The sequence below is a fragment of the Pangasianodon hypophthalmus genome, chromosome 6 (genome assembly GCF_027358585.1).
Source record: "Pangasianodon hypophthalmus isolate fPanHyp1 chromosome 6, fPanHyp1.pri, whole genome shotgun sequence".
Lineage (NCBI taxonomy): Eukaryota > Metazoa > Chordata > Actinopteri > Siluriformes > Pangasiidae > Pangasianodon > Pangasianodon hypophthalmus.
Window position 1 is genome coordinate 11,371,072 of NC_069715.1, and position 144,179 is coordinate 11,515,250.

The window sequence follows — 144,179 nt, forward strand, 5'->3', positions numbered from 1 at the left end:
TTTACAGAACAGTGAAAATTGTGTACTTTGTAGGTAGGAAGTTGTTGTTGTTGCCATTTTGACTTATTCCTGACCCTGATTCTTTCACACTTCTCTATCCAAATACTTTTTACTCTTACAGTTACACTCCCTCACTTTCAGTAACCATTGTATCCTGGTCAGTGTAGCAGTGGATCCAGAGCATATCCTGGGAACACTGGGTATAAGGTGGCAATACACCATGGATGGGATGGCAGTCCATCGCAGAGCAACATGCACACACACACACACACACACACACACATTCATTCATACCAAGTGGCAATTTAGCATAGCCTCTCCACCTACTGGCATGTTTTTGGGAGGTGGGTGGAAACAGGAGGAAACTCAGACAGACTCGGGGAAAACTTGCACAGAAACTCAGCACAGACAGTCACCCACTGTCTGCTCCAATTACACTGAAGTTTAAACAAACACATTATCGCACAGTAGTTTAGAGGTGTGCATTGGGACTACGACAGGACACGACTCATGCATTGGTGCAGCAGTGGTGGTTCATGATCTACTGTTAACCAGTCCTGCCATAAAATACCTTTATTACAATTCCATGGAAAATGGTTAAATAGGGTAGTAATGGGGCAAAATTACACTTTATCTTAGCTGACTTTCTTTTTCTCCTCCTGCAGTAAACCCTCTACTTCCTTGGCAGTTACCTGAATATCCCCGAGCTCAGAGTATAGCTAACTGGCTAGCAGCTTTCAAACAGAAAGGGTAAAATGCATGACCTTGACTGATTAGTCCTGTTTCTCACCATAGCAGCTGGTAAAGTGTGATTAAACAAATGAAAGTTCATTTGATGTTTGTGGAGATTAAATATGGAACCATAATGATGAGTTGAACAATCATTATAGTGCAATTACTGCACACAACTATGTCATTTGACACATATAATCAGCTACACTGTTGGTGTGTTATGTTAACCACCCTCAAATAAGCATTTGGAACTGTCATGAAATATATCAAGGAGTTCAAATCCAAAATCCACCCCCTTGCTACACCTCTGCCCAGGACCCAACAAAAAAAATTCATGAGAGCGTGCGGTTTTTATTGTCACGTGAGTGGGTGCGGCCACGTTCGTTAACATAGGAGCGTATTGAACACGGCCGGATGCTCTGTGCCCCACATTTATCATTTTCATTCATTTTTTGGTAAAGGGTATAATCTCTCATACAGCCCCAGAGGTTATGTAAAGTTTGTTGTACTGATAACAAATCCTGTAATTCAATAATTACAAAGTTGGAATAATTACAAAGATGGAATAATTAACAATAAACCGAAAAATCATTTGCAATAGTGTGTATAAACCCATAACAACGGAAAAATGACTGGTTCTATCCATTCCTAGAATGAGGTCTGGGTATTGTAATGTTCATACATTATTACCCAAGCCATTGTGATGTGTGGCATAATGAACATTTTAACCTTACCTTTAATGTGGTGTTGTTGTTGTCTAGAGATTCATTACTACACCACTTTTTCTGCTGTTATAGATTGTTGTTAAGTATTCATGTTGCATTTCATTTTTAACATTTTGGATTTTTTTTGTAAGTACATTGTAAAATATTGGTGCAAGATTTATATATTGTTGCATGATATGTACCAATGTTATGATCAGTACAATTGGACCTCCTCACATTGTGTTATAATTTTTTATATGCCTGGTTTGATTGAGTCATACGTCTAAGTAATTTAATTTGAAGGCAGCAAATAGTCCAAATAAGTCATTACTCAATCACAAAAAAATACATCAGCTGTGATTGAGAAGGTGTAGGTGAAACAGATGTGAGAAATGAAAGCGAACAAGACTGATTATTTACTTTGCCATGTTTTTTTCTCCTAAAATGCCTTTCAATGAGAAACTAAAAGTAGATAGATTAAGCACACATTGTCCAAAGTACAAATTAAACAAAAGGACAGACAACATGCATGTGTGTGTGTGTGCATGTGTGTAAAATGATTTGCCCCCCCATCATTCTTATTATGCCAAAGATGAGAGCTCAGAATATAATGTATTGTATGCACTAATAGTTTCATTGTCAAGCTTTTGACTCTCCCATCTCACTGGATATGTGCCACTAAAATAAGATCCATGTTTACACTATACAATGCTGCAGTCTTTGTTGGTTAGGCCTATGAGAAACAATCAATAGTCAGTCATGCTTTGTTAATTTTTATTTTCTTTAAAAGTGTTAACTCTGTGACTACATAGCTACATTCACTTCTCATTGATATACTATCCCATCAATTTTCAATAATCTGACCCAAGTAATCTCTATTTACGCTAATCTAATTAGTGTAGGTAGAGAAGAGGTACCATGGACCTGTCTGCAAAACAACAATCAAACCGATTTAAACTACAGTTTATAATGTAAATGCAGTTTGGTGTGTCTGTGGGCTTAAATTTAATACAGTAATGAGCAGACATGTACAAGACAATCTAGGTGGTATTTATCCATCATATATCTGATTAATGTAACTGAATATGATCAACATATCATGCAGCATACATTTCATTTGAAATTGGTTTTGCTTCTAATATTACCAGCTTAAAAACTGGCAACCTACTTGATCAACAGCAAAACTGAGTTTCTCTAGGATCTATAGGTGCAATATGAGGATATGATGATGCCACATTCAAGTCAGACTTCACCTACTAAAAGTCAGGTCCAGTCAGGTCCATAAATAATTGGACATTGACAAATTTATTATTTTAGCTGTCTAACACAGTAAATTGGAGATGTAATTAAATAATGTGAGATTAAAGTGTATACTTTCAGCTTTAATTTGGGGGTATTTACATACAAATCAGGTGAACGGTGTAGGAATTACAGCACTTTTTATGTGGCACCCCCCACCCTTTTTAAGTGACCAAAGGTAATTGGACAATTGGTTAGCTGTGGTGGATGACAGAAGAATTATTTCTCTGGTGAAGAAAAGCCCTTCACAACACATCAAGAACACCCTCCAGGAGGTAGGGGTATCTGTGTCAAAGTCAACAATCAAAAGAAGTCTTCACCAGAGTAAATACAGAGGGTTTACCATCAGATACATACTATTGCTGCAAAAACAGGAAGACCAGATTAGAGTTGTCAAAAACATCTTAAAAAGCCCATACAGTTCTGGAACAATATCCTTTGGACAGATGAGACAAAGATCAACTTGTACCAGAATGATGGAAGAGAAGAATATGAAGAATGGCTGCCAGGTGTACTGGTTTCCTTGTACTTATTGATAATGTGACTGCTGACAAAAGCAGCAGGATGAACTCTGAAGTGTATAGGGTGATAATATCTGCTCAGATTCAGCCTAATGCTTCAAAACCCATTGGACGGTGCTTAACACTGCAGATGGACAATGACTTGAAGCGCACTTTGAAGAAGAAAGGCAAAGAAGTGGAATGTCAATTGAATCCAACTGAATCCAACTGAGCATGCATTTCACTTTCTGAAGGCAAAACCCACAGGAACAAGCAAGAACTGAAGAAACACCATGTCTGGTGATGTATGTGAGTTCCAGACCTCAGGCAGTCATTGACTGCAAAGGATGTGTAACCAAGTATTCAGAAAATGACAGTTTAATTTATGATTATGTTAATTTATCCAAATAATTTTGGTCCCTTAAAAAAAGCGAGGGGATGCATATAAAAAGTGCTGCAATTCCTACACAGTTCATCTGATTTTCGTGTAAATATCCGCTAATTAAAACCGAAAGTTTGCAATTTAAGCTCATATTCATCTTTAATCTGAACTCCTATATACTGTTGTAGACAGCTAAAATAACAATAACTTGACCAATGTCCAAATATTTATGGACCTGACTATATATCATTGACAGTACTAAGAGACTAATATGTCTCACTCATCAGTGTGCTTGATGATAATTCCAATATTTCTTTGTTGGATAAATATTTAACACAAAGAGTGTGCTGAGTGTCCATGGATTGACTGCTCATGAAGGACTGGCAGCTTGATTTTCAGATATCTTTGATTACCTATACTAAGTACAACATTTTAACATTATATGAAGTCTTACATTTTTCAGACAACATTCAAACAGTTAATAGGAATAGAATAAAAGTGTCTCTGTGCATTTTGGTACTACTGAGGTCTTGCCAGAGTTGCAATTAAAATGTTGCACTGGCCTTGTGGAAATGTTAGAGCGAGGTGTAATTGGTAATTACAGATGTGCTTTATAATGTAGTGGCTTATGAAAAAATGATGAGTATTTTGTATTTCGTTTCAATACATATATTGGCTGTGTGTCTGGGGAAGAGGTGAATCAATGGATTTCGAATGCGTCAACGCGGCATTTGTCTGTAAAGGTAACGGCCTTCTTAATGAAAGGTCAGCTGGTGCTTCTGCTGGAGAGGCTGCAGTTTTCCAGTACAACTCCAGGCTTTTTCGTTAATGGCCAAATATTTAAATTACTATATTAGATTACATAAAGATGCTGGATTTGCTGTTGTGTCTTATGATATGTAATAGTACCCAGTTCCCAAAATGAATTCATTTGGTGATACTCACAATTTGGACCTGAATTTATGAACCATACTATGGCAAACACCAGTCGTCCTTGGGTTGAAGAATCACATGATTTAAATAATGTGACATATCTATATGTTCTGTATATACAGTGCGGATATTTTAAATATGCATATTATTGCAAAAAGGATTGTGTGCATTTGCATAATTGAAGGATAACTAGACTATATTGCATTGGATACCTGCTGAAATCCACAGAACAATATATCAATAGGATAAAATCATTTGGAAAGTTGTGTTTGATGTAAGACGTGTACACTGAGGTGTATAAAGCACAACATATTTCTTTTAAATTTTTTTATGTTAATTGATGTACCCAGTCCTTAGCTTTGGAATGCCACAGGAAAACATTCCATTCAAGTGAGCACCAGTGTTTCAGGGAAATGACCTCTTACTGTTGAGTGATATGTTTCATTATAACTGGTTGTGTACTTGCAAAGAAAGATGTTTTCTAAATACCTGTATGTGCAATCAATTCATTGTCCCTCTCCCTGGTGGACAGTACAAATCTCTGACCTCACTGTTTCCACCTAAAGCACAGTAGGTGATACAGTGTGGTTGCTGCTCCATGTGAGGTGGTTATAAACAATTTACCCTTCTATGGCTTGGTGCTAAGGTCAAACGATGAGAGGTGTGAATATGTGCTTGTCTTTTTGTGCGTGTCTTCAGCATTCTCCAGCAGCGATGAGCTCGCCAGGTCTTTCCACCAGTTTGTCCCTGTGGCCTTGCTCCTCCTCCTCCTCATAGAGAGTGTGGTGGATGCTGAGCAGAGGATGTGAAGGGTTACAGCTGTAGGATGCAGGCTGACTCACAGGCTCTGGGTTTGTTTTGAGAGGCTCATTGGTTTTGGGTGATTCAGAAGGAGGCAAACTAGCTGTTCCTCCATTCATATAAGAGGTGGAGGACAGGGTCACGGTGGAAAATGCACTGGTGGTGGATTGAGGAGGAGGGTCATTCTTTTCTAAAGGGTTTAAGAAGAGAGTGAAGCCAGAACAACAACAAAAAATGATTAACATAGCTTTATATATACACAACCCTAGTCCTAAGCTATTACAGCAAGTCCTGTCACTGCATTTTTTTTATTAACAACCACCATTGACAGACTTAAAATCAAAGGTTCATCTAATGTCTAATGAATAGAATGTTAGATGAGTGGATTTTGTAACCCTGATGCTAAGCACTCTTACACAACAGTGCTGTTGAATGCTCAAATGCTAATTGTCAGAAGGTATTGATTAACTTTCTATAACAGCAACTCTGACTATACTTCCATGTGCAAGGTTTATAATAATGCACTTGTTCAAATTCTGTTGTATGGTGGACGCTTCACATAGATTAAGCTGCAATTTTCTGTCTTATGAATTTCGAGAGAGAGAGAGAGAGAGAGAGAGAATAACAGTTCAATAACATTCCATATCTATAAACAAATCAAAAAGTATGATGTGTCATTTTTTACTGAATAAAAAAACTGTAATCATTGGCGAATTTCTGTGGTATAAGAGGAATAAAACACTTCGGGGCATTCTATACATTTTCACGAAAATGTCTCCATGCATAGGGGAAATGAACACTTTTTAGCAAAATGCCTTCCAAAATTTTTCATACTTAGTTTTTATTATATATTTTTTTCAGATAGTGTTTAAGAATGCCTTTGACAAAAGAAGAACGTATTGAAATCATTCTCATGGCTGGATCGGGAAGCTGTCGCAAAGCTGCGATGGAATTTAACAGGAAACATGGCAAGAACATCCCACACGACACTGTTGCCAAACTTATTAACAAATTCAAAAAGACTGGAAGTGTTGCGGACCAACCGAGAAGTGGACGTCCACAAACATCCACTGACGAAGGCACAACCGACATGGTGCTGGCGTACATAGTCCCTTATGTACAGAGACTTTTGGGACACCCTGTATTATTGGAAAATAATTAACTTCAGGGCTGATTAGGGGTTCGAGACATTTCATGTTGAGCAGCACCCCGTTTATTATTTTCTTATAACAGCAGGCCTTATCGTGTTTTATTCCTTACATAATAAAGAACAGAATTACCAGTGAGTGCTGAGGAGACATGGACTACAGTGTGAGTGCCCTCTATGTACGTAGTGTCCAGAGGATGGTCAGCAGCTGGGGGCTGTGGATTATTCATTTCTGATTTAGGCTTCTGGATGGTCGACATGTACGGATGGACATCCAGGGAGAAATTACGAGTGTGCTTTTTCTCTGTCCCGTTGTTGGTTTCTGTAGTTTTCAAGAGTCATGGCAAACAAGATCAAATCAGTTCAGTTATCTAATACACTTTGAGAAAAATAGGTCACATCTAGAACTCTTAAGGGATCTAGGTTCTATGTAGAACCCTACAACAGTGTTTCCCTATCAGAAAAATAGTCAGATCTAGAAAGGTATAACCCTACAACAGAGTGTTTCCTTGTCCTATACCTCAATCCAACTAACAATTTCCAATCCAACTTGGCAAAATGTGTTCTTAATGTCATGAGAAATGTTCTAGGAATGTTTGATTAAAAAGCATTCCAATGTTCAAGTATTCTGAATTTTTTAAATAGAATGTTTTAGTTGAAAGAATGTTCATTCAAACCATTCAAAATGGTGCAGAACATTGCAGGAACATCATTTTAGAAACAGTCTAACCTTCTTAGAAACTTTTGAATACTTACTGAACATAATGTCATCTGTTAGCTTTGAAAACTAGTAAGCTAATAATGTTTAACTACTGAAAGGACAATTGAGAAAGCTCTTCTAGTGTTCTCTAGTGGCCTGAGAAATCCCTTTACATGGTGAAATGCTGAGATTTTCTACTATACATCATTCTAAATACTCCAGCGCATCCTGAACTGAAATATGATTCACTTTTTCTTTCTTTTTTTTTTTTTTTACATGTGTCTCCATCACAAGTAAATCTGATTACCCAAAGTTAAAAAGGGAGAAAACTGCACTGTGATCTTTGCAGGAAGATAGTCTATGCAAGATTAAAAGATTCAAACATTTCCACATTCTTTCGATGAAACATTGCTAGAAGTTGAGATTTCAATGTTTGCTATAGGAGAAAACCAACTTTTCAGGGGAAAAAAAGATAGTTAACCTTTTTGGCTGTTCTTTTTCCAGAATTCAGCCAAAGCAACATACAGTGGGTTCTCCCAGGCTGCCACACACATATATTAAACACAATATCACATTAAAACAGCAATCAGAAACTGGTAAACATGTAAACAGTCATACTATGCACTTTGTTTTGAAGGTCTGCATTGCAGGAGTAGAAACTGGTCAACTGTCACGTGTCTTTCTTTTGGGTTTTATCTTTAAAAAAAATTTAAAACATTCATTATTATAATCATTCTACTGTCTGGTGTTATCTAATTGTTTGTGATGTACCTTTAGGAGGATGCTGTGTGCTCTTGGTGTCCAGTAGAGGAGCAATGATGGTATCTGCTACAGTCTTTCTCCGCAAAGGTTTAGGTTTTTCTGCTTTGATGCTGTTCTCCAACCGGGTCAAAGTTAGAGGTTCCTGGATAATCATTCAAACAAAAATTAATTTTACTTTAAATATTGAACTGGAATATTCAGAAGACATTTTACTGATAATAGTCAAGGTATATGGATACAGGTTCAGAATGTTAAAGTAGTTAATACAGTGAGACCTGGACAAAAAAACATATTCTAGCCTGATTTTTGACTAAGCTTATGCATTGTAACGAGTAACCTTTCCGCTAAAGTATGTCTGATAAATACTGCACTGGATTCTTAGCGCAAAAATGCTTAAAATTTAGCTTGCATTAAACAGGAGCATTACCATTGAAATAATATCTGCATAATACTGAGGTGATGTAATCTGTTTGTCCTTTTAATAGAACAGGTCAGAACAACATAATTAGTTTTTTAGATGTATCCAGTGTAACACATGCAATAGCGTCTTCTTGGTTGCATAATTAAAGCATTTTTGGTGAGTGGAATGCATTGGCAAGGTATAAACAGAATCATTTTAGCTTACTTTAAATGGCTGGGGCAGAGGGTTAGATGTAGGGATCCACTTGATCTTTTTCCGTGGTCTTTTGATAACTGTCTCTACACCCATTTCTCCAACTCCCAGTACAGAAGGATCCATGCTGGGGTCAACTGTCTGATTTCCAGAGTCTCTAACAGTCGGTGTGGCATCATGGTTGGACTGAGCTAAAGCAGCCAATAATTGTCGCACCACATTGTCATACATAAGGTCACTCTCATTGGTGATGAAGTCCAGTCTGTTCAGAGACTTGATGTGGTCCCTGTTTTCATTACAGAACATGGCCAGGATGTTAATATCGCAAAACTGAGACTTCTGCCAACGCCGCCGTGTCTTGATGCCGACTTTGTGCAACTTGTCGAATACAAAGTTGGATTTGCGCACCACAAACAGATGCAGTAGATTAACTAAAATGATGAGGTTCACGGTGCAGAGCAGTGCAATGTCTACAGCAGCCATAATGCGCTGGAGCTGCACAGCTGGCAGCTTGCAGTTCACACTGAGGCGCAACTCAGGGATGCTGCTGATGTCAGGTGGCTCACCCAGCATGCATGTGAACTCGTTTTGCCGCTGCCGAGCATAGTATGTACTCAGGTAGGTGATGGGAATGGAACTGAGACAGATGATGGCTAAATGCCTGGCTAGATAAAGCTTGGCTAAAAAGTTACTTTGCCCTCGCCGCTCTAGATATTTTTCAAAAAGATTCTGCTCGGGGCTCTTCTCCTTCTCTGCATTCTCAATGATCTCCCGCCGCTCACGCTCGCTGATCCCAGGCCCTTTGGACTGAATCTGCTTCTCAATCTTGGGTGCTCTGCCCTCAGCTGCACGGTGGTAGCAGTTGTCAATCTCTTGGAGGAGGAAGTTGAGTTCAGAGGTAAGGCGTGTGGACGCAAGGAACTCCCAGCCTAGGGCTGGAATATACATAATACCAGCAAATGCTAGCAGAGCATAGGGCAGAAACTTATGCTCAAACAGAGAGGGTCGGAGTTCAGGATCAACCCCAGGAATAGCATCACGTAACTCTGTCCAGCAGTAACCTCTGGCATAGAGGGCCTGGTCACGTGTGAAATTGTGTGGGGTGTAACAGTATATTGACTCCTCTGAAACAGAATCATATGAGAAAAGGGCATTAGAAGCAGCTTTTATGAATGTATCCTTTTACAAAAGATTTGTATGCCACAGTTGACAAACATGTCCTAACAGAATTATCCTGTGCCTGAGAACCGTCTTCCTGAGAATCCTCTTCCTGAGAATCAGTTTCATGTAGTTAAATTGTGCTGCAGTTAATCTGACAGCAGAGGAGGCAATCCTGCCATTAGGAATGCTAGCAATTCTGATGTAACAGATGTGAAATGATTTGTACATTAGCAATGAAACATTATTTCCTGCAGGTACGCGTGTAGACGGCACATGGTTCCAGTATAGTCTTTACCTGCCATTTTACTCCACTGTTGTATATTTTAAATGAAGAAATAAACTTGCAGATACCTACACACCAGATACCCATTATCATAAATTCATAACATTTCAATCTTCCCAATTGTAGGAGCCATCTTATCCTATTACTAAGGTCTATTCAGATTATTTCGTAATCTATCCCGAGTCCCATTATCTTCTTCTCGTGCCTCTGTGCTACCTCACAGCAGGTTTCTACTGCTATGCAGTCAGACTGACTCAGCATTTAGCTTCAAGTCCCCATTTCTGTGCTCTTCCTCACACCCTTTACACACTCTCTTGCTCCCACTCTCTTACCCTCCCCATTTTTTAATCTCTTCGCTGATTTCTAACACTCAAAAATCAGCACTGCGCACTTAACCCCTCCAATGCTGGCCAGCAGGTGCCGATTCCGGTGAATAGAAGTGTGATTAAAATTGCATAATTTTAAAATGCCATATTTAATTTAGGGACATAGAACATTTATCAAACTGAGGGATTAATTTGGTGTAAGCATGTAAAAACTTATTTCAATTTGGCCTGAAAGAAGTACATTATATGTATGCAGTTCAGTATGCACAAGGGGTGTAACACAATGACACTATCTGTGTCTGTATCTGTATCTATCTCCAAGTAAGGAAGAACATGCACAAATTACACAACATGTACATGCTACACAACTTGCACAGATTGCACTACCTACTGAGCAACACTGGACTTATCAAAACTTTTCAAACTGGCATGTCTTGTATGTCTTCTCGTGTACAGTTTTTCTATATTTTCTACAATTATATCTTATTGTGTACTACCACATGAGCATACCTTGTGTTACAGCCTGCTTGTACAGTCTGCAACAAAGAAGACAGGTAGTTCCAAGCTAAGTTGGTATGCTCGTCTGTAATGAAAGCAGCACCTTGTCTTCTCTATCCATGTACGTCCGTTATTGTCCTTGTATTGTATTTTTTGCACACTACTACTGCCTTACATGGCCTATTCTGTGTACTAGATATGTGTATGTTTACTGTATGTCTCCGTCTACCTCATGATGTGTTGCACAGACTATACTCTTTGTAACTCTTTGTACGTGACAAATAATGTTTGAATCTTGAGTCTTGAATATCTGTATCTGTATTTGGATTTAAACCTGAAGTCCCATGGCCTAAACCAGAAGGATTTTAGCTAGAAATGCCAGCACTCTCCGAATGGTCTGTGAATTCTGGCTCTGACACTTCCCCAATCTCAGCTACATTACTCAAGTTCATAATTGGTCTCAACTAAAGATGTGCACATGACTTTTTATTTTTTAAAATCCCTCTCGCACAGTTATTATTTTGGTGTGTACTTGCCTGCGATATTTTCTAATGCATGAAGTTGGTTCTACTTCCCACAAAAATAAACAAACTCCTAGCCTAATTTAAACCACCGTGACCCTGACCAGGCACTTATTAAGGACCTGGTAAATGCATCACTAAGTGCATTCCCCTTCATGTTTAATGTATGTGGTCCTTTGTTGTACTGTCAGCTTCATATCTGACCGCTCACTCACACTCGCATGAAAGAAAAACCTCCATGACTGTTTTGGTGCGTGTGGCGGCATCCCAGTCCACCTCTGTATCTGTATTTGAAAACACTATCTGTTCATTCTGAATAATATATTCATATTCAGTTACATCCCTGCAGTAATCAAGACTGACATCACCTATAAATGAACTACATTTCATTGAGATTTGCAGATAACCCGAACTCAGAGCACCAACCTGCAAAGTTCCGTGTAAAGACCAGAGTGACTAATAAGATGGGGATGATGACCGTTCCTATGGTGACAACTCGGTCAAAGGGCAGCTCCAGTTTGAGCTGCACCATGAGTCCAGCTAGTGCACCACCCTTCTCATCCTGCGTGGAACCAGGCAGGATCAACTCCTTCAGCTTCTCCCCTGCAAGCAGAGCGGTGGCCATGTCTAAGTTCTGTTCAAAAAGGTTCTGCATCCGGCACCTGGAGTCCAGCCACAGCTAAATCCACGATGCACCTGGTCTAACAGTTGACCAGTTCACCCTCAAACCTGCCACCTTATTGACTAAAGGTTCTTGTCCATCACAGTCTACAGGGTGATGTTATATGAGGGCTGTATGTTATTGGATGAAGATGGACACAGTCACAGCAGAACCATTGCTACTGGTCAGATATCCTGCTCCTGATGCATGTTCAATGCTGTGCTTAATCCATGTAGAATGACATAATATCCAGTGTGAATTCGTGTTAAGTTTGCTTATAGGCCTTCCTCACATTACACCTGTAAAAGAAACACAGATCAAATGGTAAAAGATCATAAAAGGAAAATTTGTCCTTTATCTTATAAGAATGACAGAAGAAAGATATTACTCTAGTGGAGTGTACTTGTGTGTGTCCAGAGATTATAAAATTGGATGTTCATGGGAAAAATGATCTCCCTATTGCAAACTCTAAATCTCTTTTTATTGTTTATTCAGTAGTTCATCTTCAGTTACTGCTTTATCCTGGTCGCAGTGGATCCAGAGCCTGTCCTAGGAAAACTGGGGATGGAAGTGGGACTACACTTTGGATGGGACGCCAGTCCATCACAGGGCACCAAGCACACACATATTCGCAATGTATGGCCAATTTAGAGTAGCCAATCCATCTACTGGCATGCTTTGGGGAGGTGACAGGAAGGTGGAAACACCATATAGACAGCAACCTGAGCTCAGGATTGAACTAGGGACCCTGGAGCTGTGAGCCGGCAACACTACCCGCACCATGTTATCTTTTAGCGAGTGCTAAAATCATAAAGCATAAAGTCATTTTTAAAATTCTTTTGTGCTGAAAATCACTTTAGCTTGCTTTGTGTCTATGGATCAATAAAACATCTCTTATGCTCTGGGGGGAAAAGCAGGAAAATGTCACAAAACTCCTTTATGATTCTCTGCACCTCATGTATGTCATCTTCAGTAACTTGGTCAGGGTCATGGCTGGAATAAACCCTGGATGGGATCCCAGTCCATCACAGGACACCATGCACACACACATCCATACACATTATTCACATCTAGGGACAATTTATAGTAGCAAATCCAACATGTTTTTGGGAGGTAGAAGGAAACTGAAGAACCCAGAGAAGACCAACACAGACATGGCAAAACATACAAAACTATACACACACTTTAACCTGAACTCAGAATCGAATCAGTTACCCTGGAGCTGTGAGGCAGCAACACTACCCACTGTGAGCACCTAATCTCCTTCCTGTAATTTTAGGTCTGTACTTTTAGGTCTCTTCCTTGTGGGTTACATAGTCGGAGATGCAGATATCATATGAATGCATGTTATAAGCAGTCATCTTACAGGTTATATAGGTTATATAGATGCCACTTGTGAATGTCACAACTACAGCAACTCTCCCCCTGTGTCCTGTCTTCCTCTTTTCTCCTTTTTTGACACAGATTTGATAATACTGTGCTGAGCCTTCTTCATTTTCAAGTAATTTTTCTCATGGTACATATGGCGCTACTCTGATGATGGGCAACAGCTTAATGGTTATCAGTGGTGTACAGTAGTCTAATGAAGTAGAAATAAGTATGTTTTAAATATATTTTCTTTCATGTTTATTTATATATAAACTTTTATTTCACTACATGTTCAAAAAACACAAATGGTTACTTTTCCTAGATAAATCTTCCCAACCTCCTTGTTATATACTGAAACATTAAGCCTTTTATGCTGGCCCATTCTCATTTTTCAACTACCTGTAAATTCTAATGAACTTTCACCATTATTTCTCAGCTTTATAATCACCGGAACGACTCTTCAGCTGTGTGACTCCTAAGGTTCATCTTGAAAAGCTGACTCAAAGAACTGCACCTTTCACCAGCAAGCATCTTTTCACTTTTTACCTCTTCTATAGGGCTGTTTGATTGATTGATCCAGAAATTTAGGAGTTTCTTAATTCCAAATTCCCAATGACTAGAATCAGAGACTTGACTCTTGATGATTGTGGTAAATTTAATGAAATGGTTATTCCTGTTTTTCTTCTTAATCTCTCACCCCATTTCAAATAACTGTAACAGATGAGGAATACATTGTGGCTATATTTCAACAGATAAACTTTAGGTAGTTTTCCAAGAACATAGTTGGTGAAACATTGTTATACGCTGACAAATTACATTAGTGCCTGAGCTAACTAGCTTCTTATCACTAGCACAGGTATGCAGTGCTGTCAGGTTAGCTTGTGTCAGCTAGATGTCTACTTTTAACTATTTATTATTTAAAAGTGCAGGTATGTGATTGAAATTTGTTAAAACTATATGAACACTTTAGTTTTCAAATTACATAAAGGCTAATAATAAATACTTTAAGTTATACTGTACTACTAGTTAAACTTAACTTACTTTAGTAATTTTTTAAAAATATTTTACTTCAGTCATTTCCCAGTAAGGTGTATTTACTCTTACTCAGATATGACTACTGTAGCCTATCAGCACTTTCTTACATCCATAGACCCATTTCCTTGTTCCTGGTAAAATGCTTTGTGAAAAACATAATTGTCATATTCATTTATTAGTTTATTATTTATATATCTCAGAAATCTACAGGTTTTTCTTAATTTTTTGTAGTTTGTCCTGCAAAAACCTGATTTAATTGTATTACAGTGGATGGTAACACTAACCTTCATTAACCTGCACTTCATGACAACCTGTAGTGAACCACATAGTGTAAAAAATATAAATAAAAATAAAGACATAAAAAAATGTATGTCTTTTAATACACAAGCAGTATGACTATGTCAGACGCAAAACACTCTTTAATAATATGTTACTTTAATGTTACTGAAGAGTGCTTGTGTGGGTAATTTCTTCAGAGAGCATACCATTGGGTGGCCAAGGGTAAAGTGAACTCCCTACTGCAAACCCTAAATCACTGTTCACTGTTTATTCATTCACCTTCAGGAAACGCCTTGTCCTGCAGGATCACAGTGGATCCGGGGCCTTTCAGGGGATCACTGGGTGCAAGGCGGGATGTGATCCATCAGAGCACCATGCATGCAAACACCTAGGAGCAACTTAAAATAGACAATCCACCTATACTGGCATGTTTTGGGGGGTGGGAGGAAACCGGAAAACCCAGAGGAAACTTACATGAACCCGGGGCGAACATGTGAAACGCGACACAGACGGTAACCTGAGCTCAGAATTGAACCAGGAACCCTGGAGCTGTGAGACCACCACAACACCACCACCTTTTATCTGTCTATCTTCTAAATCTAAATCATTTCTGAGTGATGCTTGTTCTTTATACTTACACATCTGAACTTATTGTAAATCAGAGGTTGCATGCCACACACACACACACACACACAACATTAGGGAGCGCATTGCTGTGTTTCTAAAAATGTTTTAGTATTACCAAAGAAACCTCTCTAGAACTACTGGACCGGATTCCTGGTCTGGTTTTGTCACTTGGCCATGGTAGACTTAGAAACTCTTTATCACAATATTAGAGTCAATTTCAGTCACAGAAGTTTTAGTTCTGTTCATTTCGGCTGATCATAGACATTAGTATAGCGTTATTGAGCGTAATAGGCTTATAAGCGCTCATATTTGTGAAGTTAAAGATGTGTTGTTCAAGCAATGCAATGCTGTCCTGCTAGAACATACAGTACACTTTCCTCATATGAAAGCCAGGAGTTGGAAGGAGAATGCTGAGCAGATAGCGCGTGACGCTTAACAGGAGCTGTCCAGATGCTGGTGCTGAAGCGGAGCGCATGGTCCTGAGGATTTAGCGCGTGCTGATGTCCGGATGTTGCAGCCTAAGACACGGTGTAGTTTAGGACGTTGTGTCATATGCATGATATTAAGAGTCAACTCGAAAGCGGATTAAGCTGTAGGCTAGACCTCTCACCTCTATAATAATGTCACCTCCATGCCCCGGTGCTCTGCGTCTACCTGACCTCTCAGCAACAAATAACGCCACGTAGATAACACACACAAGTACAGATCTAAAACCGAGGATGTCATGTGTGTGTATGTGTGTATGTGTGTGTGTGTGTGTGTTTTTACTTACCAGTACTGAGCATCCTCGGGGAGTCAAGAGTTAATCTGCAGTGCGGGTGAGCGGTTATAGCGTGTATCCGGGCACCGCTTTGTTCCGCCTTCTCCCGCCAGTCTTTCACTCTTCCTCTCTGCTGCTCATTTCTTCTCATCCTCACCAACTGGAAGGAGAGTCGGCAGGCTCGCGCATTTGGATTGTGTCCTTCTCACACAGCCAGCTTACCTGAGTTCACCAAAAAGCGCTCGGTGACCTTCAGCAATGACACTCCAAACATTTGGCGTGTGTTGGCTCGAGCTCGACTCATTACAGGTTGCAGCCTATATTACAGCATATACGACAATTCCACATACTACAATAGCTACGCTGGAAAATCTCGCAAATATACCTACACTTACAAATACTGCTGATTCAGACTAGCCTGATAGTCTGCCTAGTTTATGGGGAAGCTCAATTTAAAAAAATAAAAAAATACCCCGATAGTAATTTTATGGATATCCTCTGATTTGTAGATATATTCCTGCTAGGAGGGAGTTCATTTGTCCCTAGACAAACGGTTTCTATCTCGATAATGTCACCCCCCCCCTCCCCTTCCCCCCACCTCCCAAACCAGTTTGTACCGGTTAGGGCGACGCGTATTACGCCTGCTTCCAAATTTAGACGCCACTACACAGCTGCAGCAGCTGGATTTCGCTTTGAAGTAACCACGTGCATCACCGCCACGGCTTTTCAGCAGCGACAATGAAAATATAGGTTATGATCAGCATAATACATGGATAATACATGCAGTTGGTTCTTAAGGCAAGACACTACAGATGAATAGGCTTATTTAAAAAAAAAAAAAAAAAAAAAAAACCACAATAGATAGGCTATCACAATCAGTCTTTGCCAGTTGATTGTTCATATTCTTACAAGTAGGCTATTTTTTCCTTTTTTTTTTTTTTTGGAAAATGTCTTAAATGTCTTCTTGTAAATGTAAATGGAAAAAAAACATTTATTTTACAAATAAAGCTTCAACTAATTAAATAAGTGTATATTTGCATACTTAATAAAAACAAATGTCTAGTCTTTGGATGATGTTAGAATGAAAATGTTTATATCACAATATAGACGCACTCAAAAGAAAAAACACCACAAACTGTTTTTTTTTTTTTTTTTTTTTTTTTTTCACCTTTAATCCCTCATTATACAACAGTTAGTTCTAGTCCACTAATTTGATTGGTCGAGCGGCATTCCGAGAGTGCTTATATCTAGTATAACCGCACTGGGCCGTTTCACTGTGTGTATCACTCCGCTCGTCTGTGTTCACCATGTAAAATTCCACTTCCCAGTTGGAAACTGTTACTACAGTAGAGTTAGCGACATCATCAGCGGACATGGCAAATGATACTTTTGACTTAAAGTAAGAAAGCTCGTCAGTTGAAGATGAAAAGGAAGAAGGGACACACATTTTACAGGAAGCACCTTTAAAGGGAACATACAGATCAATGTGAGCTAGCTAGCTAGAGTGTAGCTTCTTCAGGATCTATTTCCGCTAGCGGAGGAAAAATAAACAGAACATTTGGCTGTATTGTGTGTGAAATATCACTCACTTGACATTAATTTCTTGTTTATAGAACTGTTGTATAAAATCAATATCGCACTTGCAATCATATAGTTATACTGAATATCGGCATATAGCAATCTATATGCTATAGCAATCACCCTGTGGCCATGATGATGTTCAGTATAACCGCACTCTTCCTCATGCGATATTGCTTAAATATTCAACATTTTGGGAAATTGCCTTGTGCTTCCCCTGAATACACAGAAATAAATTGATTTGTGGGAATGTTTTTTAAAATATAATATGAATTAATGTGTTTCCACATTGACAGTGTGGGTTATAAGGTTATAAAGGATGCACTGTATGACATGATGTGATTGTGAATGTGGGCAAGCTTAAGACATAATTGCTAAGTTTAAGATGGACATGAGTGTAATTAAAACTTTTTAGGTTGAGTTTTGAATAATTTATTAATTTTATTTTGTTTAAGAGAAGACATGTTATAGATTCAATTTATCCAAAAATATGAATAATGACTGATGTGACCCAAATTGTTGTCCTTTCTGTACACAGTGAAATCCCCAGTGTTTCACTCCTTAGAGTGTTGACTAAACTCTTTTAGAGTTCATTTGTGTCCAATTGGACATACACAGTATAAACACTGTAGGTGTTAATTCAACACTGGGAATTTTGGTGTGTACAGAAAAGAACAACAATCTGGGTCACATCAGTCATTTTTCATATGAATGAATGAATCTATGTCTTGCCTGGCAAGTACTATTCATGATCATAAACATGGCAACTTGCTAAAGCAGGTTGATTCAGGAAATCTGTTCAGGACAGTGATAGAGTGGTGTTGTGTTTTTGGTCCTGTAAGATTAATCCAGCACACTGAATATGAAATTAAATAATGTGCAGAAAACAATTAAGTGCAGACTGTCACCTTTAATTAAACAGAGTTTCCATTTACATGGGTTAAATCGCATAAAGTAATCAATTACTTTATTACATATTATTACATTTCTCTCTGATTTAGAAAATTATACAGAACTTGACATATTAAAATATTAGTCATTAGTATTAGTGCGACTGACTTAATTCTATAAAACATAGACACTACCAGACACTTGGATTGTCACTTTTTCCAGCCCAACCATGTGTTAGACCCAGGCCATTCTTTATAAATTAGTCCAAACTGTAACTAAATTATATCGAAGTGGCCCAAAGCCATTTTCCCTGCCTAATGTGATTAGAAATAACCCAATTAGGTGGGTGGAATTGCCCAATATTTTTTTCTTGTCTGTTGATGTAGATTGTACGTCATAGAGAGGACACCATTACTCTGTCACTGCCTACAGGTCACATAAAATACAGGAAATCATTAAATACGCTGTCATGAAGAATGTCAGTGTATGTTAAGCAAATAAAATGTTTAACTGTAAACTGTTCAATTAGCAAATTTGACACAAGCATAGACATACTATTTTTATTTTACTAAAAAAATAAACTTGGTGCATTAAGTGTATTGTATAGTGGAAAACCCTAGTAGAAAATGCTTGACTTGCATAGATGTGGCTCAGATTCATAGACAGGTTACATAAATATAGTCATTAGCTTCCTGAAAGTATGCATGCAGTATAGTGATGGCTGGAATCTACAGTCTAAGTGGATTCCTTGACAGGAATAAATTTACTCACATTTTAATATGAATCCAGCTTTACTGTACATATGGACAACGCATGAGTCGTGAGTTTTATTTCTTTGCAGAAGGCGTTAAAGCCCCAACAATCTCTGCTGATTTTCCTTTTCTGAGAATTCTGAACAGTCAGGATGATGATTCATTTTCTGTGACTGTTAAGAATAGATATATGGTCATGGCCAGTATTCAAATGCTCTATACATTTGTATTTTTAACACTGAGAATCTCTGGGATATATGGCATTAACTCTTCTGACAAGGACACACTGACAAATTCATGAACCGTCACTGACCTACTCCTCCTTCTGATCGCGTTTGTTATGTCCTCCTCTAATTTTCCATATTTGTGTACTCTCTATTTTCACTTTTCCTATCTTTACTCTCACCTTCTTGTGTCCTCCTCCACTCACATTTTTTCTCATTCCCGTTTGTTCTCTTTACTCCCTGTGCACGTGCTCACTGGGCCATTTGCACTACCACTGCCTTCCAGGCCTTCTCTTTGTCAAAATCTCGCAGTGTGCCATTGGATCCCTGTTGCTAGGAAAGAGGAAAAAAAGATGAGAAGGGATTTGTAATGTCCACATGTCGAAATGTCGTATTTCTGTGTCAATCAAAAGTTCCCAACTCTGAGTGTTGTTTTGTACTGCAACTTTCTGTTTATGTTGTGATGTACAGTATACAGTATATCACTCACACGCTTGCCTGAGACACTTCCTGTCCTTGGAGGAAGCTGTGCAAGCTATGTGAACATGTGCGCATTCATGCATGTGTGTGTAGGGGTGTGTTATGAAGATGTACATAGAAGTGTGTGGTACTACCTCGCACTGGTGTGGCTCCAGATGTGGACTGTCATCCCATTCTGGTGCTCCTATACGCAGCTGACCCTTATAAGAGGCGCAGTGTACCACAGTGGCCAGTGTCAGGCCTGCCTGAACCAGCAGCAGCAACATCAGAATCAACAGGAGGATGTCGTATGATTGCTGCACACACACACACACACACACACAAAATGAATAATACACATGCCTTTTCTTTGTTGTCACATTACTTGAGACCTGGTGTCCATTAGAACAGACATTTAACAGCTGATCAAATGTAGCATACCCTCACATTGCATAAAGACAAATCCAGTGTGATGAAACTGTAACACTCCCACCAAGGGGGAAGAGTAAAGACTCTTTTAGCCTCTATTTAGAGCAATTTTACTAATCATTTATGGGTTTATTTAGTTATTTAGTTTTGAATGAGTGAAAGACAAAGTCCAATATCAACACTGTTATAATTTTGTACACATTATTTTTCTGTATGTTATTGTCCAGTGTTATGAGAAAAAACACTGGGTGCAAAATGCAGTGAAAATATTTTATCTACAGAGTACACAGCACTAGTGATCAGGATGATGATGAAGTGAGAGATTCCTAAAAGTAGAAGAATACAAAAAAAAGTCTGCTATGAAAGATGATTTGTAAATATGTAAAATAACCATTCCCTTTGCTTCCATATGGAATAATGAATAGTAATGTATAGTTTGTTGTATAGAAAATGTGTCCACTGGAATGGACATTTATTTAGCCCCTTAAACTCCCAGAACCTCTAGCGAGTCTAGAACAACATTCCTCTCTCTCACAACTGCAAATAATTTCTATATATTTAATTATATTTAATTTAGTTTCACTGTAGATACTGAATGATTCATAGCAGTTCCTGAATAATTAAAATAATAAATAAAGATAACTAACTAACTAAAAACATGCTGGATCCTTAGTTTTAGTTATATTACAGAGAGGAAAGCAATAAACTTATATTATTCCCAACACCGGAACATGATTGAAGATTTTAAGTATCTTTATTATCACATTATGCATGAGCCAATTACATATTATATTACATATTTTGGGCAAAGTTTTACACATTTGTCAATGAAATGTGTTAGCTTTATTTCTAAAATATTTTTGCCACCCACATCTGTTTTGACATTTTGTTACATTGTGAATGTAAAAAAATGTATTTCCTCTTAACAAAACAAATGTTTTTGTCACTTTTTAATCATATTTTTTTCTGTGATGTTAATTATTAAAGATGTGAATGTCAGGTCCTGCAGGTGAAGCACATAATAAATAGAGCAATTGTCAAAGTCTGTGATGAATTTGCCCTTTGCTGCTGATGAAATATTGTGAAATGAATGCGCTGTCATAAATATACATTTTTCAAGACTTGTTTGGTGACTGGAAATTGACTCACTTTGGCTGTGGGAACCTCATGCTGGAAGATCTCAATAAAACTCAATACACTGTTAGACAAAAAGCCAGAGGCAGAGAACAGCAGTGGTGACGTGACACTGCTGATGGCAATCAATGTCTCCACCTGCAGCAGAGAGAGAGAGAAAGAGAGACAGCCAGACAGACAGAAAGGCAGTGAGAAGGAGAGACATTGAAGAAGAAAGATTAGTAACAGAATAGTGAGTATCTTGCGTATTCCCCTGTTGAGCAGACATACAAATAAACTAAAGTAATGAGCATGGAGAAGTCCCATGGGGATTTAACCCTGGAGAACTCACCAGGCACTTGCTGGGGTATTCTGACACCACATGACTGGCTATGGCACTCGGAAAACACTACAAAGGACATTTAAAGACAGAAACAGACTGTGGGGAATATTCAGCTGAGCACTTTGTGGACATTATATTTATGTAAGTCTTTACAGAAAATGGAAGCTGTCTGAGTAGACTGTGGCACTTTTTCTTCAAAGAATAAAACAGACTTAATAAAACAGGTAACACTCACGGCCACTAGAATCCAGAAGAATGTGACAGAGACGTAGGGCCCTGGGAGCAGAGCATCCATGTTGAGAGCAATAATACCACCGAATACTGCAGAGATCCCAACTATCACCTCAATCACCTACAGAACACATAATGCTAGTGGGATACAAATACAAAAAACATATGGCACGATACAGATTGAAATCTAAAAAAAAAACTCATGATTTTTTTGACACTTGCAAATAAGTGATACTATATTTAAACCACAATATTTACTAGATCACAGAACATGGATGAAGTTCTGAACTTGTTTGAACTTCACCAAGTGTCATGAGAAATACAATTGGCATCATGTGCTATGGTCAGATGAGACCAAAAACTTCTCCAAACTATCATTATGTTTTGCTGATAAAAGGGGACTGTATACAAGGAAAAGCACCTGGTTGCCCACTGTAAAATGTGGAGGTGGGTCAGTGATGCTCATATATGCGGAAGAGGGCAATTAGTGCTTTCCTCAGTGTGTTATGCTGCCCTGTGATGTAGTATGCGCAGCAGTTTCAAAAGATGTGGTAGTTGGCTTCACATGTCTTGGAAGAAGTGAAGTGAAGTGAAGTGACTTGTGGCCAAGTATGGTGACCCATACTAGAAATTTGTGCTCTGCATTTAACCCATCCAAGTGCGCACACACACAGTAGTGAACACACACACACCGTGAACACACACCCGGAGCAGTGGGCAGCCTTTTTTGCTGCAGCGCCCGGGGAGCAGTTTAGGGGTTTGGTGCCTTGCTCAAGGGTCTCACCTCAGTCATGGTATTGAGGGTGGGAGAGAGTGCTGGTCATTCACTCCCCCCACCTACAATCCCTGCCGGACCAGAGACTCGAACCCACAACCTTCAGGTTCACCTTCAGGTTGCAAGTCCGACTCTCTAGCCATTAGGCCACGACTGCCCCATTAGGCCACGACATGCATGTGTTTGCCCTGCATGTGTTTGCCCTGCATGTGTTTGCCCTCACCTTCCCCAGCTGGGAGCTGTAATGTGATAGGTGAGAGCTGGCTAGTGGGATGGGAATGGATGACTAAATTGGGGATAAATTTGGAGGAAAAAAATACAATAAAGATGTTTAAAATGGAGGAGAGGACCAAGATCCCTCTACAAATGTCTCCAACATTGCTACAGGAAGAGACTCAGTCATCAGGCATCACATAATGCAAATCATTTTAAAAAATACTGTTTCGTAGAAAAAAAAATCGCTACTTAAAAAACTTTGGTGGTAAAAAAAAAATGTTTAGATAAAACTATATAATATCCCTGTACAAAGAATTTGAGCATATTGATTTATTCTTTTTTCTATATTAATTATAATATCTCTTTGTCCATCTTCAGGAAATGACTCACAGCATAAGCCTTGAGAAGACGTGAAGGGAATTTAGACGGAGTCACAGCCACAGGACCATCATATACTTGCTAAAGAAAACAAATCATATAATATATTATAGATCTCAGTATTATGTAATATAGATCTCATTATAGAATATATTATACTTGTCCTTATGTATAATATAATATAACATGGTATTATATATATATATATATATATATATATATATATATATATATATATATATAAATAGACACACACACACACACCTTGCTGTGGCTGCAGCAGTCCTCTACAGAGCGAGCTGACAGGATGACAGTGCTGGCCATGAGGGCTTCCAGTAGAGTAAGCAGGATCAGGTTAAAGTTGATCTGGCCACAAGGACAGAAACAGTTACTGTGTCAGTTTAAATAATAATAATAGTAGTTTTATTTATATAGTGCCTTTCTAATACTCAAGGTCGCTTTACAAAAAAAAAAAAGCTTTCTAGATCATTTTGACTCCTGTATGTGATTTGGATGAACATACCATTTGGATAACATTTGGATGAATGGAACCTACTCACATTGATGGCTGATGGGCTAAGAACCAGCTTGCAGCCGAACCATACCAGGCATGTGGTTGTCACAGCAAATGTGGACACATACACCAGTTGAAAATCAGACACCTGCAATTACATTACACCATTTTTGACTTGTTTAGTATAGTTAGTCTATATCTGTGGTGTCATTTTGGTATAACAGGGTTTAGTAGCTGCCAATGTAGCTGCTGGGGCAAAACAAAACAATAAATTATAAATCCATACATTTCGGAGTAGCTTAGTTCAGTCTCAGTGCATCATAGCATCATTAATTCATTGCAAACTGGAAGAAAATGGATTGACATGCTGATACTGAAAAATATTCTGTGCCTAACACTGCCAGAAAATAAGTGTTTGTAAGCAGCAGTTCTGAATATAATTCAAATCACAGGTTTATATGACTGTGCTTGTGCTAATACGTTACAGCTTCTAACATGTATGGAAGGAGCCTCCAGTGTCAGAAATTTGTAACAGTCAGTAAGATTTCCACTCCAGAAGCATCTTCAGGACAGAGGACTTTGCATTTTGTAGTTTTTTTTGGCTTTTTTTTTTTGTCTAAATAACTGCTGACTGCTGAGGGAATATTTATAGCTGCTATATCATAAGTGATAACAGGAACTAACTCATTTTGTGTATGTTCAAACAACATTAAACGTAACCACAAAATATGATTTTTGTGACATGCTATTATTTCAAATAAATCAGTTTTGGGGTGGTAAGGGCATCCCGCCACCCTGTTGATTATTTTCCTATATCCTCATTTCAGTAAAATTGTTTTCTTCTTCACATATTCAAGATTTGGGCTTGCACTTCAACTGGGCGTTCAGTCTGGTGTGATATTAGCTTACATAATAAAACCAGACATGCTGATTCAGTTGCTTGTAATTGTTTCTATGTGTCTGCTTCATGTTTGAAAATATTTGCTAGCTCCTGCATGGTCAGGAATGGGAATAATCTCTGAGTTGATGATATCCAACCTTGAAACCTCTTTGGTTCTGCTCATTTGTTGCCACTGTCTACATACTGCATTTAAAGCAAAAGTCTGGAGGAACAACACAGGTTAACTAAAATTCACATCCCTCAGTCTCATATACTTACTGCAACTCGCCAGTTTGTGGCGATGGCAAAGCTCACCACTGCAGCTGGGATACTCTGCAAAAGAATACATAGCCCAAAAAGTTACTGAAAGGAAGGGAAAGGAGGAAGAGAACTACACTAGTTCTGCTTACAGATATGAATTTTGTGTCTGCTGTGTAGCACACACTCACAGCTCCAGCTGCACAGCGCAAGTAGTCCATCGCATCAGGAAACACATTACCCAGGTAGAGAGAGAAACCCGCTGTGATCAGGAGACTACACTGAGAATCATATACATACCCACACAGAGGCACACAAAAATTAAGAGAGGATATTAGCTCCTTAGGCTAAACAAAAATGGTAGTGTGATTAGCAATGCTGTCAAAGCCATGAGCTCTCACCCCTATGAGGATGCTGTAGAGCCAGGCTCTGTAGCTGAAACAGGGGTGTAACGGCTCAGCATGGTCCAGCTCCAAATCACTGGCTCTCACGTCCACTATGTAGCTGTCCCTTTCCACTCTGTCCCTCTCTCGGTCCAGCCGTCGACTCAGTGTGCCACCTACACTTGCTCGCTCCAGGGTGGGGATATGAGTGTAGCTAAACTCCTCCCGTGCAGACTCATCCTCCCTCTGCATCATGCTTCACTACTGTGGCCTTCAAATTCAAACCTTGGGAGAGGATCTTGTTTCCCAAATGGTGGAAAAAAATCCATATTTCATGTGAATGATTTTTCATGGTTATTTATCATGAAACTGTTTTTAATTTCTCAAATATTGTCATTAAACACACATGGAAAAATACAGTCCACTTGGAAAGAAGTCAGACCTTTTAACTTTTCCCTCATTTTATTATATTAAAATTTTACTCCAAAATGATGCTTTCATCGACAATATTTTGTCCTTTTTTCCCAAAATTTATCATTCAGTCCTTTTGCTATGACACTCTAAATTTAGCTTGGGCACATTCTGTTATCACTGATCGTCCTTGAGATGTTTAAACTTCACCTCTGGTAAATTCAGTTGATTGAATGATTCTATGAAAGACATGTCTCTATTTACATAAATACATGTCAGAGCACAAAGCAAGCCCTATGTAATTGCCCTTAGGTCTTTGATACAAGATTATGTCAAGGGACAGATCTGATGAAGGGAAAGCCTCTGCAGTTTTGAAGGTCCTAATGGTTTCATCATTCTTCAATGGAAGAAGATTGGAAACACCAAAACTATTCCTAAAGCTGGCTGCCCAGCCAGAATGAGCACACTGAGGAGAAGATCTTTAGTCAGGAAGGTGACCAAAAACCCAAAGGTCACTCTGACAGTCTTTCAGAGGTCCTGATTTGAGATGGGAGAACCTGCCAGAGGGACAACCATCTCTGCAGCACTCTAGCAATTAGGTCTTTATGGTAGAAAAGACAGACAGTAGCCACTCCTCAGTAAAAGCCACAGGAATTATTTGAAGATTCTGTGGTCTGATATGAAAACTTCGGCTTGTGTGAGCAATTACGTGTGGAAACCAGGTAGTGCTCATTACCTGGCCATTACTAGATGCCTTGTCTCGAGGAATGAAAACTTGAATGGATAAAAATACAGAGATATATTTGAGAAAAATCTGCTTAAGTGCACTGAAGTCCTCAGACAGGGTTCAGGTGTGAATGTCCTTAAGTAGCCCATCCAGAGCCCCGACTTCAACATGACAGGAACACTCCCCATCCAGCCTGACAGAGCGTGAGATGTTCCTCAGTGAGGAATGAGAGAAGTTCCCCAAATCCACGTGTGTTATGCTGTAGTATCATACTCAAAAACTGTTAACGGCTGCCGAGGGTGCTTCAACAAAGTACTAAAGGTAAAGTGCATTTACAAAGTAAATGTGATGTTTCTATTTTTTATTATTAATGAAACTGCTTGGAAACCTGTTTATGATTTTTCATTATGGAGTATTTGTTATAGAGTAATAAAAAAATACTTTAATACATTAATACATTTTTTGCATTACTCTACAACAAATATTCCATAATGATGGCAGCATGATGAAAAAAAAAAGAATATTGGAATTCAAGCCGAGACATTCATATTTATGTATTAATTGGATTTCCAAAATATTATTCATACTGTTTTAGTGGAAAAGCAGTTAGACTAGGCATAAGTAGAGAATGAAAAGTAAAAGTGCAAATACAAAAGCAAAAAAATAGTAATAAAAAAATATGTCTCCATATAAATTATAATAGTTCCCTTTCTGATCTATTTTAAGGAATTTTTAATACATAATAAAGCACTGTCACTAATCAGATTACAAAAGTTTACACTGATTTGCATGCTGATCAAAGAAACGTGACAGAAATAGGATGAGATCCTGAATCCTGGAAAGAAACACATGTTGGCACTGACTGATTAAAGTGCACAAAAACAAGCACCCCCCTTCCCTCCTCCCCTGCTCTTTTCCTGTGCATTTTTATTGTCGGCCCCACTTTTTCTCATACCTCAGACCCGTCTGATCTATTTATTCCTGTCTTTCTTCATCTCCCACACTCACCTGTTCAGCTTCGTAGTGTTCCAGTTTATATCAGCCCACCAACTGTCGTTCAGGCGCACCCATGGCATTCAAGCTCGTTGGTCTGGTACTGTAGTAGTCTTAACAAAAGTCCTTCTCTCCCCGCTCCTACCCCCCCTCTCTCTTGTCCTCTCTCACTATCCCTCTGAAACTTTTGGAGCAGTTAAAAGAGAAGAACAAAAAAGTTGAGTGTGTGGCTGTGCCAAGCTGTCTGTGTGCCAGAGAGGGACAGGCTATGAATGCCAATGAAGAGAGGAGAGATAGAAGAGGGAAAAAAGAGGGATGGGGCTCGAAGCAGGGGCTGTATGGCCCGAAACTTCAGAATACCCTTCACAAGGGCACAAGGGAGAGCACTCACACAAATGAATATCCCTTGCTGCCTAACACTTACTGTTCTATAAACGTACAAAGGCTTTCACGCACAGTATGTATGAAAGCACATGTAACAACACACAGGCTACCACAATGTGTTCATATTCATACATTAAGCTTGTAGCTGGAATCTAATGGGATATGGGAAAAACATATCCTGTCTTCCTTCATTTCTGGCCTCTCAGTAGAGAACAAATAGTCCAGCAAAACTGGCTGTCCCACTGTGCCTTAGAAATGCCTTGAGCAATGGCACTGATGATAATCACATGTCTCAGACTGTCTCATCAAGCAGCCTGGTGTGTTTCATGCAGCTCCTTCTAAAGCAGTCACCTGATCAGACTTCCTCAGCTACTGTGCCTACTTGGCTGGTGCTGTTTTGCTGGGGAATTGAGTTTGGGTGAGAGATGAGAGAAAGATGAGAGAGATCAAGTTTGCATGCTTTACGCAGCAGTACAGTTTCAGTTCACATTGTCCTTGAATGGTGGGTATCCATGGATACCTTTTGAACAACTCCCACTATTTCCCCCTTCACCACATTCCTCTGCCCCCTCTAAATGTAGTACACACACATGTTTGTCTTACTATCCTTGTGAGGACATTCCATTGACATAATGAATGTAGCGGATTGAAATGGCATACCTAAATCTAACCCTAAAGAGAGAGAGAGAGAGAGAGAGAGTGAGAGAGTTTGATGTCCTGATGAAGTAAAGCATTTTTTGCAGTGTAACCCAGTGACAAGTTGGTCTAGCTTTCTAAACATACTCTTTAAAGTTTTATCATATCTAGACTAAATTCTTTAGACATAATAGTCATCTACCCACAATCCACGACTGCAATCTATTCCTTTTTATTTTTTTATTTCACAGTTTTATTCCTGCTGTGAATTTCTTTTTTTGAATATGATTATTTCCCGCCAGTACGCTGGTCTGCACAAATGCCACTCATAAGTTACATCCTGTACTTGTTCAGTGAGTCAGCTTCTGAAATTGAAACCTGAGAGAACTTTAATGTGATATAGGAGTTGGTTCACGAGGTCGGAAATGTAATATATAAGCACAATGACAGCTTGGCAGAAGATCTGATGAAACCTGTAATAAAAGTGTAATATTTACAAGCACTACAACTCTCAGTAACACATTCTGCAATCGATTTCCACATAAAATGTTCATTAGTGAGAGCAAGCTTTCGAAAAGCCACTTCTCAAGGCCTTATTTAAGGTCAAACGCTAAACCCAAATTTTAGCATTTTGAAGAGATGGATGTTTTGAACCATGGTGTCAATACAGCATAAACCCCTGGTTCTCAAAGTGGAGTTTGGGGTCCCCCAGGGGTGTGTGGAACAGACTGGGGGCAGCATTTTTTTTTTTTTTTTTTTTGTTACAGGAAATCATATTCCATCATTACTTATAATGTTATTACATTAATTATTGAGTTAGTTAGTTGACTGGTCACTTGAACTGAATGGATTTAATTGTTAGTACCTCAAAAACAGGTTTGTATATAAATGGCAATTTGGTCCTACTGTGTTCCCTCAGTGGAATTTTTAGGACTAAAAAAGCTTTTTTGAATAATAAGCTTACTATTTAATAATATTTATTAATTAGTTGGATTATGTTAATGAAATAAATATGTACTGAGAGAGTCCACAGAATTTATTTTACAGTTAAAGGCTTGAAAACATTTGAGAACCCCTGGTATAGACAATGTAAAAATTGAATCTGTACAGATAATAACATTCCTACATCAAGACAGAGCTCGTTTCATCCTTTTCTTTGCTGCTGCAATTCCTTTTCAATGAAGAGATGATGTAAGATGTATTGTTGTAGATGATGCACTCATTGATGTGGAGTGTATTAACCATGTGTTCTCCGTTCCAGCAGTACAGAGAACAATGCCTCTCTGTTCTTTTACTATCGCAAATCTGCTTCTTTCTGTGTCTCGGCTTCGTGGTCCTCTTTGTACACACTCCTTCATCGTGCAGACTTCCTTTTCTCACTGTTTTCTCACTCCACTGTGCATTTATGTCTACTGTGGAACATTTGCCTGACACAGGAATAAGATTTGCACTAATTTAATTTGCACAAATCTCTTATAAATGATATTGGAATAGCATTGTTTTTTTACGTTGCTAATTTCATTGCTGGTCATGAGAAGCTAATAATGTGGATTAATTCCTAGTGCAGCATGAAGGGATGCTGCAATAACCAATACTCTGGAAAAAAAAAAAATCTTTCCCTAAATGTCTGGTTTGCTAAGATTAAAGCTGGCCTGCATGTGAATTCACTGCAGGCAAGGTGCACTCAACTATCACAGCCAGCCACTACTCAGAATCTAAAAAAGAGATTCAGCAAAGCAATTCAGCAATTCTCATTCAGTAGTGCACACCGTGAATCATAAATTCTGCACACAAGCGTCTTTAAAACCCAGAGCTGAACTGCATATTTTAACCAAATTCACATATAAAATAACTTAAAGCACAGATACGTTTTTTTTTTTTTTGTATTAATCTTTATAAAGAAAAGGAATTAGTCACAGGGGGATTTACACATAGTTGCACAAACTTCATGAGAAGAGACACGACATATTGCAGGCACCTACTGAGTCGAGAATCTCATCCCAGCTCCTCAGGAACAAAGATATTCACAGCTACGGCTCTCTAACCCCATGCTCGTAATAGGATTCTTTCTCTTTTTGTCGAACACAAAATACTCCACATACACGAACCTAACACTGGTAAAAGAAATAAAAATAAAACAAATAAAAAATACATGCATCTGCACATTTACAACTGTTACCTAATTGAGTTTTGTACATATATGGTGAGTGGGGAAATCTGTTATATACATATAATTACAGGTGGAGCGAGCTCTCCATATGAGAGATTTACACTGTATATTTACAAAAATAGCCGTATTTTATTTAAGCTTTATCCTCTTGCTATACAGATGACAGTTTGTGATGATAAAGGCACACACTTTCACAACGTAGAGCTGAGTGGAAGCAAGTATATGAGTCAGGCATGCCACGAAACATCTACGAAGATGGCTGATAGTCTGATGGCCAGCTATTATAACTGTATTTATTATTGCCATGGTAGTGTGTGTGTTTCTTGGATGGTGACGGTGGCACTTTTAAAAAGGATCTGATACTGAAGACAGATTTATAAAAGCAAAAGTGCCCTCTAGTATGTGTGAGGTGGGGTTTTCTATCATACATTGCAAAAGGTACTACGTTTTTCTTTCTTTCATTGCATTTTCTTGGTACTACAATAACAGTAATTTGAAAATATGTACTGAGCTGCATGGTGCCTCAGCGAATAGATCTAAAATGAGAAACGTAATGGCAAAAATCAATGAAGCTGTTTATCTAATAGCTCCTAACAGGAAGCAGTTTACCACCTCCTGAGCTCCTGTTAACATTTTCTCCATTAAATGATATAATACGTCTGCTGATTTAGCCAGTGCACATTTCAAGTACTGCTACACTAACAAATAGAACACACACTTAACCTACCCTGCTATTATAGCATTGGATAAAATGCACATCAGCTTCAAACGTGTCAGAGCAGCAATTGTGACAGTCTCAAACTACAGATCCCTTGGATGATGACAAGTGGATTGAGTGAATTCTGGTGGCCAGAGCCCTCTCCAGGGCATGCAGCACGTCATGGCCTGTATTCTCCACTGGAGTGTCGTAGAGAAGCTGCTTGAATGGCTCCAGTTCGATCAATACCACCATGTTCTTCAGGAAGTAGCCCTCAATGTAGGACAAGAGCTCTGGTGCCTCCAGGAACTAATGAGAAAACAACACAATTAGAACCACATGCAGAGTTGAGTTACACACATCTAGTCAGTACTTACTAGAGAAATTGTGTACATCAGTATTCAGACCTCAGACATAACTACAATAACTACAGTTGAGGTCAATATTAAATGTATAAATATGACAGCATTAACAGTATTTTCTTATTTAAGGCCATGTATTTTTTTTTTTTTTTTTGCATAGACGACATCAGAGGAAACAGTATCTTAGTCAGAGACAGGACCGAATATGGATAATATTATGAATTACATTAAAGTGAGCTGCAAGCCTAGGAGATGAGTCCTCAGTCAGCTTATCCTTTAAACTGAGAATAATGACATGGGAAGCCATATTGCTATATGGCCAAAAGTTTGTGGACACCTGACCATCATACCCATATGTGCTTTTTGAACATCCCATTCCAGATTAAGTCCCCCTTTGCAGTTATAATAACCTCCACTCTTCTGGGAAGGTTTTCCACTAGATTTTGGAACGTGGCTGTGGGGATTTGTGTTCATTCAGCCACAAGAGCATTAGTGAAGTCAGGCACTATTGGGACGAGGAGGCCTGGGGCGCAGTCAGCATTCAAATTCATCCCAAAGGTGTTCAGTGGGGTTGAGGTCAGGGCAGGTTTGGGCTCTTTAGTTCCAGTGAAGGGAAATTGTAATGCTACAGAGTACAAAGACATCTATACAACTGTGTGCTTCCAACTTTGTGGCAACAGTTTGGGGAAGAACCACATACGGGTGTAATGGTCAGGTGTCCACAAACACTTGGCCATATAGTGTAAATTAAAGCACATTTTCTGGAATGTGATAATTACAATTATACTTGCAGCAATATATTAGCAATATACTAGACTCCTAGATTAATTTATTTCAACAATTGTCATCTTCTCATTCATATATCATCTTAAAAAAAATCTGCCAATTACGGAGGCTTGAACTACATGCAGGTGATTTGCATAATCTGAATGGGGAACCAGAAAACATGTCTTAAACCATTCTGAATATGCATAACTTTCCCCACATTAATATTAACATAACCTTTGGACTTAATTCACCAACTCTGAATATGGCCCTGCTGGCAATGAGTCAGAAAAAACACAAGTTTGTGGAAAGAGTTTATTTTCCGTACTTTAGCATGGTTGTAGATCTCTACACAGGTCTCAGTGTTGATGTTCTTGGAGCATATGATCTCGCAGTGCCTCTGTAGTGCCTCCAGCTGGAAAAACTTAGCCGCAGACAACAGCTAATGGACAAGAGAGTCTATTAGCACATGGCGTCACATGGATCACCTGCTTATAATGATTCGTCATGCATGAGTTTTAAAAGTGCAAAGAAGTATGTAGAAGTTAACAGGACGTACATCCATAACCTCAGTGTTCCTGATGTGTAGTGCATCTGTTCCACCATAGTACAGATACTGCATCACCAGCTGGAAGAAAATGCATAATTAACATTGCGTAAGGATCAACTGCATTATTATTGCTTTTATAGTATTTACACACATGTATGTGCGATTACCACAGGCAGGTAATTAAATACTCTGTACTGAAAAAAAAAATGCACTCAAAATTCATTTACGGTGGAAGCATATGGGCCATTATTTGGGAGGTCAATAAACATTTAGGCAATATACTTAAATTTATAGAAGCTTTTATGATTTTTTCAGTGATTATACATTATGCTCTAAATCTGGATAATACATCCTTTCATAGGGAAGAATCTGTGGTTATAAATCACCAATGTACAGTATACAGTATGTGTGGGTCTGATGGCTCAAGGACATCATAAAACACTCCGGAAAGCATATTACTTTTTTTTTTTTTAAACTTTATTGCTATAGTGCTGCAAAGTTGGATAAAAATGCATAAAAACAGCTTTCATTTCTGCCAGAGTGTAATAGTTGTAGTTTTGAATTCACATTATATTTATCTGCATACTTTAGCCATTTACTGGTGTAATTAAAGAACGGCCGCTAGACATCCACACATAAGTGAGTCTCAAGCAGGCTTTCTGTTTTTTGCTCAGTACAGGAAGATGTGTCAAAATTATTTCTTATGGTAATCACACATATACTACAGAGGCGGTAGATAGAGACTCAGTTGAACACTGTAGTTTATATGTGTCTATGCAGAAAAGCACAAACCTGGAATACATTATACTTCACGTTGCTAATTTCAATGCAGGTGTTCTCTGATGCTGGTCTGTTCGATAGTAGCAATTTAAACCTTTATGAAAGACAAACAGACACAGTGTCATATATATATATATATATATATATATATAAAATGTTCTGGATTCAGAATGTAAGTGCAGCTCAAGTAAAGAAAAAACCATCCTGAATGGCTTGCACATTAACATGTGATCTTCAGAGGCATTCAAGAGTTATCTGAAATTCTGAGGGTTTTTTTGTTTAAACTTCTTTCATCAACATGTTCCCTGCATTACCCACAAAGCTGTTCGACTACCAGCTGACAGTGACACCAGTGGGATTTAACCCTTCTTTCATCTCTACCTAAAGATGATGAGCAAAGCAGCAGTGCTTTAATATTTAATCTGTCCAGCTCTTGCACTTCCTCATCTGTATATTCTGCTCAAATTGATCAAGTTCTAAAGCATCACCTTTCATGCTAATACCACAATTAACACCATCATGCTTATCATACCGTAGATCACTATCTAGCTGAGGCAAGTCTGTAACTCATGTCATGTAACCCGCATTATATTCTTGAATTTTGTATCCAAGGTTCCAGCTCTTGCGCTTTTGATTTTAAGACCTAACAGCAAACATGACCATTATTCTTTATGGTTGATTAAAGATTTAAATTGTCTTTCATCTACTGAATGGCACTGTAACTGCACTAACAATGTAACAATACTGCACCAACCCACAAATTAGCACCACAATAGCTAAACGCATCACAAATATTTCAGTATAAACATAATGCATTTCAGGGTGGAGGTTTTCTTTAGCTGCAGAGCAAAGCTGACTTTGAGTGCAGTGCAGTGCATGGGCTCACCTGTTAGAGGCAGTAAAGAGCAGAACTTTATGAGCATAGAACGGCTTTCCTTCCACCAGAAATGTCACATCTGACATCTCCTTATTGTTCAGGAAGTGGGGATCTAACACAAACACAGGCAACATGAATAAACAGCCAGGCTCATAGAAATAGCAGGAACATAAAAAAACAACAAAAGCAGTGCTGAAAAGGTATTGTACACTAGATGGCAGAGGAGGCTTTATATGAAAGAGATGACTGTAATTTGAGAGCTGTGATGTCTCCAAACCAAAAAAGAAAAACATCATGAATGTGTTTGCTGCAGCTATACACAAGAGACATTGATAACTTTACTGAGACCACCTCACTCACCTCAGTAAAACCAAAATATACAGTAAATAAATCACCTGGGAAATATATATATATATATATATATATATATATATATATATATATATATATATGTGACTGCGTATAAATATAAATATGATATGTGCATAAATTATGGTAACACACACCGAGTCTGGAGGTCTGTTTCTTCTTGAGCTCGGTGAGTTTAGGAACAGGGTAGGGTCCGTAGCACTGAGTGAAGATCACAGCCAACTGCTGACTGATCACCTCATTCTACAAAATAAATTAACATCATAAACACGACACGCATCACAAATAATGGCCACAAGTGCCCATGTGCTTAACCGATGCTGCAACAGAAGTGCTGCAGGGGCGGGGATGCATGAACTTTGTGGAGAGACGGGATGCAAATCAGAGGAGAGTTTAATGTTATTTTCATCTCTGCTATGCCTCTTCTAGCTCTCCTTTGTATAGGTGGGTGGAAAATGGGTAGACTAAATCCCCAGCTGAATTATTTGCTCTCTCTTCATAGAAAGACTGATGAGTGCAACTTTGAGGAGCTCCTCATCAACATGACATTTCTTTCACCCTGCCTGCATTGCAATTTTCTTTTACATAGCGTTCTCTATGTCTCTTTCTTCCTCCATGGCCTCTCTATCTCTCTGTCTTTTGGTAATATGAACGCTTTTCAGATACACATCATAGTATATACTTGGTGTAGGTATATTATATGTATGAGAGCCCAGGTACAATCAGTCATCAATAAAGAACTAAAAGAGGATTTCCCATAGATCACCTCTGACAGATGTGCACATCCACCAGTGCGCACTCAAACACACAACCGATTGCACACATGCAGTAGAGGGCTGGTATGACAGCAGGTGATTTGTACAGGCGGTTAGGCTGATTGGAACGTCAGATTGAAGTGGAGTCTATCACTTCTCCTCTACATACAGAAAGAATGCACTTTGAGCAGGTATGTGACTGAACCTCTCCACCAGAGTCAAAGCAAAGCCCACACTATTACATAACACAGTTCTGCTTCCAAGCAAATCTCTCCATTTAAAGCATTCAGGAGATAGATCACAGGCTACATTACTGTCCCTATCAGCAAATAATAAGAAATCTGTGGTAAAGTTTCAGAATGCTGTGTGTAGGCAGAGTGGGCTGAGTGGGATGTGTGTATGTGTGATGGTGCAGGTTGTTGCAGACCTTGCTGGCACGGAGGATCTGGAACATTAGAGGCAGGCCGTGTGTGATGAGCTCCTCAGTGTACTCCTCCTCCTCGATGCAGCTGAACTCCTTCAGCAGACCCTGGATCAATGGCCGCCTGTGCTGCAAGAAACATGTGCGCAAAGATTCCAGCCAGGTGTGCAGTGTCCATGGCACTCCTGACACAAACACACACATAATGACTAGTTTAACATCACATTCCAGTGATTACGTATTGAGCACGCTCTTTGTGGATTGTACCCTGTATTATACATATATTATATATTATATAGCACTCAGGGATGGACAAGATTTCTTTTACATTTGCTATATATTTGAAATACAAAGCACATCATCGTCAGGTCAGGGCTACAGTGGATCTGGAGCCTATCCCAAGATTTATTTGGGGAATACACCATGGATTTACACGCTCATTCGCACCCAGGGGCAATTTAACATAGACAGTCCACTTAACATGTTTTTGGCAGGTGGGAGGAAACCAACACAGACACAGGGAGAACAGTCAAAACTCTGTTCAGATAGTAATCCAAGCCCAGGATCAAACCAGGAACCCTGGAGCTGTGAGGTAGCAACACTACCCGCTGTGCCAATTTTATAATATGTATTTATAGTCATAGCAAGATTAGGTATGCGACTTCAATTAAATGCTTGTGTTCTGCATTTACTTTTACATAGTGACATCAGGTAAACCGATTCTGTCGCATTTTAGAGCAGGTCTAAGTTCTACAGGTTGTAGATCTGCTCTGTTGCTAGAAATTCTCTGCAGCATCAAAGATTTATCAAAGGCACCTTCTGTTTGTGAACAGTTCATGAGCAGTGCTGCAGTGCTAACAAATGCTTCAGTGACTCATCAGAGAGGAAATGCAGTCTTAGCAATGTGTTGACTAACTCGTTTCTATCCAGCATGTTGCAAAACAACTTAACCGCTGTTACTGGATGATTAATTAATGCTTAAAAGGCTTCACATAATCACCGAGGTCCTTTTATTATTTGTCAGACTTTTAACTAGCCAGTAAACTGGATGCTAGCTAGTAGGCAAAGCTGCTATGATCTTGTAGGAGAAAAATATAACAGCAGGTCAACCGTTAGTGGTAATACTTTAGACACCAAACAGACAGTGTAATTGAGTCTTCATAAGAAAATACCTCCAGTTAGCATTAGCTATCATCTACCAATATGCTAACATTACCAGCTGAAGTGGTGCTACTGATCTTATGCGCATCTCACAAAATGCTGTTTCTGTATACGCAATATACAAAATGCCATATTTTATCTTGATACATTTTCACTTGCAGTATTTTGTAGTTTATTTCTACACATTCACATCTGGCATAGTTTGTATTTTCTATCACAACACATTTGGAAGTACTTTTGTCCATTCCTGATGATACTGTATAATGGAGGTCATCAAATAAATTTGATATGGGGCCTGGAAAAATATGATGGAGGAAAGATGTGGGCGTGAGATCCTAGTACTAACCTAAGCTGCGTATGTCCAGTGTGATGTCCACATGGCCGTGCTCTGTGCTGTGGTACATGGCTTCTCTCAGAGCTCTGAGTTTAGCCTTCCCGGTGCGTGCTGCCTCCATCTGCAAAGAATTCCTCTCCCCTGCCTCTGTCCCCTCAGCCAGGATCTCCTCCAGGGACAATACATCCCCTTTTTCCTTCTCAGACTGGGACAGTAGCCGACGGAACACATTCCTGAATCACACAGAGTCAGCAAGGATATAAGCCATAATTTATATCATGTGCTGTTTACCTCAGAATTTGACATCCAAATCATTTAGCTAAGTTTTCTAGCTGGCTTATCTGGCACTCCAATAATTCTTTCTGGTCATTTTCTTACAAAATGTTCACTTTATCCAATATTTTATAGAGTTAGGTGAGAAGTTGGTGAGTTACTGTCGTACCTAGGATTACTGATAGCTATTTATCTAAAATGGTATTTGAAATATTAGGAGGTATTGCTACCCTGCTCCCATCTAAAACTTTTTGAACTAATGGTAGGTCTCAGGATAACTGTCATCTCATTTGCCTGAGTTCGCGTAAAGTAAAAAAAAATTACATTTGTTGCTTTCCTTCCCTAAAAATGTAACATAAATAAAAATATATATATATTCACACTGGCACAGGTTGCAGTAAATCTGCAGTAAATCTTACAGCATAATGAATTTTAGAGTAAAGTGAAACGCACTGTAAAAAGGACAGTAAATTAGTCAGGCATTGGCAGCAGTCGTCAGTAAACCACTGTTTCTTTATGGTAGCATGCCAACTGATTGCAACTCTTTCAGTAAATTCCTGTCATTTCATTATAATATACTTTTGTAGTCTAAATCTATGCTGGCATTATTTTCTGGTAAGATTTACGGGAAATAAATTTACAGTGTTACTGTAATGTGACTTTCTAAGTGTATGTGTGCTACCTGTGTCCATGTGCTGCAGCCAGGCTGAAGGAGTTCATTTCGCCGTGTGGGGTTGTGGAGATGCCGTTGCGGTACATGGTACCCACCGTTGGGTCAGCTCCTCTCTCTAACAGCAGACTGACCAGCTCAAAGTTGCCTGCAGATGCACAAGAAAGATCTGCATTCACCTCTGATCTGCACTGACTGTGTCTTGCGCTTATTGAGTGATGTTTACAGTATTAGATTACCTGCAGCAGCAGCTAACTGCAGAGGTGTTTCTGTGTAGTTCTCCATTCCGTCCTGCAGAGAGCCCTCCACGTTTGCCCCAGCATCCAACAGCAACTGATAGAGAGAAAGAGAGAGAAGAAAGAAGAGACAAGAGGTGAAAGAGATAGAGCAAGAGATTGAAAGACAAAGTGACGGAGTTCAGACTTGACCACTTTCAACAGCAATGTGATCTAGACAGTAAACTAAACTGCTTATAGGACACATTTTCTGCTGAGTGAGAAAACACACTGAGCATCCTTAGCAGCTATGCAAAACACAGTGAAAATGGCTGATAATGACAAACATGGTAAATGGGGTGTAGCACAGTCGCTAGGCAAAGACTCTGAGAAGAGCTTTTACACCCACACACAACTGACCAAAATGTCAAGAGAGAACACGAAAAAAAAGAGACCTAATGCATAATCCTAATAACAATGCAGGGTAAGTTGTGTGTTCTGGACAAGAGTGTGTAGTCAGTGTGCTGTCAGGGCAGGCGGAGGACGTCTACCTGCAGCACGGGGACGTGCTGGTGGAGCACGGCGAAGGTGAGTGCCGTGGCTTGCCGAGTCTCGGGGTAGATTGAGGGGTGCTGGTGCACTGTGTTGGGCACCTGAAGGAGGTACAGGGGACAGTCAGGGCATAAAGACACACACACACACAGACAAATAAGCAGCCAGGAAAAGTGCTGGCTTGGGGAAAATCATACACACGCTGCACTCAGGAAGAACTTGGCACACGGCTCCCAGAAGACATTTGTCACTTTCATAGTTAGATTTAGCTTTTCCGTGGACAAGGTTAGAGATAGTTTAGAGTGCCATTCTGTTCTAATTTCCAAATGCTCTCTGTCAGTGGTACTTCTGCTTAAACCTTCTCATGTCTAATTCATGTCTAAATGTAATGACTCAGTGTGTTATGTAACAATGTACTCAGATTGTGCAATAGTTTTGTAAAAATATTTCCCAACAACGGTGACCCGCTATTGCAGGATGACTTACAGCATGACTCAAGTGTGATTGGTTCCAGTCACAACAGCAAGTCATGCAATCACTGCAAAATCATTCTTTGCTTTGGAGTCTCCAGCTAAACAGCTGAGTGATGTCTCAACAGTTGTAGTGATGACTCCAAACTAAGAAAGACGAAATGGGGAAAAAAAAAACCTCGTGGGAAATAAATTTGGGTTTTTTACCTGGTACGCCATGACACAGTACACAAGAGTACATACAGTGGAACATATGGAATACAATGGAAGCATGGGTTTAATGGCTTGATGAGGAAGCTCTGTTAAACATAAGCAAGGAATTAAACAAGGGTGTGCTGTTATAGGAAAATAATCAACGATGAGGTGGTACAAAGTTACCGTTACCATGCCAAAGCGGATTATTTTCCTGTGACAACATGTCCTGGGGTGTTTTATTCCTCTTATACCACAGCAATTTGCCAATGATTATAATCTGTTAGTTATTAATGAACATGTCATGGTTTTTTTTGAAACAGTTTATAGTTACAGTTTAATGTTGTGAAATGTCTGCAAGACAAGTTAGTTCCTGTTATCACTCACATTATAACAGCTATAAACAGTTGTTACCTCACCACTTTTTTTCTCTCCATCCAAAAATGTTGAATAAACATCTCTTTACAGCGAGCTTCACCATATCAATGATTATAAAATTTTCTTTGTTAAATAACATTCTTGAAATCTGTTAGTCTAATTATTAGGCTTAGTTAATGTAAATCATCTACCAAGTCCCTGTGAATTAGCCAGTAGTATAGAAATGATAACGTATTAGAACAGGCACAATAATATAAACCTGTGATCTGCCTTTCAGCCAGAACTACTGCCAGAGCCATTCTGTTACAGAACATTAATTAACACCTTCTGACCAATCAGATTTGAGAATGCAATAGTGCTGTGGTATAAGGACATACCACTTATAATCACTGACCTCATTGTTGATATCAGCTCCCGCATCCAACAGCATCTGAACCATGGCCTCATCACCACGAGCACATGCATACATCAGTGGAGTCATACCCTAAAGAACATACATACACACACATGCATAGATGGTCACACTGACTGAAAAACATTACTTATTTTTGTCTTTTGATAAAGCAACACTAGTTGCTTTCTTTAAAATGTACTGTAGACACTGAATATTTACTTAATAAAGGAGGGTTTTGAAAGTCTGTGTATACAGAGAGACTAGAGGGGATTCAGCCTAATCCAGTACAAGAGCCCATGGAAAATCTGACGCCATTCATGGTTCTGTGAAAAAGGTCGGGAACGGCTTACATTTCCCTCCCAGAGTTCAGTGGTGCAGCCAAGCTAGCGGGATGATGGAGAGAGTGGTGACGTGTGGCCTGTACTCTGGCTCCCACTGAGACGATTAACCATAAAACACTGTGAGGATGAGAGTGGCACAACTATGCTGATGTAATGAGAGACTTTTAGTAGCGTTAACATCTTCATAGGACAAATATGGATGAGGTTTATGAGGTCTGTAGTGACGGGATTGCTATTGTGCTGGATGTTTTATTTGAAAGTAAACCATTTTTATTTAGTACAGAACCTCTACATTTTTTGAATTTGGATGAATGCTATGATGTTTATAGTGTTTGTGTGAGGTGTGTCACCTGTTCATTCTTGCTGTTGATGCCTTCAGGTCCGAGCAGATTGATGGCCTGCTTTACCAGGTCCGTGCGGCCGCAGTTGAGCATGCGGAACCCCAGATCCTGCAGAAACTTTGCCTCAGTGGACGCAGCATCCAGCTTCCGTGACATACAAAAACAATCATCTGTCCTGCAGAGACAAATGCAAAAACCATGACTCATTCCGCTGATAAAAAACACATTGACAACAATACCAAGTTGTGTAAGTTCTGAAAACAACCACTGTTTCGAGTTATGTCTCACAGTTAAACAGTAACACAGTTATGTCTCAATGTGTTTATGTGTTCTACAAAACGTGTATTGACACAATGAAGTCTATAGCCCCAAATCTGTCTTCAACAGCCCCCAATCGGTTGCCGTAAAAGATGTTACACATGTATCTGGTGTATGATTTTGAAATGGCCTCTTACTTTAGCTGCCGAGGTTCACAGTCCACTCCTGGCAGCATGAGCCGGGCCGCCTGCCGAACGTCATCACTATCCACCGAGAAGCTGCGGCGGTGCTCGGCATGGGCTACGGCCACTCGGATCCACTCCATAAGGGGAGGTAGTACCATAAATGGCCTGCAGGGAGAGACAACAAGCAGAATCTCAATTATTCACCTCACAGTGCCTCAACATCTCCAGCTGTTATGGCTCTAGCATCTGCAGCTGTTACAACTATATTGAATGAAATATTTTGATATTTACTTAGAAGTGTAACTTAAGGCATCTTGCCTAATAAGGTTTGCTATGTCTAAATGATATAAATATAAAAGATGTTGCTATCATAAACTATTATTTTTTAGAAACTGCATAAATTTTAGTTCAAACACTTTGTGTTTGTCCTGTTTGCTCCAAATTATTTCCATAAAACCAAATGGTAACTGAATATGAATCCATTATTCGGAATGAATACAAATACAAATACAGATGTGAATAGGACACACACTATTTGGTTAATTTTTTGTAAAAAGCTTGCCAGAAAGCTTCCCAGGCTATCTGGTTGAAACTTGAGGTATGCATGGGGACTGGGATCCCTTGGAATGCAAAAAAATAAATAAATAAAAGTCATGCATTGCTGGAAGGAAAGGTGTGCATATCCTAAAGCTTAACTTATTGAGCATCATGCTTCCAAGCTCTTTATCGAGTGTTTCATTTCCACATGCGTGTGAGAATTGGAAAGCTCACGTCTGTAAATCCAATAAATCCATTAATATTTATTGCATCTCCTGGGGTATGTCATAGATGCAGTTTGTGCAGTATTGTCAGAATTGTAGTGGTCACTTCTACACATCAATCAATAGTTACACAATGAAGCACACTGATATGTATCTGCTACAGTTTACATATGCAGAAGATCCAGGCCTGCAATCTCACCTTTCTGTGTGAAGAGTGATTTTGGAGGGTTCTACATTGGGGTTCTCCCACTCCATCTGAGGGCAGTGCATGAAGTAACAGAGAGTGTAGAGAGCCTCAGGCTCCCAGTGGAGCAGATTGTTCTTCTGGTGCACAGGAGTGCTGTTAGTATGGTTCTTGATACTCAGGGGTTGAAGGTGATGCATGGCTCTGGACACCAGGTCACCTGTAAGCAGCAGGCAGGAGATGAAGTTGTGCTTATTAGTGTGGAATGAGGGTCATGTGACATTGGTGTGATTACAGTAGGGGTGGGTAATATCACAAAAATATCATATCATGACACTTGAAGATATTTCTACGATATATGATATATAGGTTTGCATGCATACTGTCAACAAAACAGTAGTTTTTTTCATTATTAATGACAAAAATAAATTACTTAAAAAACTTTACAATTCAGATAAGTGTATGAAATGTTGTCATCAAATCAGCTCCTTTCAGAGTATGTAACTGCTATTAAAATTTAATACGATATCACAATACTCGCATCGTTAACACAATACTCACATCTTGTATAGTGACATAATTTATCATGATATCAATATTATATCCATATACTACAGCCCAGTCCTAGATCACAGACACACTTTTTTAATGGTGTTTTGTGTTGGGCTGTCCTGTTTTCAGCCATGCAGTGATGGAACTGTTGACTCAACTCATTTGTCATCTCCACCTGTTGAGCAACACTCTCCTGTTGCGTGTATCCTGTGTTTATATTATTTCTTGATATTTCTCTAAGGATAAGACAGCATGGAAGAGGATAAAAAAATTAAGTAACATACTGCAAAAGAATTTTGTTGTTCTTCTTTCAGCTGCTCCCATTAGTGATCACCACAGTGATCCTCCGTCTCCATTATGGAAATCTAGTTTATGGTCCACATATTTGATTAGATACATGGTTTTACGCTGGATGCCCTTCCTGACACAATCCTCCCATTTTATCCGGGCTTGGGACCGGTACTGAGCGCGCACTAGCTCATGCAATCCCAGTAGCTGGGTTTGGCATCTGACGTGGTGCTCAAACTCACAACCTTGAGATTAAGAGTCTCATGCGCTACTGACTGAGCTAGCCAGGCACCTACTGCAAAAGCTAAGTACTCAAAATACAATGCAATCATTCAGACGGAATTCAGCATTAATTTATCAGACATTTGGCATCGCTTTCTGTCTTTTATTCGTTATCTCTCCAATATTAAATCTATGTGTGAACCTGTGTGTGACTGAATGCATGGGTCTTAGCACTTTTGAATCCATTCATAAGAGCACCACAGCACTTCACTCTGCAAACGGCAATGAATAAATAGTGCCATGCTGCGAGACCTAGTGAGCAAATGCCTCTATAAATCACACAACAATCAGAATGCTGCAGTCACAGCTATTCTCTATTTCATATATTTCTTTGTTTCAATGAATTAACATCCACACAGCCAGTGTGTGACAGCCCCAACAGGCCCAATCATTTAGAAAAAAAGACAAGAGGTTGTTTAACTGACATAATTGTGTTTTTCACACAGCCAAGGCTACAGGATTCAATAAAGAATGCAGTAAAGGGAGAACGGTAAAAGCCACATTTATAAAGGTTTTGCGTGCATGCCATGTGAATCAACTGACAGCAGAGAGCAAAGAGACAGCAATTATCCAGCAATTACAGGATTACATGGAGATATGAGATCCTCTTGTTTCAACGATTAACTAGGAAAAAAAAAAAAGAAGTCACATATATTAAGTGAATTTCCACAAAAAGAGACCTAAGTGTTGACATTTACACCTGCAGACATGTAGGTGCTAGACTTGATTACAAGACAGATGTACAGTAGCTACAGGCACACGCGGACTCCAAATAAGCATAGCATGAGATATATGATGACAAGAGGCTTTGGAAATGAGAAAAGGAGACTCAAAGCTGCTCTCAGAGGGCAGTTCCATGACCAGTACTCTCATCTCTTATTCATGATAGCCTGTGATATTTCCTGTGAGTCCAAGGGCCAGTAGGAGCTGACTGAGAGTGATATCTGCTCCAGATTAACCACCAGGAAGAAACTCTGCAGCATCTAACAGCACTTTTCTCCCCTTATGCTTTTCCAGGCTTTAGATGAACACAATATCCAGGAACTTTAATGGCCATGAAGGTGACCTTCATCACTAAAAGCACAAAGTGGGAATACAGTAGCAAGTGAAGAACAGAACAGGCTTTAAGTGGGAAAACTGAGCTTCAACTGATGGCTCATCCTTCCTCCTCTAAAGCATAAATAAAGAATGAGGGCCTTGATGAGGGCCAGGTGCATGGCCTGTTCTGCTCTACACTGTCACAGAAGTATGCAACAGCTTTTTTTTTTTTTTTTTTTTGTAATCAGATCAACATTCCCTTAGCGAATAGCCAAACAAGTATTTTCTTCTGGTCTATGTACTGTAATGAACATATGTACATTAAAGTACTTCGAAAGGTTCTGAGTTCTTGAGCCAAGCTCTCTATATCAAAATATTTCATGTGGAACTGCTTACATTTCACATTTAACAGAGATATCAGCATGCATTTTCTGAATTTTAACTTAAGTAGCTATTCAGAATTTAAACAATTTTAATAAATTGTATTCTTGTTTTTAAAAAGAATTTAAAAACATTGCATACTTCTGTAATTCAATTTGTCTTGCATTTCACAGAAAAATCAACACATCTAAATCTTAAATATCTGAAACCGTAACAGCAAAATAAGAATTTTTTCATGCAGGAAAAGAGCACATACAATGCTAATGTATTAGGCATTAGGCACTGGCAACAAACCCAGGAACTCCTACAGGCATGCTGGGTAATGAGGGAAGACCGAAGAAATAGGGTCGTTATCAGAGTTAGGAGAGGAAATGATATCTCTTAGGAAAACAGAGGAAAGAATGAAGTGGAAACATAGAAACACTCATTGGGGGCCATCCAGCCATGGTGTTTTAATTGGCAACTCTGACCAACTCCAAACAAAACCAGGTTTCTGTCAGGTTTCTATCAGACAAGTTAAGCCTGCTTGCTTTTCCTGAAGAGTCTAGCTCGCTTTTTGGAATGAAGCTAATGCCACAATAAAATCTGAAATTTTCAGTTAATACTGCTGCCTGGATTCAAATTCACATGCATGAGAAAAAAAAACACTCACACCTTACATCCATCCACATCCACACAATCACAGAAAAAGCAATGACGTGGATTTGTTGAAATTCAACCAGCCATCTAGATAAATAGGATCTGGTATAAGGGAGAAAATCCATAAGATGCAATAAAGCAGCTCCAGTCTCATTTGTTAAGTTGAGACCAATTATTAACTTGAGTGATGTAGCTGAGGTTGAGAAACTGTTTGAGCCAGAATTCACAAACCATGCTCACAGTTCTGGCATACTCTGGTATAATAGTAGGGTTCATATTTAATAATAATAATAATAATAATAATAATAATAATAATAATAATAATAATAATAAAGAAAAATCTCCTTCCAGTTTAGGTCATACCCACTTTGTTAGAATCCAAATACAGATACAAATATGGATATTTGGGGTATTAAACAGACACAGATACTGATACAGATAGTGGCATTGTGTTATATCCTTACTGTGTATAATATACACACATAAAATATAAACGTTGCTGTCTTCTAATGGTTTACAGTGAAGAAATTATGAGACGGTGATAGAAAGAATGTGTATTCCTAGTGCTAATGCTATTCCTAACATACAGAGTGCTCTGTTAATTGCTGGGGCTCTGCAAAGAGACATTTTATTCAGTTATATTTTGTTCATGGATATTAAGGAAGGAGAAAATCTCAAAATGCATGTAAACATTACTTGTAGTGCATCCTGAATGTTCAATTTCTTTTACTTAAATGTTTGCGACTAACGTCTGACCAAATTTAATTTTAATCTTTCTTTGAGATAGAAGGCAGAGATCACAGTAACCTTGCCATTCTGGCAGCAACAGCACCACAGTTTCATTTCTGTGTGAATACACTGCAGAAGGTTCGGAACAAAATGAGAAATGTTCTCTACAATGTTCTGTAGAAAGAAATCTTCTTGCATTTATGAAGTCTGTTGTAGATATACTATAGGTGAATATGTTAGCAAACTTGTATGTCTATGTTTTCACTAAGTACATATCTAACAAAGTAAACTGAAGGTAGTGATTTGACTAGAACGCACAAAAATAGACATAACACAGACATAAGTAGAATGCACTATGCAAATTACTACTCCCTAAATAGTTTGGGACACAATACAAATGTGTTCATGTAACACACTGTATTGAATGTATTAAAATAGATTTTTCCATTTTATCGTGTTCTGTGATGGCTGTTCAAACATGGAGAGTTTCTGTATGACAGCCCTAAGGCAGGCAGCATAGTTGCCATGTGTGTTGTGGAAGCAAGCGCCCTCAACCTCCCTTCTAGGGCTAGTGAGAACAGCCATCATGGATAGTGGTAGAGTGAAAAAGAAAGAGAAAGAGAATATAAAATACAAAGGAGACACTGGTGAAGTTGAAAGACATGCTTTACTGAAATTGCAGGAATAAACATGGGCTTGGGGAGGTTTTAAGTGCAGGGGCATTTTGAGGCAATGGGCAGTGCACTCTGCTGTCCAATTACTGAAGAATAATTCAAGCATTAATGTTATCCTGCTGATGACAAGCCACTTTTTTTCAGGTCAATAAAAGCATACAATTTTATGCAAACAGCATTCGTACAAACACAGACACGGTTTGTGATCACAAAGTGTGAAGTCAGTGCAAGGCATGAGGCTGTAGTGCTTATGAGTCATATTGCCACATGAACATGCGCAGAACAGATAGCATTAGTAATAGTAATAGCAATAGCAATAGCAATAGCAATAGCAATAATAATAATAATAATAATAATAATAATAATAATAATAATAATAATAAGGGGTTCCAGAATAGATATCTTCCTTTTATACATCGTACTGTATTACATAGTAAAAGATCAAAATACAAACCCAGATGAGTAATTCGAACATTAGTTCTAAAGCTTTCAGATATTTGCATGAGCAAGAAAATCAGAATTTTCTGAAAAACTATCAAAAGTCTCTAATACTAATATCAAAGGAATGTTAAGTATTTAGGGAATGTGTTTTATACTTATGTGCTTCATGGTGAGCATGCATCAAGCCACACTCATGGAGTTATAGGCAATAACCATGCCCTTATAGTAACTCGTAAAACAAGGGATGTGGTAGAAAGACTCTGTGGGTTGAAATAAGGCCACATGTTTGAATGTGCAGAGGTGGCAGGAGGTGTTTGCATGTGTATGTGAGAGAGACACAGAGAGAGAAAAAAGTGACAGAAAAAGAGAAGCAGATTTGCATCAGCTGTGTAAACACACTCTGTCCTTATATGCCACTAGCCCTAATAAAGGGTGCAGCTTAATTTAGTTTTTTTTATTATGTACACACAGATATCGTAGAAGCACAAATATGAAGCACCTACACACATGAACAAACAGTGGTTTCCTTGATGCATGGAACTGAACATGGAACAAAGACTATTTTTAAGACAGGAGATTTTGATCTAGCTACTATAAAAGAGACTATGGGTTTCACTCACTGAGCTCAGCGATGCTCCCCACACGTGTGGCCAGCAGACACTGCTCTATAGTGCGCAGCTCGGCCTGACTGTAGGCATCACCAGCCTTCCCTGACCGCTGCTGGTCTCTGTGTAGGTTAAAACTGTCTGGCAGACTCAGGATACCTAAGAGAGAGAATGAAAGACAAAGAGAATTAGGACCTTTGTGGAAAAGCTGACTCAATTTTTTTTCAGATGTTTCAGCTTCATTATTTTACTGCAGAAGAAATGTCCATTGCTGAAGGACATCCAAGCCAGCGCTCCTTCTAGTGGCCTTCATATTACAATTATGAAATTAGATGGCTTGTGGTCACAATTCATTAGTCCTACTAATGTACTCAAACATACAATGTCAGATGAATGTCACTTAAAGTAGTATATCAAGATCAGAGTGTATGAGTCTTATGTTTTAATGGGAACCACAAATAAGCAGATGGAAACATTGTGAGACTCAGTCATTGGATACAAAATGGCCCAAAGTGGCTCTCTTAGCCAATGGAAACATGTAAGTACACCATTCCTGAGGCAGTTTATCACCTTGTGCTTTCAGTTCAATTAATGACTGATGCTGATGGTAGACCTAATGATCCTATGATGTAAGTCTATATGGAAGAAGAGCTCTGAACCACTAGACAGCCCGCTATTCAAAGACTTGGCTAACTGCTCTCCATCTGCACTCTTTGACAAGGTGAATGGAAAAGCTATTATGTTTCAGAACACACAGCGATTACGGTAAGGAACAGTATGCGCCTGTTTCTGGCAGTGGATACAATTGTAATCACTTGCTCTTAACAAACTGTTTAAGCTGATCAGTTCTCTTCAGATCACAGTCTGAATTTATTTATATGATTTAAAGTCAATGCACTATGTCAAACTTTTTCCGCTTTTCATGCCACCACACAAACTCTGCACCACTCATCAGCACAAGAAGCTAAACCTCTGAAGGCAGACACTCCACTTGTTTTTTGCATCACCGTTATTACTGCATTTTACTAAGAAGATGTCATGAGCAGGCGTGCTATGGTTTAAAAATTTGAGGATATTATAACCTAATCTCAAAATATCATGGTTTCATGGTATTATGGCATTCAACCATTTAAAAACATACATGCCTGTGGTGAAAATGAAATCTTTGTACAAAGTTGTCTTTGCATATCCATGAATAGGAATCCTTGATTAGGTAGAAAAAAATTAACGGGCATACTGTAATAGATGGAAAAGCATTTTGAAAAAGTCAGCAGTGAGGTAATCATCTGAGCATACACCGTGACTAACCGTGAAACCGTGACACTGTAACAACCCTAGTCATAAGAAAACCGTATCCGTCTCTACTGTAATGTTCTCTTTACTCTGCTGATGGAGCCAGTTGTGTGTTAAATTATGATGTGACAGAAAACAATGACTCTTTTTGTCCAGTCAACAAGGGAGCTTTAAAGTAAACACAGTTTCAGATACTGCTGGAGGTGAAAATGGTCTGCCATCAGTCACACTCCCTCATGCGCGCACACACACACACACACACACACACACACACATAGTATGCTTCTTTCAAATTGAGTTGCAATGTTAGTGTTGACCTGTTAGAGATCCGAAATTCAGAACAGCATCTTTTAGTCAGCATCTTTTGTTTGGTAAGTGAAATATACAACCTTGAAGAATTAGTCCATGGTTGCCATAGAGACAGGGCTGGGGTGTCAGGGTGGGTTGCTTGCCTGCGGCATGGGAGGGATTTCAGGTGTTTAGAGATGCATAACCACACCTCACTGCTCACAAACCACAGTTTGATATATCAAGGATATCTGTCAAGGATATAAGCCAAGCTCAGTGCGTATGTGTGTGTGTGTGTGTGTGTGTGTGTGTGTGTGTGTGTGTGTGTGTGTGTGTGAGAGAGAGAGAGAGAGAGAGAGAGGTGGCTGCATTTCATTCAGGAAAAAGCACACATCACACAACACTGCAGCTCATACTGAACAAGATGTTGCTCTAACTGTGAAAACCAGTCAGATTATATTCTACAGTATTCTACATACATGGCTTTATCGCTGACAATTTAAAGTAAGTTACTATTCCTTTATTTCATTCGGGAGGCAGATATTTTGCACCATGGCTACTTAACTATGGAAGTCTCTACCTCAGTGTGCTTTTCAAATTTTCTTCGTTCAATGCTCAGCTCAAAATCTTCCCCTACTATTTACATGGGTTTGATCGTCATATAAACACATACAACATTAGCTAACTAGCTATCCACACAATTATTTCACCCATATGAAAACTTAGGACAGTAAAGTAATTGAGCCACTAATGTGACTAGAGAAATGATTTGCTAAAACATTTAATACACACATTACATTTGTAAGAAGTCTGTGAAATCTGAAGGGAAGTCGCTTTATTAGCCTGCTGTCTTACTCAGTGAAGGTGGACTCAATTCAAACCAGACAATGCAATGCAATATGGGTATTTCATGTCTGCTATTTCACTACCTACACTACATTTTGCCAAAAGTTTGTGGACACCTGACCAGCATGTTATACTACCATGTTATAACAACCCCCACTCATCTGGGAAGGCTTTCCACTAGATTTTAGTATGTGGCTGTGGGGATTTGAACATTCAGCCACAACAGCATTAGTGAGGTCAAGTATTGATGTCAGGCGAGGAGGCCTGGGGTGCAGTTGGCCTTCTAGTTCATCAAAAAAGTGTTCAGTTGGGTTGAGGTCAGGGCTCTGTGCAGGCCACTCCATTTCTTCCACTCCAACCTTGGCAAACCAACCCTCTCTGTGCACAGGGGTATTGTCATGCTGGAACAGGTTTGGGCGTCTTAGTTCCAGTGAAGAGAAATTGTAATGCCACAGCATACATCCTATACAGCTGTGTGCTTCCAACTTTGGGGCAACAGTTTGGGGAAGGCCCACATATGGGTGTGATGGTCAAGTGTCCACAAACCGTTGGCTGTACAGTGTATCACAGTGAATTATGAGATTAAAAGAATATGCTGTATTTTCTCTAAGAAAATGAAGGGCCTTGAAAATAGTACATTATATACACTGAATAGTAAATCATTTTGGACATAGCGAGAATCACCTGACAGGCAGTAAGTAGCTATTTATATAACTATCTATCTAGCTATGTATAAAATTAGACAGGCTAGATAATGATAGTTGAAGGCTAGATAGTTGTTTGTTTGGCTAAACTGACAAGCTAGCAAGTAGTTACAACTTATAATGATGCTGAATGCAATGTCTGCTCAAAGTTCTTTGTTGTCCACTGAAAGCAGGTAAGGTAAAATAGTGGAGAGCAAAAAAAAAAAGGAAAAAAGAAAAAAAAAAAAATGGTGAGAGCACTTACACCCTTATACTCTCTCCCCAGGAGTCCAGCAAGGCTCTCCATGACGAATGAGGGTGCTAGGCTCCAGCGCAGCCTGAAACATTTAAAGCAGCGGGTGGTACAGCTGGCATTTCTCACACACGCTTTCTCTTAGCCCCCACCCCCACAAACACACAACCTCTCCCTCTCGCTCCCGAGGTAAATGGTTCAAATTACAGAAGGCTGTAAAGTCTACACATGTATCCACACATTTGATGTGTTGTCCATACGAATGCGTGGCATGGATCTCTCCTTTACCAAAGAATACCAAGAACAAGGTTGTGGCTGTGTATCCAGATCCTTTTCATTAGCAAAAAAAGACAGTTGCTAATTTCATTTTTCAAAGCCCACTCACTGTCAACTCATCAAAATTTATTTACCAGCAAGGAAGTGATAAATAGATGAACAGGAGCTTAGTAAAACAGATTTTATTTCTAAGTGGACAGATTTTGCTAATGACTTTGATGGGTCTCATGGGTGCACAAGGAACTACTTCCAAAACACAACATTAACACATCACCCTTGGGAGTTTTTCTCTTCACTTTTGTGTGGCAGCTTGCAAAAACTCTTCTTAATTTTTGAACACTTTCTACTATATATAGTTCTGACAACTACAGGTTATCCTGAACTGAAATACATGTTCCTCCTTTATATGTGTCTCAACCACATGTGAAGTTACAGCTTTTTTAAAGTCTGGCTATCTCCAAAAGTGAAAAGCGAGAAACTGTATTTAAAGATTTCATTCCAATTTCACCGAAAAATGCCTTGCCTACCTCTACATTTAGAACCTAATCCACTTATGGAAAAACATTACTGTTGGATTTTTAGGAATTATAAGTTTAAATTAAGTTTAAAAGAAATTAATTATTTGATTATCATCTTTATCCACATCAGTCTCTGTCTCATCACTCTGAGATTAAATTGCTCTTCTCTGTATTGATGATGTAATGGCCCAGAAATATCGCAGACATTCTGACAGCTGGTATCTGATTACAAACTGAATTGATTTGGCTTTTGTCCATTTTGCCATAGCAAAATGATCAAACCGTGAGAAATTTAGCAGAAAGGTTTTAGACACCATTAGACATACTGTCTGCATTTACCTCTACTTTTGTTAAAATGACTCCTTACACAACATGATGTTTGAAAGAAGAAAGCCAAGGCAGGATATTAAACTGTCCTAAAAAAAACTAATGCAGAAATGCAAAATAAAAAATAAATTAAGATGGAAAAGTATTTTATTGGTAGAAAAACTCAATTTTGGTCAAAAAGCAATTTTTCTTTCTTTTCAGCTGTTTTCTAGAATTCAGCCACTGCGTCCTCTGACCGGTTCATGTTGCTCTCCACACATTTGCTTTGAAAGAAACAGTGCATAAGCGAACCAGTGGAAAGGAGAGGAATAATTGGTTTGTGCTTTCATGAGTTTCCATATGCCAAAATCAAAAGAACATATGGACATTTGAAACAGATTTACATGGTATTCTGGTAATCAAATCGGACTTATATGTGATTATGTTCTATCACTGAACACTATTCTCTCCACTCTTGAGTATTCTGACTGTAACAGCACTGCCACAGTGCATTAAGCCTGTCCCATCTTCTGAACTCATTCTGGACAACAGCCCATGGGCCCTGATCAACTATTTCAAGGAGGTCCACAATGGCAATTCCAGTGAATAATTGGGTCTTTTGAAGAATGGAGTCTCATTGACTGTGGTGTGACAGAGAAAAATAGAGAGACAGCCTGAAGCGGAACACTTCAATTGAAGCAGAATTGATTTGTGAGGTGCCTCATTGTCTACGCCCAAGGCCTTCAGGTAGTAGTGAGTGGTATACCGTTATGTTTTGAAGTGGTTTGCTAAATTTCTTATTCTGCATAATCATGTGACGAATTCCCACTCTCAGTGTGCATTGTGAGTGCCCTGTGTCACGGCATCCAGCGCAGACAGCATTGCTTCCATGCTTTGTTTTGAGTTCCTGTCATGCTTTATTTTGATCCGAGTCTTGTCTCTGCCCCGGTCTTATCACTGGTTTATGGCTCTATTGTGTTGTGATTGTAAGCATCTGTTTTGTATTATTTCCACATTAGTTTGTCTATTTAAGCCCTTCTGTGTCTTTATCTCATTATGAAGTCTTGTCATAGTATATGAGCATTTCCATGATTTCCTCATGGTGGACTCTCATCCTAATATGTTATTGTTTTTATAGTTACAGCTCATACTCAGGGGCATATAATCATGGTGACGTTTTTGTTAGGAGACATTAATTTAATATAAGTCTCAGTTGTAAGCAGTTTGTAACAGTCAAAGTTTCTCAGCATAGGAAAATCTTCAGGACAGAGGAGTTTACGCTTTCCGGTAGGGGGAAACGCCCCCCTCAACCCCTAGCATGCATTATTTTTGTAAAAAAAAGCATGGTTTGTCGTGTGTCATTCCCTGCATGATACAGTCTACCTGTGTTTTGATTCCTGCAGTGATTCCTGCCCCAATGGGCCTCCGTTAGCACATGTTGCAGTTCCTATTTTTGACCACTAGGTGCAATGACTATGGAAGCTAAGTGCTGATTGTGCAACATCTAGAAAGGAGAGCAAATCAGTAGAATATCAGCTTATATCTGTCAAATAGCAACATTTTAAAAAAATTACTGGTCACTTAAAAAGATGCAATTAGTGTAAAATTTATTGAGTTGGGAATGAGGACTTTACAAAGATTAACATTTGTTGAACAGTTCAAAGTGGTATACAGTAAATGTATACCACCTTCAGTATATGGTGGTATATACCAATACTGTGATACAATTCCTCCCACTACTACCTGCCGGTCAGGGAAAGATTCAATAATAAAGATGTTCTCACACAAATGATTCACACTTCTTTGCGCTGTCTTGACCTGTGGTCTGGAGCCCACATTACAGGAAAGGTCTGTTTTTATAAAAGTGATAGGAATAATAATGGGCTGGAGTTTGCTTTTTAAATAAATCTTTTGAGCTACCTTAAACTGCTCTGTCAAACTGTGGAAGATACTGACCTTTTCCAAACATCAGCCAAAAAAACTGCTGGAAAAAACATTTCTGGCCATCAGTATTTAAAGGATCTCCAAATTATAGCTGACAAATTCCTATAAATCAAACTTATATGTTTAGCCTGCCAAGAAATGGGTACTATGGTTCATTAGATGCAGGCTGTACAAAGATATGGACCACCTATCACATGAATAAACATGTGTGAACCAGCTGGAGAGTGTGCTGGATTGTGTGTGGATCCCATGCCCCACAACAATGTCAAAGAGTAATTGAGGCTGGCGATATACAGAACAACATGCATGACACGACCTGAGGAACAGCTTTTGGCAAGAATGCATCAGGATGTATATTATTCAAGTTCAAACCTGTTGGCTTTTGCAAGACCCTCAAAAATGTGATTTATATGGGACTAGAAATGTATTGCACTGCTTATCTTGTGTTCTAATGTTAGCCTGGCTGTTCACACACCTCCTGGCTGAATGCAAGCCTGTGCTATGCGACAGTCCAACATGCAGGAGAAGAGCTGCTGGGCGAGACAGGAACATTTCCCAGCGTTCCCAGCCTGAGTGCGGATCAGCCACTGACCTCACTGCGGTTCACACTATATATTTAAATCTATTTTGAAGGGAAGTGGAGCCAAGCCTGCTCCACGCGCACACACACACACGCACACACACACGCACATGCACACACAGAGACACGCACATGCACACGCACACACACACAGACACTCACACGCGCACACACACACGCACACGCACATGCACATGCACATGCACACACACAGAGACACGCACATGCACACACACACACTTGCTGTCTGGCTGTATGCATGGAAAAACACCTCTCAGGCTTTCTTACAGAGCACAGCCCCCAACTGGGTATTGTACGTCCTCACTTCATTTGTAACTTCATCTACATCATGTAAAACGACACCCAAACTGCAGCACCTTCTGCCCTCACACCAATCGTCTTGTCCAACTCTGTCACCAGAACCACACTCAGCTAAAATCACACATGAGAAAAAATAACAGCTAATATTTCTTGGCAGTGTAGGCTGGTATTTTAATGACACAACTTGGGCTTTTGTGATAGCTGTACTGTGATGGTGGTCTTTCCTACGCTACATTTAAACACCCTCCAGTATCAGCCCACGTGCTACAATCAAGTCATCTAGCATACTCACAAATAGGAGCCAAGGGATTATGTTTTTCTAATAGGTTAAATCACACATACTTATAAAGCCAACTATCTTTTGAAAAAATGCTATCTTACAGAGGCCACAGCAGATGGAGACCATATGTATAGCAACCAGAGTCAGGAAGCCTGCCTTAGCAAAGAGGGAGACAGAAGGGGAGACGGGTGCAGCCATGCCATGCCTACATTCAATATATGTCTCCAAGAAAGGCCAACCACAAGCCCTTTAGCAATGGGGAATTGTTAAGTGATCAGAAAGTTGGATATATTTGGAGCATATTGTTGACTGCATGGTGTCTGTTTACATTAAAGCCATGAATCACGATGACATTTCATACCTTTCAAAAAACCCACAAGTCAAATAGAGATATAGAAAGACAAGCCAAGCACTTGAATAAAGGACTAAAAAACTAAAAAAAAGGCTTGGGATACTATAAAGCGAAGACATTTCCTCTTAAAATAAAATACAAAAGGCAATGGAGACATCAATCATTTCTATAATATGTGCTGCCAAACTAGTTAAATAAAGGATGTATTGAAAAATTGCCATAGGAACTTTTTGATACCATATCTTTTCTCAAACTCACAGCAAATGTCTAAGGCTTTAGTCAACTCCTCATTCATACCAGTTTCCAACATGATCTGGGGTCTAGTTCATAATCCATGCATATGCGTAGTATTGTGCATAAACCAGGTCTCTGCAGGTTTCTACACGTAGAATGTGATTTATCAAGTTCTTGTGCATGAGAATGTGCGTATATTTAGAACTACTCCTGACTACGTGTGTGCAGAAACTCCTAGTGGTAGAAAAGTGTAACTGGAGCTATATGGATTATGAACTGCTTGTCAATCATGTCAGCATAACTGACAAAGTAATCACTGACTTGGTGCTCACAACAAGGTGCAGACAGGTGATCAGATGATATGTAAATTATAACTATATACAATTTTAGTGGATCTGCCAGAAAGTTACCCCACTTTTGGAGAGGCCAATAGCATCCCCATGTACACTCAGGTCCTTTCTACTGAAGGGTTTTTAGCCATGGGCACATTTTAATGAGAAATTGGAGAAAATTGAAAAATACAACAATAACCAGGAGTTTTCATGCCAAAACAGGTTCTCATAATGTGATTGATGCAACTGATTGCATATATGTAGTCATAAAATCATCCATTTAAAGGGAATTAATGTACGATGTCTGATGATTTGGGAGTGTTTCTACACTATATGTAAACCTATTTGGCCATGCATGAGCAGAGCAATTTAGAAAGTGTACATAGTGTACAGTTGTGCATATGCATGTCTGATAAATGCTAATTTTCTAGTGTGCCTCTTCTTTCACACAGAATTAGAAATTGTTCTTTGTACCTTTTGAAAAAATGAGAACCTTGGTGTCCTGCTTAGAATGAATTATTTTATGAAATATGTAACCTTCATGTTTCAAAACAGACATTCATCAATATCATCAAAAGGTCTCCTGGGAAGGTCAAACAGCACACATCTTTATTTCAAGCATAAGTATTTTCCCTATAAAAAGAACGCTGGACTTCCTAATTGACATATAACCCGAGAGTGCTTTATTGACAAAGCATCATGGTCAGTCATGGCTGATTAACTACAGAGTAAACAGCTGCAGTACCAGTGGAATACAGCCGCGTTGCGAATGAATGGGCAGAATTTATGGCAAGGAAAAAAGAACAGCAGTACTGCATAATTAGAGATGATCACACACACACACACACACACACACTTGCATATGTCCTCACATGAAGAAACAAGTCCTCTCTATGGCTGCTGGGTAATGACTGTGCCATACGCGCTCGCTCTGTGTGCCAGCATGACATTGAGCTAAATGTCCATGTTATAGCCAGCCTGAGGGACACACACAGCACCTCTTCCTGGAAAAATCAAACAAAACCACAATGGAAATCACTGTCTCATGCAGTAACACTTCCCCTCCAGCTGTATCACCGATCTATGATCCAGTAAAACTCAGGCTTCTCAATTCCCTGCTGTGGCATGCTGCTCACAAACAGGCACGGCCAACCACTTATCGGTAATCTAGGTCACACAGTAGTGCTCTGTTCTGACCCCACCATACGTACCATTCTCTATTCAGACAGAGAAGGCTGCTGTTGGACACGTGAGCAAAGATGCCCGTGAGGTCTATGCTCTGCCATTCGTCCACTTGGATGACAGAGTGGGTCAGAAAGTCCAGTGGATCGTGGTGCATTCCTGAGAGGCTTTTCCTCTGAGTCAGTCATTTGGGACTTTTATTTTCTTTTGGAGTCTCCTCTTATTATTCTTCACATTCTTCTTAGAGTCAGGCGATAATTTGCGAGCAGCTGAACTTTAAATTGCGCTGTAATTGCTTAACTGCGCTTGTGTGATTCATCATTTTGACTCAGCAGTGGGGCTCTATGTGCTATGGGAGCTTAAGCGTGGGCTGAACATGTAGCCAGTGACTGCTGGGACTGAGGTCTGCTGGAGCCCTCTGACAGCACAGAGAAGTACCTGTACTGCTTACTGCAGTTAACTGGTAATATTATATAGTTTCATAAAGGTTTGCCCTTGAAAGTCTTTGTCCCCTCCAGTGAAGGCTGAGTGTGTACTTCACTTGGAATACAACTCCACATTTTTTTGAAATCTTAAAATGGATGTACAGTTGCTTATGTGTCATGTCAAGTGACAAGTCAAAATAAACTAACAAATGTAGAGTAATCCATCAATTTATGGTATCGATAATGGCTTCAATGTTCTTTGCAATCAAGTGCCATAGATCTAGATCTATTTTGATTAGAAAACACAAAGATATGACAGTAAACCACTGTAGAGTCAGTCCTTTATGACAGCGTACAGGTATTTTATGCATATCAATCCTAGTTTGATGCAGAAAGATAAGATAAGAAAGATATCTTAAGGTAAGATAAGAAAGATGAAGACACCAAATCTGAGCCCTCTCTGGTCATGGGCATAGTTCAGAGGTGGCCAGGGTTGGCTGAGGGTGTACGTTTAGCTAGCTAACACAGAAGTGAACTATTCCCTGGCCCCACTGACTACAACAAACAAATAAATGAGCAAATATTTTTTTACTTTAATGATATTCATTATTTGGAGGCATAATATTGGATTTCTTCAGTTCATGATTAGCTACCATCAGCCAATAAAACTGAACGCTATTCATAATGCTTGTGTATGTCATAAGATGTAGACTAATGTTATGTAGACTATGACTTTTATGTAGCTTGCTAGAGGACAAACAAATGTTGCTTAAGTGTCTGCCTTTAATGTTCAATGGGGAACCTACACAGACCATACACAGATAGAGGTAGCCATATTATGTCATTGTCCATTGATACAGATTAGTATTTTACCCCTCCCTAGACTGCCACCCCAATATATTTTAAATAATCTGGCCACACAATTGTAAAAATTTTGGCTGCACCCTGGTCTCTGGTAAAAAAAAATGTTATTGCAATCGACCACATTTCATAACATGGATTGTGCCGCTCCTGCGTACCCCAATGAGATTTATTGTAATGCTTGCCATTGACATTTCATACAAATTTGAGAAGTACAGGGTGTCAGAAAAGTCAAGAACCACTGGGAATATGTTGAGCAAAATCCACAAAAACACTAAACAATGGCTGAGAAACTGCACAAAGCGCTAGGAACATTTGATCAGGGACACTGATGGCATTTGGCAAATGCCATTATTCAGAACAACTTACATTTATCTCATTTATACAACTGAGCAGGTGAAGGTTAAAATCCTTGCTCAAGGCACCCAGCAATGCTGGGATTTGAACTCACAACCTTCCTAAGTAGTCCATTATCTTAACCACTGAGCTACCACTGTGTCCAAAAGTCCAATCCCAAATGTCCAACTAATGTCTAGAGCATAAGGATGAACATGTAGAGCATATGTTGTAAATAATAATTAAATAATAAAATACAATACAATACAATAATAAATACAAAAAGTATATGTAGTTATACTCTCATTGGTTCCTGACTATTCAGACACCCTGTATTTATGGCTGCATTGCAAACCGCATAATACATACTAAATCACTGGGCAATATCTAAAGGTAATGATGCAATATTGTGAAAACTAGCTAGCTAGATATGCAAACAATAATTCATTAGAATTTGTTCACACAGAGTTATAATATACCACGAGCAGAGAATAAAAGACACAGATCACTAAAAAAAAACACACACACCAAAGGAAACCAAGAACTTTGTGCAATAGGTGCAATATAACCAAAGCTGAAGTACACCACATTATGCTGTTCATTATGCTAACTGGCTAATATTACCCTGCTAACTAAAACAAAGACAAGGAGATGCTTTGATTGACTTGCTGTTGCTTGATATACGTTTTGAAGTACAAAAATACATAAAAATAGAAACACACCGCTAGCGTATATTATGTACCACCGTTTTAAATAGCTTGCTCTAACAGAGAGGTCCATCTCTGCCATTTTATTTTGTCCTGCAGGCCTTAAGGGATTACAGTTACCTTACACACTCTCTCTCACACACAAGCATACCCATATACAGTGGGCCAATTATATATAGGAAATGAAAGAAGCTGTCATAAAATGGGTTTGCTCTTTAAAAACATGCCAACTTAGCAGACAACCCCCTATTTCTCCATATTATTTTATATTACCCAGAGTAGAGATGTCAAAAAGCAGTGATTAAAAAAAAAAACACTCCAGTGTCAAATATGCATGATCAGGTATAGTCAGTCAATGGTACATTACACCCTGATGGGAAAAAAAAAACTGCTGAAGGACATAAATTCTAAAATTTAACACAAAATGGAAAGATTTATCCAAAGTGTTTGAACTTGACCCCTTTTTGCTGTAAGCTCTTTTCCCATACAGCACCTAGTTATCACATCACGCATCCCATTTGTCTGTCAAATTAGTTGCCATGTATATGTCATATGTACTATTTACAGTGTGCACATTCATTCTTTCATTCATTCATTCATTGTCAGTACTTTTAAAGTGCTTTATCCTGGTCAGGATCATTGTTGCTCCAGAGCCTATCCAGGGAACACTGGGCATGAGACAGGAATATACCCTGGATGGCACGCCAGTCCATCACAAAGCACGATGAAGCGGCAAGTTAGCACAGCCAATCCACCTATTGGCATGTTTTTTTGGAGGCTGAGAGGAAACCAGTGAACCCAGAGGAATACTAACTCAAAGACGGGGAAAACATGCACACAAACAGCACACAGGCAGTAACCCAAGCTCAGGATCAAACCTGGGGCTATGAGGCCTCAACAGTACCTGTTGCCACCCACGTGCATATTCTGTTTTATTAAAAGATTTCAAATTTACTAAATGAGAATGATCCTGGCTTAAAGTGTTATGTAAAATCTATGCAGTAACTTGAGTAGATTGTGTGAATGGGACTCTCAACCAGCCACTCAGTTCTAAAGCTTATGGGGAAATGAAAGATAGCAGATTTTCAACAGCATTCAGAAAATATCTAGCAATTATATCATTCTTACCTGAGCAAAATTCTTAGCAGTAATTTTGTCTGGTTTTGGTAGATATTTTAAACAGCCTATTATAATGCTGTTATGCAGGGTCATGCATCAGCAATGCACTGTCAGCATAAAACCAGCAGATGTGCAAAATGCTATCAGCACTGGCTGGTATTCTACAGTTAAAAAATACAGATAAATCTGGAAGTAGAGGGGTGAGGGTATACTGGGATACAGTGAGGGTGAGGGTGTACTGGGATACAGTAGATGTTGTCTACTGAATGTTAGAAATGGTTATGCCTGAAATTATAAATTAAAAAAAAAAAAAAAGCTGAATTACATTAAGACATATCACGGGACAAATATAGATAGATGTGATTAATATTATATTAAATTATATTAAAATTATTCAAAATAATTTTTATTATATTAAAAATAGTTTTCTCCAGTAAAAAGAACATTGCCTTTCTTATTTTAAACTTGTTATAATGGTTAAATTTAACATAATTACCTTTTTTCGATAATATTGCTGGTTACGTTACCATAACTTTTTTTACATTTGGATACACTGAATCATATTTAAAGTGCAACACCTGTCAGAGCACTTATAAAAAAGGCCTAGGAAATGCATTTTTAGATGTCCCAGAAAACTGTAGCTTTCTTTCCAGGACATTTGTTCATCAGAGAAAGATGGTGGCAATTTGCAAAAATCAAGGACAGTGGAATCTGCAAAACGTCCAAACTGTGTCAGCAGCATATTACATGGGATGACTTTGGTAAGTGGTAAAGAGGATATTGCAAACTTTTTTTAGAAGATAATTCTGCCCCAAGCATTTATTCCAATGATGTATCTTCAAAGCAAGCATGAGGAGTCGAGCTAGCAGCTCAAATTTGGACTTGCACTGACTTGCTACAAGTATTCCTGAAATTCCAACCTGGATAAAAACATGAGCAAACACTATTAAATTAGGAACTTTAAGCTTAACATAGTAAGTGAATAAAACCTCTTTTTTAAAAAACCTTACATTTGTGGTTTTGCTAGTTAATTTCATGACTGTAACGTGCAGTAGTTTATTGCAATAAATAATATAGCAGTGGTTTATTATGTGCTCTAAAATTCCTACAGCTAACAGTTTTCATCTTAAATAAATTTCATGACTGAAGACTTGCATAAACTGAAGGTGCATAAAGTGACTTGTGAACATTTCTGCTGTAAACCCCATGTTAACATTTGTAGGCCGACTAGCTAATCTTAGCCAGTTAGTGAGCTGACAGTGAAAAAATAATCTAAATATAGCTAGCATTGCTAAATTATTTTTGCTTCTTTAATAGAAACTGAAGTACATAATGAATATGCACTCATGTGTGATTGTTTTTAAGGTTAGTTGTTATACTTGACAGAATTGTAAAATTAACACAAAATTGATTCCCACTCAAAAGAACTAGTCTTTTATCTAGGACTACCGCTAGTTACCTGGCAACAGTGATCCATCTATTTGCTAACTGATGTGCTGATCTTCTATTACATTAATATTATGCATCTTACATACTAACCCATGGTATCAGGTCTAGGGGAAAAGCTGTCAGTCCTTCGCAGTTGGGGTTCTCTGAAACAGATACAGAATGTTCACAAACATAAGGGTAACCTGTATCCCTGCTGTCTGCATGGAGGGTATGAAACGAGCGGCTGAAGCCAAATAAGCACATTCTAATTTAAATATGTCCTGAAGGTACAAAGACCTATGAGATGCTTTGTGACAGCTGCTAAAGCCACAGCTTCTGAAGAAGGCTGAAGAAGCTGTACATTTCATCCTCAACTGAGGTCTTTCATAGTCTTATACTGCGATTTGCACCAAGATGTGCAGCATACTCATTCAGTAAAGTGCTCTGCTGGTTTTTCATTTAAATGTAATTTGGCTAAAACGTATGACTCAATATATTATGTCTTACAAAATTGTAAACAGGTTCACTAGACCCCCACAAACTGTATATTTTTTTAATTTAATTTTTAAAAATAATTTAATATTTTTTTTAATTCATTTTCATAATCTCAAAGTCACATATTTTATTTTAGTGGCGTATCCCAATGAAAATACTGACCAAGACCAGACAGCCAGCTTGAAGGGGGAAAAGATACACATCAAATCTGCAGAGGCCAGGGGTAGGAAAGTGATCATATTTGTCATCGTATATGTCATCATTTCAATAATGTTCATGAGCAGACACCCACAACTGTCTTTATATCTGAAACATGAAATAGATTCTTTTATAGTTAACTCCTCCCTGAAACACATTAAATATGTTTATACTGAAATAATGCTATATGGCCAAAAGTATGTGGACACCTGAACACGACACCCATATGTGCTTGTTGTAAATCCTATTCCTGATGCCCGGCATTAATACAGAGTTGGTCCCCCGTTTTGCTGCTATAACAGCCTCCACTCTTCTGGGAAGGCTTTTTTTGGGGATTCGCCCATTCAGCCAAACAGCATTAGTGAGGTCAGACACCAATGTCAGGCAAAGAGGCCTGGTGTGCAGTCGACATTCCAGAGGTGTTCAGTGGGGTTGAGGTCAGGGCTCTGTGCCTCCAACATTGTGGCAAAAGTTTAGGGAATGAACACATATGGAAGTCATGGTCAGGCGCCTACATACATTTGGCCATATAGTGTATTTGTGATGTGTTTAGTAATTCTGGCCCTAATTTGTTGTCTGGTGCTGTATTTTCCTTATTATGATTATTGTGAGAAGATCAAACTAAAAAAGTCAACTAAAAAATTCATTCTAAAATAAATCTGGGACATCCCCGCAGATCACATGTTAATTTTAAAGCTAATATGCAATCTGCTGGCATGGTGGTGCTGTGCTCAGCGTTGTTATCTCACAGCTCCCGGTTCGATCCTGAGCTTGGGCGTCTGTATGGAGCTTCTGTGTATGTTTTCCCCATGTTTGTGTATATTTCCTCTGCATTCTCTTCCTTCCACCTCCCGAAAACATTCCAATTGGTGAACTGGCTACGCCAATTGCCCCTAGGTGTGAATATGTGTTTGCATGGTGCCCTGAAATGGACTGGCATCCTATACATGAAGTATTCTTGGTTTGCACCCAGTGTTCCTGCAGCCCTGACCAGGATGAAGCGCTTATGAAAATGAATGAATGACATGCAAGTCATTCAGGCTGGATTTTTCCCATATCCACAATATGCCTTTCCCCCTCTGTTGAACATTTTAAAATTTTCTTTTTTTGTGATACAAGCCTTACTGGAATTTTCTACACTGAATGCACATCTGAATGCAGCCCGAAAGAAACCAGAGAATTTAGTGGCAGTGACATGGGACAAATCCTGCTACAGAACACAGCATATTTATTAGGTTTTTTCAGTCTCCTGCTTTTTCTTAGAGCAAGCTATGTCATGTTACCTACCAATTAATACTATATTTCCATACAGATATTAGGGGTGGGATTTAATCAAGCAGGAAGTTTGGAAGGGCAGGTGGTGGAAGTAAGGCATGTGCTTCTTGTGCAGAACAATTACGGTTTCACTACTTTCAATGTTTTTCATGACACTAACTACTCTGTCTTAACTGAGAAGAAAACCAGAAATTATTGAACACCAAGATTTTTAGCATTTCTATTCTGGATGGAATAGAAAACTACTACTACTACCTCAGGTATTAATTCCCTGGGTTTACTGTCTTATTCTTGTATTTGGTACAGAGTAGTCTTGTACAATACTGATTTTTTTTTCTCTACCATTGTACAGATTGTAAAAAGTTACCATTTTAAATATTTATTTTTAAAAATTGTAATAAAAAAAAAAAAAAAAAAAAGATTTAATCATCCAGAACCAATACGCTAGGTGATGTTTTTAGTAAAGCACAGCAAACAGAAAAAAAAAACCTAACAGTACATTTCTTATATAATCATTATTTGTAAAGTGTCAGATCTGACACTTCGGTGTAGGCCTGTTTAGTCTTTATAGCTCGTTTTTTCACTTCTGGATTTTTTCAGTGGCATCCCTAATTAATACAGTTAACTGATGTTAACTCTATTCAAGTCTAATGTTAGCCATGTTGAACATACACTGATAGATTATTTCTTATTAATGAACTCAAATCATTCTCCATTTACCTCCATGCCCCACAGGTTGAGGCAAGAGCATGTGAGATTAGGAAAAGGGGGCGAGGCTTCTAGATGGCTTCTAGTTTAAAATACGTGTGCGAATCTTTCCAGATTATTATGGCGACTGGCTCATCTACCATTTTGTTGTGGAGAAAAGGACTGCTCTTTAACCATATTTTTGACTGATAATACGTAATAGAGTACTTTGATGTTAAATTATGGCACTCCTACACAAAATGCATAAAGGTTGGCAGGTCTGGTAATATAATATAATATAATATAATATTTTCAGAGTGTAAAAACATGGAGAAAATTAAATAATTATATCACACAAGCCAATACAGAGACTTCCTTCCTTCACTTATTAATTTAGCTTTATTTTACATTTTCTGGCAAGATAATACAGCAGAAAATTCTAGTTAACTACACTCAGTTCTGTCAGTATGATCCTGTGAGTAAGCAGGTGCACTTGGTGTTTCTTTCAAATGTCTTCCTCAAACATGTAGAGTACGGGTTTGTGCATGTTGAAATAAACTTGTTCTTGCTGCTCCAGAGTAGGATAATAATGAGTGTGACAGTAGTGTGTGTGACTGAATGGTAGCTAGCTAGTATTTCCTGCTATGTTGGCTTATAAGAATTGCACTAAAAGCTATGCTAGACAAATTAGGCAGGAAATTTCTGCACAGAATTAAACAACTTCTAACTCAGAAGCACTCATGCTTGAAGGTCCGTAGTCTGTTCTGTCCATACTACAAGAAAAAAGTAATAATAATAATAATAATAATAATAATAAAAACTACTTCCTCAGTTTAATCCAGTGCTATGAATATGAAATTACTATATGGTACATCATGCTGTAATAGCAGCATTGCCAGATCTGTTGAAAATTTTGAATGATCAACCAAGTAATTCTGGAGCTGATCTTTATTATTCTTAGCCATCATCTACAAAAAGGTGTGTAGCACATGCGTAGATGCACTAATGGAATAAAAATGCCAAATATTCTGACTGAAAAAGTTTCATCCAAGGATTTAATACACCACCTGAAGGCTTGACATTCTGGTCAATATGCAGACCATACATAAAATTTTAGATTGTATTTGTTTTATTTATTGTCAGCTTGGTTTTATGGAGCAATGACTTATTGAAAGGACGGACTTGATAATAATAGAGTGTTTTTTCATTATCTTGTGGAAAGCATTAATTAAGTAATGCATTAAATGAATCAATTTAATTTTTACTAGCATAAAATGCTAAATACATTATTCCAATTATTCCAATTTATGCAATGGTACAAAAAGTGAACTAATCATAATATGAAAAACCTCTAGCACTTGTTTTCCAGTTTTGGTTTTCAGTCCAGAGTGCCCTGAATTTCTGTTTTATTTATTTATTTATTTTTATCATATTTTTATTGCATGAATAAGTACCATCCAACCATAACTGGCATATTGGCGCCAGGATTATGTAGTCTTTAACCAGTCACTTTTTCCCCCATGCATCATTTTATTTTGAGATGTTGTATAGTAAATCTTTTCTGCTCTCCCTCAGCATGGACATAAGTAGCATTCCCATCAGCCTCTACTCCAGTTCATATAAAGCAGAGAGCCTCTGAAGCACATGAGGCACTTCATGCTCAGATGATTACATCCTATTAAGAGTGACCGTGGCCCAAGAGCAGACACACTCTGCGTCTCCCAGTCACAGGCTAACACTGCTGCTTTTTCTGCTCCACTGGCACACATCTTGGCACTTTAATGACTTTATGAATAATGACACCAATCAGCCAGCTTCAATGAGTTCACATAGCCCATGCTTGCTGACCTTTATAAACAAACCACACTATGAGATCCGAGAGTGTATACCAACAGCTGGTGCGCTGTTGGTGTACACTCTCAGATCTCATAGTGTGGTTTGCAGCTAGGGCAAGGGTCCAAAGTTTAAATAAATTTCACATCTCTGTCCTTTAAAGCAACAAAAGCAAAGTTTAGGGAACAGAAGTGTAAGTGTTATTCTGTCTGGCATGTCAGCCGAGGGGCAAGTCTAACTAAGGATGTGAGTTCTCTCTCAGGTATTTGAACTACTGTTATGTATGATGTGGGGTTTTTTTTTCTACCTCATGGTTTCACTCTATTAACCATGTTATAAATGTCAGCGGTTGTTTTTTACCATTCAGGCTACACATTAAAGCCTTATCCATTCAAATCATATTTTCACATATTCCACAAAAGACACATTCATATATGTTACATAATACTGAAAGGACTGCCAGAGAAATTACAGCCAAGCTCGTCACGAGAGTTGAGTTTTGGAAAAAAATCGTCAAAAGCTATTAGGAAAATCACCTGGTCTCAGAGAGAATTTTCCAAACTTGCATCCCAGTCCTTGTTATAATCTTAGTGGCCTAACAGCAGTAATGTCTTCTGTGATGGCAGGTCATTGAATAATGTTTTAAGTGCTCGTATGTGTGGCAGTCTGCAAAAACCTGTCAGATATCACTTTGACTGAGTTCCAGAAAAAAACCCAAAGATGATGAAAAATCGTGTTTTGGCTTCAAAATTGAGTTTTTCTGCCAGCAGTATCCTTTGAAATCTCTACTTTAAGAAAGTGTAAATATATTTCACCAAAACAGTGTGGAAATGTTTTATTTAGGCTAACATTGAACCTTGCCTTGGCTGTCTGCCTGCAAAAATCATGTTGAGTAAAGAGTCAATTTGACAAACGCAGCAGCAAATGCAGACAGTCTGCCTGAAACCTTGCTAGCTAAATATGCTTTTCTCATGACTTGATCAAGTTATTGGATAGTTAAATGTCATAACAAAATGGGGCAGAAGCCTAATTAATTCAGCTTGTGATCAGATACCAGCTTTCGAAACCTCCACGATACTCATCATCAAAACAGAGAAGAGTGCTTACACACTTTGTACAGATGACAGCGGATAAAATTTTTTAAATAATTTAGAAATTTAGGGTTAGAGTATGGAGCTAACTAAATTGATCAGTGATTATTTCTGAATTGTAAGACAGAGAGCAGTCAAGTGCAGAGATGACGATGCTATGATGCAATGTTTAAATGCTGCAAATGACTGCAGCAAATTTTTAGCTCAGGTGATGAGACAGAGACTGATGTGGATGACGCTGATAATCAAAGTGAGAACTCATTTCCCATCAAAAACTTATAATTCCTTAAAATCTGGCTGTAATATTGTTTTACCTTAAGTAAATGAGGTTATAAACGTAGAGGTAGGCGGGTTGCCTTTCAGTGGAATTGGAATGGAGCCTTTAAATGCAATTTTCCCTCGTGGGGGTAAGCAGACTTTACTTGTGGTTGAGATACATGCAAAAAATACATATGTTAGTTTGTGGAAATGTACAGTATATAGTAGAAAATTTGACCATGTGAAGGGTTTTCCCAGACTGACACACATATAGCATGTGCATAAACAAATAGAGATATGGGGGAAGGGGGACTTGAACCTGTCTAGGCCTACATTTATCAAAGCATGTTCTGTAACATTTGTCCTGTAAAATGCTAAACCAGTGTGACCTAATGTCATACACCTTAAGGCATGCGTGACATGTTCAACTTGATCCCTGGCTTTTGCAATTTGGCTCAAATGTCATCAAATTTTAACCAGAACTGACAGACAGTGTGGTGTCACCCTCTCCATCTGTGTCACCATTTCAGATTACATACACTCCATGTGCATTCATTCAGTTTTTTTAATTGCTTGGTGCCAAGAGATGACAGCTTCACACAAAGCAGCTTAACAATGTGACCCTGTTCTCAGCTGAGAGGTTGTATTGGTGTCATTCTCAATGGATGCACAGATACATAATAAACTGTGGCAGGACAGTAGAGGTTGATTCGACACTGCTGTCTCACTACAGGCAGAAATGGCTGTTTCAGATAAACATTTAGCGTGTCTAAAAGACAGTATGCAACAGAAATAAAGAAACGGTATTCGCTAACACAAATATATCCTGAAAAACTGATCTCCTTGGACGTCACAGAGGTGTTGTGTGTGAGTCCTACACACAACACTTAAAGTATATGTTCTGAAGTGACTATCAACATAAAAGAGCCTGTTTTATAATGGTGTGTGGTTGATTGCGTGTATCGAAACAAAGAGCCCCTACACATTGCCTAAAAAAACATTGCGTCAAATAGTTAACATAGTTAAAATCATACTTATCTGACAACATGTTGTGTTTCCACAGTATGTAACGCTTTGTCATTGTCTGTGTAGGCGCCATGGGGTTTTTGATGTTGCCTACGCATAGAGCAGAAGCACCTCGCATGGCTTAGCGTATGAGAATGCTGTTGTGTGATGAAAACACCAGATCCTGCCAGTGTGACAGGCAATCTTCTCGTCCCATTCATCATACTCATCCCTCACATGTCTCATCCTGCCTGTCATGTCCTCCACCCACATTCAGCAGCACCCACGATTAACAGTGCATGCCCTACTACTTTTCATGGACAAAAAAAAACATCAAAGCAATTGCAAATGATGAAAGGTCTTAAAAGTATAAGCATGTCTCATAGCTCATGCGGATATTGCCATGTAAGACCCTAATGAAAAATACCTAATGATCGTCTAACGCTCATGAAAAACTAATGCCAGGGGACTTTTAAATTTTACATTCTAAAGGGTTTTTTGTAAGTTGGCCCTGAAATAACTGACTTAATCATGGAGAATATATACCTTGGACCAGTGCTGTAAATCATAATATTTATATGTCAGAGCTCTGTTATCTGATCCTTAGCTGACAAAAAAAAAAAAAAAAAAAAAAGGAAAAGAAAAATTGAGCCCTGGGATCATTGTAAGGCATGGCCCCTTCTCAGGTAATCAATAGCTCATCTACTCCCATTACATTTCTTGTTTGTTCATGTCTAATGGCAAACAGAAAAACCAAGATGTTATGTGCATGTCAGTAGCAGATGGATTATTGCAGATATTAATCACTATCACGAATTTGGCCTTTGCAATTAGTCTCTAGTAATCTAATTGCAAAAATTATCCTAATTGCTCAGCACATTAATTATCTTTGGTAGTAAAAGCCTACAATCGTATGCAATTAATTTACATTTATAACACTTTCAGATCAGGTTCCACCTAACCTTTTTATGTTAAAGAAAACTATTAAATTCTTGAAATACTAGACACAATAGATGCCTTGATATTTGCCTTTACAACGCAAACTTTTGACTCCGATGTGCCCAAGCTAAGGAATGAGGAAATTTCTCTGTGCTCAGCAGCTAGTTTAATCAATTTATACATAATCCCCTGAGACCTGTCACTGTGTTGCCACATGGAAATGTCATTTGGTCATTTTGGTGTCACTTGGTATACAGACGTACTTTAAAGAAAGAGAGACTAAAAGCATTGGATGCATTTTTCTCTAGAAAAAAAGTCTCACAAAAGTTCAAATCCATTTACCATACACACAGGAAATAAGAACAAATAAGGCGTCTGCCTTTCAGTGTGAGATAGTTCTATAATGACAGTAACCAGAAAAGCAATATATGTAATAATATGAAAGAAATTACAGTCCTCTATGCAAATATGTTTAAATGAAAAGCTAAAATGGTGAGACATTCCTACATCTCTCTCACAAATTCAACTTCTGCAGTCCGCATTTTCAGTCTTTCTCTGTTTTCGGATAATGTCTATGATTACGAAACGTGGCTTTATAGCCAGGTGCAGATAAAGAAGACAGGCAGATATGATGGGCAGTTTTGAGCTAGGAGGCTATACAACAAAATGACTGTCCTTTAAAAGAAATAGGACTGCCTGCACAGGAAAAGCAGAGATTTGTTGCAGGGGCGTATGAAATATAATCACTCCTTTGTCAGCTCCAGAGTCGTCTCCCTCAGCAGCTTTCACGCCCACAAAATACAAAACTGACCTTCGCAAAATCTATTTCAACCAAAAAAATGCTAAGAAATATATTGATTATTGACTCAGTGTTTTACATCATGCTCAGATATAAACAAAAAAGTATGGCTTTTTGTTTACTGCTTATTATTATTTATATTTTGACTATATTTTCTGGGGTATTTCATGTTTGGAATAAAACACATCGGCCCTTATTATTCAAAGTTGTGGTAAAATCTGATTGTAAAACAAGTGTACTGTAAAACAAATTCCATTGTCAGTGTCCTTATTCATCAGTTTAATCTTTGCCATACTGTTTCTGTGTGGTCAATCTCACATCTGGCTGAAGTGCATGTAAATGTGACTAACTTTTTAACAATCTGATTTGCAGTTTTAAAAAATCCAAATCAATACAAGTATTGTAAAGGAGTCGTATAAGTATAGTATTTAAAGTAGTATGAGTAATAACAATAAAAATCAAATTAATAATCACAATTGCGCATGTACATGAGGTAAAATAAACATTTAAACTTAATCAAGCCCACACTCCCTCCTCTGAAAAAGTAACTTCCTCTTCATCTTGAATCAGGAAAGGCTACGACTACACACCTAGACACACCCTCTCTCCGCTGCTTTCCGACAGCATTCAGTCCAGGTTTCAGAAATCAGAGCAGTGGTTAGGAAGTTCATAGTTGCAGATGTGACACTCTATAATATATAGTGGAGAATGCAGGATTCAAAAACATGTCTGATCTACAGAGAGCTGTGTGACTGCAGATGTGAGAGTTACATCTGCAGGGTTGCCAGGATAACATTTATTACACCAAATTGGGCTAAAAATGAAGTGGTTAAGGAGCAAAGACTTAGAAAAGAAGAAAAAGCATCTCCCTTTTTCTAGTTTCAGGTCTTTTTGTGTGGTTTTTTGAGATGAAGTTGGGGTGAACATTTTGCCAAGACATGGTGACCCTAAGCTAAAGTTTAATTAATTTTGTTACATTCTAATACCCATATTCTGTATCATTATATGCTGCTAAGAGTCTGAATGGATCACTCAAACACTGTGTCATTAAGTTTCAATTATTGTACTTTCATAATGGTGAATGTTTCAATAACCTGAAAATGGAAACCTAAGGCACATATTTAAGCAATGCTTATTTTCTCTGCATTGAAAATGTCATATCAAATCAGAACTTTGTGTATCATTAAATCCCTAATAATTACATTTTTTTTTAAAAATCAACCCATTATCCCAGATGTAAGTTTATTCATTTTGGCTCAATTTCTTTCTTTCAGTGTTTTGTTTATATGAAATAAAGATTTGTTTATTTGTTCAAGATGGAGCATTTGCTCACCAATATTTATCAGTGAAGCTTTAATTAAATCTAATCTATTCGAAAATCAAGAAAGCCCTAGCCATAAATAGAGTTCACATGACTACCCTCAAGTGGAAAACAGTTCAGTATTTGGTCCAGAAGTATTTGGACAGTGACAAATTTATTTCATAATTTTGCCTCTGTACACCACCACAATGGATTTGAAATGAAGCACTCAAGATGTGATTGAAGTGTAGATTTCAGCTTTCATTCAAGGGGTTTAACAGAAATACTGCATTAAACCATTTTTTAGGAATTACCCTCCATTTTCACCCTAGGCTCAAAAGTATTTGGACAATTAACTGATAAGCAGTTTCATGACCTATGGCCTTGTTATTTCATGACAAATTAAGGAGATAAAAGGTCTGGAGTTGATTCCAAGCATTGAATTTGCATTTAGTAGCTGTATGCAGTCCAAAGAGATGTCGAAGCAAGTGAAGGAGGCCATCATCAGGCTGAAAAAATAAAACAGACCTATCAAAGATATAGCATAAACTTTAGGAGTTGCCAAATCAACAATTTGGTACATTCTTAAAAAAGAAGGAATGCACTGGTGAGAAGAATATGGAGAAGGAAAGGAAGGGCTCATGATCCAAAACATACCACATCATCTGTCAAACATGTGGAGGCAGTGTTATGGCATGAGCATGTATGGCTGCCAATGGAACTGGGTCACTGGTGTTTATTGATGATGCGACTGCTGATAGAAGTAGCAGGATGAATTCTGAAGTGTATAGAGCTATACTTTCTGCTCAGATTCAGTCAAATGCTGCAAAACTGATATGATGGCGCTTCACAGTACAGATCGATAATGACCCAAAAAAATACAGTGAAAGCAACCCAAGAACTTCTTAAGGCAAAGGAATTAAATGTTCTTAAATGTTTGATGACCTCAACCCAATTGAGCATGCTTTTCGTTTACTGAAGACAAAACTGAAGTCAGAAAGACCCATAGACAAACAGCAACTGAAGGCAGCTGTAGTAAATGCCTGGCAAAGCATCTCAAGGGAGGAAACTCAGCATTTGCTGATGTCCATGGGTTCCAGATTTCAGACAGGCATTGACTACAAATTGCATCCAAGTATTAAAAATAATCCTAATATTTATGATTGTTAGTTTATCCTGTTACTTTTGAGCCTGTGAAAATGGCTGTAATTCCTAAATGGTTAAAGCAATATTATTGTTAAACCTCTTGAATGTTCAGCAACCTCAGAGCACCTCTAACTCAGCTTCCCTGAACTTCATTTTTCCCTGCTTGATTTACTTCTCTCTTGGATAATTGTACTCTTCTGAATGATTTTTTTTTCAGTGGCTCACTGTTGTAACACTTACATAAATTAATGTGTTTTCGTATAAAGTGGATGTATATGAGAGTAAACTGGGGCACACGCTATGCATATACTTCCATATGACACGGACGTAAGGAACTAATGAAAAAGAGCTAAAGCTGATTCATAAATTATGCCTAACTCACCACTCGTGTGACAGTTTCTTGAATTAGATGCTGATCCATTCATACGTCATACTGTGAGCTTCAATCTTCACTCATTTAATGAATAAGGGCCATTCGGTATCATACAAACATGATTTATTCTTACACTAGGAAACTAGGACCCTATCTACCTTTCATCTGGATTGTATCCTGATTTTTAATGCATAAGAGAGTTATCCAGAATAACAATCTGATTGTATTGATGTATTATGGGAAATATATGCAAATATGCAAACAAGGTCATGACTTTACCACCATCGTCCTATGTTGTTCCTTGTTTCCAGTTTGTATGCAAAACACTGCCTCAGAATCTGATTTTGCATGGTATTTTTAATTTCCTTAAGTTTGCCAATTTCAGCAGTCATGCATTATATTCTAAAGTATCAGGAGAGTTTTTGTTTGTCAAATGTTGCTTGTTAAGATGGATATATTTACATTCGTATACCATTTGGCTAAAATGTGTCTTGGATTTGAGCGACCAGCAGTTGTGGCCTAATGGATAGAGAGTCGGACTTGCAACCCGAAGGTGAACCTGAAGGTTGTGGGTTTGAGTCTCAGGTCCAGCAGGGATTGCAGGTGGGGAGAGTGAATGACCAGCGCTCTCTCCCACTCTCAATACCACGACTGAGGTGAGACCCTTGAGCAAGGCACTGAACCCTCAAAAAAAAGGCTGCCCACTGCTCCGGGTGTGTGTTCACGGTGTGTGTGTGTGTGTTCACTACTGTGTGTTGGCACTTGGATGGGTTAAATGCAGAGCACAAATTCTGAGTATGGGTCACCATACTTGGCCACAAGTCACTTCACTTCATACTGTATATGTGTTGTGTCTTGGGTGCACAGTGTTAGTATTTATTTGGATTAAGCCATACAGATCTGTTTAATCCCTGAGATGCATTAAATAACCAAATGTATGCATGGTCTAGGTTTTGTCTACCCTTCACAATTCACAATGGGTGGGACAAAACTATGAAAATGACAATCATAATTTGTTTTAATAAGACTTCCTTAAAACAGTAAAAGTATACAATGCATAGTGTACATCATTGGCTTGTAAAATGTGTGACGTTTTTACTCTGCAAAACCTACAGACCTACTAAAAGTATTTTGAGTGATAATAATTCAGTGTCAAAAATGAACAGAGAGGACAACAAAATGTGAGATAGCTATAAAATTAGCCATACACAATAAACCACAGTATGTTCTTTCTATGCTAATGCATTGATACTAGCAGGTGTGCTTACTAATGAAATCAGCTAAGGCTTATATTGATTGGTTTTATTCACTGGTGCCAGAGAAACACAACAGATGTTCTGATTAAACAAGTCTTATGTGGCACAGCACTATTAATGAAGAAGTATTATATCAAGCTGTTGCTGGTCCTGATATAGAAAGAGCACAAATCGACAACGTATTCATATTCACGTTGGTTTAGTAGCAGTTAAGACTAATTTATTCTTACTTGACTGGTAACTGGGTCCATATTGTGTACCTGACTGTGGGTTTGGTTTATTTTTCCAACCAGAAATGCAGTTGATCCATGTGATTCAGAGCATGAGCCTCTCTGTGCCAGTTCTCCCTCTCTTACTTTCTCTCCATCTGCTCACCATTTCTCTCTATATCTCATTCTGAGGGATTCTTTCTGAATCACTTCCACACAAATGATTTCTTCCACTTTTCTAATTCAATGTAATTTTAGAACACCCGCCAATTTTGGCAGCAAAATCAATCAAGCATCTTCCCCATGCTTCTACTGTATATTTCCATGTATTCTTCACTATTACTAATCATGGCTGGTCATGATATTAGATGGAAGGGGGCGTTTGTGATTATTTAATTTTGTTCATGTTCATAACTCCATTGTTTTCCATCGAACACCAACCACGGTAAACTGAAAAGCTGGAACCCTTTTGTTTAAAAACAACAACAACAACAACAAAACTCATTAAACTTATGGTTCTGTTATTTGTCATATAAATTGTACTAATTTGTACAATGCGTGTTTAGCCTTTCTCCAACAAAGGCATCTTGGCCAAAGAGGCAAAGGCAAAAAACAGACAGTCCATAAATAATCCATATCATTCACATTCATTTCACGACACGACTGACACGATAGAATGTCACAGATAGACTGCTTAAACTAATATATTTCTTCTGACCAAAATAAACCATATCACAGCAAATAAACTGATGTGGATGTTAAAAATGAAACCTTATATTGATGTCTTCTATTCTATGATCATCAGAGGGTGCTTAGCCCAACCTCCCCTGCTAAGATACCTGGGCTAAAAAGTGTGACCTTCATTCAGCATTCAGTTTTGCTTAATCCTTAATCACTCTCACTGGGGCCTTCTGAAATCTTAAGAGCAGCTCGAATATATTATAATTTTAGAACCATTTAATTAATGGTCAGTATGTCCACTTTTCCATCAACAGCTACAAAACTGATTCAGTTTCATAATGCCAAAAGGTATAGAAGCACTGAAAAGCAAACCCTAGCCTATTCTCTACTATAGTGAGGAGGAGGCTTTGTTTACTTGGGATAATTCATGGGTGATGTCAGTTTGCTGGGTAAGAGCAAGATTCCTACAAGGATTTGCAGTGATGCAATGTTTGAGACCACAGAACTGGAACACTCCATGCAGTGTTTCCAAATGGAGGGGAGAAATGGAGCCAGTCCACAGGATGAGCCTCTTCAGGGACTGGATTAATATTAAATTAAAGCATGACTCACACATATCTTGATTATCTATGCAAACTATGATCTTTACATGGATGGTCTTTAAATCCATTGTCTTCTATGAAACTCATCTGAACCAGACATCAAAACTGCAGATTCATGTGGTACCAAGTAAATCAGCTTTTTTTTTTTAAATATATTTGCAACTTGTAGCAGTTATGCCAAAAAAAGGACTTTCTTATTAGGTTCTGTAATGATGCCTAACTATTTCAGAAGCCTTGCCGTGGGCAATGAATAACTAACATTAGCTTACCAAATGAGAAATAAATGACATGAAAAAAACTATTCAAGCATGCTGTCATTGTCTTGTATCAAATAATGGAAACTAGCCTCATTTCTCTGGAGTCATTTCTCTCCTGGCCAATTACACGGAAACATTTATATTAATGATATTTTAATGATTCACCTACTAAAGTCTTTTACCCCATAAATGTATTCAAATTCTTTTCCTGTACAAAATCTTTAGATCATGTTTTTACCTGCAGCTACTTTATTAGATGAGAGATGTGCTTTGTGTAAATGGCAGGCTTCTACTGGGAGCACAAGGGAGTCCAGTATCATGAGCGCGAACCGCACACAGCTGAGGCTGAGACTGCCAGAGGTTTATTTTTAGAGGGCTGGACCAATGCTGCATAACCAAATAAATGTCGATCAATCTACAGCACAGCGGATGTTGACACAGGACAGGAAATACTCTCTCTCGCCTCATATTGGTCTCTGAGGAATTGTAGCCACAAGGATAAAACAGGGCATCTCCAAAATAACTGCTGCTGTATAAAGCAAGAAAGTATTATAACAGCTGAGAATACAGTCAAGACTGTTTACAGTTAAAATGAGGTGAGAACTAACGAATTAACGAAATGCGAAACAACAACGACAACAACGAAACAAGAAAACTAAACAAAACCATATTTAAAATACTTGATTCACAACAATTAATTTTTTTATATTTACTGTACATTCACCTGTGGATCCTATAAGAAAAGAAAATAGCACAAGTTTTATTGTTTACAAATAATTTCTGCATCCATAGCGCCATACATTCAGAGGTGAAAATTACTTGAGTAGTTATACTTTGCCTCTGTAGAAGGCAAGAACTCCATCTTATTTGAAAAAGCATGTAGAGGTAAGATTTGATAATTTGCAAACTTTAACTGGCTATATCTAAGTTAGCCTGTTTTCTGTCCTAATGCCAGGTTAGACTAGCATCAATTCCTGTAGCAAATATAAACTGGCTAGACACGTTAAATTCTACCTAATGGTAAACACTGGTTATTTAGAGGATAATTTACTTCTGATTAATTCATTGTCAAATTATGCAGTGTTAGCCATGCATATGATTAGCAAACTTCCAGAGATTGAAAGTTTTCAGGCAAAATGGCACAGCTGCTTTAAAATGAAGTTAGTCTAATAAGAGTGATAAAAGCTACAAATATGTACTTTTTATTTTTTAATACATTTTTAAGTACATTCAATAGTAGCAACATTTTACTTTCACTTGAGTACATTTTTGGCTGGATACTTCCACTTTTAACTGAGTAAGACTGAAACATTATCTATAGTTTCACTTACGCATAATTTCTCCATACTTTTTCCATCTTTGGCTGTCGTCTGTGTTTTTGGCTCCGAAACACAAGCCCTTAGCCCATACACTGTTAAATTAAAAAATCTCTCTATAAAAGTAATGAAGTTTGACAGACCACTGCATACACCCCTCAGCTTGAGTGAACCTTCTCTTTACATCCATCTTAAATTTATTTGTTCATGTTGAAATGGTTATTGCACAATCCTCTTATGCACTCACAAGAAAAGCCTTAATTGAGCATTGCCTTTAAGTAAACTGGCTACAATCAAGCGGCATTCCTGAAAATAAGCAACTGATTTAAAGCTGAACTTCAGAGATGGAGAGGATGCAAACAGAGGTCTATGTGCCATCTATCATAATCACAGGCACAACACATTTTTCCAATCTGCAGTGCAGCTTGACTATGGGGGAATGCGGTGCTTGGCAGGGACATAAATATAAAGCGAGCCAGACAGCAGCACTTCTGATGGAGCATCTCGGGACAGATGGGGTGGTTGCATGACTTCTGAACAAAAGCCAGAGGGATTGGCAGGGGCACTGGCTTATTGTTCTCTGATGTCTTTTGACATGGGCGTCTTAGCATGTACTGCTACTTTTGATGTAAACACATTTCTCAGTAAAAGCAAAGAATCTTAGCGAGAAGAATTTAAAATGAGAAAGGAGAGTACAGAGACGACAGCGGTAATTAATGACCTTTTTTTATAACGCTCTCTTTAAAAGCCTGACAGGTTTGCTCATACAGAATTTAGTGATATTTATCAAGGCTGAATGTTCCATTTGGTATTTGCAAAAGAAGAAGTTTTTAGTATGCGTGCACAATGTGGACTATTTATTCAGTAGAATATTGATATGTTGGCACTACTGGACCTGGCCCATAAGTGCAAAACACATTTAAATAAAAACAACAAAAAAACGCAACAGTAAATCAGGACATACAACAGCAAAACCAAAAACATGACAGTAAATTTGGAAAGAACCTCAAGCAATTCTTCAGAGAAGAGTGGGCCAAAATTCCTCCAGTTGCTGGAAGCATTTGGTTGCAATTGTCGCTGCTAAAGGTGGCACAACTATTTATTAAGTAGGGGGTGAGGGGGCGAGGCGACACGTCTGGACACCTGACCATCACATCATGTGCTTGCTGAACATCCCATTCCAGAGTTGGTACCACCTTTGCTGCTGTAACAGCCTCCACTCTTCTGGGAAGGCTTTCCACTAGAGTTTGGAGTTTGGCTGTGGGGACTTTTGCCCATTTATACATAAGAGAATTAGTGAGGTTGGGCAGTGATGTCGATGAGGAGGCCTGGCGTGCAGTTGGCATCAGTTCACCCCAAAAGGTATTCAATAGGGTTGATGTCACAGTTCCGCGCAGCCCACTCAGGTTCTTCCACACCAACTTTTGCAATCCATGTCTTCATGCAGTTCACTTTGTGCACAGGGGCACTGTCATGCTGGAACAGGTTTAGGCCCTTTAGTTCCAGTGAAGGGAATTCTTTAATGCTACAGCATACAAAGACATTCTAGACGACTGTGTGCTCAGAACCTTATGGTAACAGTTTGGGGAAAGCTCACATGTAGGTGTGATGGTCAGGCGATCATTTTCAACATTTATAAACTGTTTTTTGTGTTTCTTCATGTACTCGTTGTCTTATATTACATTTTGTAAGGATCTGAAACACTTAAGTGCAACAAATATGCAAAAATAGAGGAAAACAAATACTTTTTCACAGCACTGCTTTTTATTATAGTGAGCTGTAATTCTTTCTTCTGAATAACCTAGCTTCCTTCAGATGGGTTTTCAGCATTCTTATATTTATATTAATGCTGTGCATAGTTGACAGTATATCTAAAGTAACATTATATGAATGCCCTTACTAAAAATAATCAAGAATAAAAGTATCAGTAGTCATATTTCCTCTTACTGTAAACGTCCACCAGTTCTCAATTTTCTGTGGCCTCTTGGACTGACGCACACTGGAGCCAGATGGCAACGAACATGTGATGTTCAGTAAGGACCTACCCTTCCTGTTTTCAGTTAATGCCGATGTTTCCAAATTTGCTGTTGTGTTTATGGTTGTTGTTTTCTGATTTGCTGTTACATTTGCTGTTTGTTAAAGTGTTTTGAACTTACAGGCCAGCATCAGCATCGACATACAGTAAACCATCCAATAAAATCCTCACCTACGCTATTGTTTTCCTCTCTGCATGTTACTATGCGCTAGTCCCTAAATAACCCCTAACATTGCCAATGTTCAGCCCTTTGTAATCATTTCCAAAACAGCTACTTCATTACAGCTGCATTGATTTATTCTCCTCTCACACCACAGAGACCTAGGTTTTAAATCTCAATGTATGTGTAGGGGTTCAGACACACCACTTAGCCCACACTCAATGCCTTTCTGACCTGACTCAATCATGAGGACAGCAGTGACATCATTTCCAAACCCCCTAATGTTTCAAATTCATGTCACCTTCAGAGAAGCCCACCTAAATGCTCTTCTCCAGCCTATAAAAGGGGAATTATTGTTCTTCCTCTTTGCCATTTCTTTAAAATAGCTATTTCCTCCTTTAGATGTGGTTTCTCGGAAAGCACTGTCCCAGTGACAAAAGTTGATGTAAGATTAGAAATCAGCTTGTGCAAACAAAAAATTAAAATTAAAAAATTTTCAACATAACCTGATTTCCACATCAAACTTGCTTTATTTTCTTTTTTGAAAGTGTTCTACATCATTCACAATTACATAATCATATAGGGAAAAAGGAGCCAGCAGTCTTTTTAGTTGTTATTTGTCATTCAAAAGTAGGCCAATATAAAATACACCATATACTGGTGAGGGGCCCTTGTGCAAAAAAATTGTGTTTTAGAATTGAGTGTTACAATGGCTAGGAGCACGTGCAATACTCACACAAGCTCTTGTAATGTTGTGTGGGAGAACAATATATACCTGAGTCATTTGTGAGATGTTGTGATTAACTTCAGTTTCTTTCTGTTCCTGTCTTTGCGTCATTTCCTTTCTTTTTTGCGTTAAGGAATAAATCCTGTGTGTAGTTTTAAAGTAATATAAAATTATAAATTCAGGTTGAAGTCCACCTGGTTTGGTTTTATAAAGACACACACAGTGAGCTCAGTGGTGAAAAAAAGAAGAAAAAAAAAGAAATTATTATTATATGAAAATAATTATGGACTTTCAATAAGCCTTCTATTGGTCATCGCCTCTTTATTTGAAAGCCCTATTAAAAATGTGCTCGGCTGCATTGTCTAATTGTCTAATTCAAGCCCACCATTTCTTCACTGAGCGTCTCACAGCCCCGCCAAGGCCTAAGGGACTGCCAGCACTAGCTTCAACCTTCCTGTCAAACGGAGACTCATGAGGACAGTTTGGTGGCTTCGTGTTTAGACAGTGGTCGGCCTACTTTCAGCTTCAGCAGCGAGTTTAAATAGACTAAATTGGATGGAAGAGCTTTCCCTTCTTGTGCAGACAGGCTACCCAAGAAAATTTAAGTTCTTTTAGGTAGGACAGAAGAGAACTGTAGGCTTTTTTTCTGGTATTGGGATCCTCTTACAAAAGAACAATCCTATGGAAACTTGCATAGACGTAGCACAGGAGCAAATTAGGAACAGAGGCATTTTGAAAATGACTGGTAATTTCTGGTGTAGAGCAAGCAACCGTGGTTTACAAAGCAAGAGGGCAATGATGGCAAGAAGGAGTCATCTGAAAAGATGACACTGACTGTGACTCAGTGTTGCTGTAAATGAGATTACCCTGATGAGACTATGATGATGATGAGATAAGGTCATTTTCAATTACTCCCTCACTCCTAAGGCTATTTGTGAATGACAATAATTAAAAGTGAACTATGGTCCAAAATACAGCTGCCCAGGGCCAATAGCAACAACCAAGTCATAGCACACAGACATTGTACATGTCTTGTCAGCGTGATTTTGTCACCTTGCATGTTTTACTCCAGCTAACTCGCTAAGATTACCAATAGCTGTTCAGCAGTAAACATGTCTGGGCATGCAATCATTTGCTTATAACACCCCTTCAACTCTGATATGCTCAGGGTTCACAGTATTTCTTTGTAATTGCTTTTCTCCTATGCCATTTATCAAATGAAATATTGGAAGTGAGAAACAAATGTGAAAGTCATAAGGTATTTAAAGACAAATGAGCTTTTAGATGCCCAAAATGCACATGATTAATGTTTGCAATATGATTCCCAACCATCTGCCTGTAAGTCACTTTGCCTAATTCTCCTATTAGACACCTGAACCTCTGAAATTACATAAGACATTCTGAAGTAAGTCTCTGGAACCACTCATGTTGTGCAAAAACCAAGCCAATGCATGCACTAATAGCATTGGAGTTGCACTAGAGATGGAAATTTAAAAATCTCCTAGGAACAGGAAAGAACTGAAAGCATCCTTTCTTTTGTAATGGCTACAAAGAAATGCCTAGATCACTATTAGTCAGTATTAGTCACATTTCATCTCTTCCTGCCTTGCAGTCTTTTTAATATTCTCAGAAAATAGCACACTAATAAGAGATGAGTGCAGCCGTATTTGGGCAACCTCAAGCTTGCAGTTTCCGCTGCATGGGATGAAGAACCTGGTGAACCCCAAATCAAGATTTCTGTGTTTTCTCCTGAGCTAAGCCTCAAATACAGAAACTCATTAGCATGTTAGGCCTTAATGAATTCACTGCCTGCATACGTCTCATACTCGGCCATCCTTCAGCTTAATTACAGACACCCAGCCAGGAACGGTTCCACTGTTGTCACCATGGGACACAATATGAATATTCTAATTATTCAGTCACAGAGCATTTCCACTGACTAAACCTCAACACACACACATTAGGAAGCCTAAAGTTCTTTAAAAAGGTCCATTTTGACTCTAACGCAAATACTGCCAAATAATGATCTCTGTGTGAGAGAAAAGCAATTAATCTACATGGAAAAGTTGCCAACTTTTTTAAAAAATGGGCTCTACATTGTCGGCATGCAGCCAGACTCCTTCCATGAAATAAGATCTACACAGGAACAAGCACGTGTTTCCAATAAAAATGTAATGAAAACCAAAGAAACACCAGACACACACCTTCAAATAATGTATCCCATGTGACAGTCTTGTAAAATGTTGTGGAAATCAACCCAGAAGGATCCCTGACCTTCTCTATGTGCTGATGTGGTGTCTGGCACGGTCAGGGTGTTTGCATGTTTTATTGTGTGATCATGAACATAACACCACTTTTATTACTCAAATCATTCGTGACAGCATACGCTATATTTACACCGTGCCTTGAAGAGTGAAATGTATATTTAAGTTCAAAGTGTAACATTATCACTGAAAGAGCCAATGTGTCTGTGTTGATAGTACGATTACAGCCCAGCCGTAGTGGCGAAAAAAAAACAGAACACAAATACACACACTGCACACTGTTGATCATATACACAGATTAACATCTGTGTTCCTCACTAGTCACAGCTGTGTAGCACCTGTATAAAGAAGCCATATAGACAAAAAGGCTGACATTCTCTCCCTCTCTTTCCTTTCTCAAGGACATCTCTTGCAATTTCTCACAGACAGATGATCTCATGTGCACCATTAGAAGTGTAATTCCATCCTCTATGTACATAAGGCATAGATAGGTGTAATTAAGGCATGGTCGACTGCTTCCTGTCTGCTTATCTGGGTGTCTATTCTGCTGTAGGTGCTGTAAATCCTGGAGCGTATGGAACTCATCCAGCACTCACTATAGAAATAACACTCACCTTGACATGATGATGGCAGTTTATCTCCTTGAGCTAAATGAATAATGATCTATCCATGGTGGAAAAACTCTACAGCATGAATATTTGGTGACTATAAATCAGATAACACCATTTTGCTTTAGGGATTTAGTACGGGTGTAATGCAATGCCTCTAGATTTGTCTGTATTGGAATTTGTTTAGTGCTCCAAATATCTGTATCTGTATTTGTCTTAGGATTTACTCCTAAAGTGGGTATGGTCTAAACTGGAAGGTAGATAGAAATCCCGCACTGTCAGCATGGTCATGTGAATTCTGGCTCTGAGAGTTCCTCAACCTCAACTATATCACTTGAGTTCATAATTGGTCTCAACCAGAGATGTGTGCTGGACTATTTTTTTAATCCCACTTATTCACTTATTATTTTTGTTTGTACCTGCCCAGGATGTCTTCTAACAAATTTGCTTGGTTCTTTTTCCCAAAATTTAAACAAACATTTACAGTAAAGATATTCATAACACTGTCATAAACATCTGCATCACCAGTTGTGGCACAGGAAATTATAAACACTTCCAGACTTGTTACAAACTATGCTTATGCTTCTGATCTTTGTGAATACTTATCATAATTCACTGCTAACATTATCATCATGTCATAGCCGTTGCATTTTCCCAGTAATCTTATCCTCAGTTGATCCATTATCTCGGATGACCTAAGATAACTCCTGAGAAAATTTCTGTGAGGAAATGCACTCCTACTGGCTCAAAGTCTGTAGTCAGTGTTGTAATTCATGTGGCCTGTCGTGTGTATTCGTTTTAGTGAAGATCGCTAGTAATATCACTCCGTCCTTTGCCCAAACACACACAGAAGTTCTTTGTGACCTGCTTGCTAATTATCTTGAAATAGATTTTTAAAAAAGACACAAGCAAATGCTTATGTAATATAAATATGTATGCTTATTTTCTATATGTAATATTTATGTCATATCCTTGATGTATGGTGAGAAATATTTTTGAGAAAGCCTACATGAGTCTGTGTACTTTGAATGTGTGAGTGAGACAGTATGTAATAAATGTCTGACTGTTTTTCACAGTAGAGTAATAATCTATTACCCCCTGTCTAGACCTGCTACTTCACACTGGGAACCTTCTGTTACTGGGCTCCAACACAGTGTCCTAAATGCCACTAGAAGCCTGTAGGAGGAATTCTACTGTACAGATCACATGCTACTCTGCCAAATCTGGAAACCATACAACAATCATGGCTTCCAAGAGGCAAGAATTATAATAAAAGAGGTTAGTTAATAGCTTTCCTCAAAGGACCAACAGCTTGGTGGTGCTGGGATTAGAACTTCCTCCTTACTCTTCCACCATTCCCCATAGTAAGGCAATACTGGAACATCCCCAGTCCTCAGCAAACTATACCACCATTTTGACTAGTCAGACTTCACATTTTATTTGTCACACAACACTTCCTTCTGGCAGCCACTCAAGTCTGACAGGATTCACCTCAAGGAGGGTGAAGCTGTGAATGTATGATCCGAACACTGTCTATCTTTTCTCACTGTCTCCTTATTTATACAGCTGCTGGGTTTCAGAAAAAAGTCATCTCTTGTATCCTTTTTAACTAAATCATACAAAATACAGAGTTCTTGATAACTGAACCTTTCCAAAGTCTCTAATCAGTTTGTGTTTTCGAAATCTTGACTCACATCTATGCCAATAAAACTACATATTATCTAGCAGTGTAACCCCTTGAAAAGACCAAAAGCTGGAGCCGAATGACAGAAAAGGCGAATAAGATTTAAGAATTAAGTGGGGTGAAAAGAAAACAGTTTGACATGAAATAGAGAAAAAATATCTACTGAGCCCATGTGATCATGGGCACCAAGCACATCACACAGGGAAAATGCTTTTTTTATTCAAAGCAAAGTGTCACCCAGAATGTGCCAATGCACCCTCCCCAATGGCGTACTGGAAAAGCAAGAAGTGTCACAGGAAGCCTGATGATGGCACACTAGGAGTATACAGCACATTGCAGCTTGAGGCATACCAGACTTATTGGTCACTTTGTGCTGGCTCTAATAAAGAGTTTGCACAGCATTAAAAGAAGATCCCGTGGAAAAGAGAACCAACTTATACACAACCTGAGATATTGGAGTCCTTCCTCTTCTTATACGGCAGAATTCTAAATTCAATGACTGGTCTTATTTGACTTAATTTATGGATTTGTTTGATTACTTTCTTGATTTTTCATATTTTCATATTTAAAATTTCTTTACTTAATGTCTTTAATATGAAATGAGTGGGTGTCAAACTATTCATTAACTAAGTCTAATTGAAATATCTAGGCTGTTTAAACTTGACAGTGAAATCCATATATAAGAGTGCAGTAATTCATCACAATTTATTTGATCTGAAGCCGATGAATCGAGCTTGAAAAATGAGGCCCATTATTCGAAAAATAAATAAGATGATCAAGTGTTTGTCATATTTTTGTGTTTTAGCATTTTGAAATAACTACAAAAAAATTAGGTTTTCGCCACATTCTCAGAAAAAAACACATTTCAGAAAAAAAAACCTTACTGTTAAGTGTTCGCTGGTTTGACCTTCTAAGGAAACCCATAAAGGTCATACATAGAACGCTATGACAGAGGGTTCCCTTTCAGAAAAGATTCCATGCAGAATTGCTTTCGAAAGCCAGAACAATTAGCCATTATAACCCAATGAGAGAAATCTGTAATTTTGCACTCAGTATCCTTATTGCTCAAAAATAAGAGGCATGTCATTAGAAACTGAAATGCTAACCTTTTCCAAACATTACGTCTTCACTGTTCAATAAAGTATAAGTGAGTGATCCGGTTTGCAAAATACATAAACATACCTCTTACATTTGATATTCTGTCTCAGTCTTTTTTATTCACAACAGAGAGAAAATAAAGTTTTCATTTTTCAAAAGTGTGGTCCAGACCTTATATGTCTGTGAGCAAGTGTACTGATCTTATCAATGTCACAGATTTGTCAAAATGTTTGGAAAAAAGGGGTCTACGCTGGTCACATTAAAGATATACAGGTAGCTATCTACGTAATGGATATCTTCCAGATAAAATGAGACGCCTTGCCCATTTTGACCACAAATCAAAGTCTTGTTAATAATAAACATCCTGTAAGGAAATGCTAGAGCATGAAATGGATCCATGAAGTGCGTCAGTGTCTATTAGTATCAGTATGTGCCTTAAATAATATTTATTCTTCATGACATTTGCGCTGCAGTGGCACAGTGGTACAACAGGTAGCGTTGCTGCCTTGCAGGTCTAGGGTCTCCAGTTCAATCCTGAGCTCAGGATACTGTTTGTCTATGTGGGTTTGCTCTGGGTTCTCTAGTTTCCTCCCAAAAACATGCTAGTAGGCAGATTAGCTATGCTAAATTGTAAATGTGTGCATGCAGATGCCCTGTAATGAACTGGTGTCCCATTCAAGACATATTCCTTCCTCATACCCAGTGTTTCTGGAATAGGATCAGGTTCCTCTGTGACCCTGACCAGGTCAAAGTGGTTATGAAGAAGAATGAATGAATTAATCTCTACTACCTGTTTGACATCCAGACATTTTGCCGCTAGAGTGCATATGTAGGACTTACTGAAGTGCTTTAAGAAGTCCATAAAATAATCACTGTAGCAACTAAGGATGAGATTAAGGTCAGCCCATTGAGAATCCAGCCCACTGAGGTCCTGGAGTTTGCTGTGCTCATATGTTCACTGTAAAATAAGTAACTTTGCAAACTGCTATTGAATATCTCATAGCAATATTGGTCACCTATATATATATATATATATATATATATATATATATATATATATATATATATATATATATACATGACATGCCTGGACGCTCTTACACTGGCTAATACTGGGCACACATACACACCCTTCAGTGCCTGGCACAGAGTAAACATAGCTACACAATAGACCTGTGACACTAAGCTGCCTACGTGTGCAGCTGCACCTCAGCCCCCACATCTACTGCAGCGAGGTGGAGGAAGCCTACATGTTCCCTTATGGACCACATTTTGAACATTAATACATACCCATTGGGGAGGTTGTGTAGGACTTGCATATTACAAGAAATTACATTCATGAAAACAGTAATATGTATATATACACAGAGTATACACTCACTGACCATTTTATTAGGAACACCTGTACACCTGTCCATTCATGCAGGTATCCATTCTGTCAACTGTGTGGGAGCAGTGCAATGCATAAAATCATGCAGATCCAAGTCAAGAGCTTCTGCTAATGTTCACATCAAACACAGGAATGAGGAAAAATGTGATTTCAGTGACTTTGATGGTTGTTAGTGCCAGGCGGGCTGGTTTGAGAATTGCAGAAACTGTTGGTCTCCTGGGATTTTTCTAGAGTTCACATGTTGCAAAAAGCTTAAAACATCCAGTGAGCATCAGTTCTGAGGGTATAAATGCTTTGTTGATGAGAGAGCTCAGAGGACAACTGGCAGACTGATTCAAGCTGACAAGAAGGCTATGGTAACTCAGATAAACACTTTTTACAACAATCTCAGAACACATCAAGCTTTTGAGGTGGATAGCTTCAACAGCAGAAGACCACACTGGGTTACACTCCTGTCAGCCAAGAGGCTACACTGGGCACAGGCTCACAGGCTAAGGTGAGTCATGCCACATGATTGGCTTATTGGATAACTGCATGAATGAACTTGTGTACAGGCGTTCCTAAAAAAGTGGGTGGTGAGTGTAAATAGGGTTTATTGGGCTGTAGTGTTCTCCACCATCAAACATAAAAAATGACATATATCTCCAGGAGCAAAAAAAGTAAAGTGTGACAGTAGTCACATTTTAAAATGACGTTCATGGCAAAGATCAACACTGCATGCTGCAAGGGGAGCATAGCACTGTACTGATTCATTCAATAAGACAGCTCTTTTTTAGCACTGAGTTCTTTCTAACTCTCCAGTAAGCATTCTCATTTTTTATAAAATGCAAGTCTACATACATGGTTTGTGTATATATCTTGTTCCATCATTACAACAGCTGCATGTGATGCAAAAACTGGTGCAGTGACAGATTGAGAATAAGCTCATCAGCAATAACAGATCAAGACTCCTCTGAATATATCATTTGCCTCCTCTGAATCACATTTGTGACTGCAAACATAATGTGGCTCAAGCACCACAGGAATGCTAGCCATAGAATGGGAACTTGGCTGGAGGTTGCATCACTTGATTATGTCACTCTCCACAGAGGAAAACTACATGTTTTTCAACACAGAGATGTCAGCCACAGACTGAATGACAGTGAGTCACTGGCATTTCCTTGCCATGCAAAACCAATCACAGTCTGAAAGAATGACTTCTGCTAGTATATCCTCTTGTGATTTCTGTTAAAAAGTCATGAATACCCATATTATGTTTTTTTAAAGTCCAATCCAAACACATTTCCACTGTTACACTTAATTCAGAGGAAAGGCTCCACAAACAAGCATCTGTGGTCACTGCATTTAAATACAGGGCCATAAAACTTCCCTGCTGCCATACCCACTCTTTCAAACACTTGTAACACACCCAGAGCGCACACACACACACACACACACACACACACACACACACACACAAGTGCTCAAATGAGCTTAAATTAAAAAATCCAAGCTTGTGTTACTATGTATCTGAGACTCTGAATCCCTGGACTTTGGCCCAAACATCCGTATGCAGACTACAGTAACACACACACAGATGATGTCAGTGCCTGGGCAAGTGGCCCAGGAGATCATTTAACTGGATAAACATAATAGCAGGGTTCCTTGCAAGGTCCATCAAAAACAGAAAAGACAACTTCGGCTCTCTTGAAAAATAAAATAAATAAATAAATAAATAAAAATCAAAAGCTTGCCACTAATGAAATCTTCCAAGGTTTATATAAAATGGTTGTCATTTGTGTTGTAGCTAACGTCTGCTATTTTACTCCACATGTGCACTTTTTTCTGTGCTCTTTGCTTTTAAATCATGTGTCCTACACTCTAAAAACAAAAGGTCATGGAAGACCTTCTGGGGTTATTGAGGTTGTCCTACCAGTGCAACCACTTAAAGTGCCTCTTGGGAACTTGCTGCAAAAGTTCTGGAAAAATTATGAATGGTTCCTTAAAGAACCCTAATTTCAGTAAGAACCTCCAAAGATGAAGTGCACATTTTTGTTTGCATTTTTCATTTAAATATGGGCGCTGCACCTAAAAACACATTAAAGATCTAGACATTTCAGGGTTCTTGAGGTTGTCTTACCATTGCACCTTGTTGAAATGCCTCTTTGGATTTTGCTGCAAAAGTTCTTCACATGAGTGGTTCCTTAAAGACCCCTAATTTCAGTATTAACTTCCTTAGGTCTTTAGTGTAAACATCATTTAGTCTGAGTGTAGAGCCTTATATCTGGAGTATTAACTTTACTATGGGGCAGTAAACCTGTTGCTGTGGTCCAGAACTTTTTTTCTGACTTACCACTAGCATTTTTGCCACATACGAGGTGCAGGTAAGGTTGAAGGAGACCGTACAGCTCCGAATCGTTGTTGATAGCTTGCTCAAAGGCCTCCACAGTGACCGACGCTGGCATGCCGTTGCCCTCCTCCAAGAGCGCGCTGTTCAGGACGCGGCTCACCACCTCGCGGAAGAGGCTCTCCATGCAGGCGGCCAGGTAGATGGCGGCGTGCTCGTGGATCCTCGACGCCACGCTGCTCTCCACCATCCACCGAAAGAATTTCCCGACGCTGAAAACGAGCCCGCAGCGCTCCGACTTGCCGCGGCTGTATCTGTCCTCGGTGCTCATGGTGTACGTGGAGAGCGCGCCGAGCGCGGCGGCAGCGCAGTTCGCCGCGACGGTCCACGACAGCACGATTTTGACGGCGCTTTGCACTTCGTACCTGGTGCAGCGCGCGTAGCGCAGGCTCAGCCGCCGCGCCTCCATGGCTATGCGCACCAGTGCGCGGCTCAGCAGAGCCGAGAGCCTGGCGAGCAGCTCGGCGCTTGAGTTGGCGCATCGCGGGTCGCCCTGCTTGCCGAGCACCAACTGCACTTCCGCGAGGCTCCACGGTACCTCGTCGAGCTCGGGAAGCCTGGCGCAGTGGCCCGGGCACTCCAGCGTCTCGCCGTCGTCGACCGGCGCGGCGTTCACCGTGTCCGAGCTGCCGTGGCGACTGCGCATGCGGTCGGTTAGGCGGCAGCAGCTCGCTCCATGCGCGTACGGTGCGTGCGCCTCGGGACAGCAGCACAGTGACGAGCTAGACGACCTGAACGAGTCCGCCGCTCCGCCGTAACCCGAGTCGAGTGTCAAATCCTCCAGGGTCCTCGTGACCGATTTAGCCCTCTTCGCCATGGCTGCGCCGCATAGTGTCCCGTGAGCTCGGAGCCAACAGAAATAAAGTTCAGGAGAAACCGAAGACAGCGGGCTTCGATAGAAACAGTGATGCTGTACAGGTAGGGAAAGTGGAGTAAAGAGCTCAGAGGGTTTGAGGTGATGGGAAAGTCGCCTGCAGTGGTGTGTATGGCGCGCTCACTGCACCGCAGTTAAGGGCGCTGAAGTAGCTGTGGAAGGAAGGAGGGGCCAGAAGAGAGATGAAGCACACATCCAAAACCCTCGTGTGAAAACTGAACCACTGTAAACAAGTAGTCTGTGGCGACGTTGAAAATCCCAAACAACTGTACTAAAACCGTACTAGTACCCTACACACCCCTTAGTACTGTACTATTATACAGCTAAATAACCCAGTGCAGCTATGTGTCCCTAATATGCGGTTTTGAACATAACCTTTAAAACCAAATAATCCTGAACCGTGTTTCATGACTTTCATTCATCTGCATCTTTGAAAGGAAGTCCTCTGTGGTCTGGACTTATTCCAGAATGTCAAGATTTTACATTTGGATCCAAATACTTTGTCTTAAATGGCCGTTTTGTCCTTGAAAGCCACACAAGCAGTCTGTAGAAAAGTCATGAACAATTTATCAAGTGATGCATCTTATATACTTTAATTTAATTAGGCCAGATTTCTATATAGACAGATACATCAAATGTACTGTAGTGATCAATAACCTGCTTATAGTTCTGTTCAAATGCAACATATGTCTAGTGAAAAGTGATAGGGATCAGATGAACACCTGGCTAAGGCAGCAAGACTCTTCTTAATTAATATTTAATGCAATGCATAATGTATCACATATCCTGAATGGACTAATTCTTGGGAGCTCTAAAGCATTTACACTGCCTGTCAAGGTCATTTATTTCTCTAGATGGAGCTGGAGATTAGAAAAACATTTAGATGTTCAGCAACTGGAGTAGGCTTTATAAACACATAAAAGCTCTGGAGAATTATGCTACTCACAGTTTCATTAATATTTCCAGGAGAGAACATGGTCTGACTTCCCAGATCAGAAACTAGTCAAAGAAACTGAAAATCCTCTTATAGGCATTTGCCTTTATGATAGAAGCAGGTTCAGTGTTTTCTGTAGTATATCTGCAGTAGATATAAATATAAAACGTGATTTCTATTAGAATGCTCAACCCACTGATCACATTTCTCACTCAATCTGTATCTTATTTATTCATTTGTCTTCTGCGCACCTTATAGTCATTGTACACATCCCATATTAGATTTAGGTTTCTGATGATATCCTGCCATCTAGTGTTCATTGATCTCACCTTCAGATTATAACAGAATGGCATTTTTAGGCATACAATATAAATCCTGGGGGTAATAACATATAATACAGTCTGGTATAGTGAACAAAGTTGGTGGACTAACAGCAACTTTTCATCATCAGTGAAATGGATGTCATTTTGAAATGCAAATTTTTTTCAATCTATTGATTTCATCCTCTTTATTCTTTCCATATTTCAGCCTACCAAAATACATCTCAGTAACAGAGTTGACAGCCTACAGGACAGACATAAGAGTAGCAAGGTTGAGGACATGACAATCATTGTTATACAGAAGTACAACATCAGACCCTTACACATTTGTATATTATATTTGCACTGATTTTGCCTGATGTCCTTAAGTAACCTAACCCACATCCAAAATTTTCATTACAGGATGAAGGTGAGGAGACACTGTTGCTGCTTCAGAGAGAAACATTTACTGTAGACCTTTTGAACCTTATGTTTAACCTTTTTCCTATCGCTTTTCCTATCAATAAGTTACATAAGGTCTATCTGAAGAACCGAATATGATTTCCAGATAGACCTATTTGAGGCTAGCAATCTAACTGAGCACAGTTAAGTGTGGCTAAACGTAAATGACATTAGCTAACTGTTAAATATTAGTGCATATTTCTTGCCTTGTCATGTCCTGCACTACTGTTTAGTGTATTGTTTACTGGTGACTGATGAGCTGTACCGAACTCAGGTACCACCTCCAAAATTGGATGGCATTAAATCTTGAATCTTGAAAAAAAAAAAAAGCTGAACAAGAAAAATGAATGAATAATATCCTTCCTTTACATCTGAAAATCCTGAAATATGAAGCATTTTCATAAGTTTCGATTTAACTGTCAAAGCTGCAATTCTGTGGAACTTTTAAAGAAGTAAATGTGGAGAAAATGCAAGCCATATAAAAAAGGCTTCTAGTAGATATAATGATAAAAAATAAATATGACTAATATAGAGAAAAAAAAATTATTTAAGCAAATTATGAATATATTAATTAAGAAATATCTAATTAGGTTTAATAGACATAAAGCTGTGAAAAATGTACACATCAGTATCTATAGAATCCTTTATTAAAGATCACCTTTAACACCTGTCGAGTTAAAGAGCTGATTTCTGAGTCTTTAAACCTGGATTAGTTTAATTAAACCTGTCCCTGAGCAGGTTAGCATCACAGCTAATAGCACCATAGTAAGTGACCTAGACTCACTGTCCACTTTAATAGGAACACCTGTACACCTGCACATTTATGCAGTTATCCAATCAGCCAATCATGTGGCAGCAGCACAATGCACAATATCATGCAGATACAGGTCAAGAGCTTCAGTTAATGTTCACATCAAACATCAGAATGGGGAAAAGGTGTGATCTCTGTGACTTTGACCATGGCATGGTTGATGGTACCAGATGGGCTGGTTTGAGTCAGAAAGTGCTGATCTCCTAGGATTTTCACACAGTCGCTAAAGTTAATACAGAATGGTGCAAAAAACAAAAAAAATCCTATGTGCGGATGGTCTGCAGACTGAAACACCTTGCTGATGAGAGAGGTCAGAGGAGAATGACCAGACTGGTTTGAGGAAGTCTATAGTAACTCAAATAATTACTCTTTACAACCATAGTGAGCAGAAAAGCATCTCAGAACACACTACACATCAAACCTTAAAGTAGATGGGCTACAACAGCAGAAGACCACATCAGGTTCCACTCCTGCCAGCCAAGAACAAAAATCTGAGGCCATCATGGACACAAAATCACAGAAACTGGACAGTCTAAGACTGGAAAAAGACCAGGTGATTTTTTTTTGTCTAATCTTCAACTGTCCATGATGGCAGTTGAAGCAGTGGAACCTGTTGTGGTCTTCTGCTGTTGTAGCCCATCCATCTCAAGGTTCAATGCTTTGTGCATGCACAGTTGTAAAGGGTGATCACCAGATTATGAAATTCTCAAACCAGCCCATGTGGTACCAACAACCGTGCCATGGTTAAGTCACAGAGGTCACACTTTCCCCCATTGTATCTGTATGATTTTATGCATTGTGCTGCTGCCACCTGATTGGCTGATTGGATAACTGCATAAATGAGCAGGTATACAGGTGTTCCTGTTAAAGTGAACGGTGAGTGTAGACTCACTCTGATTTTGGTTTTCTGAGAGTTTTCCCGACCTCTGCGTCGACACACAGAGCTTAGCACCTAAACGAGCTTTCTGAAACACTCCACAGGCCCACGACTGGCAAACACCTCCCCAGTTCATGTGCTCATCCGGGTACTGCGCTTCTATCCAATCAGCGCGGAGCACCGACAAATAAGTCTGTCTGCAGACGTGCATTAATTTCATCGTTGTTCACGGATTGTTGTAAATTTAAACGCCTTTAATATAGTCATTATGCCATATAATTTACATAGTCGTTTTTGTGGGCTAATGTAGGACTTATATAATGTCGTTCGTTAATTTATTTTTAACGGCGTGAGGGCGTCCACACCGTAGAAACGTGACATCCAGTTACGTGTATGTGTGGTTCGGACCAACGGGGTAACGTCACGCCGTGCTTGCGCGAGCGTGTGGGCGGAGTCGCTAATGCCTGAGCGCTCGAGCTGGAATAAAACGGACGTTCACGCGCCAGACCGACAGTACATTAAATATTAAGCTCGGGAGTTACACGGATAACGGCTGTGTTGAACTGAAGTACCAGTTTGCGTAAACCGACACGACGGACCGCTTCAGGACGAATTTTGCCCGTTTCTTTCTTTTTTTTTCTCCTCCGTGTTTATTTGTTTCCCCTTTATTCTGTTTCTCATGCTGACAGTTGTGCGCCGCCTTGTTGTCTGAGCTAGCTAAGCCTAAAGAGAACTAACCGGCTCACTGCTGTCTCGGTTACCATATCAAGACAAAAACAAAACAAAAACACACAGATATGTCTGTGAGGCTTTGTCGTCGTTTTGTTTTTACAGCTTGTTGCTGATATGTGAGTTTTACTGAAGAAACAGTCGAGCGAATGATATTTTTGTTGCCCTACAGTACTGTATGTGACCAGTGTTTATGAAGTCGTCCTGGATAATTCACCTGAGATCCAGCAGCAGCGACAGCATGGAAAACGTTTTCCTCGAGCAAGGTTAAATTCACAGCGAGCTCGGGAAGTCTGGTGTACTCCTGTCTGCTGCCAGATTCTCAACACAGCGTGGTCGTGACCTGTGCAGTAGTAGACTTGTCCAACTTCTTCGAAGTCCCTGTATTCTAGGAATCCTGTCTGAAGGACGGGAAGAGTGGAGTAATGGTGGTTAACGCGGTGCACTGGTTCAGGAAGGGCTTGAGGCTGCATGATAACCCCTCACTCCGGGACTGTGTACGAGGGGCGGACACTTTACGCTGTATTTACATTCTTGATCCCTGGTTTGCAGGTTCATCCAACGTGGGGATCAATAGATGGAGGTAAGACCTGTAGCTCATCCTGTCACCCCATGGAAGAGACAGGAGAACCATAAAGGGGTAGTGCAGGGGAGATACAGTTACCACAAACATGGCTAAAAGACAATTTACTAAGTAGTAATTAGGGTTAGACTTAGTGTATAATGTAGGATCTAGCTGTGTCCTTTTTTTTATTAGACTTGGAAGCCAGCACATTATCTGAGCTCTGATCTTACTTGTGGGTCATAAAATTGATATAGACCTGGTGTTCTGAAATGGACTCATGCCTGTTGCTTCAGGTCTAGTAGGTTTAGGTTTTTATAGATATAAACTACTTAGTATTGCTTAGGACTTGCTTGTGTTTGGATTTAGAAAAGTGCTCTTCATTTGGCGCACTCTTGTTACATTAAACATTTGCCAAATTACCCCAAAGGTCCTTAATCACAATCCTGGAGTGCAGCACAGGTTGATGATTTCCTGCTCTTGCACACATACTAATCCTGGGAGTTAACTGGTTAGTTGAATCGGGTGTCTTTCACTAGGGAAATCACCAAACTGTGCACCAAACAGCACTGAAACCTCTGGGCAACAACTTGAAAAAAGGTAAACCGGTCAGAATAATAAGAGACTATAGGCTCATCTACAGCTATCACTTACTGTATGCACATCAACATTCTGTAAATGTCCTATCCTCTCAAAAATCCCCATGGGTCCCTGGGTAGACCATTCTGCTGTTTGCCCAGACTGATTTCCCTGTCCTGTAACTTAACATTCGGTTATTAAGAGCAACTCTTCCAACACTTCTGTTTCATTTTAGTCCTTGCTTCTGTACAGAGAGTGCTACTGAAGTCAGTATGAGTAAAGTTACACTTGTTTTTCAAGGTTACTGTTGATGTGCTTTCGGTAACTTAAGCCAACATTGGCTGAACACCAAGATCCTTCACGTCACAGCTTGTCTTCTTTAATACAGCTACAGTCTTATGTTTTTTAAAATCCCTTGCATACTGTTCTAAAAATTCTACTGATAAAATGTACCCAAATACAGAGTTGAGCGCAGGATAACATTGGTATGGTACATCTGTGTTAATGAACAGTGTCTGTGTATAGTAGTGGGAGATCTTAGTAGGAGGCTTTACTCCCACAGTCTGGTGATGATGTAATATGGAGTGGACCCACATCTCCCGCCCTGGCACAGGACAGATGGAACTGGGTCATTGTGTCAGCAGTGGCAGTTACCACATTCCGCAGTCAGCTCTGACCTACTTTTCCTCCTCTTGCCGCCGCCGCCGCCACCACTACTGTTAGCCCCGCGTGCACACACACACACACACACCACTCCCTCTGCTGGAACACACAAACACGCACAGGCTTTGTGCTTTTCATTAGAGCTACAGTAGTATGGTTTTGCTAATTTTGATAATTGAATTTGATGTGTAAAACAGTGCTGTTGACTATAATGCTCCTTCAGTGTAGGGAGCTCCACTATTAAATAATACAAAGTAATAACTGAGAATTCCTTGTGAAAGTCTTGACTAGAACATCCCTTTATGCAAGGTGATGAATCATTTCACAAATGCACAGGTTACATCTGTCCCAGATGCCCATTTCTCTCTCTTTCTCCTTAACAATGAGCTATTTTGGGATGTGTTTTTTTTTTTGTTTTGTTTTTTTAGGTTAAAAGCAGGGGAACAAGTGTTATAGTACCCACAACTAGGCAGTAAAAACGTGTCCTAGCTAGATGGGGTTTGAGTGGATCAGACGTCTTTGGGAAGTCTGCCGTCAGACTGTACTGGATTCTGCCCTGCTGACCCAGTCTCAATGTGATGCCCCTGACAGGCCAAAAGAAGTACAATGCAGCTCAGACAGGATTTAGCCCTTATGAGGCTAAATATGCCCAAGTCCTGCCGGGACAAAATCATCCTAGACCCTGTTTAATAGTGGAGGTCATTTAGTGTTTCATAGAAATTATACTGATGACCAGACCAAAGGACATTTGTGCAGGTCTATGCTGCATACCCAGGGAGTCACTGAATTTAAGTTTTTAGGTCACTTGCTAAAATTTGATTGATTATTTGGTGAAAAATCAACTCAAGCTAGATTTTGGAGGACATGAAGATGTGGTTATTTTATAGCTTTCATTGACTAGCTTGCCAACTATTTGGACTGGGAATGGTACTGAGGAGCACTAACCGAGGAGGCTGACTTCTGTGCTGCTTCTAAAGATTCATTCCCACTGGTACACTTTTTTCTATAGGGCCAGGAGTGTCACACATGTAGACGCTATATTTTAATGGTTAAAAAATTGTTATGGAGGAATATCACCTATTTCTTTTTTTTTTTTTTTTTTTTTTTTTTTTTTAATCATAACACATTTATTGCTGTAGATTAGTCTTTTCATTTCTCTAGTAATTTCGTTTATGTTAGCTGGATTCCCAGATTACTGAAAACGTTTCTGTTTGCTCACTGGCTGGTATTGTACACAATACTTTAGAAACCCCATGTTTCATGTGATAGGAGAAAAATTCGTCCTCTTGTTTATAAACTATTTTTTACATTTTAAAAATTATAGTACCCACAACTAGCCGGTAAACTGTAAACTTTCTATTGATGATGCTGTTCTTGTCCTTTGCTTTATTTCAGGTTTTTATTGCAGTGTCTGGAAGACCTGGATGCCAGCCTTCGCAAACTCAACTCTCGCCTGTATGTTATCAGAGGCCAGCCCACTGATGTTTTCCCCAGGCTTTTCAAGGTACCTGAACTTCCTAAAGATTAGTCATTAACCACTTTGGTATTGTTTTTCTAAATGTACTGCCATTTTTTTCTGCTTGGCCTGTTTTTCTTGCCCCAGAGAAGACAACATGACATTTAGTATTTTTAATTTAGCAGTGACTAAAAAGGTAACAAACAGTTACAGCCTGAAGCAGCATGCACTATAAGTTAATACGGTAAAGCTTCTTCCTTAGATTTTCTTCAGATAATGAAGTCTTTGGGGTAAACTGGCAGACAGCTTGAACTAGTCATTGTTTCTTCATTCGGTTTCATAGACCCGCGGATGATAGACAGGCTGTCAAGAAGCTGTGCTTTGTGCATAAACACAAAGTAGGTGTTGTAACAAGCAACAAGAAATGGCAAGAAGAACTTTTTTTTTTTTTTTTTAATTTTGCTGCAGAGTGTATATCGTCTATTTAAAATTTGGAGTTGATGATAATCTGATAATATTAAGAGATTTAATTAGTGTGAGAAAGCTGGATGTTCTTGTCAGTGTTATATTCCTGAAAAAAAAAACCAAGCAGACGTTGCTCTTTATTGCAGGAGTGGAAGATCACGCATCTGTCATATGAGTATGACTCCGAACCATTTGGGAAGGAGCGGGATGCAGCCATCAAGAAGCTGGCCAACGAGGCAGGGGTGGAGGTCACCGTTAGAATCTCCCACACACTCTATGATCCAGAGAAGTGAGTGTGTGTCTCTGCATATTGCCATATGGCTTGCCATCTTGCATTTACATTTGTTCATTTGGCAGTCACTTTTATTCCAAGCAACTTGTAAGTGAGGCAATCTAATTCACGCATGGGGCTGAACAGTTGTAGGTTGTGGGTATTGTTGTTGCATTTGGGCTCACAATCTGCTGGTCACCAGAAAAAAACTCTAACCACAGAGCTTCTGCTACTGGACTCTTACACTTGTTTCTGTCAGCGCTGTATCTGAATGGGGCTAGGTGATTCTTCAATGTAACAAAATAAGGAACGGTCTTTAGTACCTAGAGCTGTTTATAAAAGTTTGCATCGAACGTGCAGGTGGAAAAAACCTCAGCAAATATAGAACAGGTTTTTATTTTGTTCGTTTATGAACAATGTACGGTCAGCTCCAGAATTATTGGCACCCTAAATAAAGAGGGGTGAAAAAGGCTGTTGGCCAAATGTGGTGAATTAGGTCAAGCTCACACAGAAAATATAAGAAAATGAAAATCCTTTTAAAACAGTAATAAAAGAAAAACGAAACAGCATAGGACAAAAATATGTTTTGTTGACATGCGTATGTTTCTAAATAGTTTTTATTCCATCACCTTCCCTCATCACACATTCTGTTTCTCCACTGCCACTTTCCCATATTAGGATCATTGAGCTGAATGGTGGGCAGGCACCTCTCACCTATAAGCGCTTTCAGACGATGATCAGTAGAATGGATGCTGTAGAAATACCAGCAGAGACCATTACTTCTGAGATACTAAACAAGTGTATCATGCCTATTGGTGATGACCATGACGAGAGGTTTGGTGTGCCCTCACTGGAGGAGCTGGGTATGATGTATTTAATTACTTATTTAGTTACTTACTTACATGCTTGCTTGCTTACTTCCATAAGTGTGTGTGTGTGTGTGTGTGTGTGTATACTGTACATCTGCCAGTTACTAACCTGTGTCTTTTTTGGTGTAGGCTTTGAGACAGAGGGTCTTCAATCTGCTGTGTGGCCAGGAGGAGAGTCCGAGGCTCTGACTCGTCTGGAGAGACACTTAGAGAGAAAGGTAAGCAGAAGTGACTCTCAGAGACTTGCTGTTAACAAGCATTTTGGACTTGATTTCCACTTAATGCAGATTATATGCCTTGGTAGTACAGAGTATAATGTCTGGAGTGAATTGAAAATTCTGATGGTACTGATACAGCGATACGGATTGTATTCATATGCTAAACGTTAAATGTTAAAATGTTAAACGCTGTATGCGTTTTAGTGTGTTGATGTGAGAGTGCATCTGTCAAGGCTTCATGAAGGCAAGTAGTGACATGGTGTTCTGGCAATAATGACAGGCTGTTTGCAAGCTATAAATCAATTACTGTTTCCTCTATTTTCATGACTTTCAAAGGCTGTTCTCTCATACAGTACCTATTTAAATGCATTATATGGTGGTGAATTCAGTTACAAATACGTACAGACAAAATGAGAAAGGCCCTGATATACCCTCCACCATTCCCCTTCAAAACTTTAAGCTGTCTGCATATTCACAACAGTAGCAGGTCTCTGAAGCAAAATCCCATATTCTTAATCTTGCATTTAATATTTATGTGCATAATGTCCTCCTTCATGATTTGTTTATTTCTTTGTGCAGGCATGGGTGGCTAACTTTGAGCGTCCCAGGATGAATGCAAATTCATTACTGGCCAGCCCTACAGGTCTGAGCCCCTATCTTCGCTTCGGCTGCCTCTCGTGTAGACTCTTCTACTTTAAACTCACAGACTTGTACAGAAAGGTGAGCATAAAGCTACATGCTGGACTTCCTTTGAAAGGTAGACTATTAAGTGGTCTAGTAAGTATATATGTATACTATTTACATAGTATATAGTAATATAGTCACTTTTTCTCAGTTCCTTGCAATAATTTATTGTCATCAAGTATATATTGATTCAAATCTGTCAATATTGTTTACTAGCATTCATTCCATCTTCGACAACAGTTTTATCCACTATTCTTCTGTCAATGTTAGGTAAAGAAAAATAGTGTCCCTCCACTGTCTCTCTACGGCCAGCTACTATGGAGAGAGTTCTTCTACACGGCCGCCACAAACAGCCCGCGCTTTGACAAGATGGAGGGCAACCCAATCTGTGTGCAGATCCCATGGGACCGTAACCCAGAGGCATTAGCAAAGTGGGCAGAGGGCAGGACAGGTTTTCCATGGATTGATGCTATTATGACTCAGCTGAGGCAGGAGGGCTGGATCCATCACCTGGCACGGCATGCAGTTGCGTGCTTCCTCACCAGAGGAGACCTGTGGATCAGCTGGGAGGAAGGCGTCAAGGTGGGAAGAGAGGGCTATTTGTTTTAATCATTTGTCATATGTCTTGAAAATCAAATAAAATCAACTATATCAGAAGCATTTTACTATACTTTAGAGGACTGAAGTAGAGCAAATGAAATACATTAATGTTTATCTCTGTTTCATAGACAAACCTTAGTATGTTTCATAAAGTATTACTGAGGTACATTATATTGTTATTCTCATTCATTCATTTACATTCATTAATTTATTTATTCCTTATTTTGCTGACTTTATTTCATGGTTTCTTCTTCAATTTTATTTCATGGTATGGTCACATGTCGATCAATAAATCTCAATGGGTGGTATCAGCTATTATCATTGGTTTATTAAAGAATAAGACCAAAATCTTTGGTCCATGGTCAGGCTCAGCATGTGGTGTGTCATGTTTGGTCTCAGGACCAGTCAATCAGTAGGGAGAACAGTTCTGTCATTGCAGAGATTTCTAGAGAGGTGGACAATTGTCAAGTAGAAATTGAGTAGACAATCTCCTCCCCAGGCATAAGAGCACATAAGATAACTACATAAATCTAAATGTTTACTACTGTTGCTGGCTAACTTAGTTTAGCATTCTAAAGGTGCCTGTATCAGTTTGCTTCTCCTTTTCAAGTCTGCAGTTAGCATAACATTTTACATGCTTTATCATGCTGTCTGTAATGGGCCTCTATGTTTATACTGACAATTGTATTACTGTTTTCTTTCAAATATTTTGAGCTAGAAGGAAAAAGGCATTCATGGAGATTTGGCAAAGTTACAGCAAATGACAGTGAGAACTGCTGAATATTGTCATTTGACTTTAATCACTATGTGTCTGGTCTCAGTTTTCAGGACTCTGTGTGTGTGTGTGTGTGTGTGTGGTCCAGGTGTTTGAAGAGTTGTTGCTGGATGCAGATTGGAGTGTTAATGCAGGCAGCTGGATGTGGCTCTCCTGCAGCTCATTTTTTCAGCAGTTCTTCCACTGCTACTGCCCAGTGGGTTTTGGTCGCCGCACCGATCCCAATGGAGACTATATACGGTAATATCTCCCTCCCAGATATACCACTTACATATAAATTTATGATCATAGTTATTTTGTACCAGATGACTTACTAGTGTTAGTAATTAACAGTACTGAATGTTCCAAACAAAACAATAATATGAAGTTTTGACTTTTTCTGTGTAGTCGGTATTTGCCTATATTGAGGGGTTTTCCTGCCAAATATATCTACGACCCTTGGAATGCACCAGAAAGTGTACAGAAGCTTGCTAAGTGTATCATTGGGACGCACTACCCCAAGCCCATGGTCAACCATGCTGAGGCCAGCAGAATAAACATTGAGCGCATGAAACAGATCTACCAGCAACTGTCATGCTACAGAGGCCTTGGTAAGTATTGGGTAGATGGTGTAAAGGATCTGTTCAGACAGTGTTTATCTTGGTATTTGTGAACAACTAGAAAGAAAATTTGAACTAAAGACTCAGAAGCTGTAATGTACTTGATCACTAACAGATTATTAGGTACCATGTAAACATAGGTATTGAAAAGTGGTGCACTGCTTGTGTACAGTAGGATTGCATGTATACTGACTATGCAATGGCCACCCATGGCTGAGAGTCCAAGAGACATGAACTGAGCTGCTGTCTGGGTGAGAGGGATGGCATTCCTCTCCCTAATAGATCAAAACAACACTAGCCAATTGTGGGCATCATGTATGCAGAATAGTGCAGTAATAAGGTAGTTAGCCTTATCCGCCAAATGTATTTAGCCCCACTATTACTGAGCAGCAGTTTGGCTGGCTTCATGTGCCTCACAGGAAATGGTTGGTAGCTGTTATTATGCGATTATGGAGGAACTAGGGAATTGGCTAAATTTAGGATGGGGGGAATCTCACAGAAGTTCAGTGTTTATGCTTGTACATATATAGAATTTTTATTACTAATCTTCCTATATTTCAGGGCTTCTGGCCTCTGTGCCATCCAATGCCAGTGGTAACGGCGAAGGTGCAGGAGCAAGTCTGAACTCTGCAGACAGCACACAGGAGAGCAGTGCTGCAGGTAATTTCACTACACATTTACCTCTTATCCCTTTAAACAGTCATAACAGAGCTCCAGTGAGGAAGCAGCTGATTATTCTGGGAGGTGAATTATGCCATTGGAAGCGTTATGAAATGTTCGGCTGCAGTAAACCAAGCATAAGCCTAGATTATGATTATGGATACACTCCACTCCTATTCAGAAAACTTAATTCCCTGTTTATGGCTTTTCTTTTTTTTATCCAGTTGTCACAGAAAATGGCATGTAAAGCAAATGAGCCAGACGTGCCGCTGTCATGTCATGGCAGATTTAAATTATGTAATGTGTTTTGTTCATGACTTTATTTAAGAGGGTTTTATTTCTATCTACCAGTGCAAGTAACCCCAGCCAACATTCAAGAAGATTTTTCAGCAGGCCCATTGTCCTATACTGACCAACTGACTGGCACTAGTTCCCAGCCACTGGCAGGTGTGTACTGAAGCTGCTCTATACAGTCACACATGGGACTAATATGGTGTGCCATATGAAAGACAGGACTTGTATATACAGTGGAAGCTGCAGTCTATAGTGAATGTTTTCTTTTTCAACAAAGGAACTGATTTTTATTACACGCAGTATTGTGAATTTACAGATATCACTCAAAGAGTCAATTAGGGACAAGGGTGGGGAAAGGGGCCTGTGTTCAGCTATGTAAATTACTTATCTTGCTCTCCTAAAAGGTGCTTCAGGAACTGGTGGGGTAAAATCTTGGAGAAAAGAAACAAAGCAAGCACAGAGAGGTGAGCCAAACACTGTCCTCCATACACACAGGTAATGTGCCAAAAACACACAGTTAAGGGCTGGGCTGTACTGTGTGGCAAATTATGTGAGTGCTGATGGAATTTCCTCTTTTATTAAAACAAGACCAGATCACAGTCACACCCATGCAAGGGAACACTGTGTGCTCTTGTGGTGTCAGCTGACTGGAATGATTTTTTATTTTTTTTTAGGCAGAGGAATAGCTACGCTAAAGCGACATACTGAAGAGCCAGGATCAAGCAGTGGATGCAAGATTCAGAAACAGAACAGTGACGAGCCACACTTACAGTGGCAGAAGCACACATCTCTCCTCAGGCTGCCAGCAGGATGTAGTCCAAATGGTAGTAGTTTTTAGATATTGCTTATCTGCTCGTATCACTTTACTATAATATGTGCCCTGTATGTTAGGCTGTAGTGCTTACTTAAAGTAAAGCTTAAGTGAGCATATGTGAGAGATGTGACTGTAAATCCAGTTCATAAGCTGTACATATTCATTTTATATTATATGCATTTAAAGCACTATATGTACAATGTTTTAGTGTTTGTACAAATGGTTTTGAAAAATGTTTATGTTCACTGATTTTGTGTATAGTCAACTGTGTCTCCATGCACTAAATTTCCATGCATAAGACTCCATTTCGGTATGCCAGAGCACTGTGGAAATATTTGCATGCATTGTTTTCTTTCATATTGGTGTATCTGTGCCATAAGGATGTGCAGTGCAGTCACTTTATTATTATTATTATTATTATTATTATGTCAATCAAAAAAGGGTCTCATGTGACAAAGTGGCTAAAATGACCCCACTGCTTATTTTTGTGTAAAGAGTTATTGAAGTTTATCTTTGAAGTGTGTGGCTTGAGCCAGTTCTAGTCTGTTTTTGTACCATTACAGGGACAGTACAGCCTGCTATGTAAATATGCATATACTATTTTGGCTTATTGGCAGACCTCTGATATATTTTTATATGGAAAACAATACCAGTTTTTGTCTGTTTATTTGTTTTTAATTTGTATGTGCTCTTTATTAATTGGCATTTAATTATAAATTCGTTATGTTACATTTCACTGGTAATTTAGGTAATTTGACCCAAGTGGCCTGGTTTCCAATGGCAGAAGAGTTGGGAAATCGCCTGCTTTAGGGCAAATTACAACACAGCTGTTAAACGACCCGCCACCCACACAGGTGACAATAATCAAGATCCGACCTGTCTGCCCTGTTCAAATGCTAAGGTCCAGCCACCACATGCAACATCACGGGTTCTGTCCCAAATGACTTCTTGGTGAACACCGAGTGCTCCGAATAGGGCGTCGAAGGCATTACTGCACAGGCTAGTGCGCTTGAACAGAGGGGAGGAAAGAGTTGAGATTTAGCCGTCCCCCAGGCGCACTCGGTGTTGCCAGATTGGTGGATTTCCATCTATTTATCATGTTAAGAGGAACGGCATCGCGTTGGCGTATGCTTCTGATAATTTACATATAGAATAAATTAAACAGGAATACTACTTTGGCTTGGTATGTTTCAAACAATAATTCAGTAACAATATTCATTCTGATCTGGCAACTCTGGCCAAACTCCAGATGTTCCCCGCGCCGATTCAACAGGACAGCTGAGTAGAGGAGTGTTGCAGCGGTTTGTCATTCTGAGAAGTACAGCTCAGTTCCTGAAGAACATCCATGTTGTGTGCTGTGTGTGTGTGTGTGTGTATGGCCGTGTGATAAACATGAAGCCGAGGGATGAAATACAGAAGCCGATTCGGCTGATCGCGGCAGCGTGCAGAAATATGGGCATAGGCAAGGATGGTCGCCTTCCGTGGAATCTTCCGTAAGAAAAATGTCATGAAGGTTTTTTTTCCCAAAAAATAATATACATGTCTTGGTCAGGATGACGCGGCTGCATTGTACTGCTGTTTACGTAATATTTATTGATGGGCGATGCCTAAAGGACGAGCCAGTTGAGTGTTTTAATAAATATATTGTACAGTCCCTTCAGAAAGTATTGCAACTGAATGGTTTTGCTATACACTGAAGACATTTGGGTTTGAGATCAAAAGATGAATATGAGACGATTAATCAGAATTTCAGCTTTCATTTCCTGATATTTACATTTACGTGTTAAACACATCCGTTTTTTCAAGTGATCAAAAATATTGGAACATGTGACTGACAGATGTTTGTTGTTGCCCAGGTGTGCCCTGTTAGATTGCTTGTTTAAACAATTAATAGCTCTGAATATCTGCTCTTGGTCTGAACCCTGGGTTTCATCTAATTTATCCTTTAGAAGGATAAATCAACATGAAGACCAGAGAGCTGTCGCCTGAATGGGAGAAAAGCAATGCATTCTGAAGCTGAGAAAAGAGGGAAAATCGATCAGAGCCATTGCACAAGCACTGGGCATAGCCAAAACAACCATTAGAAATGTCCTGAAAAAAGAAAGACAACACTGATATACTAACAACCAGACATCGAAAAACAACAGCATGCAAACCTGCTAGAATTTCAACAGAAAACACATTTTTCTTCTAAACAGGATAAAGCCTGTTTTTTTTTGTTGTTGTTGTTGTTTGTTTGTTTGTTTGTTTGTTTTTTTGAGATTTTGCCTACACAAAATTTCATTTACTCTCCCTCTCTCTCTCACTCTCTGTGTGTGTGTGTGTGTGTGTGTGTGTGTACAGTGGCGTCCAAAAGTCTGAGACCACACTGAAAATCTGGGATTTTTTTTTTCGTTTAAAATTGGAAATAAACAGAAGGTTTTAGAATTTTTAAATATTTAAAACAAAGAAAGTAAATATTCAATATTTTAATATTTAATATTCAAGATTCTGCACTATTTCTAAGTCCCTATTTAAATGTAAACAAATTTTCCTCATGCCTCTTCTATTGTATCATGTGTTCAAATGACTCCAATGGATTTGATCTACAATGGATCATAAGGTTTTGCACAAATTTTGGAGTCCATTCCAGCTCGAGTGCACACTGTCATTAAAGCAAAAAGGGGACAAACCAAATACTAAGAAATTCTGAAATTCATGTAAATATTTCAACTCAAACTTTTCACTCAAGTTGTTGTCAATAATATAATTTGTAATTAAATTAGAAAAGAATGTAAAATAGAAGCATTTGAATAGTGGTCTCAGACTTTGGATTGGACCCCACTATATGTGTGTGTGAGTGTGTGTGTCAAATCAGACATCAGACATCAGAATGGGGAAAAAATATATCTCAGTAACTTTGACCGTATTATGGTTGTTGGTGCGAAAAACAAACCCAAAAAAAAAAACCCATCCAGTGAGCGGAACATGCACGCAGACTTGCCTTGTTGACAAGAGAGATCAGAGAACAGTGGCCAGACTAGTTCAAGCTGACAAGAAGGCTGTGGTGACTCAAATAAACACTCTTTACAACTGTGGTAAGCAAAAAAGCATCTCAGAACACTCAAAATGTCAGATGGGCTACAACAGCAGAAAGCATCGCGTTCCACGCCTGTCAGCAAAGAACAGGAATCTGAGGCTACAATGTGGGCACAAGCTCACTGACAGTTGTTTGGAAAAAAACGTCGCCTGATCTTATATGAAGAATATAGGTCTACGTAACTACGTTGTACTTCAGCAATGACATGGGTGTAGCAAAAATGAAACATAGTACACAAATTTTCCAGAGAAACACATTTCATACAAAAGTGCTTCATCTGAGGCTGTAGTAGGTGAAACGTAGGTGGAAAAAAAAACATACCAGGGAAATTTGCTTCCTTGATAAGTAATTGAAGCATGTTTATCTGTTTTGTAGGTGATCTGTTCGTGCATGTAGAATGTATCTTACAGATAAATGAACACCATCTCTTTTTGCAATCTACAGGACAGAGTTTCAGTTCTTTTTGAATACCATCACAGCTGTGTGTAGTGCAGGTGAGTAGTGCACACATATTAAAGATGTTACCTATTTGTTTGCTGGGTTGAGTGCTCAGATGACATACAAGGAAAAGATTTTATTTGGATGCTTGCCCTAATGCCTGCATGACCTGTTGCAACTAATTATGCAGTGATATGTCTGGGTAAAGTGTGTTCTTTGCACTTCTGAGAACACTGAGTAATTTATGGGAACTTCCTTGTACCATTGGTACCTTACTCACCCATGGACCTTTGGAAGTTTTTGGGTGTGAGAAAACAAGTATACAACCTTTAAATACAAGCTCTATTTCTCTCCTTGATGGTTCATAGTAGGCAGTATTCACTTAGGCACATATTGAGTACATTACTATTGACTATCCAAGGTGCCCTGGCCTAGATTAAATCATTACATGGATCTTAAATGCACATACGTTCTGCCTTATCTCAGGAAAGAAGAACTTGATCATATGGGGTAAATACAGCTGGTTCTCCTGCCCAGAAAGAATCTTCCCCCTGGCCAACAGTCTCAGTGTGGTTCTCAGCAAAAAGCTGATGTAAGCCTGTTCATTACACTGGCAAATAAAACAACTATGTGTGAACTAAAATAGTTCATTTACTCTTTTGCATTATTGAACTTAAGTAGTTATGTAGCCAGGACATTCCATAACATATTTCAGAAAATCATATGTTTGAAAATTACTCAACAATTCAGTTTATTTTTCATCACTGCATTCCCAGGTCTGTCCCAAAGCATGCTCACTACATGTGCGAGGATTTTGTCAGTGCAGTTAAATTGGCCTCTCATCCTCCTCTCAGTGACCTTGTAGAGACCATCTGGATCTTAGGAGGAACTCAGGTGTACAAGGTGAGATTTAATATCACAAACTTTATCAATTTAGATTAATATTTGTAGATGTTTTTATCCAAAGTCACTTACATTTGAAACAGGGTACAGTCCAAGCAAAGAACTAAGCAGTTAAAGATTAAGGCTTGAACTCAGCTCATACAGTATACAGTATATTGTGCACTATGCAATAAATAGTATATACAATGCACTTCAGAATGTAGTACCTGATTTTTGCAGGATATCAACACCTAAAATCACGCACTAACAAAACAAAACGATCACCAATTCTAAAACCCAAATATGTTTTGTTTAAACTTTTTGTTTTAAATTTGCGTCTAGGATTAAGGACAGTGCAGCACTGTGTGTGCTATCAACAGATTTTCAGTTTGGTCCACAATTTTGCTATGCAGTGCCAAAACCAGTTTTAAAATGTTACTAGATCAATAACATAATTGTTATTCTAAGTTTATAAAAACTGTTTGTAATATTTGTAATATTGCCATGCAATGGCTCTTGCTAGTTTCTTTGTTTATTTCTGGCCCAGAAATTAGCTCCACCCCCAGCTGTAACTATGCTTCTCAGCCCTGACTTTTTTCCTAAAACAGTGCTATTTCACTGCAACAAAATGAAGATGCTATTAATTTCAGCTGATCGTTGTTGAACCTAAAGATACATTACTGAAAATATTGTATAGCCACACTAAAAGACCTAAAAATGAAACGAAAAAGGAAAAGAGGATACAGAAGTTTATATATAAATACAATAAATACAGTGTTTGTGCAGTTAAGGTAGTTGTATTGTTTTTGTTTTACAGTTTTTAGACCTGTGATGCTACTTAATGCCCTATCAATTTGCAGATGTTTTCAAAATAGACACCTGCATTATTTCAGGGTTTGTACACATTTAGAAATAAAACAGCACAAGTGTTTTAACATTTGGATATCTTTTTTTGCCTTTTGAAATGAACACACATGTTATTTAACATCTGCTTGACACACGTACACTACACGGGTAAAAGTTGACCATCACACCCATATGTGCTTTTTGAACATCCTATTCCAGATTTAGTCCCCCTTTGCTGTTATAACAGCCTGCACTCTTCTGGGAAGGCTTTCCACTAGATTTTGGAGCATGGTTGTGGGGATTTTTGCTTAGTCTGCCAGAAGAGCATTAGTGAGGTCAGGCACTGATGTTAGGTGAGGAGGTCCTAGGTGCACTTGGCGTTCCAGTTCATCCCAAAGGTGTTCAGTGGGGTTGAGGTCAGAGCTCTGTGCAGGACACTCAGGTTCTTCCACTCCAACCTTGGCAAACCATGTCTTCATGGAGCTTGCTCTGTGCACGGGGCTTTGTCATGCTGGAACATATTTGGGCCTCTTAATTACAGTGAAAGGAAATTGTAAAGCTACAGCATACATGGATATCCTATATAATTATATGCTTCCAACTTTGTGGGAAATGTTTGGAGAAGGCTCACATATGGGAATGATGGTCAGGTATCCACATACTTTTGGTCAAATACTGTATGTTTTGGCATAATCATCATATGATAAACACAGTATTTCATTCACTTAGCATTTCCACACATTGGATAAAAAACAATAATCCATCAAAATACTTCATTCCTTACAGGAAGCTCTGGAGCACCCTTGGTGTGACCTCATCTACCTCACTGACATCATGGCTGACTTTGACTGTGATGTTTTTTTCCCAAGTTTTGACCAAAATGTTTATAGAAAACAAAACAAGTAAGATATCTTTGTATTTCTGTGAAAAGCCTCTGTTTTTAATAGCTGTATGTATCTATTTAACTGAACCTATTTTTTTTTTTATCTGACCTGCCACGACAGGCCCTACACTGGCATTTCTGTATAAATAGTATGTGGAAAAAAACAAGCTTAACAGAAATATAGAATTCAGTCATTATTTATAATTTTATGCAGGTTCCCTGGTGTGCCAGATGAGATTCAAGAAGAAAATGGCCTCAAATTCCGATTTCAAGTCTTCAGGAAGGAAAGCTGACCAAGTAGGCACAATAAGAAGAAGATGGAAGTATTATTTCTATCGTGTGTCTTATTGTGCACACTGATTTAGTGACTCAAAAATACAAACTGTATTATTATATAGCTTTTTTTAATCATATTTTGTATTTTCTTAATTGTGTTAGTTAATGTTCTTTAACTCCCAGAACTGTCAATGTCCCAGACAAGAACAAATGATATGATGGCTTCAAAATAGCATAAATATATTATTTTCCTTCAGTCACAGCCTTGCACTTGCTCTGATGACAAGTGATTTCCCCAGAACTAATTTAGGGGTTTCACACCAATGGTGGTGAATATGTGCATTTATAACTTTGATGCTTTTTTGGTAAATAGTTTTACAAACTATATAGATTTTAACCCCCACTTCAGTATTATGGGTTATTCTGCGTAGATTCATGTATATAATTATATATATATGTATATATATGTATATATATATATATATATATATATATATATATATGAATATATAATCCCAATTAAGTCTAATTCAGTTCCAGGTTGTAACACGACAAAATGTGGTTGTAACACGAAAAAAAGCGTATGTATACTTACGCAAGGCACTGTATTGTAGTGTTATTTACAAACATAGAATATGTTTACAGCACCAGATAAAGAATATGTTTTAAGATTTTTATTATGATCCTGAATTTCACAAGTAGAATATTACATAAAAAGTAGCAGCAGATGGTCAAGCAAGAATGAGTGCCAGTGAAAAGCGTGTCAACACGCAGAGATACAACAGTTTGCAACCACTCACCAGACTCACTATTACTCACCTCATTGTGTCACCAATGCTGTGCATCAAAGATAAATTGAACAAACTGAGATACAAGAAACATTGAGCCTCTCCATCCTACAAGCATGAAGTGCATTAATATACCATCTGCTGTATGAAGTCAGAAGCTCTTTGCCATTCCTGTATTTTTCCCACAAAACTTGAATGAATTATGTTCTTAAAATGATTTCTGTAATCTATTAAATTACGGACAAGGTAATTATTCACAAAGTGCATTGATCAATTTGGCTGGACAGCTACAAGTCCAGTCCATTTCCTTAATATAGAATGACCACCTGTTATATTTGCTGCATTTCTTTGTCTTATATGGTTATGTTTCTGACAGATGTGTGAAGATTCAGGGAAATTGAGTGAACTGTTCTGCAAAACATCTTTAAATCATATAAAATAAAGTATTTTATATTTGAATTTTATAATTTAAGTCACTTTAAGGGTGGCACTGTGGAGCAACGGGTTGCCTCACAGCTCCAGGGTCCCTGGTTCAATCATGAGCTTGCATTACTATCTGTGTGGTGTTTTGCTTGTTCTCCTTGTGTCTGTGTGGGGTTCCTCTAGGTTCTCAGGTATCTTCTCACCTCCAAAAAGCATTATAGTAGGTGGATTGGCTACTCTAAATTGCCCCTATGTATGAATGAGTGTGTGAATGTATAGGTGCATGGACTGGCATCCGAGCCAAGGTGTATTCCCTGGATGTATAGGCTCTGGATCCACTGCGAACCTGACCAAGATAAAGCTGTTACCGAGGATGAATGAATGAATCTACATTACACATTACAGAAACTTTTAGGGCTAGGCAATATGATATGATAAAGATATTTCTATATACGGTATATGATATGATACACTTTTCTGAGATATCATTGGTATCACCTGGCTGCCTTTATGCACCAAATATTAAAATTTCTCCCCTTTTCCTTTATTGTACTTGAATTTTTGTAATTGGTGAATAACAAAACAAAAGACGCTGACCTTCTACTTTTTGATATAATTGGCTTTCTTGTTCATTAAATATCAAAAATATCGTGATACATCGTTTATACTGAAAATGTCTTCAGGTAGAGTCTACATATCACTCCAGCAGGCAGGTTATCAAAATGTACAAAGATTTTTCCACTAGATGGAGACCTTGACCAGTCTAAGCATTCACCATTTACAGGACCTTGACACTTTCAGCTTAATATTTAGTGGAAGAAATAAATACATGCCTGATGACAGTAAAAATAAAGATAAAATTGCAGTTTCTTAATAAAATTAAAAATAAAATTGCAGTGTAATATGAATTCATTTAATAGAATAAAAACTGATTTATTAGTAATCTGATAAAATTTGAATTTCATATTCTATAGTGATAGTTTATAAGGACATGTAAAATCCCATTTTATCATTGCAATTTATTGTCCCTCTTTGATATCCCACCTGTAAAATACAGCATTTCCTGAAAGAGGTCAATTTCCTCCATAGCCACTATAATTAGAAGCTTTTAGATGAATAGCATACGAGAAAATGGAAGCACTAAGTGCTGGTCCCACAGCTGTCATCATCTATGCCTGAACTGCGTGACCCCACACATGGAATATTTACCACCTTAATAATATTCTACCATTCTGTGGCCAGGGCAGGAAATGAGAGAGTTTAATTGCATGTGTCATCTGTGTTCATATTTTCCTTGAGTTATGCCCCATAAAGCCAATGTGTAACACTTGTTAATAATACCCAGTGTCATGTTTTAAATGAAAAAGAACTATTTATACTCCCTCTTATTAACCTCTTGTGCTTTTGGGTATAATGCTCTATCATTAGCTGGGGAGAAAGCCAAAGACATTCAGCCAGCATGGGCCGAGAGAGGATAAAGCATGGAGAACAAGAGACTAATACAAGAAGGGACAGAGAAATGAGCAGTTCAGTTTTCTTGATAACTGATTGTTTTGACTGTAAAAAAAAATTTAAAAAATCACCATTTGGTGCAGATATGCATCAACAAAGTGCCCTAAATTAAACTGAGAGAATAAACAGTGTATTATAGCCAGTGACATCTGGTCACCATATTGAATGGGATGCCTAAAAAATTCTACTGTCTATCAGTACCTCAGCTATCAGTACTATTTATGAGTAATTCAGCTGAACCTTGTAGCACAGGGTCTTCTCATAGGCATAAATCTTTTATACATCCACACAGGTACACACTTATTAAAAGACAGATAGGCAACACCATTCATGATTGATATTTTTTAAGTCAAGCATGTTGTTTGTAATCATGCCATGTTTCCTCCAGATAGCAAGTATTTTAAACAGAAATGCTAACTTTGCCGTTAGACAGTTCTGCTGCTTATCCTGTTGTGTAATTTGTACTTTAATTGGATAATATTTACTTACTGTATTTACTTCTAGCTTCTCCAGAGACATTTTAAAAAATTGGTGATCAAGAATGTAATCCATCTCTTTCATTGTTTTTCACAAGAGCCTACTCAATTACTATTGATGACAAGTTGTGGCAGAGAAGTGGGCTTAAATAAATTAGCCTTAAAGGGCATGAAATCTAGGGGTTGTTTCTCCAAGTGTAATAACTTGACATGACTGTCAGTGATAGGCTGTGTGAATCTACAGTCTGGGCTAGAACATATAAGCCCCAGCCTGTGTATTTTACTTACAATCAAACTCACAATCTCCTAATGACGGATCAAACATTTTTCTATTGCACCACTCAGGAACCTATTTGATATGGATGCCAAAATTCGAGCATTATTTTCATGTATTTTTCCTGACAGGAGGGAGCCTAAACCTGTTAGTCCATTTATACCAGCCAGCCATGACTACACCGGATCTCACTATTATAATATTATATATTAATGACTACATGAATTGCCTTAACAGCTAAGCATTATTATGCCTTGTTAACAAGGCTAGTGCAGCTTTACAGGGTTTGTATCATTAAAATAGAATGGTACTACTTTAACACAACACAGTGGCTTAAAAAAGTAGTAGTAAAAAAAAAAAAAACTCTTTCAAATCAGATTCTATCTATCCATGACACAAAGATACATAAGGAGTCATAATTATTTAATCATAATCTCTGTAATTACACCTACATAGCTGTGTTATTCAGCAGGACAATAAACAGAGTTAACCTTGAGATTCTGATTAGAAGCTTATAGCACCATTTCACAACAGGAAATCTCACTCGTCTGTCCTTAGAGGTGCTACTGGGTTAAAGAGTGGACGCTCTCGCCTCAGAAGCAATTTTCCACAGTTCATTTCAAAGTCTTTCTTAGTGCCATTGAGGAGCTCCAGGCTCCCTGTCTTAATATCATGACCATAAGAACGCAGCTTCTGAATGCGATACTGGACAATCTGTGTGGTCAGTTCCAGGACGGTGGGTGTCTGCATGATCTGCTGCAGGCTAATTCCAGCACCGAGAAGGCATTTGAATCTGTCTGTCAAAATGGGTACAGAGTAGTACAGCAATGCTGGGCACTGCAGCACGATCTGTCGTAGCTCAGCATCACTGCAGGCCAGCGTTTCCTGCGAGTAACTCAAAGAAAGACCCATTGATTCTGGGTGAAGCTCTGTGACAAAGCCTTTAAGTCTGGAGAGAAGCTGAAGGAGCTCACTGCTGGTGAAGCCCTGTTTATGCAGGAAGTTGAAGTTATTCCTCATGGTTTCTGGAGACTTCATGAGCACGTATGGGTTCTGACTGAGCAGCTTCTGCAGCCAGACCTTCATATTGACCTCACTTCCTCCTAGTTCCAAGTATGTCTTCTGAAGGGCTTGGACCATCTCCTCGTTCTGCTCAACAGGTCTTGTGAAGTTTTGCGGGGCGCTCGCCATCAGCTTAGCAATGACACGTTTATTAAGGCCCACGTTCTGGAAGAACGTGACATTGGCCCTTTGGTGGTCAATATGGCATGATGAGGTGAAAAATGAGGCTGGAAACTTTTCAATGATCCCAACTAGATGGCTGTGGCTGGCACAGATGGACATCCACAGTTCCTTTTGAGCCTCCAAATGTTCAGGTGGGCAGAGGATTGCCTCTGGGTGGTGTTCAAGCACTTGAGCAATCAGCGTGTCTCTGGCTCCCAAGTTTCTCAGCATGGCCACAGTCTCCATCACATAAACTGGGCTCTGGTACAACACCCAGCCCTTGAGCTTTCGGATCTTCGAGATGTCGACTGACAGGTTGTAAAGTGCATCAACGGCAGATGTGTTCTCAACCTGCCTGATGGAGGAGCAATGCATCCTGGGGAGCTGTTGGGCCCGCCGGCAAAACATCAGGGACACTGTGAGAGAGCGCAGCATGTCTGCACATGTCACAGGTGCGTGTCTGCTACCTATGGGCACTACAAGCATTCATTCAAAAGATCATTCATTCAAATGTCATTAAAGCCAGTTAGACATACACAACATAGGGCAAGTATGTATAATGCTAATAAAGGTGGGTCAACAATTTAAAACAGGTTTTGACTAGTTATTATTTACTTTATTTGGAAATCTTTGGTGTGGCTATATAAAATATCCAAAACACTGAGTCACATCAGGCTCAATCAGTAATTTAAAAAGGAAAAGCACTGCTCAGTGGTGAATTATGTAACTCACTGCTCTGCCCCATTCACACGCTATGCAACAGAAGTCTACACCATCCATAAGCACCAAGCCATACCTTTACAAAACAACAACAAACAACCCCAGCGAGCCCAAACACAGTCTCATGTATAAGTCCACTACATAGGATCTTAAACAATCGTTTCTACAGCTATCTAGTGCAGCATATTTACACCAGAATATTGTTGTTCTACTTTTCCCGTTTTTGTGATCACCATGCGATGATGGTGCGCTTCTGCCCCCTTCAGGATAGGAGGAGACTAGGCTGAAAATCCTTCTCCATGCTGAAACAGTTTACATGCACATCAGTATTCCGATAATAATCGGAGTTTGGCAATATTCTAATTAGTACTGAGTCCTGTAAATGCTGCAATCCGATCGCCCGATTTGGATTAAGACAATATTATGATTCCCCAAATTCCGATTCCCACCCCTGGAATGTGCCTGTTTTAATCGGAAATGTGTTTCATGTAAACCCCTTATTCAGAAAATCCACTGAAAGGAGATATATGCACATGCTCGGTCCGCAAGGAATTGTGGGTGCTAACAGATGCTTAGGTGTAGGTTAGGTATTTAGGAATGGCAATATTCCGACGCCTGTAAGCATATGAACATCGTATTCAGAATATGGCTGGAACCCGAATATAGACCTTGATGTGCATGCAAACGTAGCCAATAAACTGCTGCCACGAAGCTGGAAGCACACAATTGTCTAGGATGTCTTTATATGCTGCAGCATTAAGATTTCCCTTCACTGGAACTAAAGAGCCCAAACATGTTCCAGCATGACAGTGCCCTTGTGCATAAAGCAAGGTCCATGAAGACATGGTTTGCCAAGGTTGGTGTGGAAGAACTCGAGTGGCCTGCACAGAGCCCTGACCCCAAACCCACTGAAGACCTCTGAGATTAACTGGAACACAGACTACGTACCAAGCCTCCTCGTCGACATCAGTACCCATCTTCTCTAATATTCTTGTGGTTGAATTGGCACAAATCACCATGCTCCAAATTCTAGTGGAAAGTCTTCCCTGAAGAGTGGAGGTCATTATAACAACAAAGGGGGACCTAATCTGGAATGGGATGTTCAACAAGCATATATGAGTGTGATGGTCATATAGTGTATCTTTTCTAATGTTTGTGAAGGACTTTGTAAAGATTTCTTACCAGTGGTGGAAAGAGTACAAAACAAACTGACGAGTAAAGTCCTGTCACTATAGTAATAATTCACTTGAGTAAAAGTAAAAATTCCCCAAAATTACTCAAGAAAGAGTAAATAAGTCACCTGGTGAAACACTACTTGAGTAATTACTTTACAAAATACTTTTGATACACTCCCGGCAAAAAAAAAATGGGCCAAGCCCAAAATGGCAAAATATTAAGCTTTTAATGGTCTTAACAACAAATCATTGGTCAGGAAATTAGCAAGAATTAAACAAATAGTGTAGATCTCTCCCTGTTCTATCAATCCTGGTTCCATTTATGAACTTGTTATCAGACCCTTGATGGGCTGGATCAGGTGTTGCACATAACCAAATAATGACTAATCTTTTAAGAAAAGAAACATCACAGAAGATATTTTTTGGAAAATTTTGTACAACCAGACGTGTTAGTTTGAATTTTGCACCAAACATTTTAATAATTATCATGATTTTACCTTTGCGTACAAGCAGACTATATAAGTGAATTTCCCTGTTTCTAGCTTTTCCCCAAACATACTTCAAAGTTCTTGAACCCCAAAGTTCACTGCAGCAAAAGTAAACAAGCAAATGGTGGCACAGGAGCTCTCAGGAGTGCATCTGTTTAATTCTTGCTGATTTTCTGACCAATGATTTGTTATTAAGACTAATAGACGCTTAATTTTTTTGGCATTTTGGGCTTGGTCCTTTTTTTTTTTTTTTGCCCTGGAGTGTAGGTCTACAATTTGACACAACTAATCTGAAAATGTTCTATATCTGAGGAATTTTTGAAAGATTAAGTAACTAAGTGAACAATTTAATTGTAACTGTTTTGAACTAGGAAGTGAAATTTTACATGGCAAATACAGACAAGTGGAGTGAAACACAGATACACACAGTGAAACACGCCAGTGTGGTCATAGTAAAAATAAGCACTCTTGGAACGCCGCTTGACCAATCAAATTTTGTGGACTACAACAAACTGTTGTATAATCATCTTTTTCTCTACATTTGACAGTGTGTGAGAAAATGTTATTGCAGAAAAGCATGCTTTCCCAAAATGTGCCAGTGCCTGAAAGCACCTTAATCAACACAAAGTGCAATTAGAATAGAAGAGTACAGTCTCAGTGGGAGTTTAATCACAATGCAGGCAAATGACTGCCTCCTCATGCTGGTCTCACAAACCGCCCTTTGCGAGTTGAACTTTCAATCTGGCTAACCTGGCAACATTTGTTTTATATTAGGGAAAATAACAGAATCAGGTGCAAGTGTAGAAGCAGAGTTCCCAATAGCGAGTGTAAGCGAAATGTTTTGCATAATGCGTACCTACAGCATACTTACATACGTTTACATTTACGGCATTTGGCAGAAACCCTTAACCAGAAGTGCTTTATAGTCTCCATCAAAAACACATCCCCATGCTAGTACAAAAAGGTTAACGTCTAAGAATACTATCAAGCCAAAACTCAGTCAGTGAAGAGGTAGTACAGCAAGAAAAACACACAAGTCAAGGTTATTATTATTATTCTGATTATTTTTTTAATTAGTGCTCATTTAATTATCAGAAATCTCACAGCTCAAACTGTTCATCCCTGACAGTTCAATCTGCCTAGCAACACATTCCCAAAGAGCCCTGAGAACATAGTGAAGCACAAATATGAGCAAAAAGGCACCATTTTGTGCTCCACATCTTGTTGATCTTACTGTTTGCCAATATGTGACAAATATATGGGCTGGACTCTGATTTTTTAATCTCTTGTTCAGCATTCCGGAGAATACATTTATTCCAAACTTAATGCACTTGTCACACACAATGTGTGATTTAATTGTATGCAGTTGTGTATTTTTCCTTGTGCAGACTTCCTTGCACATTCCAGCATGTCCCCTGCACACCCACCCACTCACATACATACACACAAACACACACACACACACACTCACACACACACACGCACGCATGCATGCATGCATGCACCTGCTGAAAAACACTAAACCTGTCTAACCACACACTGACATGCAATCTGTGTCTCTTTTTATTTATGAAATACAAAATTATAAAACTGGAAAACACGCAAGTTGAATGGCATGACTCCAACACGACTGATAAATTATTCTCAGATTTTTTGGAACACAAAACATAAGAGCAGAGGGAGAAATAAAGAAAAAGCATTTAAAAAATACAAATGAATAGGGCAATAACTACACCATGAAATGGGCGGACCTTAATGCCAAACAAGTTACTCAGAACTTACTCTGACTGTGTGAAGAGACAGTGTTTCAGAAAGCTTGGGAGGTTCATGAACAACTTGCTTTGCACATGATGCCTAAATTCGGATTAATACTGGTTTTGCTGCTGGCTAAGACTCTGGCCCAAGAGGACCCAGAGCCCATTTTTAAAGCAGTAGGAGAAACAGTGGAGATGGGTTTTTGCTTTGGAGTGGACTATATCACAGTGTACAGAATAAATGAGGGAGAAAAGCAACTGTTATGGAACTCCTCAGACTCAGTCTCACCTTCTGAGGCTTACAAGAACCGGATCAATGCTTCCAACAGTCTCCCTGGACTACTTGGTTTGCAAGTAATGGATCTCAAGCTATCTGATTCAGGAATATACTTGAGAGAATGCTGGGTTGAAGGAAAACTTATTAACCAGCATACAAACTACTTGTACATGTGTGATGAAGAGATCCCATCTCAGGAACTTTTCTTAGAAAATGGAGGTGCAACACTAGATTGTGACATCAGTTACTCTGAACAAGACAGCACAAATATCAAGTGGTTCAGAGAAGCATACCCTGGATACAAAATATCTTTGTTTTTAGATACCGAGAGGTCACAGGAGCCAATACAGGAAGAACTGAACAATGTTCTCCAAGTTCTGGATAAAGGCTTTTCACTTTACATCTCAGAGTCTGGCCTGGAGCAGAACCAGAATTTCTTCTGCCTTGTTATGAAGAAGGGTCAGTGCAAGAGCTTCAAGAACATACACCTGCCTGAGAGCAATAAGCCCGAGATGCAGTCTGTTTATTATGCTGTGGGAGAGAAGGCAGTTCTGTCGTGTATGTCGGAACATCTGAATCAGCAGCAAAATTACTGGAGAACACCTTTTGGAGAAGTTAATGCAACCAAACCACACAGCCAGATGTATATATCAAACAGTGGAGGGACTAGAGATCACTTACTGGTTATACCCTCTATCACACTCAGTCACTCTGGGGAGTATACGTGTTTGTCGAAATTAGTTGTAGTAGAATACTACATTACTGTTTGCTCTGAGTTGGTGTCAGATAATGTCCACTTGTACAATGGTGGAAAGGCTATCCTGGCTTGTTCTTTGACCAAAAATGAGTCTTTTAATATCCTGTGGTACAGACAGAAAGATCTTATGGAAACCCAACTCATCTATGATTCAGGGGATCCTTCTATAGACATACCTCCTGATATGATGGACAGAACACAAATTTTGGACTCAAATGCCTCACTTATAATCAATGAACTTAATGAGAAGGACAGTGGAACATATTGGTGTGTGGTGTTGCTGGACAGCGTAGGAGAGGACAGTGATGATTCCTTAGGGGATGATGAGGAGGAGGAAGATGACAATATGGATGATTACTCTGAATGGATAGAAGAGGAAGAAAATACAGAAACATGCATTATTAAGAGAGTGACCCAGTTGAAGATTCAACCCAAGGACCACCCTATTCAAAACCTCAAAACTGAGTCTGAGTCTAGCCCAGTTCCGTATGCTATAACTGGAGGCGTGCTTGGCATGGTGATACTGGGGTTGATCATAGTTGTGGTTGTGATGAAGATGAGAGCTAAGAGAAAAGCCTTGGACTCAGGCAGGGCTGAGCCCACAGCACGGCAAAAGGACTCAACCGTATCAGCACCACTCATGCCCTTGTAAATCCTTGTAGCTTAGTACTTGTAATTAGTAATGTAATTTCTCATATATCATACCTGTCTCCTCTTTCACTTAAATGCCTATTCATGTTGGCAAAAGAAATATAGATCTGTAAACATATTTACTTTTCAACAGAGTACACAATGTTCAACATTTACTGAGCATTAATGTTAAGGGCATTCAGTGGAAAATAAGAAATCTTCATGTACATATGACTGTTAGTGCTTCCTCCAGTCCTGCAGAACCCTTTAGCACATTCACAGAACAGGCAAAACAAGAAACTATGCAGTGCACAAGCAGGTTTAGGACTGAAGTTGGAAAACACTCATGTATGTTAGCAGGTGTCCTGTGAAAAGGTGATCTGAATTCTCAGTTTACACTGTAGACAATGAAAAAGGTGCTGGGGAAAGTTTGGCTCGTTTATACTCAGTTGTAATCAGGCACGAGTGTAAAATGCAAAACAGCTCCTGGCACAAAGTGACATAGCCTCATAAGAGCAGTTGGTTTGCTTCAATCTCATCCACATGTATGCACATATTAGATAGATCAAATTCCTAAGAGCCAACTGCAAATTTTTTAAAGTTCACTAAACATTTTTAACATTAGTGACTACATAAGGGCTTCAGGGATTTCATATATGTTTTGTGCATCTTTTTGTGCGTTATATATCTTTTGGGGGAAATTCACAGACTACTGATATCACATCCATCCCAAAGTAATTATGTATTTTGATACTCAAATTAATGGCTGGGTGGCACGGAGGAGCAGCAGGTAGCGTTTACACAGCTTCGAGGTCCGTGGTCCGATCCTGAATTCGGGTTACTGCCTGTAGGTGGATTGGCTACTCAGACGAGCGAAGTGATACACACTTTTGTGTGTATCACACACATTACACACATATTTTACATACACACATACACTTTTACACATACATTTTACATCAAGGATCGCTTATCAGACATTATTTAATTTATTAGTTAACATGAACAAGCATTAATACACCATGAGTAGCAATGAATTAACACTTTTTTAAAAAATAATAAAACAAATAAGGCAAGTAATCAATGCTGGCATTAACCAGCAAGAAGTAAAATTGCTCACTGAGTAAAATGTCCCACAATTAGTAAAATTATTTAATCAATGAATAAAATTACCCACAATTAGTTAAATTACCCACAATAGCTAATATAAACCAAAACTTTTGAGGATGTTAACTGGCAAAATTTCAGAACTGAGCGAGTTCCAGTTTTTACATCTGGAGACCAGAGTTCAGTAAGTTAACAACATTCAGTAACAGTGAAATGTAATTTTTGCTGATTTATGTGGATTCATTTTTAGTCATGTATTAAATAAACTAGTCAATGCTGGTATGTTTCATTAACATTTAAACAAATGACGATACATGTATTATACAACAGTTAGTTCCAGTCCACGAATATGATTGGTCAAGCGGCGTTCCCAGAGTGCCTATATTTCCTATAACCGCACTGGAACGTTCCACTGTGTGTATCACTCCGCTCATCTATTTTGGCCATGTAGAATTCCACTTCCTAGTTCAAACAGAGTTAGCAACATCATCAGTGGATATGGCAAACAATAATTTTCAGAATCACAGCCTTGCCAATATTCAGTATAACCACATTCTATCATGAGTGAGATATTGCTTAATTAAATTATTTTGTTACTTTTTATATTAGCTTATTAATACTGAAGTTCACTAACGTAGTCAATTAATTTCAGTTAGTTATAGGAAACTTAATGTAAACTGCTATCATTGCTCTAAATTGCTCCTAGGTATTAATGAGTGGGTGAATGGGTGTGTGCATGAAGGCTGGCTATGGAATGGTGTCCCCTCCAGGGTGTGTCCTGGAGTTCAGACAAGCTTCAGATCCACCATGACCCTGACCAGGATAAAGCACTTACTAAAGATAAAAGAATGAATGAAATTAATGGATAATATCATTTAACTCTGTGTTTTTATGTCAGCAATTACACTGTATGTATTCTGTCATGTCATTTTATTCTATAAGTAGTCTACATTATCAGAAGATCCTGAAATAAAAACATCATTTAACCCAAAAAAGCTTTCAAGCTATCTATGAAGTCATTCGTGGGAGGTTGCCATAAAAAGACGTCACTTACTGCTTTGGTTTCTTCCCCCTAAATTTTTTGGAAGTAAAATGTTTAACAGTGTCAGATTGATATGTTTAAATTCATTATGTCTTCTGTGATCAAGTACAAACTGCAAATGGCCCTAAAATTTCTGTTATCATCTGAGCAGCAGGCAGGAGATGAGAGGATGGAGACTGGATAATGATAACTGAGTACAGAGTGCTGTAGGGCCCGATTAATGAGCACAAAGCTGCAGGAACATGTTCCTGTAGGAGAGGGAAAAACAGGTAAAGGAAACAGCTGGGCTCAGTGCCATCCAAAACCCTGTGTTAAATGCCTACTTAGTGTATTCAATGCCTACTTAGTGAGTTACACAATGTTAGATTAATGGGTTGGTTTAAATTAATGGATGCTTATCAGTAAACATGTTAATATTTGCACTGGAAGTGAATGATCTCTATTCATGCTTTATTTACACAGGCATATTCATTAGTCTGAATGTAGAGCACAGAATGTTTACCTTATTAAGCCTGAGTAATATCATAACTTTTATTATGACAGTACTCAGCCATAGCAAACCCACATGTTGAGAAATATTAAAGGGAACTGTGTATTCCTCAGTGGTTATAAATGAAAAATAATGTTTTATCTTTAAAAAAAAACATAGAGGTTAATTTACATACATTCCATGACTGTAGCTATTCTCATTATTCAACTACCAAAATGTTTCCTTTTCTTTTTATGCGTGTTTATGAGTCATGACAAAGATCTTAAGCAAACCCTCAACCAGGAATGCAAACCATTTAGGCTATCTAACTTGACATAATGATAAAAGCCCTAATAACTATATTTATTAAAGAATATTGTTTGCTGTTAAATATTTTACTCTTTATAAAATATTAATTATGAAACTATAATTTATTTACAGTGTAATTATACATTTTTCTACTATACATTAAATCTCGTTAACAGTAGTTGTGTGATTTAGTTACATTAGTGGCTATGCAGTTTCTTCAAAATGGTATTTACTGATGCAGAACAGTATTTACTTTTGCAGATCTTTCCAACAAGTTGGGTGTATATCCAAGGTTCCTTGAGTGGGTGTGGCTTTTGATCAGTTCTAGTCCTGCCAAATATTGCATACGTGTCAAAAAACAGAAGCAAAGCAAAAGATTCCAGATGCAATAAAATTACAATATAACAGCAGGAGAACCCTGAGGAGAACCGGCAGGCAAAGAAATCTGCTAAGAAGTAAGTAAAAACAAAACCATGTCAGACAATGTGTGTATTGACAAATTGTGTTGAAGAGGAGAAGGTTTAATGTAATCTTAATAGACAAATTATTTGAATATTCTGGTTGTTTATATAAAGTTTATTAAAAAAAGAACACTGACAGCTATCACATTCTACAGAGCCATTCCTTCAATTTCCTTAAACGCAATTACAGTATGTAGATAATTTTTCTGTAAAGTGTTTGTGCATACGTGATTCATATATTTGCATACAGTAATGCTAGGTCTGCAAACTCTCAGCTTCGGTGGTTATCAGTCAATATGATGGCTATAGATTGTTGTAAATGTTATTACATATAACAATATAATAATACTACAATATAATATAAAACAACACAAATTGATTTTATACAATGAGGTCGAAATGTCTCAGACAATTAGTGCATTACTAGTGCTATGCTTCAATTTTGAATTATTTTCTAATTTAATTTAAGAAAAAATATTACTAATTATATTATCAGTAATAACTTGATTAAAAAATAGAATCTTAGAAATGTTTACATGAACTTCAGAATTTCTTAATATTTTGTATGTCCCCCTTTTGCTTTAATGACAACATGCACTCAAGCTGGCATGGACATCACAAGTTTGTGTAAAAATCTGACCTTTTGTACAAAGGAATCAACATGGTCAATATCACAAATTTGCTTCTATTTAAATAGTGACCTAGACATTTTTTTTCCATATTTGTAGATATTGATTAATGAGTGCTCTATTTACAGTGCAACAGCCTTGTAAAAATTATAGCTCATATCTTCTGTCAATATTACCACTGAAAAACTAAGTATTAACAAATAACAAGTCTCTAATACACATTGGGGTACATGCACTCACTCTCTGAATGACAAGGAATTGTATTTTATGTTAATGTTGTCTCTACTTTTGGTAGTAAGAAACCATAATAAGTGTTTATATGCTGTATAGTACATAGAAAAAATATATAATCTTTAAGATGTAGCCTCATAAATGCAAGCCAATGAGGGGAAGCATGCCTTCTGGTGTTTAATATCTAATCTAAGGATTTGCTGTAATTTTGTAATACATGATGGAATCCCTTCAGGGTAATTAATTTGAGCACAAAAATGATTACTTCTCTGGTTTTAAAGAAACAGTGAGTTGCCAAATACAACACTGGAAAATCTTAGTGTTATTGAGTCTGAAAAGATAACCAATGCACAAATCCAATATGCAATATGCAAATGTGTATTCTTGGTGTTTTCTGGGTGTCTCTGTAACATGTAATGAGTGTTATCTAACTGTCAAAGTTAGCTTTTTGTTAGCTAGACTTAAAGGAAGAATTCACAGAAGAACAAAACTATACAGTTTTGTAGAGAGGAGGAATATGTGGCATTGTCTATGGAAAAGTGAATAGAGGATTGATTCCATACCAGTTATATTTACGTATATGTTTAAGAGTGATTGCAGTTGATTAAAACAAGCAAATGTGTGAATGTCTTTTGTCAACTATACTTTTCAGTGTTTAGGTTTTCTGAGCCACATATTTGCCCTATGTAAAGTTCTTGTCTCCTGTATTGTCAATGTAAATATAAGGGGATTTTTTTCTTGCTCAGGCTACAAAAAGATTGCAAGCACGTTTCATTGGTGCAAGCTTGTTCTTGAAGAGCTTTTTGAAAGGTGAGCGTTGCTAGAACTTAGCTTTTTGTAAGAGTTCCAGGCAGCTGTATGGTTAAAACTTCTGTGCTAGTGACTGTACATTATGAGATCAAATCCCAGGATAACCACAGAATCATGAATATTTGGTTGTGTTCTGCCATTAGTGAGTTGCTTTGGATAAAAGCATCTGTCAAATGAATAAATGTGATCAAAATATGAAATCCAGTGAACCCCATAGGTGGTTTACTTAAAAATATTTAGAAGATTTCTTTGCAAGTATGAATGAGCCTGAATGGACTGAAGATGAATTAAGCTCACTGGACCTGGGGTAAGCATGAAGGAAGAGTGATTGGTGGCACATTTTCTGCATGTTTAAATAAATGCAGTCATGGGCTGTTTATTCTTGCCATGCATGTGACATCTACATTTTAGTAAGCATATGGACAGAGTTGCACTGCTACATTGTTACGATCCACCCAAATAGTTGCACATCTAGCAAACACTGTAAATTCAATGAGTTTAAGAATTTTTACATTTCTTGATCCTGATCAAAATCAAGCATGTCATTTCTTGGCTAAAAAAACCTGCACCCACCCACTTCCAGGATCATAATTCTACATTGCGATACCAAACAGAGAGACTTTGGAGAGAGGTTTGAAAGAAATGATGTGGAACTGCATGTTGGGCTTGGCTAAATCTGGTTAGCGAGATCTCCAGCATTGCTTACAACTTTAACTAGAAACAATTTTTTGTTGACTCAATAACAATTTAGGTCCATTGTAATGGTGCTTAAACTTGCTTACAGTGGGCCTCATTTATCAATTTTTTAGTAAAGTTGCACATAAATGTGTGTAAGCCAAACCAAACAAAAAATTTCCACTGGATTTCCAAAAATAACACTAATTATCTTTGTACTCATGTGAGAGCGTTGATGAATGCCAGTCACAGGTAAATTACCAGGCATGTGCATGTCACAGCTGATTTGCATTTGGTAAGGTTCACAAAACTCCATAGAAGACAAAGCTCTATAAATAAGTTTGCCGTGCTAAAATGACAAGTAAACCACAAAACAGACTTTCTCAGAGGACAAAATGAAAGTTATTTTGACTCATGTCTATGCCAATAAAAATATATATTATTTAACAGTGTAACAACCCCTTGAAATGGCCAAACTATGGAACTGAATTCCAAAAAAATAATTAGATGTGAATTTAGACAAAAAAAATGGGACTGACATGAAAACAGAGAGTGTCTCTGTGATTCAGAAATTTCTCGCATACCAATGCACCCTCCCAGATGCTGTTTTGGAAACGCAGGAGGGTATCATAGGAAGCTACACTGCTCACTAGGGCGTATACGGTACATTGAAGCTTCAGACATACAAGATTGATCACTTATCAGCCACTTACTGCTGGCTCTAATTGAGTGTTGCACAGCATTTAAAGATGATGCTGTGGCAAATGGAATTGATTTATACCCTGAGTCATTGCAAGCCACCCTCCTTTTACAGGCGGCATTCTTAATTGAATGACTGGTCTTATTTGTCTTAACCTTGCCCTCGCCAAGTAGCTGAGCATCGCTACCCAGTTACTGCACCACCCTCTCTAGATCCAGTCACTGGATTGGGGACCCATTGGACGGCACCCTGCATTATGGAAAAAAAAAAAACCTTGTGTCTGGTGACAACCACAGCCAAGCATCCGATTGTCTTAGGATTTCCCTGGATGCAAATACACAGCCCTCACATTTCCTGGACTGAGAAGGAGACTGTTCACTGGTCACTCCATTGTCATGCCACCTTCCCAGTGTCCAGTGTCCTGCATCAACCTCTGTTGAAAGTCCTAAAATGGAGTCGAAAGTGGAAATTCCCTCCATTTACCAGGAGTTCAAGAAGGTGTTCAACAAAGCCAAGGCTAGCAACCTACCACCACGTAGATCGTATGATTATGCCATAGAGCTGATGGAGTCACCATGGACCAAAGCAAGGTTTCAGCTGTCAAGAATGGCCCATCCCTATTACAATGAAGGAGCTACAGAGTTTCCTGGGGTTCACAAACATTTATAGATGGTTCATTAGAGGATTTAGCTCCATTGCTGCACCACTCACTTCCCTCTTAAAAAGTGTCCCAGGAAACTAAGATGGAACAAAACTGCAACTCAAGCTTTCTCCCAGCTTAAAGAGGCATTCACCACAATGCCCATCCTGAAACATCCTGACTTTTCACAGCCTTTCATCGTGCACATAGATGCCTCAGAGAATGGGGAATGCTGGGAACAGAGAGCTTCTGGCAGTTACGCTTGCACTGAAAGAATGGTGCCACTGGTTAGGGGGCAGCACACCTGTTTCTCATTTAAACAGACCATAAAAACCTGGAGTACCTCAAGACAGCCAACTGACGAAATCCTCAACAAGCCTGCTAGGCACTCTTCTTCCCCAGGTTCCAGCTGACTCACTGTCATGCCTTTACCCATCTCCACTAATAGAACCTAGAGAAGAGTTCATTCTCTCCAAGTCATGCTATGTTGGTTCTATCACATGGGACATAAATCAAGAACTGTCTCAAACAAGTGTTCAATGAGTGCCACCTCAACTCAGGTACAAACTCATCACCTGGGCACACACTTTTCCTGATACCGGTTAACTCATGGTTCTCAAGAACCCTGTTCGTCTCATCAGGTCTTCCTCTGCTCAAGCCAAAGTCCCAGGAGCACTGTCAGTGTGTCAACCTTTCTGCAACAAAAGATGAGTGGAGGAGAAGGTCAGAGAAATCTGACCAGAGGTATTACCAAGACATCTGCTCCCATCTGGTCCACACTCCCTGCTTTCTCACCCCCACCATCCTGCTGGCACACACCTTCTCTATGCTTGTACACACCTTGTCCTACACCAGATGGCATCTTTCCTTTCCTTGCACTTTGTTATAGGGCTTCCTCGGCATGCTACCAAGCCTTACCCGTCCAGATGCTACTGATCCCATGAACATACTGTGCACCATGGGAAGCCATAGTTTGTTGCTCTGCCTGTACAAGATTTTGTATTGTTAACAGAATTAGTAGTTTAGTCTCCAGCCCTGTTGAATCTAAACCTCACTCATTTCAAACATGAGCATGAAGTAGTCACTGCAAAGACTTTGTTACAGTGCAGATCACATCCTACTTTTAGCAAAGCTATTATATTTATAATTGAGTTATTATAGTTATTAGCCTTTGGCTGGTCACTTGAATTGAATGGGTTTAATCTGAACATAAATAACTCAAAAACAAGTAGGCCTATAAATAAGTTCAACGTGGACCAACATTAGAATTTTCAGGAATAAAAAGCTTTATGACCTCAAAGAATAGCAAGAATATTATTGCACATGTTGGAATAAGGAGCCTAATACTCAAATACTTGAATTATGTTGGACAAGGTATAAAATAAACCCGTACTAAAGGGGTCTATAGCATTCCTATAGCAACAGTTTGGTGTCCCTGGCTGCAAAAAGTCTGAGAACTCATGTACTAGGAACTAGTTAATAAGAAATTTATTTTATAGTTAAGATATTGTCAGTCTCTAGCAGTACCACCACAGCCCACTGGGGATCCACAGCCCACAAGTATGGTACTGTGGTGCAGTGTGTAACATTACCACCTCACAGTTCCAGGGTCCCCGAGTTCACTGGATTCCTCCATCTCCCAAAAACAGTAGCCCCAAGATAGGCTCCTGATCTACTGCAACCCTGACTAGGATAAAGCGGTTACTGATGATGAATGAATAAATGATAATGAACATAAAATACAAACTAAGTTAAGGCTGGCACAGTGGTGCACAGGGTAGCGTTGCTGACTCCCAGCTCCAGGGTCTCCGGTTCGATTGTGAGCTCAAGTTACTGTCTATGTGGAGTTCTGCATGTTCTTCCTGTGTTCACATGGGTTTCCTCTCACCTCCCAAAAACATGATAGTAGGTGGATTGGTGACTCTAAAACTGACCCTAGGTCTGAATGTGAGTGTGTATGGTGCCCTGTGATGGACTAGATAAACACTTACAGAGGATGAATGAATGAATAAATATCCTTTATGATCAGTTTTGTGTGTGTGGTAATAATATAAAATAATATAATACACAAGTTGTTAGTAAATAAATGCACAAATGTATATAAAGAGACAAAAGAAATAATAAATACATACTTGTAATTTTAAACAAAAAATATTATTATTATTATTATTATTATTATCATGTCAGATCAGGTCCAGTATATGAACCAATGACGAGGAAGTGTCCTTTTTGAGTATCTATGATTCCCATCCCCACCCAGTCGCTGTGAACAGAAACACAGCGTTGTTCTTTTATCACTTGGACATCACTCCCCACCGGCTAGAAAAGATGTCTGGAAGAAAATCTCAATCAGCCTACTTAAGCAACTTTATTTGACTGGAAATATCGGAAACGGGATTATTGCGTCAATCGTGTCCATGGTAAGGGTTGCTTTCTTCGTGCTAATCTAATGAAGATAGTAGATTCTACCTGTTATGCCGGGTTTCCATATTTTATCTTGTGGTATAGAACATGCTGGATTTATTTTAAAGTGGAAGTGAAAAGGAGTGATCCTGTAGCCTGTTCCGCGCGTGCACGGCGGTGCATGGCTTGAGCGCTGTCCTCGGTACCGGTGTGTTTCATCTGTTTCAGATCCACTGTCAGGGGGAAAAAAAAAAGCAGCCTCAATGAGCAAGAGAACAGCTGTTCTTGATCCAAAGTGGGGAGAAGGTTAGCTGATCACGAGATCTATATCTATATCCTCAAACAAAATGTAGACGAACTACTATATGTATGAGATCAACCTGATCTCAAGTGAAATAACCTTCTACAGTAACTTGTTAGGTTTGTAAGGCTACACATACTTATATTTCTGGTCCTGGTCCATCTGAACCCTGCTGAAAAATTCAGCTTGGTCTGACCGCCTATCAGCTGATAAAACACAGCCAAAGCTGGTTCCACTGGAAGACTGTCTTCTCCAGCTGGTACGTTATTTTCCAGTTTCTTAATTACGTGGCTAAATTGATCCATAAATGTGTGAGATTTTCTAATTACCTTGCCGTTGTGTTATTTTTTTTAAATACAACTGATGATGTGAATATGACGTAACTCAGAAACTGTTTCATTTCTACCAGCATTTAGCAGCTGGCTCCAATAGTCTACCAGCTTGACCAGCTCAGTCTGTGGTTTGGCAGCTAGTAGCTGGTCAGTCTAAGCTGGATTTTTCAGCAAGGTTTCATACAAGATTGATTTCCTGAGTTCACGTTGCTATCGAAACAAGGCACTGATATTTATGGTGTTTGATATCTTGATGGTATACAGTCTCCAGAATTATAATGAAAATAAGCAATAAGTCATATACATTGAATGAATTTTGAGCTTAAGCATATGAACATGCTGTTGTTTTGTACATTTTGTAACACAGAAAGTTACAAAGAAAGAAAGAAAGTTTGTCTCTAAGTGCAGTTTGTCTCCAAAACACTGGTTCCAAACCATCTACACCTCCTACAACTTAGATTCAAACAGAGTCTCCTCCTGTACTGTCTAACAAAGTTGGATACACCTCTTGGACCAAATCCATTCAGAACATTTCAATATCCTTTATATTCTTAGATTGCCTCATGCAGACTGGTTTCAAATCCAGAGACTGAGATGGTCATTGCAAAACATTTATTTTGTATCCCACAACCATTTCTGTGTTGATTTAGAAGTAGATCTGAGCTTATTATCCTATCTGAAAGCTCTAGAGCCAAGTCTAAACTTCTTGGTAGGTTTTGGGCTAAGATGTCCCAGTACTTGGCAGAATTCACAATGACATCGATGTTCATTAAGAGTCACTAGACCACCAGCTGCCAAACACTCCCAAATCTGTGATCCAACATAATATTTTTACAGAGTATGTAGTCCCATTTTATCAGACATGCCAATAGTTTGCATGGACAAATGTTCAGGTTTTGTGTCTTGAATGTAGTTAACATTAATTCTGCTGCTTATCTAAATTCTGATTTGAGCCCCTCAACAACAACCTTTCTCTTTTTGTTTTGAAAGTTTTTTGGATTTCACCATGGAGGAGTATGATAAATGGGATTTTACATTTTAAAAAGCAAGAATTTTTATTAAACGAAAGGCAATTCACTTCTTCAGTTGTTTGAGAGGAAAGTTTTAACTAATGTGTGTTTTTACTAATGTATATTTTTACAGTCATTTTTGCTAATATTTATGAAGGATGCCATTGGCTACTACTTTGACTGTACAAAGTTGACTGCATACTTCTTGTATGCTATGGTGTCTGTGTCCCTGCAAAATCTCATACCCTTAAAGATTCTTCAGTTGTCCCTTTGGGGGAAAATCTTAAAGGTTCTTTGTAGATTCCTGGATCTGGACTTTCAAATATTCGTTATTTCATCTGCAACTGTCACAGAGCCAGTTCGAGGTGGATACAAATGCAGGTTTATTGAAGGTAGCAGACAAATCCAAAGGAAGTTTCAAAAGCGGAGTCAAAAACAGAAACAGGTCAGGTGATTGGCAAACAGCGTAGACAAGAGCAAAGACAAAAATCAAAGTACAAAGAAAAACAGAATCAAAACACAGAATCTGAATGTTTGATAATGTCACTACTTAAATATTGTCACAACGCAGGTTAACAACTCATTAAGTTGAGTCAGGCTTTCCTGATCAGGTCCTGTGGGCTTTCATTTTAAAAGGGTGAAGCTCACACTGACTCAAATGCTTGTTAAAAAAGGTATGGCTGAAGTGGATTAAGGCAGTACACTGTATTTTACAGCTGAAGAGCAAACTATTAAAATGAACTTCTTAAAGAATTCAAATATAATAACAGCAAAAAACAGTGCTGTTGTGGCTGCCAAGGCACATAAAAAACAGCTGACACTGTAAATGCATAAGTTATAATAGATAACTTATCATTTTATTTTAATTCACATAAGTAAAGTATAAATCACATAAGTACAATGAAAGTAACTTTAATTGCAAATAAAATAACTAGCAGCAAATTGTCAGGTTGCTTGTTTAAATAGGCTACTTGTTTAAAAGTTGTTTTCCATATACTATCTTCTTTGTCTGATTGTTGTGCGTATGACAAAGTGCTCTGGTTATATGTCTTACAACTAAGAGGAAAAAGAATTTTAAAAAAGACTGGTGGTGGGTCTTCACCTCCAGATTATACACTGGTTGAAGAATTGGCTCTTTAATGGAGGTCCATACCTCTGCAATGCCTCTTCTGACCCAGGTGGCTCCAGCATATCAACATCTTTTGTAGACATTCAGTACAAGTGAACTAAAATAAAAGCTTATTTACATAGTTGCGTAAACATTAATAAGTCATGTTTTCCTCTTTGTTCAGTAAGACTGCTATAGCCTGGCAGCACTACACATGAGGAGGCTATTGTTTGGGCACAAGTGAGTTTAGTGTAATCAATACACTAATTGATTGTAGGCAACTTTGAACATAACATACATTCCCCAAACTGATGGGGCCAAAGATGATAATTCTGATACTGTGTAATTCTATGTGGGCTATGAGAAGTCTTTGGAGGTAAACTCAGTCACTGCATTTACATTAATTTGCCATAGTGGTCTACACAAATTCTTGTATGTTCAAAATTCTCTATTAGGATTTTTTTTTCCTGCTTAATCCGTGGGGTATGCAGTTCTCCCAACCTAGGACCTCCACCTGCAGGCATAGCAGGGTGACCTCGGATATAAATAAATCAGTATTTTAAAAAAAAACTGAATTATTGAGCATTGTAACATCTCCCAGTTGTGAGTATTTTTTAATGTAAGGGTGCAATACAAAAGAACCCTAGAATGAGACATGGAGTATAACCTCCAAAGTAAGTTCATCAAACTGCAAAGCAAACGGCTGGATTACTGAAAAATGGTATAGTATTGACTTGTTGAAAGATGCTTTAATGTACTTCTCAAAAAATCTTGTTTTAATGTAGTCTTTTCTCTTCTCGAGAATAAAATCACTGAATAAAATCACTGAATAAAAAAATAATTGGTGAAATAAAGATCGTGTCCACTGTTTAATGTTTGGTGTTTGAATGATAACATAAATTCATTAAGTAATAAAGAATTGTTCAGCAAAGGCCTGTCTCAAAGCCCTGCCCTCTGGTTGCTCCATGCTGACAGAATTCGGGAGTAATTCAGAATAACGGGAGTTTCTCCTAATGATGGTTATACTGTGCAGCACTGTTATATCACATACCTTGGCTGGGTCTACACTTAACAAGTAAATCTTAAATAACCGAAGTGTGACAATTAAGCCCAAAGGTTATTTCTATCTTGGCCCTAGTTTTTTGCATGACCCTGTTAAATTCAACTCTGAGGTCCAGGCAGTGGCTCTGGATATGAAGTCATCATCAAGACATTCTTACAGGTGTACACTCTGTCTCCAAGCAGCAAAGTAAGGTAGTCAGTATGCATACCAAGCTTTAAGCAGTGATATATATGTAGATTCACTGAGAATATGAGTCATGAAATGACTCAGGCTATTTTGCCTTTAATGCTCAGTAGTTAGGGACTGATCACAGGTCACGTAAACAGGGGAAAACAGTCTTCTGGGGTTCCATATTTGTTCACCCATGGGGATGCTCTAATATTGATTTATGTGCAGATTCAAGTCCAGCACATTCCACAGATGCTCGATTGGATTGAGATGTGGTGAATTTGGAGGCCAAGCCAACACCTTGAACATGGTCCTCAAACCATTCTTGAAAAATTTTTGCAGTGTGGCAGGTCGCATTATCCTGCTGAAAGAGACCACGGCCATTAGGGAATACTGTTGCCATGAAGTGGTGTCTTTGGTCTCCAACAATGTTTAGGTAGGTGGTACTTGTCAAAGTAACATCCACATGAATGCCAGGACCCAAGGTTTCCCAGCAGAACATTGCCCAGAGCATCACACTGCCTCCGCTGACTTGCCTTCTTCCCATAGTGCATTCTGGTGCCATCTCTTCCCCGGCTGTCCACATGATATAAAAGAAAACATGATTCATCAGAACAGGCCACCTTCTTCCATTGCTCCATGGTCCAGTTCTGATGCTCACGTGCCCATTGGGGTCAGCATGGGCACTCTGCGGCTATGCAACCCCATACGCAGAAAGCTGCAATGCACTGTGTGTTCTGACACCTTTCTATCACAAACAGCATTAACTTTTTCAGCAATTTGTCCTACAGTAGCTCTTCGGTGAGATCAGACCAGACGGGCTAGCCTTCGTTCTCCACATGCATCAGTGAGCCTTGAGCACCCTCAAGCCATGAACTGTAGGGAGTTCATGGGTTGTCCTTCCTTGGACCACTTTTGGTAGGTACTAACCACTGCATACTGGGAACACCCCACAAGACCATCAAGCCATCACAATTTGGCCCTTGCCAAAGCCGCCCATTTTTCCTGCTTCCAAAACATCAACTTCAAGAACTGCTTTTATATAGGCACTTGCTGCCTAATATATCCCACTCCTTGACAGGTGCCCTTGTAGCAAGATAATCAATGTTATTCTCGTCACCTGTCAGTGGTTTTAATGTTATGGCTGATTGGTATATTTATTTTATTTATGGATTCTGTGTCTTCCTGAAAACTCTAGCACACTGTTGAGATCCTTTCACAATACGAGCAGCAAGCTACACGTGGAAAAGTGACGCAATCATACTTACCAGCTCTCTGATTGGACAGGAGGCGGACTTTATACACGCTCAGTGTGGATAGCTTCTATGTAACATGTCCCAGTGCAGGTATAAGGTCACCTTTGTGGTACAGATAAGCCAGCATTTATGCCAAAGATAGCTAGCTAACCCTGCAGTCCTGCTTCATGGTACACCCCTCACAAGCAAAATTTCACAATGACTGAGCATTTGTGTTTATGTTTGTGTTTGTTTGTTTGTGTAGGGTGTGTGTGATTGTGCGCAGGTGTGATTAATTGGAAGTCTGGTGAACATGAACATTGATATAGGTGATATGACTGTGTTTGCAGTCCTTGCGGCTGCTGGGAAATAAACTTGAATGTAGAAGTGTCGCATAGGATTCGGGGCAATGGAGTTCATGTTGGAAACAGACGAGGACGTGACACTGACACTGATGTTTGCTTCTTTCAATTTTTATTATTTTTAATAAAATTTATTATATTTGTGTGGCACAAGCTGCATAACTAAAAGGTTCACTAATATAATTTTAGGGCACCACAATTAAGGAAGGCATGCCTTTTATTTTAGACAATTGTAGGGTTCTAGCATTGCTTATAGGATTTTTTTGTCTCACCAGTCCAATATAAACAGCACCATAATTGTCTCATAATTGTCTCAAAAAGAAGGATGCTGGTGCAGATTTTTTTTTTTTTTTTGCTTGATTATGATGCTTGCTGTGGTTCTGCCTTTTTTGTCAAAAGAAAGACACTCAGCTTTTTTGGTGTGCTCACTGATGGAAATTAAAGTCTCTAGCTCCTCCTTCTCACTATCTTCCAGATCTTTGGCTGGTGCCATTAATGTCAGCATTTAATCACATTTGTCTGCAATTTAAAAAAAAAAAAAAAAAAAAAGAGCAGAAGCCAGTGCAGATTTACTGACAATGAAATTATTATAATGCAGTTGTATATTAATCTAATCTTTTAAAAATGGATTATGAGAGAGCAGAAACAGGAGGCTGTAAAGGTTAGACAAAATAGGCATTGCAGTAATGGAGTGTCCTATGTGTCTGTGCGTCCTCTCTGACAGACGAGAATGGAAGGGCATCAGACCACCATGAAGTGTTCAAGGAAAGTAGTGCTGTTTCTGGTATGCCTTTGTCTGGCGGTGCAGTACACAGCCATCCGCTCCATTCAGGATTTGTTCCCTAGACCATGCCAGGACTCCAGGCAATGCCAGAAATGCCCTGAGAAAGGTGAGCCACAGCATCTTCAGTGCTGTAGTTTTAGGGACAATGTTTGACATGTAGGTTATGATATGAATAGACTGTTTGGTTTGTCAGTGGGTGGGAAGAATAGTCAGTGTCTTACTCATTCATTCATCCATTCATTCATTCATTCATTCATCTTCAGCAACTTTGGCCTGGTCAGGGTTGCAGTAGACTCGGAGCCTATCCCAGGAAAAAAGTATAAGGAAGTAATACACCATGTATGGGGCACCAGCCCATCACAGGGGACCATGCACTGCACATTTTTGAGAGGTTGAAGTAAAACCCACACAGACATGTTAATGGTTTTGCTCAAGGGCTTAGTGATAGCTTGGCAGTGCTGGGTTTTGAACTTACAGTCTTCTAATCAGTAGCCAAATACCTTAACCACTGAGCTACCACTGCCCTGAGCTTAGGATTGAACCAAGGTACCCTGGATCTGTGAGGGAGCAAAGGTACTGGCTGTGCCACAAAGATGTAATATCTGTAATTGATTTCACATTTATCTTATAAATTATATGCAGTAGTCTACTCTTAGAGTGCTTCCACGCACCCTAGAGTCCCACGCATCAACTTCTCATCAGTTGTAACTACACTTTTTTGTCTCTGACTCTGTGCTATATTTAGAAGTCATTCGTTTATGATTTTAAGTCAAACACAATCAAATGCCTGACTCTTTTTTGATGTTCTTACCACAATTGTTCTCAACAATGTAGTCTTTAACATTGTGCCACGTTTGTCTCCATAAATGTCTTGCTGGTAGTTGAGCTTAGATACAGTAGTTCTCTGTTTATTGGAATACTTTATGCTCTCAAGCTGTAGATGTGAGGTGTTTGATTAGAAAAACTAGAGGAACTGGGTATTTTGGTGCTGAGCTCAGTGTGGCCCATAAGCTCATAGAATCTAACTGTCTGCTTTTTTATTCCCAGATCACAGCTGGAAATCCTCCTACAACAACAACTCTGTTCCCACAAAGCATACCACTGTCTCTGCTCGGAAGCACATCCATCTTTTTTCACAAACCCGCAGCGGATCCTCCTTCGCTGGCCAGCTGTTTAACCAACACCCAGATATCTTTTACATGTATGAGCCACTTTACCATGCACAACAGACCTTCTGCAACTACAGCAAGTGTCTCTGGAAGCCCATGGACAGAGTTGTGCAGGCTGTCTACAGGGACCTCCTCTTCAACCTATATACCTGTGACCTTAATTTCCTGGAGAACTACATCCAGCCAGAGCCTCAAGATCACCTGACAGCTTCTTTCTTCCGTCAGACCTCCAGCCATGCTCTCTGCTCACCACCCGTCTGTCAAGAGGGTGATAAGGAGATTATGGAAGGGCAGCCAGATGAGAGCTGGTGTCACAAAAAGTGTCGAATCCTAAACCTCACCTTAGCCTCCATGGCTTGCCAGTCCAGAAGCCACGTGTCCATCAAGACGGTACGGATCCCTCAGGTCAGTGACCTTCGCCTCCTAACTGAAGACCCACGATTAGACCTCAGGATTATTCACCTGGTGAGAGACCCCAGAGCAATCTTGGCATCACGCATAACTGCGTTCACTGATCAGTTCATTGCCTGGAAGATCTGGAATGCCACAGACAGGCAACCACATTATGTAGACTTGACACAGATTACGAGAACATGCCAAGACATGGTGTACTCTGTGGATATTGGTCTGAAGAAGCCAGACTGGCTGCGTGGACGGTATCTACTAGTGCGCTATGAGGATCTAGCACTTAATCCTGAAGCCAAGGCCAAGGAGATCTACAAATTCCTGGATTTGGATATAGACAATAAAGTTCTTACATGGATATCTCAAAACACCAATGTCACTTCCTCCACTTCCTCAAAGTACTCCACCAGCAGAGACTCCAAAACCACACCAGAGAGCTGGAGACTGAATCTGGGCTTTGACATTGTTAAGACAGTGCAGACACTATGTAATGATACTTTGGCTTTATTGGGCTACAAAATAGTACAGTCTGAGGTGGAGCTGAGGAACATAAGAAATAGTTTAGTGGAACCAAGGACTTTTTAGATAATGAAGCAAAAATGAGAAAGTAAAGGCCAGTTTCAGACGAATGATGTTGAAAGTACATAGTGATTTAGCCTCAATAATCAGTTTTTAAATGTGATTTAAGCCCATTGACGAAGGCTTTAGTGTTCTATATAGGGACTCAGTAAGGAATGTACAAATCAGTCTTTAATGTTTTCCTGTATTGATGTTTTCCTGTATTAATTTCCTGTAATGATCAGTGCTTTGAATTGGATATATAAAGTCTCTTCTACAGGGAAATGCACAAATTTCTACATATACAGTGCCTTCAAATTAACTGCTACACTATGGTTGTTAAAGTAAACATGCATACAATGAATCTTGTTTTATATGGGTTTCTGTAAAGTATTTGTGTGGGGTATAGTTTGGGCTCTACTTACATTTGACACATCACTGTTGTAAAACTGAATAGCTACTGACTGTCATTTCAACAACATTGTAAAATGCTAATGCTAGTACATAAGTGTGCATCAGAATAAAGGCTGAGGTGAATCTTATCAAACTGCTGCTTATGCAGCAGGCAGTTTGCAGGCAATTTGCATTTAGTAAAAAAAAACCCTCATTACTTTTTTTTTTACATGATTTCAAATCATTCTGCTGTATAAGCAGTTCATGGACCAACAGAAATGGACCATAATTACTTGGAATACAATTACAAAATCTCATAAATCCATTAGTTATGAAATCTGTCCATCACACAAGAATACATCACACAGTAAGAATATGATTTTCTTACCTGAATAGAATGTACTGAAGGCCTGAATGTACTGAAGGCCTAAACCAAAATGCACCCACTTTGGTCCACAGTTGCACCAACACCTCCACTTATCACTGATGCAAGGCCAAAACTATATTATATATTTTATAACTATATTTTTCATTTCCTACCACCCAATTTTGTGGATGTACACTACTGTATTTACATCAACTCAATTCCAACTACATATAAATGACTAAATCATTTTATCCAATACAAATTAGGACAAACAACTTTGTTGTGGTTACTAATGTTTATGAGACAGTTGCATACATTGCACCAAGTGAAATATGATGCAGTCTGTAGGCCATGGGCAATGTGTCCATCACCTAGTATCTGTGTATCTGTGATGGAACAGTTGATCTGATGATTGAATCACCACAGTCCAGTCCAAATAGCATTGTAGAGCATGTACTGGGCATAACAAGAATACTCTATAGGTTCACCTTCATGGAATGCTGTGAGGTCAATTGATTGGTTCACATAATTGAGTGATATGATCTTAAACAGACACCCTGGATTTAACCACTCTGGAATCATCTGGCCACCAATGTATGCAAGACAGCTTTTCACCAAGGCATGCAGTTCTCACAATTTTTGCTGAGGCAATCACTAGCAAAAAAGGCAGTGTTTACAGTAACTCTTTTCAATTCGGTATCCTGCACAGGCTCATAAGTAGAGGCCTTAAGGGACTCTAGGATAAGGTGAGATTTGAAATCCCATGCTGGGCCCTTGGGGGAACAAAGGTGCATTGCTCCCTTCACAAAGGTTGTGATAAGTTAATGAGCAAGCTAATGACGGAACCCAAAGCTAGAAACCACAGAGTTCTGAGCTGGCTCCAAAAAGTATGAAATTACACTCACCACAGCTAAAACTATATAGGAGTTGATAGGAGTATATCACCAGCTTTGGAGGACAGAAAGCTGTAGCTCCAACTGTAGTCACAAGCTATCATGCAAGTGTGTGCAAGGTGAGATGAAAGGGAAAGATGGCTGTACGACAGCAGTGTTGATTGCAAATATAGCATCATATGTCAGTTCAAAAATGTCACTGCACTGCACACACTCACTTTTAAGAAGAGGCAATATAAGGAGATTATTTGAATGGATATTATATCAGTTCACCAAACCACACTTTTATAATGTATTAATTCCTATTTCTACAATTGTGCTGAACTTTGCCAGGTTACCACATACATGGTAACATACATGGCAATGGGAATGAAATAACCAAAAAGTATTTTTAAGCTTGATTAAGACGGCTTATAAGTGGTATTTTATACATACACTATATGGCCAAAAGTTTGTGGACACCTGACCATCACACCCATATGTGGTTCTTGCCCAAGCTGTTGCCACAAAGTTGGAATCACACAATTGTATAGGATGTCTTTGTGTGCTGTACAGTTTTCCTTCACTGAAACTAAGGGGCCCGGTCCAAAAATGTTTTAGCATGACAATGCCCCTGTGCAATGCCCCTACATAGAGCCTCTACCCCACTGAACACCTTTGGGATGAATTGGAACTGTACCCCAGGCCTCCTTCATCAACATCAGTGTCTGATCTCACTAATGCTCTTGTGGCTGAATGGACAAAGGCCCACAGCCACGCTCCAAATCTATATAACAGCATAAAACTATTACAACAGCAAAACCTAAATCTGGAATGGAATGTTCAAAAAGTACAGATGGGTGTGATGGTCAGGTGTCCACAAACTTTTGGCCAAGTGAGTGGTCAGCTATGAAGCTCATGGGACAAACAAAGACCACGTTCAATAACATGAATGTGTGGTGCATTTACAGATTTTATTATTTTATCCTTAGTAGTTGTTTGGTCAGGGTCTCTGTGGTTTAAATTATCCTTCTAGTTTGTTTATATTTGAGAAATAGAAATAATTTAGTTCAATAGAATATATCATCTCAGGTACAAACAAATATAATAATTGTGCGAGAAGCAGTTCTCTAGTGGAGACCAATTGTGATGTAACTGAGGTTGAGGAATTGTCAGAGCCAGAATTTACAAACTGTGCTGACAGAGGTGACTTTTCTGCCTGTGGGTTTTTTTCCAGTGTTTTCCAGTGTTTCCGGGGGCATAGTGATAAGCTTTATATTTCAGGGGTTAGGCCAGCAGTGGGTAGTACTGCCTCCTCACAGCTCCAGGGTCCTGGGTTCAATCTTGAGTTTGGGGTACTGTCTATGAGGAGTTTTGCATGTTCTCCTTTGTTCTTTGGTTTCCTCCCACTGTCCAAAACATGCAGGTAGGTGGACCTCCTATCATAAACTGCCCCTGAGTGTGAATGAATGTGTGAATGTGTGTGTGTGTGTGTGTGTGTGTGTGTGTGTATTGCAATGGACTGCAATGGACTGGTGTCCCATTCTGAGTGAATTGTACCTTCCTGCTTACCTCCCTACCTACCTATCTGTGGCATATTTGGAGCAACTGTCTTTGCAAAAGCAGTAAAGAAATTGTATCCAATTTATTTTTAAATCATCAACCTATTACTACCTCAAAAGTTAATTAGTAACAACTGTATAGTATGTTTTTTATATGTGGTATGTATTTTCAATCTTTGCAGTTGCTTTTCAATCTTTGCAGGATGTTTCTCTCCTCTGAAACTAAATCC

At 38.9% G+C, this 144,179-nt stretch overlaps 7 protein-coding genes across 8 annotated transcripts; 3 read left to right on the forward strand and 4 right to left on the reverse strand.

Moving 5' to 3' along the window:
* Positions 1-575: 575 nt before the first annotated feature.
* panx2 (pannexin 2) lies at positions 576-16,644 on the reverse strand. The gene is made up of 6 exons (XM_026927075.3): positions 16,105-16,644; positions 11,789-12,322; positions 8,586-9,697; positions 7,970-8,102; positions 6,632-6,820; positions 576-5,541 (listed from the first exon to the last, which is right to left on the reverse strand). Exons 2-6 carry the CDS (start codon positions 12,015-12,017, stop codon positions 5,246-5,248), a joined length of 1,959 nt encoding a protein of 652 aa, XP_026782876.1. The 5' UTR covers positions 12,018-12,322; positions 16,105-16,644; the 3' UTR covers positions 576-5,245.
* A 1,921-nt stretch (positions 16,645-18,565) lies between these two features.
* On the reverse strand, positions 18,566-27,828 carry mlc1 (modulator of VRAC current 1). Its single transcript, XM_026927055.3, has 12 exons — positions 27,663-27,828; positions 25,535-25,814; positions 25,325-25,414; positions 25,155-25,208; positions 24,042-24,143; positions 23,746-23,847; positions 23,494-23,562; positions 22,117-22,233; positions 21,891-21,947; positions 21,575-21,697; positions 20,152-20,313; positions 18,566-19,870 (listed from the first exon to the last, which is right to left on the reverse strand). The coding sequence occupies exons 2-12, from the start codon at positions 25,769-25,771 to the stop codon at positions 19,790-19,792; spliced, it is 1,194 nt and encodes a 397-aa protein (XP_026782856.1). The 5' UTR covers positions 25,772-25,814; positions 27,663-27,828; the 3' UTR covers positions 18,566-19,789.
* A 1,820-nt stretch (positions 27,829-29,648) lies between these two features.
* btbd11b (BTB (POZ) domain containing 11b) lies at positions 29,649-92,417 on the reverse strand. Its single transcript, XM_026927787.3, has 17 exons — positions 91,334-92,417; positions 48,767-48,910; positions 43,138-43,342; positions 42,190-42,342; positions 41,744-41,909; positions 41,053-41,142; positions 39,618-39,719; positions 39,091-39,184; positions 38,864-38,999; positions 37,921-38,141; positions 36,420-36,598; positions 35,375-35,480; positions 34,878-34,980; positions 34,004-34,085; positions 33,221-33,289; positions 32,990-33,103; positions 29,649-31,843 (listed from the first exon to the last, which is right to left on the reverse strand). Exons 1-17 carry the CDS (start codon positions 92,202-92,204, stop codon positions 31,634-31,636), a joined length of 3,045 nt encoding a protein of 1,014 aa, XP_026783588.1. The 5' UTR covers positions 92,205-92,417; the 3' UTR covers positions 29,649-31,633.
* Positions 92,418-96,086: 3,669 nt separating this feature from the next.
* On the forward strand, positions 96,087-106,547 carry cry1b (cryptochrome circadian regulator 1b). The gene is made up of 13 exons (XM_026927357.3): positions 96,087-96,956; positions 99,573-99,681; positions 100,245-100,387; positions 101,048-101,232; positions 101,368-101,456; positions 102,036-102,176; positions 102,411-102,722; positions 103,604-103,755; positions 103,903-104,105; positions 104,676-104,774; positions 105,126-105,221; positions 105,473-105,532; positions 105,743-106,547. Exons 1-13 carry the CDS (start codon positions 96,799-96,801, stop codon positions 105,904-105,906), a joined length of 1,911 nt encoding a protein of 636 aa, XP_026783158.3. The 5' UTR covers positions 96,087-96,798; the 3' UTR covers positions 105,907-106,547.
* A 144-nt stretch (positions 106,548-106,691) lies between these two features.
* On the forward strand, positions 106,692-113,533 carry zgc:153031. 2 transcript variants are annotated; one of them, XM_053234926.1, is made up of 7 exons: positions 106,692-107,375; positions 108,226-108,300; positions 109,406-109,455; positions 109,886-109,991; positions 110,176-110,302; positions 111,914-112,029; positions 112,225-113,533. In XM_053234926.1, the coding sequence occupies exons 1-7, from the start codon at positions 107,275-107,277 to the stop codon at positions 112,301-112,303; spliced, it is 654 nt and encodes a 217-aa protein (XP_053090901.1). In that variant the 5' UTR covers positions 106,692-107,274; the 3' UTR covers positions 112,304-113,533. The 2 variants fall into 2 exon arrangements, with proteins under 2 accessions (XP_053090901.1, XP_034161221.2); XM_034305330.2 differs by lacking the exon at positions 108,226-108,300.
* Positions 113,534-116,165: 2,632 nt separating this feature from the next.
* mterf2 (mitochondrial transcription termination factor 2) lies at positions 116,166-117,924 on the reverse strand. The gene is made up of 2 exons (XM_026927458.3): positions 117,780-117,924; positions 116,166-117,459 (listed from the first exon to the last, which is right to left on the reverse strand). The coding sequence occupies exon 2, from the start codon at positions 117,416-117,418 to the stop codon at positions 116,300-116,302; it is 1,119 nt and encodes a 372-aa protein (XP_026783259.3). The 5' UTR covers positions 117,419-117,459; positions 117,780-117,924; the 3' UTR covers positions 116,166-116,299.
* Positions 117,925-138,131: 20,207 nt separating this feature from the next.
* Positions 138,132-141,278, forward strand: si:ch73-62b13.1 (Carbohydrate sulfotransferase 1-like). Its single transcript, XM_026927649.3, has 2 exons — positions 138,132-138,729; positions 139,671-141,278. Exons 1-2 carry the CDS (start codon positions 138,570-138,572, stop codon positions 140,780-140,782), a joined length of 1,272 nt encoding a protein of 423 aa, XP_026783450.2. The 5' UTR covers positions 138,132-138,569; the 3' UTR covers positions 140,783-141,278.
* The last annotated feature ends 2,901 nt before the right edge of the window (positions 141,279-144,179 follow it).

Excerpts from the sequence above, each read along its gene's own strand:
- panx2 (XM_026927075.3), bottom strand. The coding sequence starts at position 12,017 with ATGCAGAACCTTTTTGAACAGAACTTAGACATGGCCACCGCTCTGCTT. Across the intron at positions 6,821-7,969 it reads CACACAGCATCCTCCTAAAG|AAACCAACAACGGGACAGAG; the intron begins GTACATCACAAA and ends TGAAAACTACAG. Across the intron at positions 5,542-6,631 it reads TGTCTCCTCAGCACTCACTG|AAAAGAATGACCCTCCTCCT; the intron begins GTAATTCTGTTC and ends TAAACCCTTTAG.
- mlc1 (XM_026927055.3), bottom strand. The coding sequence starts at position 25,771 with ATGATGCAGAGGGAGGATGAGTCTGCACGGGAGGAGTTTAGCTACACT. Across the intron at positions 24,144-25,154 it reads CCACAAACTGGCGAGTTGCA|GTGTCTGATTTTCAACTGGT; the intron begins GTAAGTATATGA and ends ATGTAATTGCAG. Across the intron at positions 22,234-23,493 it reads GTCTTCTCAAGGCTTATGCT|GTGATTGAGGTGATAGTTGG; the intron begins GTGAGTCATTTC and ends TGTGTTCTGTAG.
- btbd11b (XM_026927787.3), bottom strand. The coding sequence starts at position 92,204 with ATGGCGAAGAGGGCTAAATCGGTCACGAGGACCCTGGAGGATTTGACA. Across the intron at positions 41,910-42,189 it reads TGTGAACCTCGGCAGCTAAA|GACAGATGATTGTTTTTGTA; the intron begins GTAAGAGGCCAT and ends TTGTCTCTGCAG. Across the intron at positions 35,481-36,419 it reads AGATCCTCCGTGCCAGCAAG|AATGAGGTGATCAGTCAGCA; the intron begins GTCTGCAACAAC and ends TTTATTTTGTAG.
- cry1b (XM_026927357.3), top strand. The coding sequence starts at position 96,799 with ATGGTGGTTAACGCGGTGCACTGGTTCAGGAAGGGCTTGAGGCTGCAT. Across the intron at positions 104,106-104,675 it reads GTCATGCTACAGAGGCCTTG|GGCTTCTGGCCTCTGTGCCA; the intron begins GTAAGTATTGGG and ends CCTATATTTCAG. Across the intron at positions 105,533-105,742 it reads AACAAAGCAAGCACAGAGAG|GCAGAGGAATAGCTACGCTA; the intron begins GTGAGCCAAACA and ends ATTTTTTTTTAG.
- zgc:153031 (XM_053234926.1), top strand. The coding sequence starts at position 107,275 with ATGAAGCCGAGGGATGAAATACAGAAGCCGATTCGGCTGATCGCGGCA. Across the intron at positions 107,376-108,225 it reads CGCCTTCCGTGGAATCTTCC|TGGCGTCCAAAAGTCTGAGA; the intron begins GTAAGAAAAATG and ends GTGTGTGTACAG. Across the intron at positions 110,303-111,913 it reads GAGGAACTCAGGTGTACAAG|GAAGCTCTGGAGCACCCTTG; the intron begins GTGAGATTTAAT and ends CATTCCTTACAG.
- mterf2 (XM_026927458.3), bottom strand. The coding sequence starts at position 117,418 with ATGCTGCGCTCTCTCACAGTGTCCCTGATGTTTTGCCGGCGGGCCCAA.
- si:ch73-62b13.1 (XM_026927649.3), top strand. The coding sequence starts at position 138,570 with ATGGAAGGGCATCAGACCACCATGAAGTGTTCAAGGAAAGTAGTGCTG. Across the intron at positions 138,730-139,670 it reads CCAGAAATGCCCTGAGAAAG|ATCACAGCTGGAAATCCTCC; the intron begins GTGAGCCACAGC and ends TTTTATTCCCAG.